The sequence below is a fragment of the Hyaloscypha bicolor genome (assembly GCF_002865645.1).
Source record: "Hyaloscypha bicolor E unplaced genomic scaffold K444scaffold_182, whole genome shotgun sequence".
NCBI lineage: Eukaryota > Fungi > Ascomycota > Leotiomycetes > Helotiales > Hyaloscyphaceae > Hyaloscypha > Hyaloscypha bicolor.
Window position 1 is genome coordinate 2,204,113 of NW_020194684.1, and position 135,955 is coordinate 2,340,067.

Below are 135,955 nucleotides of genomic sequence, written 5' to 3' on the forward strand. Positions count from 1 at the left end.
AAGGCCCTTTTCCGGAAGGTATTAATTTACTATATTAAAAACTCCTATTTAGTATTACTAGAATTATATAATAAAGTAGAGATCTAGTAACTATTACAAATATATAAAGCCTACTATCTAGGATAGTTATATTTGCCTTTAGTTAAGAATAAGACTTGAGGTACTAGCTTAGGGTATTAGTTAAGCTTCTTACTAAATTCTTTTGGTATTAGAATCTCAATATTATTAGGCTATATAGGTATATATACCTATTATTTCTTAATATAGTTTATATATTATATAAGAGTTACTTTATAAAATTCCATACCAAAAATAAGGCTATAAGAGCTAATATTCTTATACCTATAGAACCGGAGCTTAAAAGAATATATCTTACTATAATTATCTATAATAAATACCTTAAGATTATAGGCTTAATAGATCTTGAATCTATTTCTATAAAAGGTTATAAACTCTTGGTTATACTTAGCTAAGGTAATAAAGCCCCGGCTTTAAGTCTAATTATTATTAAGGAAGTTATAGTCTGACCCGGTATTACCGAGTCTACTATATATCTCTAAGGCACCTACTTCTGGCTATATTAATCTTGCTTAAATAGTTATATAAAGTAATATGCCTTTTTTATTATAGCCAAAATTATTAATATTCAAGATTTGGCCTTCCCTTTTCCCTATTTCTTAGGAGGGTCTTCTCTAGAGCGCTTCTCTATAGTAATGGCATTAACCTGCTTCTATAGACGCCTTAATTCTTTTATGGTTTTGGCCTTATTAGAGTTCTGCCAAGCCTACTCAATATACTTAAAATACTTTATATTTCCTAAGAAGTATTCTTTCTATTTATAAGTCTAATAAACCATACCTAAAGTGGAACTAGTACTCTATTAAGGCCTTAAAGGAGCCAAAGCACTACCTAAGAATTTCTTACGTAATTTTCGGAACTTATTCTTCCTTTTTTAATAGCCTTACAAATCAGAATTTGCTAAGTCAGAGTTCTTGGGGGCAGAATTATCCTTACTAGACTTCCCCGCCTTTGCTCTTCTTAATTTAGGGTAAGTAGTATATTCTGCTTTTTGAGCTTTCTCAAGCTACTCGGAAATAGATACTGCCTTATCTCCTAAGAGAATAGATATAAGTATCTAATAAGTCTTATAGTTAGATAAAGCAGTATCGAGAATCCGGATCCGGTCTCTCTTAGGGCATAGATCCTGGTTAACTTCAAGACTAATTATCCGAGTATATAACTCAGTAACTATCTTACTATCTTTCTAATAAAGATCTCGGAGTTTCTTAAAAGTATCTTATTAACGGGTTTAAGGTACTTGGAATATATTAGCTAAGTAGGCCTTAAATCACTCCTAATAGACCTTATATAATAGTGGGCTTTGCTTTATTATAGCCTCCTAAGTATTATAAGGTTCGTCCCTAAGAGTACTTATAGTAGAGTTAACTCTAGAAAAGTATCTATTATAAGTCCAAGGCTAGGTCCTAAAGACTGCTTTCCAGAAAAATACGAATATCCTCTATTTCTTAAGGGACTTTCTATAATATAAGTCAGGCGTCCGGACCTTGAGAAGCTTCTCTCGGTCCAAATATATCTTTAGGATATTATATAGTAGCTCCTAACGGATAGTATCGAGATTACTCTCAAAGCTTATTATATTAGGAAAGGGAATAGGTTCTAACCCTATTTCAGGAAGTTCCCTAGTAGGAATTACTAAGGAAAAGGGAGTAAACTTATAAATAGAGTTTCTACGAGATATAGTAAACCATAAGGTATCCCTGAGAGTATCCTTATATTACTCTAACTATAGGATATACTAGTTAATTATATCTACTAATTCTTGCTTTTATTAGAGCGCTTCGACTTTAGTACGCAAGCCCTATTCCGTAGCTTGGGCGGCAGCGACTCGGGTATTAATCTCGGTATCTTGATTATTACCGGGATTATTTCCGTCATTATTACTAGCTCTCGGAGACTCCTGAGGGGCCCCGTTAAAAGTATTAGACGAGCCTTCGCCGTTACCCATATCGGGGTTAATCTGGTCGACTTCCTCTATAGGAATAGCTTCGGCGAGAGGTCATATATTTCGCAGATTTCGAGACATGATTACTTATCGAACTACCTCCTTTAAGGGTAGAGAGATTAGCTTATGAGGTATTTATTAGTAGGCAATAAGATAATAGAATGAATTAGTATATTATGAAACCACAGTATTAAATTCAGTACAGAACTAATCTCTGTCTCTCCTATAAGGTCCAGGGAAGCCCCCTCTAAATAGGAGGCCCCGATGGCATACATATAATTAGTGATTTATAAGCCTAATACATATGATATAAACAGTGGTTAGTTAGGATATCGAAGGGCTGCCGAACTCCCTGATCGACACCCGCAATATCCGAGGTTCGTCACATGCCCTTAAGTCACGTGCGACCCTGCACACATCACACATAGGACTTAGTGAGGGGTGGTGGTAGTAATAGCGGGGTAAAAATCAGTAGGAAAATGCCAAAACACTACTAAATAAATAATTTTAGCAACATCACATAGTTTTAAAGTAATATATATCTTTTAGGGGGTCGAGAATACTCTAAAGTATTATTAGTATTTAATAAGAATTATAATTTTTATTAAGACGTTAATTAAATATTAAGATTTTTTGGTTGGGCGGTTGGGCGGTTGGGCGGTTGAGTGGTTTGGGCGGTTGGCCAGTGAACCCTTCTAGTTCTAAAGACACAGAGTTATGATACCAGGCTCGTGTAGCCGCACTGAGACTCCCAACGCCTGCTCTTGACCTTAATCCTCTCCAGAACCAACCAACAACGTTTCTCTAATGATGTAAAGAGACGCCGAAATGCATGTTTCCAAACTCCACGAGAACATGCGGTCTGGCAAGCCATGCAAGCGATGTGTGGCTATGACCTCCACCCTTGATGGTCTTCGGCAGCTGGCTTCGGCAGATGGCTACGGACACTTCGATGTTGCAGATTTGCACCGGTCTGCCACCAATGGTTGCTCATGTTGCTCTCTGTTATATGGACTCTATATCCACCATGTGGAACCCTCCGATTCCAAATTGGATGCCCCTCAAGGAACTGGTTACTGGAAATTACGCTCTACCAATCAATTAGGGGTCAAGGAATCTAGAGATCGATATGAAAACCTCGACTACCACTTTATCCGTGATGAGAAAAGGTACTTCCCATCTTCATACACTCTATTGAGTGTTCGGACTTCTCCAGGTACATTGCCATTCGATTCGAACACTATTATAGGACATGCTGATGGAGAGAGCATTAAAGGAGACCCGGCTGAGAGGTTCATCGATGCTGCAAATTTTAGGGCACCCCTCAGAGCTACAGAATTCGAGAACCAGATTCGAGATCAGTTGAACGCATGCAATCACAGTCATGAAAAATGTCCAAAGAGAGAGAAGACCGAGCTCCCAGCTCGTGTGATAGATGTCCTTCCCAGTACACCAAGACTGTACCTGAGCAGGCCTAATGACCGCGCCGAATATGTCACCTTAAGTTATTGCTGGGGAGGCCCACAGGATCTCACAACAAGTACAGCTACACTTAACGACAGAAAATCAGCGATTCCGATATCCCTCCTACCTCCTGGCTTGCAAGACGCCATCTCAATAACACGTCTTCTAGGGTTTCAGTACCTCTGGGTCGACGCATTGTGCATTCTTCAAGACAGCATAGAAGACAAGGCAGCAGAGATCGCAAAGATGGCCGCAATCTACCGGAACGCATCAATGACAATTGCTGCGGCAAATACTTCATCTGTTAAAGACAGCTTCCTCCGAGACATCGTATTACCAGCAACTTGCCAACTTCCTTTCTTGAACCCAGATGGATCACCAGGCACGATCTCCCTAGGTGCCAGTGATATAGCACCTCGAGACCTTGAGCCCCTCAGCACTCGCGCCTGGACCCTCCAAGAATCCCTCCTATCCCCCCGAGTCCTCTACTTCGGAAACCGTGACGTGACCTGGAAGTGTCTCTCCGAAATGACCAATATCACAAAGGTCAACGCAGACTACGACGAGTTCAACACCTACGAGTACCGACGCCACCCTCCTTTCCTAGATAATTTCCTCTTCCCGGACGCGGAGATGTTCTCCAAAACCACGACACGAGATACCTCGGACCGGTTCATGGAGCGCTCAAAGGGGGGCTTGACACAGTACGGGGTGTGGACTTACATTATGGAAGACTACAGCCGCAGAAGCCTGTCAGTGCAAGCCGATCGTCTTCCCGCTCTGGCCGGTATTGCAGGCGAGCTTCAGAAGATGTGGCAGGATACACACATCGTTAGTATGTGGCGAAAATGCTTCCTGCAACACCTTGGCTGGAGAGCCTATGATGACCGCGGAGCAAAGCTAGCAACTGACTTCCAATCACCGACTTGGTTGTGGACTACTGCTGGGTTTCGAGTCCATGTGGAGCCGTATTTCAAGTTCGAATGTGCCCGAATCAGAGAAATTGATGTTCAACTCGCACCGCCAGATTCTTCTTTCGGAGAGATATTATCTGGTAAGATCATTCTCGAGGGAGAGGTTTCAACGCTCAAGGATATCGAAGAGCGTCAGACATCTTCTTGGGAACATGAGCACTGGGACATCCAAGAGTGCATTACATTGGATCGAGAACTGGGAGGTGAGGAAAACGAAGTCAGCTATGAGACTCGCTTCTTGCTCTTAGGGTGTTATTCGCAGCACCGCAGCCATGGCGTAGGCCTGATCTTAAAACCTTTTGGAGATGGAACTTGGAGACGGATCGGTTTAACGTATACACACGAGGATGATTTGAGCATGATGCCACTCATGTGGCCTAGAGATCGTTATCAACCTCAGGTAATCACAGTAGTTTAGGCTCTTCAGAGAATTTTGAATGGCAAGCTTCTGCTACGAACATTGTCGATTTCGGGGAGATAAACGCCGCCACCTGCGAGAGAGAGAAGCCAGACAAAAGTAGGAATTTCAGGTGAACCTCGGAATTCTTTTCCATTCTGTCGGATTATGCGGTTTCCAATATACATTACAGAGCGGCTCCTTGCTATCACAGTCTTTCTATTGTTGGTAATTTCCGAAAAGGTTGGATCGTCAAAAGCCCACTGCAGATATACCTCGAACAATCGAAGTCAGATGAATAAACGATGGATAACCACAATCAAATCTATGAATCGAATCCTAAAGTGGCCAAATCGAGGCTCAATATGCAACAGCAAGATGCAAGTTCATAGTCTCCCTCCTTCCAGATTCGCTATTGAGACTCATCCAAACTCCAGCAGGCGCTTCTACCAATCTTGCCAGGACTCAGGCCATTGTTATATTTAAGCTATTCTTCTTCGGTGCGTGGAATCAGCATCTGACTTTAACCAGCTGCAGTCTTCTCCCTACGTTGGGGGCAGAGATAAAATGAAAAGTCACGTGATAGAATCAGTTGACCACTGCAATAGAAGCATGACCCCGGATTATGGAAGCATAAGAAGATATGATCGACTGCGGTGGTAGAAAGAGTTGAGATGAAGATCAGTCGTGTGGCTGGCAAACTACTTATAGCTATTGTCCCAATTTATCCATTATTTATCAAACAGCCCCCAGTCCAACCTTGTGATTCTTGTATGCTTACCACTCAGAAGGAGCAGCAGCTCAGAAATTTCACCACTATAAACGATCGATGCGCTTTTTCGAATCGGGTTCCGTTGTCTTGCTGCTTATTACAAGTCTTCCCGATCATTCATACTCACAACCTTTTGTCCGCCTCTCACAGTTTGAGTGGCTATTGACGTAACGAAGCCTGTTGGGGATGGCTTTAACATTGAGGTCACTGTAGTTTGTGTATTTTGTGGTGGCTCTGTAGCTGGTAGGCAGGACGTGAGGTACATTGGTGTGAGAGTTTCCTGTTACCATTTGATTAGCAGTTGGCCAAAATCTCGAATTTAGAACTCACCGAACCAGACCAAAAATACGAACAAAACGAGTATCCCCAAATGTTCGACTCTACAGCCGTAGTTCTCTTGCAAGAAACATTTCCATTATATTGACATTCAGAAAAAAGCGAGTAAATTCTGGGCTGACAAGCACAAGATGTATATGATACGGCTGAGGTGGGTAGATATTTGTAGGAACATTCCGTTGTCTCGTGATCTGCACTTACGCAACTTTGATATAAACGGTTGCATGCATTGAAATCGTAGGTTGTGGTGAGTGTAGGTTCGGCGGGTGTAGTTATGGTTGTGGACAAACGGTCATCGCAGGCTGCGTGCCATCTTCGGACCTTGTCGTCGAATTGTGGATCGAACATGTGGGATTCGAGGCAGCGCATTACATCAGTTTTACAACTAAATAGAATAAATTAATTCTCATCGTATTTTCAAGTTTTTGGAAGTTTTCAACGTGTTCCCCTCTCATTTTAACTTGGGCCACAGGCGAGGCTGGCTGGGGGAAGTGAGTTTGCGCGCTTGACTTACTCGAAGTAGGAGGACAACATTTCCTGGGTACAATAGCAGTCCAATTTTTCCTCATTTGACGCTTTACCGTCGCATTCGTCCTCTTTTTCAGTCATTGCAATGCATCCTGACAGTTCCTTGAGATGGGAACTGGGAAGACACAGCTCAGCAGGTGGCACAAAGCCTCCCGCATTGGAGATCACAAAAAGGGTGGCGGAAACCAAGATGTAAACCAGGAGACTCATCATCCACTTTGAGTGTTGTTTATGATGGATGGATGATGTTGGGTTTATAGAGTGTGATCGAAGGCAGAAGTTGTTTTGCGAGCTAGCAGTCTTGAGTTAGGTGAGCGGGCGCTTAGAAGATCTTATCTGCCTGGTTTTGGAGTGCTATTGCTTCTTCCAGGCTGTGCTGCTTTTGCCAAGACGGCTCATCACAACTTATGGTGACAAAGGCACAACCAGTGAGACATGTCCAGTGGATTTTGCTTCCCTATCCGGGACTTCCCGCCCAGCCACCGCCACCTATATGAAGGAGAAGGCTCCCCAACATAAAATATTTTGTTCTTTGATCCTTTTGAGGTTATCTGTAGATCAAGTGCCTAAACAATGGCCGAACTCGCGTCCCAAAAGAAGAATATTATGCCAGCGCCTGGAATACCGGGCCCTCACACTTCAACTTCAACGTCCGCTCATCAGCCTAGAGAGCTTTATCATAATCCTTCGGAGAACAACAGTACCCTATCATTCCTGGATTCTGCTCCGACAATAGCAGACTCTGAAGTAGATCTGTTGGGAGAGGAAAGTGTTAGAGGAGATGTTGAATTGGGCTTAACCACAGCATCGACCTCGGGGCCTTCCCATCAACAAATCCCTGAAATCAGACCAGAAACATCTCGACCAGTTCCACCTTTTCGAGAACCACATCTGCAGATGCTTGATTCACATCTTGTCCTGAACAACGATGATTTGAATGTCCATGAGCCGAATGCCCACGAGCTGAATGTCCATGAGCCGAATGTCCAGCAGAATGTCCAGCCGAATGCCCACGAGCTGAATGTCCATGAGCCGAATGCCCATGAGCTGAATGTCCATGAGCTGAATGTCCAGCCGAATGCCGGGACAACTTCGAGAGAATGGAAATCCTGGAAGATCAAATACCTTTGGCTCTCCTTCCTGTTGATGATAACCATATCACTGATTGGAACAATTATCACACTCAATCTTATCTCCAAGAAGAACGGCGGTTTCGCTCCCCTGACCAGCTCCCCCGGGTTCCTGGCTCGAGACCCTGAAATAGAAAGAGCAATCTGGGCTCAAGGAATTCTCTACACATCGTTTCCGGCTCTTATCATGACACTTTATCGAACCATGTGGGAATCTACCGTGGCTGCATTTGCAGACAGACAACCGTATGTTGATCTGAAGAAGGATAGAGGGAGACCAGCAAAAGCGACAATTATGTTGGATTACAAAACCGAGCCAGCACTTTGGGCATACATACTGGCGTTCAAAAATAGGCACTACATATTAGGTCTGTGCATGGTATCTTCAGTACTTTTAGCGCTTTTGGTGGTTCCCCTCGTGGCATTTCTGTTCACGACGGATTCCTTCGCTTCGAATACGGTATTGCCGGTCTCGATTGTCACAAGCTTCGATCCTAAATCTGTCGTATCATATCCACCAGACCTGCGTCTATCATTGAACTCTGCCGCCGCAATGAGACTTCAAGATGGGCGGGGCCCGTCATGGACAGATGGCGAATTCGCATTTCCGAAATTCCTTCCCTCGATCAAGGTCGGAGACGGAAACGCAACGATCGAAACCACAGCGTACTCGGCACATATCGACTGCGAATATATGCCAGAATCGGATTACGAGAAAATTGTTCTTCCGCCAGGTACACCTGGATATCCTCCAAGAGTCACTACCTTTCAAGTTGCCGCAAATGATCGCGGGTGTGCGATTACGGGCACCATCAGCGTTACTACCGTCCCTGAATTCCCTGATCTCCCAGACATCCCTGGAATGCCTGGCCTAAACCCACCCCAGAATATCTTAAAGGCATGGCCGACGTTCACTTGCTCGGCTGATAGTGGATGGAGTCGACTCAGCATCTTGACAACACGATACGTTAACAGTTCAACTGGAATCACGAATTTCAGCTTGATCTCCTGTATACCTTCGTATCGGATGACTCCTGGAAACCTAGTCGCAACAACCAGTATGTAGCCTTTTGTAAATCCAAGATATATGCATGCAGTTCCTTATGAAACATTATCTGACTTCGATCGAGCAATCGTTAACTTTTAAAATCCCCTTAGGTGCCTCATCAGAACCATCACCAAAGAGCTTCACGCCACACCGATCGAACATGACGGAGATTAGACCAGAAGGGTTGTGGATGTACTTTGAACTCAACATGCCAGCCTTTAACTGCTTTGATATACTCCGCAATATAGACGCTGACGAGTTTATGCGTAACGTCTATACCCTTGCGGCGAAACAGCTCCCCATATCCCCACTACTTCCGGGAGCAATCATTGACGCGGCCTTGACACTGTGGTCCACGACATTTGCTGTCCTTGCAAGCACTGAGCTGTTCATACCTACCAGTGCGCCCCTGAATGGAACCGGTATTTACTCAGAAGAAGTAAGCCGCTTGATCGTTGTTTCGCCTATAGCATACATCATCCTCAGCGTTCTAGCTCTCGTGGCTCTGCTGAATATTTCACTATTCTTCTACGCTAACCAGGAGTCAATGCTACTTGAAGAGCCGGTGGGCTTGGTGAGCGCAGCAGGTATTCTGCATCAGAGTGAAGTGAATGAGATAGTTGATAAACTGTTCAGAAAGCCGAGATTTAATGGTAAGGTGACAGCTGCTATGAAGCGAGAGGACGGGTTTGTGGAAGACCGTTACCGCTTTGGTGATCAGCAGAAGAAGATTTATCAAATTCGTGGTGAAGGGAGGCCTCCTAAGAGTCGGTGGAAGCGGTTGGGCGAATGGGCGAGGGAAACAATAATCTCGAACCCTTTGGTGGATAGAATTAGGAGGCTCTAAAGATCTAGAATAGGGATATAATTGATGTCATGGCAGTACAAATCTATAACTTTACGTTACCGAGCAACTTTCACGACAACAGCCCTTTCCCCGATCATTCATCACCCTGGTTCACTTTTCTCCTCCATACCTTCAAGGGTAGTGGTCCCAGATGCAAGTTCATGGTCTCCCTCCTTTCGACTTCCCATCCCGGATGTGGCAGCCCGAACTCATACCACCCTAGCGCACTCGCCAGCACTACTGTCTGCTCCAAATATGAGATTCTCCTCCCAATACAACCCCTCGCCCCAGCAGAGAAAGCCACAAAGTACGGCTGAAGAGGTTTTCCTTCATTCCCTCTCTGGCTTGAACTTCTCTGGCTCGGGAAAGATCTTCTCGTCACGGTGTGCGATATAGGCGCTTATGGCAATGGTAGTACCTCCTGGAATGAAATCTCCATTGATGAGCCACCCTTCTTCTGGCGTCACGCGTGGAAGCCTGTGTGCCGTTAGTGGGAAAAGTCTCATGCTCTCATTGAGGCACGCCCGAAGATAGGGAGATATTGGACTTTGTCGTACGAGATGAAAGCCCCAAATACGGAAGGCCGTAAGGATCACATGTGCCAGCGCAGGTCGGAGGTACAGCATATAATTTGGATTGGTGACTCTACTTGGAGCGGGTCGACTAGGAGGAAGCAAACTCCGGAAACCCGGGCGAAGTTCTTCTGAATGCAGCATTTTTCTTGAACTCAGAGCGGCCCGGCTCCCTGTCTGTGGGCTTCGTGGTGTCACAGTGCGTGCCGATGGCGGGGTCAATCACCCCCTTAACTGTAGCTCCACATCGACAACCTCCCCAAAGAAGACTCGGTTACAGGGTGAGCTCTCGGGGAAACAGCACTTGCGTTACCTGCACATATCGAATTTCGGTTCCAAAGGCTGATGTCGGAGAATCGCTTCTTCCGGCTGGCGCAAGTCGTCTGGGCAATGGAGAGGTTCTGCAACGTAACAAGCACCTGGATCTTATCCCTGATTCTGCCGCCAGGGGCGCCAGGAACAAAACTTCAAGATGCGTCCAACTCTTCTCTTCGCCGCCTTGCTGGCTATTCGAGTGAGTGGTGGCTCCCCCACACATCTGGGCAAGTGTCACGTGCTACGCACAGGCCACACAGATATATATATAGCTTCTTCCCCGCTCTTAGGGCACCATCATTCCTTCAGATACACACCAATATACACCTATTTATCCCCACAGCCCCTTCAGGCCTTGACAGCAAGTATGCTTGAGTCATCCAACCTGATGTTGCCTCGAACAACCTACAATTTTATCATTGCTGGTGGTGGCATTGGAGGACTCACAGTTGCCATCGACTGGCCGAAGATCCGAACAGTTAGCTCCTAATTGTTCAATTTCAATGGACAGGCTCTGATTTTTCTTGTAGCATCTGTTGTGATCGAGTATGGCCCAATTAATAAAGGAGAGCCATACATCCTGGTGCCGGAGAATGGGTTCCCATCTTTTACCGGTGGAACGGCATTACGAGCACTCCGCAGGTCCACCTCAACAATGCGACGTACTCAGTTCTGATAGGACAGTGTATTGGGGGTGGCTCTACTGTTAATGCAATGTTTCTTCAACGATGCCCTGCTGTGGATTATGATTCTTGGGAAGCATTGGGAAATCCAGGATGGGGATGGAACTCCCTTCTGCCATACTTCAAGAGAGTAAGTATATATTCTTAGGCTTTTCTTTTGTTCCATTCACTAAGACTTACAAAATGTAGAGTGAAAACTTCACTGCCCCCAATCCAGCATTTACTCAACAAAGCAACATCACACACAGCACAATGTCCATGGTTTCAACGGCCCAGTGCACGCAAGCTATGCCCCATACACTTATCCCGGAAGTGGCGGGTCCAAGACCTCCACCATTTCGGGTTGATGCTAATTGATCTCTATCAGGTCGCTTTTGGAATGCAGCACTGGCTCTAGGCATTCCCATAGACCCGGACCCAAACAGCGGGAAAAACACCGGGCTCTTCACTTCTTTGAAGGCTTTGAATGCCGGCACTGAGACTCGATCATATCTAAAGCTGCTCATTATGATTGAGTCAGTTCCAGACCCAACTATCACCCCTTACCTAGTACTGCAGTCAGTAAAGTTCTGTTCAAGGACAAGACGGCTGTGGGTGTGGAGTATCGCCTTGTTGGAACAAATCAAGTGTTCAGTGCCACTGCATGCAATGGGGTCATTTCCGCAGCTGGCGCTGTCCACTCGCCACAAATCCTGCAGTTTTCGGGTGTGGGACCGAAGGCTTTGCTGCAGAGTCTGGGTATTCCAGTTGTTCTTGACCTCCCAGGCGTGGGAACGAACTTCCAAGACCAGCTCAATATGCCAGTCACTTACAATTGTGAGCCAAATTAACTCATACTACAGAAATGAGGATGTTATTTACTGATCCTTCTTCGAAATTTAGTCACGTCCAATGTCTTCCCCAATGCGGACTCGCTGCAAAACAATGTAACCTTCTTTGCTGAACAACTTGCACTCTACAACTCTGCTCACCAAGGAGCACTCACCCTTACAGCGCAAACTGGGAACAACATCGTATCTCTTTATTTAAAAGAAACCACAAGTAATTGGAAGGCTCTAATCGCACTTGCTGCGTCTCAGGATCCTGCATCACTCCTTCCACCTGGCAGCGACCCAACAGTGATTAAAGGCTACGCTGCTCAATGACAGCAAATCCTTCAGTTGTATATTTCATACAGCTCAGCTATCGGTAGCATCAGTTGGAACACAGGTGCAACGACATCAGTGTACCAAGTCAAGCCCCTTAGCCGAGGAACCATCAAGATCAACTCTACCAATATATTTGACAACCTACTCGTCGACTTCGGAGCCCTGACCGATCCCACAGACATCGAACTAGTCCTCGCACTGATCCGTAAAACCCGACAGATCATGGAAACACCCTTCATGCAACAAACTTGGCCCTACCGACTTGACTCCCGGTGCGAGCTTGACAACCAACGACCAGCTGACAGGAGGAATTCGAGCACAGATAAACCCACCAATTGCGCATGAGTGCTGCACTCTTTCAATGGCGCCCTTGAAATATGGCGGAGTCGTTGATTCGGACCGGCTGGTGTATGGTCTAAAGGGGCTGAGAGAGGCAGATGTCAGCGTATGGCCGTTCTCCCCCCCAGGAAGTGCTCCGTCAGCTACAGCCTATGCTGTGGGGGAGAAGGTGAGTGACCCGGTCGTGCGAGAAAGTAGACACATATGGCTGACCTTTAAATAGTTGGCTGACCTTATCAAGGCACAGAATGGCATTTCGGTCATTCCACTTTCAACGTACGTATAGAAAGCGCCTACAGATTACGGTGGCGCCTATGAAAAGTTGGAATGGGCACATGAGCAGAAGATGGGTGGGTTTATCTAGAAGTATAATAAAAGCTGTCTATTTGCGCAATGTCACACAAGCTTACATTGTCCCGACGAAAGCTTGTACTGGGAAAATATTTTTTAACGGCAAGTCTTATCGAGCCATAGCACAATGTCTGGGTTGATGTGAGCCGTGGCAAAGGGTGATGGCATTGAATCCTTTACCATCTCATCTAATATACATTCGTTCATCTCAATTTCATTCGTCCATTGATTAGGGCGATTACCCTGCTGGGCTCTATCTAGTCAGTTTCAAGTCCTCCTTACGGCCGGTATTGGCACGGCATCCCATTTTCGTAAAACTGTTCAAGCCGAACAATCTGTTCCTCTATGCGAAGTATAGTTGTCTATCCGCATGAGATCGCTGACTGGCTGTTCCTGCGTTTCGTTTCAGGCTATTCCCAACCGCCATTCAGCACCCGAGGATCGTAAAGTGAGGCACTCAGCCTCGTGCCGAACCCTGATGTACCGAAAATAACTTTGGAAAGCTTATGTACGTACCAAAGAAGAAATATATAAATATGCCCCTCTTGGCGAAGGGTTCCTCTTTTTTTCTCGCACCCTCATCGCGCATCCAGAATCATACTGTCGCCCCTGAATCGCTCACATTAACCGAGCGATCACTCAATACGCACACGAACTCTAACCCCAACCCCCGCTCCCCTTTCACAATGCTTTCCCTCAAATTCATCCTCACACTGGCGGTCCCGCAATTTCTCGCCGCAGCAGCACCTATTGCGGACGCACAAGGGGGATTCACACTTGTTCCTGTTGTGGGAGGCGGAAGCGGGCTTCTCAACACACCCACCGGTGGACCGGCGAGCATATATACGGAGATCCAGAGTCTGCCTATCGAAGTGGAGCCAGAGGTGAAGTTTGAGGGCTAATTTGAGAATGGGAGGATGTGGTCTCTGGATGGACCGGTACACGTGTCACAACGTTTGAGCAATCTCAGTGCGCTTTCAACGTCATTCAGCCCTTCGTCTTCGGGACTTGGACTTGGTTTGCTTTGGGCTGCCTGCGAATCAATCCTTTTATTCTCACTACTATTACTTTCGGAATTTAATTCGTCGATATCCCTCCCAAGCAGGAAGCTTATTACCTGGTTGAGGTCAGCAGTGGGAATGTCAAGATCGGCTGGCTCCATATTTGCGAGAATTTGGCATGACTGCGCCGAGCACGCAACGATTTGAGCACGCGGGTACAGTTCTTATCTGGGAGAAGTTGGTATCTGTAAGGGCGGTTTTTCTGCAAATTCCATCTGGCGGGACCACTCCAGGAGTGTGACCGCTTCTTGTTTAGGGAGGGAGATCGCTGGCGGCCTCGACTTTCGCCAATCAGCCCGCCTTGCCGAGAAGAAAATAGCAAGTCCTCCATTCGCGCGCAAAGCTCTATGAAATTAGGGTAATAAAATCAATTGCAAATCTTGGGAGTTCTGGGATTGTGACGAAAGAGGTCTTGTAATGTACCCAGTATCAATTAATGGCGTGATTTGCGCATTGTGGAGCGAGGAGTGAGGAGCGAGGTAATTATGAGTTTGGCTATGTTTCTCGCCTGTGACTGGTAGCGGTTGGAACTCATGGAGCCAGGTGTAAATCAACAGAAAATGCTGCCATTCATGGCCAGGGGAAACCGGAATTACAAATAGAGAGTTTCTTTGCTTCCTTGCTAGTAACGACTTGCGAGTGATTTTCGATGAGGCCACTTCAGCGATTAGTTCACTATCGATTCTCAGAAACTTCTTGGAACTCCTTCAACACAACAACATTTCATACTCCAGTAGCAATAAAGAATGATCAAATAAGCTATCAAAGTATATCTCTGCTAAGAAACAACGTGGAGAAGCCTGAAGTCCCAACTACTCCATCCAATTCATAACTCACTAACCCTTCAGAGAATCAAAAATGCCAAGAACAGAACTTCAACATGAGCTCTTAACAAGCACTTCCTGGCAACTCTGGGGGCCGGGGAACGGGCTCGTACAAAGTGTATCACAACTTACTCCCGGCGCAACAAAGACCCTATACTCCTGTCCTGGAAACGCCAACCTGAACTGCTTCGGATTCGTCGGCGCCAACCCATCAGCCCGATATCCCGCTCTACAGGCACAATAGTCATTTCCGCTCGGAGTGTTGATACAGCTCGTCGTGATCGTACACTTGTTGAAGAATGGATTCGGGTTGCAGGTCTGGCAAGGGCAGGTATCTGATGTGGCTGGAGGGCCAGGAGGTGTGCATTTGTGGCAAGTCTTATCGCAGTATGATTGAAGTGAACCATTATCGGCTCCGTCATCACACTAAGCACTGAATCAGCATGTATAATTCTTGAATTGTAAAGGGAGCTCAGGGACCAAGGAGCCAACAGGCGAGGGTATGGCAGCTCCCGAGAGGCTCACGCGCTCTTAAACAGAAAGCGATAATTTAGTATGAGAACAAGCTTACCTCTTCTCCTGGATCGATGTGGCCATCGCCACATCGAGGAGGAGCTGGTTTACGCCAGGTGCAGTCGGTTGTGCAATTTGAGTCAGGTCCTCCGTTTATGAAGCCCTGGTCGCACTCCTCGGGACTAATTTAACATTAGTTAAGAGGGTTGAAGAGGGGCAGAAGGAAATTCTCACTATTCTACGTTGCCGTTTCCACAGCATGGAGGGTTGGGGTGCCCAACGGGCACAATCCAGGTGCAGTTCTTGCTACAGCGTGACTTTTCGCTGCCATTCAAATCGCCATCATCGCACTCCTCAAAGGGGCTGGACCGAGTTAGAGACTCTTGCCAAAGAATTCTAACATAAAAGCACCATGAGTGTTGACTCCTCGCGGCAGTTCACGGGGAAGATCAAACTAAATATTGAAACTTACTACTCCGTCACACCATTACCGCAAGAACAGGTTCGCCACTTGCAATCTGTTCCGCATTTGTCTTTTGGTCCATTATTGGGGCCATCGTCACCTGTGCCTCAGATCAGCACAGCTTCAGCACCAGGAGAAGTGATAAAGTCAATTTCAAGGGAGATTGGCTGTTTGATTTGAGAAGGGGCACATACATTCTTCGCCTGGTTCAACCTGGGACCGCGGCTCTCAGATTAGCATTGCTTTAATGGTAGTATTTTGAGCTGCTAGTGTCTTTGAGCAGTGGAGTCTCTGTGAAGGAAATCCCCAACTAGCGATACATCTGACGAAGGAAAAACGCTCAGAAACTGAGACTTACCACACCGTTCCCACATTTGTATTCGCACGTTTGCAAAGTACAATTGGCGGAGCAGTTTGCTCCTGGTGATCCATTCAAGACTAAGGCGAAATCAGTACTGCAAGCCCTAGAATGCACAGAAAAGCGGGCATTGTGTGGTCACGTGATCATCACAGACCAAGAGGACTTGCTTGGGAAACTAGGAATGCAGCTTACTATATCCCATGTCACACTGGACAATATTGAAGTCAGTATTGCACGGCAAGTGAGGATGGAATCGGGGGGTTGGAAAAAATGCCTCGCGGGTTCTTCACTCTGAAGATAAAGTCCCGAGGGTAGACAACTCGCAAAACATTGAAAGATGAGACTCATGTTCAGAAAACAGACTTACTTGCTCCCCTGAAGCGTCATCCAGTATCCCGTCACCACAATAACCGCAAAGCTTGCAATCTGTGGTGCAGCCGGAGTTGTATTTGCCATTAGCGTTCCCTGCGTCACATTCTTCTCCGTCCCTGTGTACAGATCAGTATGAATACAAGAATTCTCGGAGAAGAAGCTTACTCCTTGATCCCATTTCCGCAGACGGGAGCTTCACAGCAGTTAGCCTCATAATATTGTAAATAGTCCGAAGTGATTGAGAGCTTTGGGGCTTTATTGGCCCTTGGGACAGGTCCCAAGCTCTCCGTCCTCATTGGAAATGACGGTGACTTGAGATGAGAATAAGCTTACTACAAGTGCAATTCTTAGAGCAACCAGAGTTCCAAGCACCATTGAGTTTCGGCCCGAGATCACATTGTTCGAAAGGGCTTTGAACAATAGAATCCCCGCAAACGCCGCCACAGCCATCGCACTCAGCTGTCCGAGTCGGATGGGGTGCTAGGACACCAGCAACAACGAAGGATCCGCCCGCAAAGATAATAAGAAGATATGAGCTCTTCATCTTGCTTGAAATGAAGAAGACGGGACAATTGTTCAGGTAATTAATGATGGTTGCCCAGATGTGAAAGGGCTTGACTTTATATCTTGAGTTTTCACTGAATTTGAGAGCAAGCTTCCAATGAGTTAAGTTTGATAATTCTTATATTATGAACACTCGTCCCCCAATGCAGACCAATAAGAGGTCAAGGGCAGCTCTGTTCGTAGCTACTTGGTCATTTCAAACCATTCCTCGGGTCGGGTGACACGACTCGTCTTCAAGATTATACGATGTACGCACTCTGAAAGTCTGCCACCTTAGGGAGTTTGCTTATCCCCGAAAGTGTACGTGAAGAATAAAGGCAAAATGACTGAAAGGTCGGATGATACGGAAAACTGTCTCCCTCTCCCCCGCCCTCACCATCAAATCGATGCGCTTTACTTCAGCTCCAGCTGGACTGTAGGAATCTGAGATAACTTTTCTCGGGCCATCTGGTTGTCATGGGTTGAAAGCCTCCTCCCCGTGACATAAAGCAGGATCACGGGATACCCGAGGAAACAACAGCCACGCCCCATGAAAGTCAAACAGCAAACAACATCAACCCAAATAGCAGGCAGAGATCGCATGCCCTACTGAACACTGGCCACAGAAGTGGTTCGAAGGAAGTGGCTGCATACTGAAGGTTCGATCGCCTTCTGAGCCTTGCAGGTGCTCAGAATCCAGGGTCCAGCAGTTGACCGCTCGGAAGTCATGCGCCTAACATCCGATGGGTGCATCTCTCCAGATGTTGTGCATTGTGTCATCTCATCTGGGGAAGTCCGAGATGATCGCCCTCCAGGTGCCTTCGTTGGCTGTAGAGATCAGCCCAGAAGGAAGAACGAAGCTGAAAGGATCTCTCACGTCAGATGAGGCTTCCCATCAGGAGGTCGTGAGGGCTTGGAGAAAGGTTCCGCCACTTGGCATGGTGACTCGACCCCAAGTTTGCATGCGGTTTCCAATTCATTGAAATCTTTAAGCTTAAATTCGACACGAGAACAGAAGAAATGTTCGTCTCGTGTGGTCTGTCAGATGGAAGCAGATCGTGGTTGCCCCATTGCGGGTGATGTTTCGCGGGGAATTCCCAGCGGATGCGCATGGCCGTCCCGTAGCGCTACTCGTAGCCTCAACGGGCACCGGTTTCTCACTGCGATCATTTCTCGATTGTCAGCAAACCACCACCACGCCAGCCACATCTCCTGAGCCTTTCTTCGAGGTGTGGCTGCCAACTAACGCAGCCCCTCTTTCACATGCTCTGGTATGACAACTGATAGAGGCTTTTCTTCTGAGGCAGATCCCAAAAGGGGCCCAGCTGTCGACGATCCCGTCAGCTCAGCATTGGAGGGTGTCACAATGTCGAGAATATGCAGCATACACGCCCGCAGGACCTTGACAACTCCATGCCAAGGTCTCGTAAAAGGCTGATGCTGAGTCAAGGTCAAAATTGTCGAGTCTTCCATGTTGGGGAGGCGTCACCAGAAAATGAGATGGCGGCTGTCTTCTGACAACCTACAATTCCTGACAACGGGTCCAGCAGCACATAATGACCAACCTGCTCGTTTGCCCTGCCTCAAACTCCAATTAAAGAGTTCAGCCAACAGTAGCAAGCAACGACACGATTGCAGTTGTACAATATACTTTGTTGTTGAACCGATTGTCACGTCACCCGAACAATCATGGCTCTCTTATCTTACATGCTGCGAGGCGCACATCCCTCAACCCCGACTCCAACCCATAAACACCTTAGGAAACGACTTCGCAAAGCACCACCAAGGGTAACATCAACCCATAGCCTTTATTCCTGCAAAGGAATTCTCAATGTTGCCTGGGCTCGATCTTGTCTGGACTTCTTCAATCCTGAAGGGTGTTCGTCTGTGGCCAGACGGGAGGACAACGGCAACGAGAAGACGGCCAGCTCCATGCATACCGGTTTCCTCCCGGAGAAGCCTCAAGCAGATTCTTCAGAGGACTCAACCAGCAACTACCCAGTCGAAGAAATGGACCGCGAACATCCCAGACGGTTGAGAGCCAAAACACCAGTCTTCGCCGTTGGGCAATTGGAAAGAAACTCAATGATCCGGCCTTTCGACAAAGCGCAAACTCTCGCCGAGCAGTATCAAGCTTTACTTCCACCGAGAGCGTTCACGCCATCCCTGCTCAACCACCCACAACTCACACCAAAGAATCTCCACAGACTTCGGAAAACCAAATGCCAGCTAAGCCTCCGGGATCTCGTCAAAGAGCAAGAGCTTTCGAACAGGGCCCACTCGGTAGCCTACTCGGATGCGGAGACTCTTGTCGGATCCGAATCACCCACCTCACAGCATTCACCAACAGATGGAGAGTTTGAGAAAGTCAAGCTTCCAATAATCAATCCTCACGACCAAACTTTATCGGACCCGTTGGCAGCATTTGACGACGATATTGGACTCAAGATTTGCGTGGATCTCCTAACAAACGAGCTTGCAACGGCGCTTTTTCGACAGCACCCGGCAGAACGTCAAGACAGAGCATCTGGACTTCAGATCCTGCTCATGATTGAAGCATACGAGGCAATTCAGAAGAACGTGCGGCAGCAACTTTGCGATCTTCACGTGACACGGGAGATGAAAGATCACGTGAACTCCGTCGACAAGATCTTGAGGTACTGGCTCAAGGTGCTCTATTCGGTCTACGATCATGCTCAAGAGAAGAAGCTTCAGCAACAGGTTGACGGGGATCAATGGTAACTCTGTACTTCACCTGAAGAGGGTCACGAGACAATGCCGGCGCCGAAGTCGGGAGTTCCAGTCCAAATTCTAACAAAGTGAATTCAACCCTTACTATAAATTCTCTACGATGATTTCGTTCTTCCATCTCTTCTTCTTTCCAACACCATCATCGAGACAAGACTACCGATCGGGTTTCTCAGACCAACAGCCATGGCACCCAAACCAGCTCTCAAGCCATTCACTGTCGACACCGTCTCTCTTTACGCCCGCCACCACCTCAAGTTAATCTGCCCTGACCTCTTCCAAGATGACTTCTCATCAGACATTTCCATCCCAAAGGTAATTACTCAACCCTTTCCGGTGTCGTTACAGCTCGCTGACCCTGGTCGCACCACTTAGACCAAGACGAACATCGAACATCTGACCGAGTTCACATCAATTTGGAGCATTGGAAAGAAACAACCGCCTTGACTGCTCCGATCAATTTGGAACTAAAAAGAAACAATTACGTTGAATGCTCCACCTCCATTCGGAACCGTGAAGTAAACACTTACTTTGGTTGCTCCAGGAGCTTCACGCAAGCTGGGAACACTGCGTCTCTTTTCAAGATGCAGAAAGTAGAAGAGACATAGGTCACAATGATATGCACAATATATCTCATCATATTAGTTCAGGACTTACAAATCCGCCCTCGCCTCCTCGCCAGCCCAAGCTCTTCGCAACAGCTCCCTTATCGGCTTCTCCTCCACCGGCCTCGGATTCCAATACGGATTCCCAACAGCAATTTCCGCCGCCTTATCGACATCCTCTTCCTTGAAACCAAAATCTTTGAGCCCTCTTTTTACATGGAGCTTCTCTAGAAGCAAGTTCAACCCTTTGATAGCATCTCCATCACTCCCAGGTAACACTTCTGCAATTTTCTTTATCACTTCTGGTATATTCGGTGCATTGTATGCTAGAGCGTGAGGAAGGATGATTGTATGTGTTTCGGCATGAGGCATATTGAAGGATCCACCGAGTGTATGGCAGAGCTTGTGGTGTAAGGACATTCCGACTGCGCCGAGACAGGTTCCGCAGAGCCATGCACCGTAAAGTGCTTTTTGACGGGCAGGAGGAGAGGAGGGGTCGGATACGATGTCAGGGAGAGACGTGGAGAGGGCTGAGATACCTTCGAGGGCTAGGAGGTTGATTATAGGGTTTGTGTTGCGGGCGTAAAGTGCTTCAACTATGGGGGTTGAGTATTTGTCTTCTGGGGAACAGGAAGAGCCCTACCTGCATGCGCAGTCGCATTTACACCACTTGTGGCGCTCATGCTGGCTGGCAGAGTCATGGTAAAATCGACATCATAAATCACCGTCCCAGGCAGGATCTTAGGATCGCTTCGAGTGGTTTTCTTCCCATCTTGGGTCTCTCCAAGGATTGGAGTCATTTCCGACCCCGCATAAGTAGTTGGGATACAGATATGCGGAAGCCCGGTCCTTATAGATATCGCCTTCCCAAGACCGATCGTACTACCGCCTCCAATAGAGATGACCGAATCTGCATTTACTGATTTGGCGTATGCTAAAGCCTTGTCTGTGACGTGCGAAGGCGTATGCATCGTTGCCTCCGAGAAGACACCTGCCTCCTTGCCATTGAGTAGGGTCTTCAATTGCTTCATATGATCGACTTGCTGAGGAGTAGAGAGAAGGAGGGGTCTTGAGAGCTTCTGTCGAGAGACTTCTTCGGAGAGCTTCGAAATCGTGCCACTGCCAAAGATCACTCTGGCAGGTGCTGCGTTGTATTCGAAGGCTTCCATGTTGAGGGTATTTTCAGTGTGATCTGTAAGTCAGTTGATTGAGTATGCTTCGTAGAAAGTTAGTAGCAGATGTGGGGGAATTTGTAGATATAGAGAGGATGTGTGTCGTCCTCCCCGTCCGGTTGCAGATCGGCAGATGTGGGGTATTCTTTACCCGCCCCTTTGGTGGGGTATCATCACGGCAACTGAAACATTTGGATTGAATTCCTCCCCACATACTCTGAAGTATGTCTGGGAGTTTATATAGGATGTGCCACGAGTTCAAATGTTGTGGACGAGGCTGGGTAAGGCTGACGAGAGGAGTTGAATTTATTCCAGCCCTTACAGATAACAAGAAATCAAGACTTCGTGCTATTTTATGGAGCATGCTCAATTGACTCCGGGTATCATTCCAATCCCTTGAATCCAAGGATACCGTTTCCAGACTCCTTCTTTCCCTTAGCTTTCCTCCGCTTCTTCCGACGTTTGCGCTCTCCTTCCTCATCACTACTATCCTCAGCATCCGCTTCGTCGCTGCCATCACTAGCACTCCCATCAAGTGTTCTCTTCTTTGCCGAAGTTTCTCCTTCGTCGGAATCATCCTCGTCCTCGTCCTCGTCGTCCAATGTCAATTTTTCTTGCCAAACCTTAACAATCGAACCACCACCACTTATCAACCTCCCACCAACATCAAACCCTAGCCCAACCACACCTTCAACTTCATCGTGTCTCAATGTCTCCCCAACAATCTTGTTCGGCCCCAATTGGACAATTCTGATCGTGCCATCCCCAACGCCAACCACCACATTCTTCCCTCCATCTCCCACACCCTCAGGCATGACAGCTAAAGAGTCCAAGCTCTCACCGCCACCTCTGCCCACATCCACATAAATCCTCTCGTCCTGGTCGTCCCAAACTCCCCTCTCCCACAATGTCAGAACCCCGTTAGAGCTTCCTACCAGCACCTTCTCTCCCTTACTACGGCCAGGTTTCGAAGGCAGACCACCGACAAAAACGCTGCTGAGCAATTCTTCTTCCTGATTTTCACTCTTGACCAAAACACCTCGTCTGAGATCTGTCACCGCCAGTGTAGTTCCTCCAGTTGTAACCCACTGCTTGCTAAACCCACTCGTGCTTGCTTCAGTCGGTGGAAGAGGTGTAAGAGAAGAAATGTAGTCTTCATGTGGATGGTGTGTTTGGCTGGGCTTCGAGCTCAACGTGGAAGGGGCGCGTAAATCGAAGATATGAAGAGCTGCTGAATCCGTCGCGAGGAGGAGAGTTTGAGGAGACAATGCGTGAAGATGAGTCGGTGGATCAGCGGAGCCCGAGGGGCCGAACGGGACGAGTATCTTGGATACAACTTGGCCAGTGGATGAGGACGCTGCTTTCAGAAGGCCGTCTGTACCTGCAGAGTAGAGAACTAGAAGCCAATTGAGTCAATGGGTGTGCTAAATTCGGAGGGCTGGGCCAATTGGTACCTTCGCCATCATTGCTGTACGTCAGAGTCCGACAGCTGCCTTTATGTCTCCGCGTACGCCATTCCGTATCGATTGTGCTCGTACCGGTCGAAAGTACACTGGTATCACCATCCTCATCGTCGCTTGAAGCTCCAGCTACCAGCGGCAGTCGAAAGGATTGAACATGGCCGCCAGAGAGACCAACCGCGAGAATGGGCTCCTTTGGATGGAGAGCTTGAGTGAAAAGCTCAGACGAGAGCGGGAGTGTGCAGAGGTTCTCGAACATTGCTGCTGTCAACAAGACATGATCGAATGGATGGTTGGTGATGCAGCTGAAGCTCTCAATTGGCCCTGGAAAGTTTGGCGAGATCTGGGGAAATCTCGCAGCCTCGTCTCACCTCAAGCTCTTCTCGCTTAAGGTTACATCGGCTCCTACAGTCTTGGCGGAGTGATCTGCGCAAAGAATCTTGAGCTTCATCAATGATTAGGGTAAGCCACGAAGATTGGACAATCACGGGACAAGATAATACTAATGGATACTATCCTCCTTAAGGAAAACTGCCTGAGAAATACCAAGTCTTAGGTGCCACTTCGAAACATAGTACTGTCCCCCAAGAATTGAAAGAAACCCGATTGATGAAGCAGAATCTTGAACACTCCTTTTCCATCCTCCTTCCCCAAATACAGTCTACTGCACCCCTTTATTCGGGCTATGTGGCCTTCTTCTCTTCTCCGGACTCCTCATAATATCCTCCTCGTCCACCTCTTCCAGCTGCGCCTCTCCCTTTTTAGCTTTTGGCCGTCCAACCTCCCTGACCACCGTCGATGGCATACTCGGCCTCGGCGCCGGCGTGCCACTCGCCGTTCTGGTGGACCTCCTGAGACCAACAGGCGGAACACTCACCTCCTTCAGAACATCCTCCTCTGCACTGTCACTCCCCAAAACACTACTCGCCGTGTGTGCCACGCTCATTTCTCTCGCCGTCCTCTGTCTCTTCTTGCCCTTTGCGGTCTTTCCATGATGCCCTCCAGCTTCATCTTCCGGGCCCTCGATTACGGCTTTCTTGCGCTTTGATCCAGCTGCAGTCTTGCCTGGTGCCTTTCCTTTGGAAGAAGCTGTCTTGCCTTTGCGTATAGTCTCAGGAAGCTCTATCTCGGATGTTGGGTGCAGACCGGGCACCTCCTCGATGCTTAGATCTGGGCGAGGGTCTAATTCGTCATATACCTCAGCCGCTGGTGGACCCCGTGGTTGGGGCTTCTTGGCTTTAGACGCGGTCTTTGAGGGGCTTGGTGGAGGCTTCGTGGGAGATTTGCCCTTCTGTGTTGTGGGTCTCGGAAGGACTTCGCCTCCCTCAGCTGTGCTAGATGTCTCATCGTTAACATCTCCATCGGCCTGAAATCTGTGTTGGCTTGGGCGAGCGTTCGCCTTCTGAGTTTTGGCTTTATCCGCTGCTGCTTGCAACTTGTCGCTGCCAGCCTTCAGTTCTGGATACAGGCGAAGCAGCTCTTGAAGTGTGGACCCGCCACATCTATCGCCGCAGGGTTGACAGTTGTGTTGATAATGAGCTTTGAATTCTCCACCGCAGGGCGTGATAGTGATCTGATGGTTGCATACAGAACCATCGGGCTTCAAAAGGGGACATGTGAATGTATCAGCTGACCTCGCGAGTCCGGCACTCAAAGGAGACTGTATACCTAACCCAGCCTCAAGATTCTTGATATCTTTTTCTCGGGCTTCGAGCTCTCTCTTTTTCTGAGACAGGCGCGCATCCTCTGCGCTGTTATGAACCTTCAGTATTTTTGCCTGGCTGATGCGTCTTTCGAGTTCTGTAGCAACGCGATTAACACCTCTCAAGTCTAGGGTTCGAGAAAACTCACCCTGTATTCTATCTCGCGTATCCATTACATGTGGCTCTGCCAGATAGCACTCTTGCCTATGGGCTGCCCGCTCCTGTGCATCCATTGTAATGAGATTCTTGCCACATCTCTTGCAAAACGTCTTTCGTGGGCCCCCAGGTGGTGTATGGAAATAGTAATGCCGCTGGTTACCTTCTATGCTCAGCCCTGTCGTATGCAGGCCGCATACTGTGCAGAACGTTTTGCTGGTGGGGATGCAGAGACTGTCATGAATTTGGCGGTCCAATTCAGTCTCATGAGATCTATTTTTACCGCAACCGTTGCAAAAGACGATGCTCACAGCCGTCTCAGTCTCATGACAAGTCTTTTTGTGGTGGTCTCTTTCGGCTTCGAGACACGAAGAGGTATCCAAACCGCATCGATCACAGAACTTCAGCAGTCCTGGAGGGTGTTCCGCCATGTGAGCGAGGACATCCTCATTTGAAAGGGATTGAAGATCCTCATCGCAAATTGGACACTGGAAGCCTTGCCAGAAATTCCTGATCAAATCTTGCTCTCCCTGAGTTTGGTGGTTCCAGAGATGCTGCTTCTTCTGCTCCTTGTCCAATGCCGACCAACAACAATCACAAAGCGGGCATTTGCCGACCTCGCGGAGGGCGTCTTGATGCGCTTTCAAGTGTTTGGCAATGTTTTCCATCTCGTATTCAGGGAACGAGGTATCGCAGAGCTGGCATCTTGACATCCTTTCTAAAGCACTATTTCGAAGGGCTTGGCATTCTGCTGCTTTCTGCGCAAAGTCGCTCGGAGTAGTTCCCCAAAAATACGGTTCTGGCATATTTGTGCCGACTGAAAGAGGAGTTTGTCTGGAGGGACCGTAGATGGGAGGCATCGGTTGCTGACCAGGCTCAATGACAGATTGATCCGTGTGATATGATTCTCTCTGAAGACGGTCCAGGCGATTATTCTCTCCCTGCCATTCGTTCCACGGAACTGGCTTAGGCGGGGCGACTCGTTGTTTCAGAAGTCGCTCTTTGGGAATCCGAAGTATGTTACTGGGAGGCTGGTATGACAGCATAGTTGTCGAGGAGGTCAGTCCCCCGGTGGTTGGAGTCTTGTTCGCAGAGTTGTTCTGCTGGTTCTGAGTGTGAGTGTTCAGTGGCACTGGGCTTTCCTTGGGTTGAGAAACACCCCAAGGCGGGCTCTTTTCGACCTCTGAACGGGGTGTTAGCACTAGGAGTCGCACAAAGATGGTGATAAACTTACGGTAGACAATCTTCTTCTTTTTTTCCTGCACCATAATTACCTTGCCAGAGAACCAATCATAGATATGCTTGCGCCATTGGTCTCGAGTTGTATCTTCTGAAAGAATAAACCTGTGCTGGCTGTCGGCGTCGTTGATCTCAATGTCCCTTTTGGTCACCTGATCAAATTCATTGAAGTTCCACCGCAAGAGATCAACACATTCTAGGCCGTGCGAAATGCCAGGTTCCAACTCAAAGGTCTTTGCCTTCTGTCCCTCTGTGATATTCTTGAAAGATATCGTTGGAAACTCGGGTCGAAACCAGATACAATTGGTAGTGTCGGAATCCTCCTCAAGGAACTTCTTGATCTCCTTGGCTGCAGTTGCAGCAGGTTTGTAGTTGATCAGAGTCGAATTCCCATTACTTTCCCTGGCTTCGGCTGTTTTCCAGATTTTGAATTGTCTTGGATTTTGGCCATCTTGCAGAAACTTACCCATCCTATCAATTTCTTTCTGCATCTTGATATAATCGGTGGGCTGCGCAGCCGCATATTCGTGAGTACCAGCTAGACGGATGCCGATGAGTTGAGAAGAATTTGGCCGCTGTGCCCCCAAGTTGACAAGATCGATGTTGTACACGAGGCCGCCAGGTTGGCTTTTTAGATCACCTCTTACCTTGTCCCAGAGCTCTTTGGTAACTTCCATTCCACCAAATCCAATATCAACAAAAGGTAGGGGGCCGATCTGAACGTTCCGTTGGGGACGAGGCTTGCCCACAGGAAAGAGAACTCTCATAGCTCCGAAAAAGTCGTCTTGTAATTGGTTGATACCACAATCGGTCTCTGTGTCCATCGGGATCTTCCAATATGTTGTGTCTTTGAGGTATATGATCCTCACAACATCTCTCTTATCTTTATCGGGCTCGAGGGGCACTTTTCCGACCCCTGGCAGTTGCCATTTTGACACGAAAATGCTCCAATCACCACTTGCAGGGATCCGCGGATTGATTTCACTGTGAAAGATGTGCTCAAAGTTCGTATGATCTACCATGATATTTGCCCATGGTCCAAACCCGAGTTCACCCAGAGGAGCCATGCGGAAGTAGAAGTGGAATGCGGATGTCTGGTCTTCGCCCAGAAGTTGGCAACCGGCTCTCTTGAAATCGACAGCAGTGTTGTTGGTGAGAATTTTGCCGCCAAATCCATGTATATAACCGGTCTTTGTTCCTGTTGTACCGGATGGCTGTGTCGGTGCTGCTGGTGGCTTCAGGCTGGGTGGTGTTGGTTTTTGTCCTTTGGAAGAAGTTGCACCACCGCCAGGTTGTTGCTGTTTAGATGGTGACCGTTTTCCACTGGTGGTGTTTGAGGGAGCTCCATAACCGATTATATCAACCATCTCGTCCGAAGCACTCTCCTTAGGCCAGTACTGGGCAAGTCGGGGTTGTGTAGGATGGACAACAACCCTCCATTCCTTGTGGTAGTCTAGGGGCGCCGGGTTCCCAAAGCTATCCGCTTTCTTGAACATAACACTTCCGATGGATGTTTGGTAGGATTTCAAATTTGCGGAACCCTCTGGCCATTTCTCACTGCCAATATACGCGAACTTGCCAGGTGGGCATTCTCTTACGGGTGCGTTGTTGTATTGTGATACCGTGAACCCAATTTTGTCTTCGCCATATTTCTGGCCCATAACCTTCAAAGCAGCTTGGTAAAAAGATTTGTGACAATCTTTGAAAACTACAGACTTCTTCCCATCCAGGCTGTAGACTACCCGTTCGTTGGCCCCTGGAGTAGCACCTGCCATTGATGAGAGTCTCGAAGACATTTCTTGAGATGGCGGTTTATCTCCAAGAATCGGGAAATCAGCATCATCGACCGATTGGCCTGACAACGTCTTCTTCTTGAGTGGTGACTTCTTGGGTGGTAACTTCGGAAGGCTTTTTGGAGGTGACTGCTGCTTCTTTTTTGACGGCGATAACCTAGGAGGTGGGAGGATTGGCCCAGTTTTCGGTGGGGACAGGTTCTGTTTTACCGTGGGCGCTGGTAGAGCAGGATTCTTCAACCTCCTCGGAATTGTGAAGGTAGGACTTCTCGCATCGGACGTCTGTCGGACCACCAATGGCCAGTCCCTCTGTCTGTTATATAATCGAGATTCCAGATAATGATTGTAAGTCTGAGCAAAGTTGTCCTGGTCAACGGGGAAAGATTTGACAAATTCCTTCTCTGGCTGGTCCTTGTTCTTCTCTTGATTGCGATACTGATCGACCACAAATTCAAACATGAGGGCGGTTTTGGGTTGTCCAGTAATTCTCAAAGCTGCTGCCAAGAAGGCCTGCCTGGAATCTTCCCTGTCATCCTGGACGCGAAGCCCAACTCCATTGGGTCCATAAACAATAACGGGATCCCCAGCTCCGCCACGCATACCGACAGTCGTACTCCCGAGTAAAATGGGCGTTGGTGGATGATCTCCAAACAAATGATCGTCTCCAACTGTGGCAGTCTCGATTGGATCAATTGGTTCGATCACGGCTTCTGGAGCGGGATTACGTTTGGATTTAGGTCCTGCAATTGTTAGTGCGAATTGGCAAGACCGGTGAAAGTCACTCACTGCGGAGCATGGGAAAGCCATAGCTTCTCTCGTGATACAAGTCCAAGAATTCTAGGGGTTTCTCTGCAAACACGATTCGCTGAACTCTGGGAAGATCCGCAGGAGCACCGTCTGGGTCGTCCTCATCCGTGCCGGCATTGAGAATGTTCATCATAGACAGAGGCTCGACCGGGAGGCCGAAATGAAGCATAGTGAGTTTCGTTATAATGTTGTTCTTGGCGCCTTCGAGTTGTCCTTTCAGGAGCTCCTTGTATTCTTCCGTTTGCTCCTTTTGGATATCAAGGATAATACCCTGCATTGGCGGTGGCAGAATGGTGTATGTTTGTCCATCTTCGAAATGCCTATCGAGAACCATTTTCACAGTTGTTTTTTCCCCCAACAATTCTTTTCGGAAGACCTCGTGCCATTTCTTCCATTTCGGATCGCCGGGCGTGATATCCAGCTGTAGATCAAGTTTGCTTGTGTGCGATGGACATCGTAGATTTCCCTCCGCTTCAAGCTCTCTACGCGCATCGTGAATTGCATCGATCTTGTCCGGTGAAGACATATCTGGCCAGTCGGGATTCTTCTGGGCCCTTATGATCGCCAGCTCTATCAAAGTCAAGGGAGCTGGTTCCGGTTCCGGGTCAGCAGGCAGCTTTTCCTTCCCTGGTGAACACAATACGCTGAGCGGCCATGATAACATCGACTTCTTGGGTGTAGGAGGCTCCACCACTTTTGATGCTGAACGTTTCGTCCCCTTCTTGCCTGTACACCGCCCCGCAGGATCTGATGCTGCCATCGTCGCTGGTGCTGAGAAGGTGAAAGAGTCTGGTGACAGACTGGAAACAGGGAGGGTAGTAAGGAGGAAAAGGAAAACAGCGCGTAGCATTCTTGGGAACCCCGGATTGGCAACTAAATTCCAATGCATTCCACACTTCATTGAATTCGGCCTCACCGTCAGCAACCTACGAAAGACAGCCAGAAATTTTGAAGAAAATTACACATGCTATGATAATTTGTGAACGTGATTTGGGTGGTTGCGGCTTCGCAATCTCATACGAAGGGTTGCAGTAGATCGATGTTGAGCACTTGAGACAACCTTGTTAGGTTGGGAGCGGCGAACCACAAACTTGGGGGCATCCCGTGGCTCCATTCCTGAAGCTGGCCAAACTCTCGAACAAGAATCATTGATTCGATGCACCTGGCAACCGTAGCGAGTGTCGATTCTTTGGCGACTTTGCCTGTTATGAGCGCAAGTTCGTTTATGAAAGACTAGAAATTTTCAGCTCCGAGGTGGAGGGCAGAGAAGTGACACGTGACCACATCAAGACATTTCAACTTTCAGCTCTTCCATTTTCCAGGATAGTCAAATCAGTCGTCTTCTCCTTTTGTTTTCTGCAAAGATACTTCGTGACTCACTTCGCTCCCGCTCGCATTTAAGATCTTACATCTAAGTCCCGATAGTCTGCGGATTCGCAAACAACAACCCCGGATCAATTTTCTTCTTAATCTTCGCCAACCTCTCATAATTCCCCAACCAATACCTCTCACCTGCCGCCTTCCCACCTCCCAACGTCGGATCCGCATAGTTATAATACATACCAAAAGTCACGTTTTTCTCGGCATTTTCAATGTCCGTAATAAAAGGATTGAGCCAAGCGATGCCTTCTTGGTTTGGGTAGATACCGTCGGCGACTGCATCGACGATTTGCCATTCGTAGATTGAGTCGCGGTGTGCGTAGGAGGTTGAGCCGGCTGGGACTTTGGGGACGACGGATGTGGGTCCGCCTTGGGCTGCAATGATGAAATACCAGTTCTACTTAGGTGTTAGTGAGAGTTTGACGGTGGGAAATTGGAGACTCACTCGGGAATTCGAGGGTCCTGTGGCGTATAAGCGATTGATCCACGCATCTGTTCCAGCGGGAGTCAAGTTGTCTGTCATTAGACTCTTTGCAAACTATGGAATGTTAGCGACGAACTCGGGCTTTCGGGAAAACGTACCATGATTGCATGCTGTCAGAAGTTAGCAGATGCTCGAAGGGTGGAAAGAATGACTTACTGCTGTATAATTTACAGGAGTATCCAATGTCTGGCCATTGTCCCAATCCTTGTAGAGACCATTGGAATTTGCGTAGAGCAGGGCATCGAGCCATCCCAACTGATGGGGACCTACACCACGAGTACTTGCCTGATATCCTCCAATCGCGCTCAAAGCATTCAGAAGAGGAGCAATGGCTGTTAAAAAGGCGTCATTAGACCCATGATAAGCACCTTCAAGAAGGAAACTTAGATTGTCCCCGGAGTCTTTGCCGAGAACCCAACGGATATTCATCTCAGCCGGGATCTGAGGAGTAGTGTAGCCTCCGCAGTACGTTTGCCAGGCATCCCAACCTGCCCGAGCCTGAGTTTTGTTCCAGCTGTAGGGATAATAGAACAGGACATTTTGAGCCGGTGCCGGGATTGTACGGAATTTCATGTTTGTTACCACTCCGAATGAATAGCCCGCACCCCGCAGTGCCCAGAAGACTTCAGAGTTTTGCTTCTCGGAAGCGGTGATGACGCTGCCATTGGCAATCACGAGTTCAGCTTCGACTAAAAAGTCGAGAAGCAGACCGTAGGTGTGAGAGCCATAACCTTGACCGCCATGAAGAACGTGTCCTCCAATACCGACACTAGAAGATTTAGAAGAGGCTTTTTTTGGGGACAGTGAAATCTTACCCTGGACAAATCCCATGGGCCATAGCACGGCCACCTTGGTTAAAAAGAGCTAGAGCAACATTCCCAAGCCTTGCTCCAGTACCGATGGTAGCAATGTAGTTGTGAGAGGGATCGACTTTTGTATCACGAAAATATTTCATATCAATGACGAGATGTCCATCTTCTCCGCCAATACTGTGAGATGCATAGCTGTGACCGCCGGAACGCGGATTGACTTTGACTCCCACCTTCGAGGCACATACAACTGCAGCTTGGACTTGAGGGACTGTTTTCGGTACGGCGTATGCCACTGGAGTGAAGTTTAGGCGCAGATTAAAAGGGATGGTATCCTGAGTGAAGTCTGAAGAGCCAGGATAGTCTTGAGGAACATTGGACGAAGCTAGGCAATTGACAACGTCGGTGTATTTCTGAGGAGCGGCTTGAACAGAGTGAGCACTCAGGGTGAGTGCGACCAGTAAAGATTTGAATATGGCCATGTTGAGGTAGAGGTCGATAAGAAGGGTGCAGAGGTGTTGACCCGGTTGAACCTGAGCCTTTTATATCATTTTTCGAATGCGACTCTGACTCTATGGACCTTGTTAAAGGAATCCTAATTGAGCGTGACGAGCTTGGAGAATAAAACTCTATTAAGGCTAACATGTTTCTCTCTGTTCCGATTGGAGGAAATCACACTATTGACTGAGGGATATAAAAGTCTTACTGACAATCCTTGAGAGCCCAGAAGCTGACACGAGCTCCAATAGCACTTCATCTTTGGAGTATACGCCGCTGCCTAATGCGGCCAACGGCCCTAGTGCCTCCGAAACAAATTGAGCTGCACGACAACATCAAGAGAAATGGAGCATTGCGGGGAAAGATGGTGCGTATTTTGTGGAAGCAACATCTTGGCTGAGATTAATGATATATTCATGCTAGTCTTCTCGTCAAGTAAGAGAGAAACATCGAGGGCTGAAAATAACAAGGTCCCTCGCCTGAGGGAAATCGTGAATGTCCACGGCTGCAACGTCGATCGACGATAAATAATATGCGAAGCTCGAGGGCTCCAAGAGCGAAATCATCTCCGTCCGCTCGGAGCGTTATTATTGCGATTCTCACTTTACTGTGGGGTTCCTGCATCGAAACCATGCAAAATCCGAGGTGGACCTGACCGGCCCAACAAGGATGATCTTCCCCGTTCGTAACTCAATCAGGCAAGACCTCTTGATAGTTCTCAGTCATGAATTCGTCCAAATCCAAAATAAGCACATTAGATGAAGTTACACACGCTGTGTCCATCTTCCCTGACTCCTGAGCCATGGTCAGAAACCCACCAAGTCTTTCAAACGACAACCAATATCTACCAGCCATTTCCAAGACTTTATAACACCCGGTCGAGATCCTCCAAAATACTCCCCAAGAGTGCAGAAACATTATCATTCCTCAAAAGGTGGTAAATTCCCGAAAAGGGTTAACCAATAATTGTGGTTACCTTCCTGACCTACGGGGCCTACGGGTTCGGTGGGGGCAGAGGTCGCGGAGTGAAACAGTCGATTACAATGTCCTTTCTCTTGTTGTTTTTGATGACTTCCTCGACGAATGGTTCAAGATGACCTCGAAAAATCATATGCTTCAAATTCGGAAGCGTCAAAATCATCACCACCGCTTTCACTGCAGGACCGAAAACGCCCCTCAGCTCTGTATCAGGCAAAAGACCTGTAGATAATTCGATGAATCTACTTCCGTTCAGTTTGGATCCTCACTCAAGAGAACGAGGAGAAAACGGAGGCCGACCTACTCTACACCTGTAAAGTGCTTCACCACACAACGAGCGAGGGACTGTAGTTGCTCCGTGTTTCCTTTGTGCATTTGGAAAACAGCAGGAGCCGCTGTCCAAAAGTTTGGCCCTCCGGTCCAGGTCGTCGGTAGTCGCGTATAAAATCGCATCTCGATCTCAAGTCTTGAGATTATCGAAATGCATGCCTTTGGCACTCGAGAGATAAATGCCTTCAACGCATGAAGGTTGACCTGCTGTCTCGAACCCCAGTCTCTATTCCCTATAACGAAGGTATTGAGGGAGTAGAATATTGTCTTTGCTTCGGTATTGATCCGTCTGTTGACCAGTAATAGTCGAGTGAAGTCAAGTCGAGGAGGGCATCTTCTGCGGCGATTGCGGGGTGAGCAGATCCGGATGTGGGTGCTGGACACGAACAGGAGCTTGTATATCTCGTTGCGAATCTCTGGCGGGAGATGAGTGAAGTATTTGAACTCGGTCATCGTTCTGGTCTTGGGGAGCTGGAAACTCGAGTAATGTAGATAGATATCTGGGGAGAAGAATAGCCTTCAGGGAGACTTTTTGATGTTGAATTAGGCGTCAGCTTGCGATCCTCTGATTGCTTTGTTGATTGGGCGTCATGCAGCTTACACCATCAGCTGGGCAAGTTGGATGGCTAAAAAATGTGTGGTGGATGCTCTCCAAGAGCCTCCCATACAATTCCATCTTGAAAATCCCAAAACACTCTTCTCCCCGTTGAGGCTGAACCAGCTGGATGTTTGTGTTCCAGTGATGTTTGGTGGGGGCGACTGACGAAATTTGGGTACAGACTGTACGGTCGGCGTGGTTCGGGGCGCGGAAATATCCCGAGATCGTGGGGAAGCTCATCACCACCAACCAAAACACCACCTTTTCTAAACACGAGTCACTCGCAACAATTCCACCATCACTGTGTGCAACGAAGCACCACCACGACAAATCGATGGGGATGGGAGGATAGTGCGCTCAACAATGACATTTTCACTTCATTGATAGAGGGCATTCACCATGTCGCTGGTTCCATACTCCTCTCGCGACAGCCGCGATATTGTGCTGTAAGGTTCTCCTCACAAATCTTGACCCCGGAAGCTCCGGAGATCTGGTCTCAATTATCTCAATGAACTCTCCGCCAGCAGGCAATGATGCTAATGAATCTTCTAGTCGCCATGACGATGCGATTGTGGTCCGCGACCCTCAAACTCAGCAACTCATACTCCGAGGCGCGGTTCAATCCTATCATGACTGTCCGACATGCCACCGACCATTCCGAAGTCCCTCTCCTGACCGAAATAACTCTCCTCATCGAACTGGGCCTTTTATAAGTCGAGATTACTTTCGCTTGCTCCAGGCTACAAATGGCGAGTCCGACGAACAAGTCCCTCCATCGAGCCCTATTCGGCGCCTTGTAGAACCAGCGTTTCCCTCCGATGGGAGCAGCGCGGCAGGTTCGGTGTCAGAAGCAGAATTTGTGACGAGTACACCGGCACCCCAAGCGGGACAGAGTATCAGGAAGGATGCGTTTAGTCCGAATTACTTCAACAAGTTCTTCGTGGTGGAGAAGGAGCTCGGCAGAGGTGGGAAAGGGGTGGTTTTACTAGTCCGTCATCAATTGGATGGCGTCTCCCTGGGTACGATGCCTTCATGCTCTTAATATTCTATGCTGATCGGTGCAGGTCAATTCGCCTGCAAGAGAGTCCCGGTTGGAGATGACCACGCTTGGCTGGAGAAAGGTACGGACTTCTCAGGAGGATGAAAATTACACTACTAATATATACAGTTCTCGTTGAAGTACAGCTTCTTCAAGAACTTTCACATGCAAACTTGGTCTCGTATCGACATGTTTGGCTGGAAGACACAGTAATAAATCAATTCGGCCCTTCGGTAGCTTGCGCGTTCATCCTTCAGCAATACTGCAACTCTGGAGATTTGCTGCATTACATTATTGGCGACACACCCATTGTGAAGAGCACGAAAGAACAATTGAAAGAACAGATGCGCAGGAAATCGAGAGGGCAGATGGAACGTCCAGATCTGAGATCCCAAAGGAAACTATCTTTCGAGGAGATCTATTCCTTCTTCAAAGACATCACCTCTGGATTGGCCCATCTTCATCATGCGAACTACATCCACCGGGACCTCAAACCAAGCAATTGTTTGCTGCACAAGGATGGGAACGAATTCCGGTGTCTGATAAGTGACTTTGGAGAGGTTCAACCGGAGAATGTGGCAAGAAAGTCAACTGGATCGACAGGGACGATATCATACTGCGCCCCTGAGGTCTTGAAGCGGAACGAGTTTGGCGGATATGGAAATTTCACCACCAAATCTGATATTTTCAGTCTTGGAATGATCCTGTACTTCATGTGCTTTGGACGACTTCCATACAAGAGCGCGGACAGCATCCAAGAAGAATTCGAGGACCTTGATATGCTGCGAGCAGAGATCAGTACCTGGTCAGGATTTCAGGATGAGCGTCGTGAAAGACCTGAACTTCCGAATCAGCTCTACGATTTCTTGAAGCGGCTACTAGCCCTGAATCCAGCTGACCGACCAAGTGCGAACGATATTCTCAACGCCATCCGCACTGAGAAAGGACTCGAAAATCCTTCTCGCACGAGGAATGGGAGTGGCGCTGGACTTGGTGGTCGGAGAATCCAAGCTATCGATTCCCCAATGCCACCAAGTACCCCTGTCAATGGTAATCAATCCTCCCGATGTCTGCGTTTCTGCTGACCCCGACTAGAACCGAGTAAACGTGTTCGATCTGCAGCATACCTTGAAGATGCTTCGACATCTGACTCTCCGTCTACATCTCCAATGCCATCACCAAGTACTCAACTTATTATCGACGCATCTTCAAGGGCTGAGAGCCGTCCTGGCCATGGTCGCAACGATCCACAACCCATTAAAGCAACTCTAAGAACTCCATTGCTGATGCCGCCGCCATCAACTCGAATGGGGGCATTTAAGAACAACATTGAGCTGCAATGGCACTACTTTCAGACTTGGTATGCAAGGAATCGGCAAGCACGGCATTTGATGTTCAAACTTTTTGTTTTCTTGGTCAAGATGTTGAGCATCACGAGGCCCTGCGCGCCATTGGCCATGAGGGAGGTGGTTTGGTGGCCATTGATGTCGCTGTCGGCGTTAGAGCTGGCTTTGGGCCACAGCATCGGTTGGGGAGGAATGGGAATCCTAGGACTTGTGCATGTACTGGTCTTGGGACTTGTGATGCAGTTCGGTGGGGGGCTGTGTGTCAGCCAGAGAGGGCTGAACTGGACTTGGAGGGACGATTGATCTCAAAAGCATTAATGATTTCTAGGTCAGCATTGGCATTCGGCGTTCTGCATTGCAAATTATTCATGGCAATTTCATGTATATATCCAGGGATTCGGAGCATGGCTGACGGGGAACGGAGAAAGCTACGAGGAATGAGACATGAGTGCGCACCAAACTCGATGACAGCAAAATTTCCGGGGCTCGTTTCTCATTACACAACACCGTCTGATGTGCAATCTGCAGGGAAGTAATAGGGCGAGGTGACGATACACAGGCGAGAAAAGAATGAGCAGCAAGATCATGCACAAGCGTCCTATGCACGTTGCCGTAACTTCCTAAGATCCGGGAACACGGGTCTGGTCCGACTCTGATGACCTTTGTCGCCGATGGGTTGGGAATTGATTGCAAGTCATATTGAGGGTAGGCAACTACTGCGAGGTCCCGAGCCCGAACATTCGGGCCTGACTCGATCGGTGCCGGTATTGACGATGGGGATAGACTTGGCGCGGTACCTAAACCGTCCTTTGGATTGGCCTGTATGAGGCTGATGTGTGGTATCTAGGAGCTTCTGTTACAATACCGCTTGATTGCTCATTTCTAGCTGGGCCTTGGTGGGTCAGGCCCGAAATAGATCTCGAGTTCGTCGTGTATCGAGGCCGATTCCAGTGAAAGAGCTGAGATTCTCTATGGGCCGAGGCTGCTGAGCTGAGGCTGCTGAACGCTGCACCGTACAACCTTGGTGGTTTTTTACTTGTGTTCTATCTACGGCCCGTCAATGGAAAAGCGTCCGATCCTCTTATCACTCAAGAGTCAAGCAAGACCCTCTGCAGAAGTCCCCAGAATCCTTCGCCCGGCCACGCCGAGTCCTTGACAAAGAAGCACACTTCACCGACTCCGGGTTTGTTATCTTCGTGGCGAGGCTGCGCAAGGCTGCAGATCGGAGTCCCCTGGCCAGGCCAAGAACGGAAGGTAGTTGCTGTGCTGCTACAGGGTTTTAGCCTGCTCCGTGCCGCGCATCTTCAGGGATTGATTGGTTCGCTGGGAAGCTTATCAGGTCGTGTCTGCGGGCCGTTAATCATTTGCCGTCCGATCTCTTTTTGCGCTCATCGTCGTCAAAAGGTCAAAACGTTAATTGCTAAGAGCTGTGTAGCTGAAGGACACAATTGCTGTCGTTATTAAGTGCAAAGTGTACAACAGAAATCGGCCTGATTCTCACGCGCATATGCAGCCGCACTGTCATTTGGGATTCACCAGATCATGCAGCGTACCGGTTGCTGCACCTTGCCGTTGGGAACGATCCGATTCCTAAACTCGCTACACACGTTGTCCCCCCAGTCTCCAGAAGCTCCAGGAACCCTGCTCTATGCAATTGTCATTCCGCGATGTCAATACTTCCCCGCTATAATTATCTATTTCTTTGCAGAGCGTCAGTCAAGTGAATGAGCGCATTGAGTGGTCTTCGGCGGCTTCCACCTATTCCCTGGAACCAAATCTGCATCGGGGAAGGAGGAACATGTCCTGGGCTTACTTTTTCTTCCTTCGAGGGTTCCACTACGCAACACCAAGTGGGTGACCGAGCTATCTTTACACCGGCCGATAGAGTTCAGGAGGCAAAGTAATAAGTGGGGAGCTCTCGCTCCAGAAACTTTATCTGCAGCTCAAGAACCCTTCTTCCCCTCGTCATTCCTTCCTTTCCACTTCAGCTCTTCTGTCGCTTGCCTTCCCTTGGTCAAAGTCAAATTTCAAATAGTCTTTGAAATGAGATTCGCAACTTTGCTTCAGCTCCTTGCAGGAGCCGGTCTTGCCCATGCCTCTCCAGCGCTTGAGAAGAAAGCTCAAGTGGAGAAACGCGACATCCAAGTCACTTACAAAGACTGCGACGTGATCACTCCGAAGGTTTTCATTATTTCTATGGTAGGAGCCAATCACCATCCTTTAAAAGCCTTCTAACAAAGCTCCAGTTCTCCCCCGAAGCCGATATCTGGTACACGAATGCACATACAAAGGGCTCAATTGGCGACTTGCTCGCTCACAATGTTACCGTCCCCGGGTTCTCTCCTCTCTTTCCACAGGCACATTGTCTGAAAGATGGCTCTGTCTGCCAACTGACAACTGGCGAATCCGAGATCAACGCAGCCTCGACCATCACAGCCCTCGTCCACTCCCCCCTCTTCAATCTGAAGTCCACCTACTTCCTCATCGGTGGCATCGCGGGCATCAACCCTAAATACGGCACCCTCGCCGACGTAGCCTTCAGCAAATACGCCATCCAAGTCGCCCTACAATACGAATTCGACGCCCGCGAGATCCCTTCAAACTATACCACCGGTTACGTGCCCCAAGGCGCATACGCACCTAACCAATACCCCGGTAGCATCTACGGCACCGAAGTCTTCGAAGTCTCCGAGACTCTCCGCGATATCGCCGCCTCGTTCGCCTCGTCCGCAAAGCTTAACGACAGTGCTGCAGCCATCGCCTACCGCGCACACTACACCGACAACGGCGTCTCTATCTACAAAGCCGCCACCAAAGCCCCCGGAATCATCAAGTGCGACACCGCGACCTCGGACGTCTACTTCTCCGGCGCCCTGCTCGGCGAAGCCTTCGAGAATACCACTACACTCTTCACCAACGGTTCTGGGATTTACTGCATGACGGCACAAGAAGACAACGCTACACTCGAAGCCATGATCCGCGCCGCCAAGGACAAACTCCTCGATTTCGCAAGAATCATTATCATGCGCACAGCATCCGACTTCGATCGTCCGTACCCTGGCCTGAGTGTCCTCGATAACCTCTTCTATTCCGATCAAGGCGGCTTCCTCCCCGCCATCCAAAACATATACCTAGCGGGCACTCCGGTGGTACAAGGGATTCTAAAGGGCTGGGATTCCAAGTTCAAGAATGGAGTGACCCCGAAGAATTACATTGGGGATATTTTTGGGACGCTTGGGGGGACGCCGGATTTTGGACCGGGGAATGTTTTTGGGGGCGCCTCGGCGAAGCGTGACGTCGAAGAGGTGCAGGATCGGAGGAGTATGTATAAGAGGAAGGGGATGCTTGGAGCCGAGATTGCGAGGAGGGCGAATGGAGCGGTGAGTGAGGAGTGAGTTGCGGTGTGGAAGGGTTGCTTTTATCTTGCTTTTTTCCCTGCCTTGATCGTTCAAGCTTTTGGTGGGCTTGCATATACGGGTGGTTGCCTGTTTGGAGGGCGAGATATTCGTAATGCATATTTATCCATGGCTCTAATTTTAGCTTTGGAAAGGGTACGCTTGGATATTGGCCAAATGGCTTGAGTTAGGTGATATCAGTGAATTAGTTGGTGGTTTCGTGCTTGGTAGACATATCCGCACTTAGGACATAATGAATTTAGATGAGCCAAAATGCACTCCTTCCTTGTTCGCTGTGGAGAAGTGAGTAGGATTCTGGAGCAGAGACGCTGTGAGGAGGAAAATTCGCTTAAACCTCAGGCACGCATTTCGCTTAATTATCGCGCTAAGGAGTATATAGCCTCACACGCCTCGCTCCCAAGCTTCTACAAGCTTCACGCTTCTCTTGTAGAAAATACCACAGTTCTAGAAATCTCTCTGTTGTTACGTGACATGTGTTTTTACCCGGTAGATCGGTTGGCCTGGTACATGGTTCACTTCTGCCTATTTGTCCTCTTGATCTCAACGGGTGGATGTTGCGGGTGTAGATCACGTGATAGGATGCTTTGAAAGACTGGTGGAGTCTGTCGTATATGGCAATAGGGATATTGAAGAACTACCAGGGGTTATCATCTTCTGAACTGGCTTCACGACGTAGCTTGTTGCGAAATCTCTTGGGAAGTGTGTAGGTCACGTGGAAACATGAGCATTGTGCCGTGACTCGTAAGGTATTGAAACGAAATAAACATTAAGTGTGGTATCAACTAAACAAAACAAACTTGCTTCACCTACCCCTAATTTCGATTTCTATTCTCCAAGCCACACAACAAAGAACCCCCTTTTCCCTATTTCTCTCGATTTTCTCACTCCTCCACCCAACCCTCACTTCTGCACCTCCGGGCTCGTCGTCTGCTCCTACTCATGCTCCGCCGTAGCCTCAAGATGGGGTTCCTTCTCACTGCCACTGTGCTCCTTCTCCGTCCCAACAACGCCACTGCCACTCCCCGCACCTCTCAACAGCGTATCCAGTCCAATCTCCTTATTAATCTCCTCCATTCTCTCGAAGTCAGCTTGCGCCGTACCCTCCGATCCGAAGATTACATCCATTTCCTCGAGCGTCAAGCGCTTTGTCTCGGGCACGAAGAACCAGACGAATGCTGCGCCGCCGAATGTCAGGATGCCGAAGATGAGGTAGGTGCCGTACGAGATGCCAGAAATCATGTCGGGCGTTACCTGGCCGACGATGAAGTTGTTCATCCAGTTGGAACTTGCGCCGAGGGCGATTCCGTATGGGCGGTTGGATAGGGGCCAGATTTCGGCGACGATGATCCAGGCGCATGGTCCCCAGCTGTATCCGAAGTGAACGACAAAAAGCCAGACCATTACCACTGCACCCCAGCCGGCTGCTTTGTGCGTTGCCCACGAGTACCTATCTGCTGCTACGATTGCTGCGACGATGATGTGGCAGATTGCCATACCGATAGCGCCGATTGTGAGGATTGGCTTGCGGCCAATTTTATCGATGTAAAGGACGGAAGGAATGGTTGCGATGAACATGACCACACCAACGACACCAGTAGCAAGTAGAGAGGTAGTGTTCGAAGAGAGACCTAGGGACTTGAAAATCGTGGGCGCATAGTAAAGAATCGCATTGATGCCCGTCCACTGCTGAAAGAACATCGTTACGGTAGCGACGATGACACGCTTGAACATAGCTCTCGTCTTGAACAGAGACCCAATTGCTACGAATTGCAACTTGAAGATATTCCATGCTGTCAACTCGCGCAAGTGAGGGAAGTGCTCCGCCACTGTGCGCTTCTCAAACATGCTCTGGGCCTTAATTTCGAGAAATTCAAGCTCGACGAGCTCATGGTCGGGAGGTAGATCACGCAGGTTTGCGAGTACTTTCCTGGCTTCTTCCTCACGATTATGGTGGACTAACCAACGAGGAGAGAATGGCATGAAAAGAATACCGGCGAAGAGGACGGCTGCAGGGAAGAGTTGCAGGCAGATGGGGAGCAACCAAGCAGCTTCGTGTTGAGAGTCTCCACTTCCGCCGATGTAATTGGTACCGTAATCGATCCAGAAGGATATCATGATTCCGAAACAAATAGCCAGCTGTTGGAGGGCAATCAGAGACCCGCGAACCTCTGGTGGGGCGACTTCTGCGTTGTACATGGGCACGATCATGGAAAGAGATCCCACACCCATACCACTAGTCATGATTAGAATATGTATTTTGAGTGACGAGAACACTTACGTGATGAACCGACCTCCAAGAATGGAATTGTGTCCAGCACTAATAGCAGTTGTTTGGATCACGACGCCCAAGATGAACACAGATGTAGCTATCAAGATGCCGTACTTTCTCGAGGCAGTCTCCGCCAAGAAACCAGAGAGAAGTGTACCAAACCAAGCACCGAGCTCGAGAATTGATGTGAGCCATCCCTTGCGGGTCTGATCTGCTGGATCATTGGAGTCATAATTTCCCATGTGTCGTTGGAAAGACGGCATAGTCAATACGCCTGAGAAGACTCCTTGGTTGTAACCTGCGGGGTGTAAGTCAATTAGTATTGACATGATCTGGTTTTACATACCGTAAAGAAGTCCACCAATACAAGCAAACATGGCAATCATGAAGACCTTGCCATTTTTAACCAGAGCAGCCGGCCCACTGGCTCCCATAAGGGTCTGACGACGTTGAAGAGCGGCATCGTAGAAGCCAGGCGCCGCATTACCACCAGCGACCATCTTTGCAATGAGTTTGAATTTGTTGCACGGACAACAATATTAAGAGAAGTAGACAGTAGAGAAAAGTTATGCAAAGCTGCAAGTTCTCGTGCGGAGTATCATTGTGCGGATACCCAACAGTTATACTGAATCGAAACCTGAGGAGACTAATTCACCTGGTGCTATCCATGGTGACAGCTTCGGATAAACGGGCACGGATAAATGTGACTCAGAAAGAGCACCCAGTTTAAGAAGAGTGTATGAGTGGCCAATTCCACTTGAAAACTCTTACCGGCTTGAACATCACGAGCTGGTAGCGGACAAACCTCGAGGAGGGGCAACGCGGCGGGGCCTCAAAGTGGAGATACAACGGCATTGTGCTGTAGTGCCCATCCCTACGGGCTGGATAAAGTGCCCAGAGCGGCACTTGACAGGTTCATTTGAACAGATTGAGTCAGCAGCTGGGGGATCGCCGGTGAGTATTCCCCAATGGATGGGTCGATGCTCTCTCCGCATTTAAGCGCTTCGGGCAGTCGAGCAGAAGCCTACTTCACATTCAGGCTGAATGTTCCGAGTTGAAGCGGGTCTTTATATCTTCTAATGGAACGCTCTGAATGACTGAAGACGGAGTGATGTCGGCGAGACTGAAAGCCATCCTGTGCTCCAGTAGTGGATATCACGCCTCCAAGCCATCGAATCCGCCTTTAATTGATGTGGCTTGCGATCGCGGGTGGGGATCGAAAGGGCTTGAGAAGGCTTTGGTTGCGGGGACGGATTGGTGCGGGTAGAAATATTCTCCGCATGGGCTGATGTGATGGGAGGAGGCCTTGGTGGAGGACTGAGGTCGGAGCGGGTGAAGACAGGCGTGGAGAGGGTGGGAGGTGGGGTGACGCGGAGGGGGGAGGGTTGGTTGTTGGATTGTTGGTGGCGCGCCCAGCACAGTGCTCGCTTAACAAGCCAGGCCAGGCTATTCTACCCAGGGGTATTGCACGTGACGCGGTGTTGGCCCCGCCCCCATCAAAACATCAGACCAAAAATATCTGGCACCCCCCTGAACCTCATCTCGTCCCATCTTCGTTCCTTCCCACTCATTAACAGTAGACGCGCGCTCTACATATCCTCCGAACCACTCATCTCCGTTGGCGCTCCCGAAAAAGCCAATTCTTGTTTCAGGAGACGATCTGCCGCCCCGTGGACAGAGATTGCGACAAGGCTGACTTTGAGCCCCTCTGGCCCCTTGGCCCACCGACCTATTTATGGCCCTTCCCGTCCAATTTACCGCCCGCTAATACGCGCCGACCTCACTTCTCAAACTCTGAAATGATACAACCGCCTACTGGGCCAAGTGGACCAATATGATGGACCATCTGATGGCGCATCACGATCGTTGGAGACTTGGTACCGTCTGCGCGGCAAACGGGTCGGGGCCGCGAGTTTCATTCTCCCTCAAACCCTCTAGAACGCGCCTGACTTGGAGGCAGAACTGCAGTTACACAGTCTAAATCCAGGTCCGCTTGTTTCAGCAAGTTCAGTGTGGTCTCGATTTAGGACTGTCTGGGCGTCGGTAAGGCTATAAACATCTTGTTGCAGCCCCCACCGTCATCCCCCTTCCAACAATCCGTTTGGGACCGAATTGTATAAAGCACGGCCGCCAGTCCCTTGCCCAGGCCTCCTTCTCTCCTCCTCCCAGAGCCACTGCATTTGTTTTCTATATACCCCATACGCGAATTTCCTTTCGTCGTTTCATCTCTTCCTATCCTCTCGTTCTCAACTCGTTCGTTTGATCCCCAAGCCCTCCTGGCGAGGTATCTCATTCCAATCCTCGCCTCTCCATCACCCTTCACCCATCGCCCATCACATCTCCTCACTCGTTGTAAGATGCCAAAGGGACAACACAGGGCCGTGCGAAGTCAAGGATACTACCGCCTGACCCCAGTCACTACCCCAACGACCGCATACGCTCCCGTCTCGTCCCGGCCCGACATTCAGAACGGCTACTATAATTCCTCGGTTCCCCTCACGCCCAGTATGTCTCAACAGTCGTACACCCAGCAGCCCTCTGGTTACCCCAATGGTGGACCGGTACAACTTCCCTTGAGTACTCCACAATACACTCAGATGGCTCAAGCACCACCGCTAGCCTCGATACGCCCTTCGAGCGGAGCATGGAACCCCCAAGATGATCAGACTCTCATGGCAGCTCGAGCACAAGGGATGAACTGGGCTCCCATCCAGCAAGCCTACTTCCCCTCCAAAACACCCAACGCTTGTCGGAAACGGCACGAACGGTTGATGGAGAGACGAAGTGCAGACGATTGGGATGGGCTAAAGCTAGAGTCTCTAGCGAAGAATTATATGGGCATGAGGAGAGAGATCTGGTCAGGGCTGGCTGCAGAAACTGGCGAGAAATGGAATGTTGTTGAGCAAAAGGTACTTCTTCCTTCCTAACCATTCCAACGAATAAAGTTAACTTGCGATCAAGTGCATGTCACAAGGCCTCAAGAACCTCCAAACAGCAGCCCGCTCCTGCGCCCGCCGCGAACGCATGCTCGACACCTCTCAAAGCGGGCCTTACCAAGGTGCGTACGATCGAGACGATAGCGGACTCGGTCTCGGCGATGACATAGGAGCTGATTATGACGGAGATGGAGCTAGTGATCGTTCCGGCAGTGCGAGCGCATATCAGGGACACCACTACAGCTCCAGCGCCGGCAGTGGTGGGAGCGGAGGCTACCACCCGCACGGGCAGAGACTGCCTAGCATGGACATGGGGATCGATGCGATAATCAATCGGCCTGGAAATGGACGTTGATACTTTTGTTGGTTTTGAAGGGTGAGATGAGATGCATGGATTAAGTTGATTGGTGTTTTGGCGCTCGACTGCATTTTGGGCCTCGTTCGGCCACGACAATCCTTTGAGATCGGATCGGATTTGATTCATGAGATATGAACTGTGTAGAATAGCCTTGTAAAAGTACACCGATAGCAGAGCATTAGCTCTTCAGCCAAAATGCAACATTCATTCCCTCACACCGCACCCAATCTGCTCCTAAACTCCTACTCGCACAAACCCGGTCTAGAAATCGTCTATCTGGGCGGTAATGCAATCGCGGCCGCTCTCGTTTCAGGCTTCACACGTTTGCTGGACAGCACAGCCTCCTCTTCATCCTCCTCTAACCAATCCTCCTCATCCCCATCCAAGTCAGGTTGGCCTATAGCAGCCCTCCACACACGCTGCCACATGCCCTTCTTCTCTACCATCGCCAAAATCATAACCACGGGCAGATGCCATACACTAGCCCAGAACAGCCCCCTTGCACTCCCCTTATGCCCTTCCAATTTCCAAAACCTTACCGCTTCCTTGACCAACCAAATATTAACAGGCGCACTCGCCACCGTAAAGCTCCACTCTGTGATTCCCGTATAGCAAAGCCCGATACAAATCGGGAAGAACAGCAGACTGTATCGCAGCGCTACTCGCCCGTTCCGTGCAGGGTTCACCCAACATAACATCTTGTACCCCGCATTCTTGTACTCCTCTCTAATCGGCCAGCTCAGGGACATGAAGTGCGGGAATTGCCACGCAAATAGTAAACCTGCGAGTAACCAGCCCCCGAAGTTCTGCTCTCCCAGGAGCAGCTCTTTCCAATCTCCATGTGTGGCGCTCTGTCCCGCTGCTGCAGCCCAGCCCATCAAAGGCGGGATACCGCCAACGATAGCCCCGATCCAGGTATTAACCACCGAGACGCGCTTTAGCGGTGTATAAGCCCCTGCATAGAGCACGATATTCAATGCCCCTAGGAACGAAACTGTAGGATTGACGCCGTAATAAAGAGCGGCGGTTCCGGCCAACCCTGCTAGGATAGCAAATACCGCCGCCCCGCGTGTAGAGATCAGGCCGCGGACTAACGGCCGGTTCCGTGTTCGAGACATCATAGCATCCCATTTCGGCTCGTAGAGCATGTTGAATGCGTTTGCGGACGCGGCGCAGAGGGTTGTGCCCGTGGTGAGGAAGAGGAGCGTGAGTGGGGAGAGGGAAGGCGTGGCGGTTGCGGAGAGGAGTTCGGGGACTGGGTAGAGGGAGTATGAGGCGCAGGCGGTCAGGACGACGAGGATGGAGAGGCGGGGTTTGGAGAGCGAGAGGAGGACGGGGATTAGTCTTCGCAGGGAGTTGGGAGGGGCTTCGGAGGCAGTTGTGGAGAGGGTGGAGGAGGTGTTGGGTGGGAGGACGAGATCTGCGGTAGCTGCTGCTCGCCGTGTGGCTTGTCGTCGGCGGTGGGGGAGGTCTTGGGTTGAGGGGGGTGGAGGGGAGGGTGACGATGGGAGCTTCGGAGCTTCATTTGAAGTTGTAATTGAGCTCGTTTCAGGGATCGTAGACGTCAAGGCTCCTCTCCTTGAGCTTATGCGCGCTTTTTCGAGTAGGGAATTGGCGGAGAAGTATCCGGCTCGAAGTCGTGGTGTTGCTGCCACTGAAGCTTGAACATTCGATGTCCTCGAGAAATTTCTCGTCACCGTTCGCGGTGCGGCCGGCGTTTTGAGAAGACATGATAGGCACACGGTACTGAGGCCATTGGATCGAAGGGCACTCGCTGGTGGGTACCGTATAATCATTGCTTGCTGGTGGTGGTGTTTGGAGGCCTTGGATAGTTCGAGGTGAGCTTTGAAGCATGATTTTGCGGGAGTTCCCGCTCACTCCAATTCGAGAACCTGTCAGCCAATCAAGAGTCTCAGATTATCAACTCCGTCAGACGTCTATTCTTGACCTCCCAGAGCCTCCTCCCTCCTGCACAACTTGTATCGCTGCGTATCGCTGCATACTTTGCAGCCAACTTTGCAGAATAGACCGTTCGTTGCAATGCGCTATGCTCACGTGACGCTGAAAGACCTCGGCAGGCGCTTCAAAATTGGTTCACTAATCCAACCCGAGTTCTCAGACATTGGAATTTGAAGCCTCTTTCTCCGTTATTTCGTCCGCACCAATGGCTTCCCTGCCATTGCCTCTCTTCCGCACACCCGGCCTATCGTTCGAACCAGGAGGAGTGTTAGTTTGCTTCTCGCGGGAGCGGAGTTGATGAGTTCCTCTGCCGTTCATGGCCTGATACTGATGCGGCGTTTCGGGGCGTCAAGTTGCACTCAAAAGCCTCGAGCACTGCAGAGGCTTTACCCGGCTTGGAGGGCTCGGCCTCCTGTTGAATGCCAGCCCTCAGTTCGCAATCGGTGGCTTAAAACCGTCAACCCCCCTGTAGTATTTGCGGAGTCTTTACTCATCATTGCCGTCTTTCAATGTCCTTGTGAAGCTGTGAAGCTTGATAATGATGGCGATATCCGAGACTCGTCATGTCATTTGCTAAAGCGCAAGAATCCTTTTACTATATATTACTCTTTTCGACCTTATATTCTTAGTCTTGAAATATCCTTCACAGTATCTTTCAATCCTGCTTCTGTAGTTACAGCACGATACAAGTCTACCCCCCTCCCATGATGGCGTCGGATATTGCATTCGATAAGGAAACAAAACCGAGTCATGACATTCAAGCTCCCTCTGACAGAAACTCAACCTCACTCGACATAGCAGAGAAACTTGGAGATCCCGATTCACCTGATGGAGATCCCGATCTTGAGACTGGACTTCCCCAGGAACTAGTTTGGGACTCTCCAGAGGATCCAGGGAACGCACGAAATTGGTCAACTATCAAAAAAGTCTTTCATACAGCAATACCAGCGTTGTATGGTTTTGTGATGTGAGTTCACAAGCCAACCAACATTCTACCACCATTGACTAACATTGATCAGCACAGTTGGCTCATCCGTATATACACCAGCAATCCCAATCATAATGGCTAAGTACCATGTGACTAGAGAGGTTGCCATTCTTCCTCTATCTTTATATGTTCTCGGCTTTACCATCGGTCCCATTATCGCAGCTCCTCTGTCCGAACTCTATGGTCGTCGGGCTGTTTACTGGTCCACAATGCCCATCCTCCTCACATTCACAGCGATAGCGGGAGCAGCAAACAGTGTTACTCTTCTAATAGTCATGCGTTTCTTTGCTGCCATGGGCGGTTCTGGAGCGCTGGCCGTGGGAGCTGGTAAGTTTCTCATGAACCCCTTTCATAACGAGATCTGACATCCATCAGGAACAATCTCCGACCTATGGACTCACGAGAGCCAGGGTAAAGCTTCATTATTCTTCGTCATGTCTCCTTTCCTAGGCCCAGCCCTGGGTCCCCTCACAGGCGCATACATTATCAGCGAATATGACAATGATTGGAGATGGTCGATGTGGGTGATCATGATCGTTGCTACCCCGATCGCCTTGGCTGCATTGTTTATGCAGGAGACTTCACCGAAGCGGATTCTGTACCTCAGGCAGAAGAAGCTTGGAATCAAAGCTCCGCATCAAACTGGCGACACTCGAATACTTTTACGGAAGCTTCGACAAGCATTTTTCAGACCGCTGCATATGATGTTGATCGAGGTAAGTTTCTTTCTCACTCCGATTCCACCTGCTAATTAAAATCAAGCCTCTTGTTGCCTACCTAAGCATTTACACCGGCTTCGCATTTGCAATGATATTCAGTTTCTTCGGCTCTTACAACTACGTCTTTCAATCCGTCTACCACTTCAACCAGAAGGAAATCGGTCTTACATTCATCGGTATTCTGATTGGGTTCATCTTCGCTATATTATCATTCGGGATCTTCGACGCAACACTCTACCGACGAGCGTCAATCAAAGCAAATGGGAGACCAGCACCTGAACACCGCCTCTATGCTGCGATGCTTGGGAGTTTCATGTTGCCAATCGGTCTATTCTGGTTTGCGTGGGCGCCAAACAAAGACGTGCACTGGATCGTGCCAGTTCTGGCTGGTGTTCCCTTTGGCTGGGGATGTTTAGGAATCTTCGTACGTTCCCTTCCTCCTTCCTCCCTCCCTCTTCTCCATCCTTACCAAAACCTAACACATCGTCCACAGATATCAGCAACAACCTACCTCGTCAACGTCTACCAATCCGAAAATGGTGCCTCAGCCGTAGCAGCCAACGGCATCCTGCGCTACGGCTTCGGCGCCGCGTTCCCGCTCTTCACGATACAGATGTACCAAGCGATGGGTGTGCATTGGGCGGGAAGCGTGTTTGCTTTTGTGAGCGTCGTGTTGATGCCGGTTCCGTGGGTCTTCTTTTGGAAGGGGAAGGTATTAAGGGCGAAGAGTTATTATGATACTATTAGGGACTAGGAGGGAAGGTGGAACCAGTGAAGGTGAAAATAGTGGGTTCTGCTGCATTTGTTAGATGGAGTTAATTCGGGTATCATTTTGGGAAATGGATGTTGAGGGCGGCTGACGACGAGCATAGGCGCTTGGGAGTTTTACTTGAGTAGTGTATATATGGTTACGGTTATGGCCTAACAGTTGATTGTCTATCGTGAGAGGCCTGTGTCTCCGTTGTCAACACCCTCTTGACTATTGCAGGTATTCAATGTCTCTACGTCTGTCATCCGATGTCACTCGTCAAGTCCCTCGTCAAAATAGGGGTGAAAGTGGGATGCGCGCTGCCCTGTGTGAGGACGAAATGAGGGGTTATCCCATCTTTGTGGTCCACCACTGTTATCGAGACCAATGAATAGCCCCTCTAAGTATTATAGACGCCCTTATCTCTATACTCTTTAGGTGTTTTGGGCATTAGTACATACTTTCCCGTTGAGATAGTCTTGCTTCACGAAACTGGATCGAAAGCACAAGAAACCTTTCACCTTTCCTTTCACTTTCGGAAATCTCCAGATAAACGCCTCAGACTGCTGAACAGGAAACAGGCACCATGGCGCCCAGCGCAACTTCCTCTCCACTACAAGCCTTCTCAGATAAAACACTCAAGAGCTCTTCCTCGACACTCCCCAAAGTCCGGTCCTTCGACACAGCTATCGTATCAACCGACTCACTTGTCAACGCATTGAGACTCACCAGCGGAGTAATCACCTGGAATTTTCTGAGCACCAAGGAAACCACGCAAATTGAAAAAGATGTTCGTTCCCGTCTGGATGCTGACTCGCCCTGGAAAGGAGGCTTCTTCCCGCCAGAGACACAGTGAGCTTTGATTGGTGGAGAAATCGAGGACATTTGCTGTGAGGATTGTGGGGAATGGGCTGTGGCTTGGAGTTTGTGATTCGTTGCTCACTAGTGAGAATTTGCATAATTGGATGAGCTATTCTTAACCTGAGATTTGATGTTGGAGATTTGGCTTTGATGTGGGGAATCAAGCACTTCATCGAGACACACCACCGCGACTACCCTGCTGTCTCTGAACAGGTCCTTGGCCATGACGGGGAAAGATAGCCACACGAGCTAACAGAACAACTCGATTCATCCCAGTTTTTACCTTAGGGACTACGCCGAAGGCCCTCCAAAGGAAGAGTAATGTTTCTATGCTGAGGTGAATCCGGGGGATGCGTTTGTGGTTCTTTCTGCTTGCCCTCATCGTTAATCGGCGAATACGACGAAGGATGAGGAGAGATTGGTTTATTAAACTTTCTTTATGGGGGGAATGGATGAGGCAGAAGGAGAGTCAGTATCTTGCTAACGATATTGAGGAGATTAAGAAGTTGCCGGAATGGACACAACAGAAGGTGGGCTATGGACTTAGTAGGTCGTTTCTGGGTCGGGTTAATTTGTCGAATCTAATGCTCGTGCTGCATCCGGGGGTGAGAACGGATACAAGTGTTGAACATAGACTTCCACTCGCTCCAATCACAGTTGAGCTGTCAATCGGAATTGAGGACCGCCAGTCAGCACCCGGCGATTTTATGTAAATCATCTGAGCCGCAGACTTCAACCAACTGGGCTACTGAGGCAATGAGGAGGCGTTTCGATGCTCGGTGCTCGCTGTTGTTCTCTTGGCAAAATCCAACGCCTCGTACTCGCATAGGTGGGAGGGGCGTGGTTCTAAATGTCCCATCCCGAGCAACGAAGCTCGAATTTATTTTCTTCCAGCTGAACAGACTCCTGGGTTTTGCCTTGAAGGGTTGTTTGAAGAGGCTCAGTGCCAACCACCGAAGACTCCACCTACTTGGTCCCTGAAGGCTCTCCTGAAATGTAAAAATTGGAATTTGGAAGGCTCGTCGGTCCCCAGCCCTCGGGCCCGTGCAGGGGCAGCCCTGCATCATCTCCGGCCATGCAGATATCTTGCACAGATTTATCCCCTATTTGTGGAAATTATGCCGTTGTGCACAAATTGTGCACAGACTTCCTGTCCTCAACTCCCGACCCGATGTATTTATTCACAGTTGGCGGCGCATTCATCTTTCCCATGAATATAACACGGAGCTACTTCCTCCGGCCCCATTTTTGACTTTGTGATGCGGTGACAAAAGGTTCTCTTCCCCCTAAAGTTCAACTACTGTAGTTTTGTGTGAGCTGGTAGGTTATCAACAGGCAGGCTTCTCCCAGCTACCCCACGTTTGGCGGCCCGCTGCATAATCTAGTAAGCTCGCTCGCTCGCTCTCCTCTCCACAACAGCCCAGCTGGCGACATCATCGAAACAACCACGACCTTGTCGATATCACTTCAACAATGGCAGAACAGAGTGCTGACAGCCGCAGGCGATCTGCCAAACGCGAATATGAGTTCCCCAGCCGCGGAACCCAAAGCGGCCCCATCCCAGGAAACACAAACACAACATGCGCGGCCGCCATCCCCTCCCCAACCTCGATTGACGGACTTAGAGAAAGAGACGCTGGCTGCATATGAAGGGCACGATGCCGATATACCGTCGAATGAAGGCTACATCCTCGATGCACAAGGGGAGTTGAAGCGGAGACAATCGATCGTGCTGAGCCATAAGGCCTCCAGGAAAAGCATAGAGAGGAATAGCTCCAACAATGATGTCGAGAAAGCGGGAGAGGCGGGTTCGACTGAAGAAGACGATTCGAATATGGTTTGGTGGGACGGCCCTGATGATCCTCTGAACCCGACCAACTTTAAGCCGTGGATCAAGCTCCTGAACATTTGCTTGGTGTCGGCACTCTGCTTCGTCACGCCGCTGGGATCTTCGATGTTTGCGCCTGGTGTGCCGGAGTTGATGAAGGAGTTTAAGAGTAGTAATGTTGAGCTGGCTGGTTTCGTGGTCTCGGTTTATGTGCTTGGGTTCGCCGTTGGCCCGCTCTTTTTCGCTCCGCTGAGCGAGATTTATGGTCGATTGCCCGTGTATCATGCTTGCAATGCTTTGTTCTTTGCTTGCAATATTGCGTGTGCCCTTGCGCCGAATCTGAACTTCTTGGTAGGGTTCAGATTCCTAGCGGGCGTATTTGGCAGCGCGCCGTTGACAAATGGAGGTGGGACGATTGCAGACCTGGTGACTCAACAGAAGAGAGGAAAAGCAATGTCTGGATTTGTTGTGGGGCCTATTTTCGGACCAATTAGTGAGTCTCGTCGTTCAATTTCGTAGGCAGTTTCTAACACCTTCAGTCGGGCCTGTTGCTGGCGGCTTTTTGAGTCAAGCCAAGGGCTGGAGATGGACGTTCTGGGTCCTCTGCATGCTCTCTGGACTTTTTGGACTTCTCAGCTTAGTGTTCATGAGAGAGACGTATGCCGTCGTCATTCTCCAACGCAAGACGATCCGGCTACAGGTCGAAACTGGAAACAAGGAGCTACGCTCCAAGCTCGATGTCGGCCTTTCACCTCAAGACTTCTTCCTCCATTCGATCATCCGCCCCATGAAAATGCTCGTCAAGTCTCCAATCGTCCTATTACTAGCACTCTACGTCGGGGTCATATACGGCTACCTGTACCTCCTTTTCACAACCTTCACGCCAGTCTTTGAAGAGGCCTACCACTTCTCATCTGGAATTGTCGGCCTCACCTTCCTTGGCCTGGGATTCGGTTCCATATCCGCAGTGGGATTCTTTGCCTGGTCAACAGACCGTGTCTTCAAGGCGAGGAAAGAAGCCATGGAAGCAGCTGGTGAAGCGACAGGCGACGGTGCTGTGCTGCAACCCGAAGCTCGTCTCACTTCTCTGCTCCCTGCATATTGTCTTATTCCCATTGGGCTGTTCATCTATGGCTGGACAGCACAATACAAAGTCCACTGGATCGTACCCATCTTGGCCACTGTCCTGATCGGCATGGGCAACATCGCGGTCTTCATGTGCATCTCGCTGTACCTGATTGATGCCTTTGCGCTCTATGCTGCGAGTGCCTTGGCTGCGAATACAGTCGTCAGGAGTATCATGGGCGCGGTGCTTCCGCTGTGCGGCCAGAAAATGTATGATACTTTAGGACTTGGCTGGGGCAACAGTCTCTTGGGTTTCATTGGCTTGGCGTTGCTGCCTGTGCCGTGGGCGATTTTGAAGTGGGGTGAGTTCTTGAGGAAGAAGTATGAGATTAAGAACTTGTGAGCTTTGGCGCATTGTGTCGGTGCGGAAAAGGCATCTTCTATTGCATTCCACTTGGTAGCATTTTTGCATATACTACATAGGTATAAATTCATCTGTTTATGATTCAGCCCACCTTCTCTGTGGGCTGTAGGGCATCTAAGCACATGGGATCCTACGATTTGGTCACCCTTTTCTCTTTTTGCGGTAGCCACTATGTCAGGTCAGGTATAACTATGCATTGAACAGTTTTGGTCTTCTAATATTTCAAGTCTTTCGATGTTGGTCGCTCTTTCCCCTTCACTTTCGTCTCGCCAACTTTTCTTCCAAACTGTCGATGGCAACCGCACCTTCCCAACTGGGTGGACCGAATGGAGTTCCTAAGTTCCTTCACATCAAGGAAAGGACCATAAACCCTTGCCCACTTCATCTCACAAACTGTTTTGCAGCCCATTCTCTCAACAACAACAACAACAATTTATATTTCATCGCACCACTTTCCAGACAGTATTCTCTAACGCAACTGTATATTTCCTCTTCAATACTTCACCAATCTTCACAGCCCGCAGCTGGAACAATGCAGCTCCCGCCTAACGAGCCTCGCGAAGAGGAATGGCCCGCCATCTCCAGTTCTCCTTCATTTACCCTTTCGACACCTATGACAACGCCCAGCTCTCAGGGCAGCTATTGCAGCACTCAGAGCTACTTCCCCAACACCTTCGTGAGGCAGCAGTCTTGGGCACAGGTGGCTGGGGATACCAGTGCGACCACTAATCGAAGTCCCACGGGGACACCCGCGAATCTCAAATCCAGGGCATCGCCAGCTCAGTCACCTTCGAAGGAAGCTCCCGGGTCCACCTCTACTCCTGCTCAGTCTTATGCCACTGTCGCTCGGTCTTCCGCTACTGGCAGCGGCCTTGCTGTTTCTCGACATGCTGAAGGCGCAACACCACCAAGAAGATTCGAGATTCCTGCTCAGTATTCTGCTACACCTGATCGAGCTCCCGGCGGACGACGGGTGTTGACCGTTCAGCATGTTGAAGCTGCTATGCGTCCACAGGCTCAGAATCCCCCTCCAGCTTCTGCTGCAAACAGAGCGGGTGGAAGCAATAACCCCAAGAGACCATCTGTGGTGCCTGTGATTCCCGCAACCTTCAAACAGGCCATCCGACGTGGGCCTGGTTCATTTTCGATGCATACCTCAGCTGGTTCTGCCAACAGAGCTAATAGGGAGACCATTGTTAACATGGAGCCTCTGGCACAAACGCTTCCCCACAGCAGCGGGCCTGTCCCAATGCAGGATTCAATACAGGAGATCGTCGATCGGGTTGGTGAGCCGAATCTAGATTCGAATAGAGTGAACGAATTGGAATGGATACAAGAGGTCATCGCCACAGTTCGTCAACAATGTGGGGTTTTGCCGAGCCAAGAAACAATGCAGAAGATTGTCCGTCGGGTTTGTGGGCCTGCTACATCCTCGATAGGAAGCCCAGTTGGTCCTGTAAATAGCGCAGATGGAGAGAACAGTTTCAATATGGAGCGTCCAGTGCAAGGGGTGACCCAGGCAACTGGATGTAGTGAGCCTGGTGCATCCTCGATGAGAGCTTCAGCTGGTCGTTCAGACAGACCACAGGCAGGCCAGCTTCTCGATGGCCGGGGCCGCCCTGGTATTTCAGCTCGTCAACGGCGTCCAACTTTTCTTGATCGACTCAAGAATCGGCCGTGGAGATCTGATCAGCAGACGGCAATCCCGCGGAACCGTCAGCCAGAAAGATCTCGACCACAGAATTCTCAGCCAGAACTATACCTCTCGCAAAGCCCCGTAGTTGAGCTAGAAGCCTGGCCAGTGAATGCCAAAGGGCTCGCCTTATTTGCTTATGCAGGTTGGGATCAATTCCAACTCTTCGGAGATCCAATTATTGTCAAAGTCCCAGTCGGAGTGCTTGGGAGTGAGTGCCCGAACCCTTTGTGTCAAGCACCATCTGAAGGAGCATCCACTTTTCTAAGATTCTCTTGAGTCATTGCGAAATTGACTATACTGACATTCAACTAGACAAATTGAGTGTTGAACTCCAGCGTTTCGTTCAATCAAATGGACGCTTTGGTCATATCCTCAACGCTGGGTTTATCTGGTCCTACGCAGACGCAAGGCATGCAGTAGTCCGCCTCGGACAAGATAACTGGCATCGAATTATGGACAACTTACGCGGGGAGTTCTACATTCTCTTCTCGGATTGTTGGAAGATGTCCTTTATGAAAGTGCCATCTGAGGAGCAGTGTGTGCTCGAAGAGTGTGGAATTTGTAAGAGTGAGGATCCTGATTATTCCCCTGATGAGAAGCCGAATCCATTGAAAAGGCGGTGGATATTCAACTACGTTTTGCGCAGCCACCCTTCAGCCGACGGAAGTGGATTGGAAATCCGGGCTAATCACAAAGTAAGAGGGTTCTGATATCGTGGAACTGGCTATGCTAGTTGCGTGATTATTGGCATTGAGTGGAATGGGGAGACTCGCCATGAGGATTGTTGATCCATGATGCTGAATCAGTCATTCCTCGAATTTGTCTCGGGCTCAAAGCCGTCGGTATTGGTCATTGTTAGCTTCAGAAAGCGAGTCAGTCCTGGATCGAAGCGGTAACTTCTGGTCTCGTAGCAGTTGTTTTTTGTTATCCCTTTCAAGCAGCTTCCTGTCTCATCACTAGCGTTGTGGATTACTTCTTGGCCAGAATCAAATAGCTACAAGCGGGAACTTCTCAATGTTCTCAAAATGCCACCGTGACTGACTCCAATAGCCTCAAAATCCCGATATCCTCATCCCAGGAGCAGAGTTCTCGGGATGACCTACTTCACTCAGTCTATATAATTTCAAATAGCAAATTTTGCCACTTGGGTTACCTCGGGAACTCAAGTAGAGCATTGGTAGCTCAAATCGTGCATAACCAACAGGCTCGCAAGAGCCTTGAAGTTAAGCACTCTTCTTACCAGCCTAGTCCGGGGAGTTGAAATAAAAACAATGCTCTTCGCCGTAGGCTTAGAGCGAAACCAAACCACCTCTGCCTCTGGCTTAGATATTAAAAATTCTTCTTTCCGGGTTGCAGAGCAAAGCAACTTTCATTCTTGCCTCTGGCTTGGTATTTCAAAATAAACATTATATCACGATCATCAAACGACAAGATCCGCCAGACATTTTCGGTGTCTTAATGATCAAAAGTCTAGATAATAGGGTCCGTAAGACACTTACAGCGTCTGGGGATTATGTATTCTTCTTTTACTATAACGGTATAGTGATATATAAATGTATTAATTTTTTGGTTCTTATCGTTCTGCCCCCTTAATTAGCGACCACGTGATTTTCACCAATTTGCCTCCCCCTGCGGGTGACAAGGCAGCCGTCCCACGAAAATCGCTGTTTGGGCATTTGCAACATTGGGGTAGATCTAAGGTGCGAGCTGGAAGACTTTTAATCAAAATAGGGAAGTCTATTGTGCACTTTGAAGTGGAACTCCAACCCTGGACTTAGCGATGGATTTTAGTTCATGAAGCTAGGCGTATGTAGGAAACAAAGATTCGCCCTCGAGCCAGCTGCTCGCCAGGTCAGGTAGACTCAATGTCAGATTCAGTGAAATCGTCCCCAGAATCGCCAGACTCCTCCTCGGAACTCTCAAAGACCAATTCATCAGCGGCTTCCCAGGCCAGCATCCGCACAAGGAAGTCGTTCCGCTGTTGGTCCACCTTTAAATTTCGAGCACGAATTTTGTTCAAGATTTCTATATATACTTGACGGAAATGTTTGAACTGGATTCTAGCATGTTCAATTTCATGCACATCTCCTCTCACTTGGTAATATTGTAGGATTTTCATTTTTGTGTTGAAAAGAGTTTGCTCTCCAACGAAAACAACAAATGCGTTCAGAATCAATTCGACTGCCTCTGGTCGGTTACGATCGTCGAAGTAAGGTTCGAGCCTAAATGAAAGACAGACATTCTCTTGCAGCTCTCGCAGGTTGGACGAATTATGAACGATGAGCCATGCATCCCAATCCATCTCAAGGTCTGGTGGGAAAATATAAATTAAAGTATCGATTTCGGTAAGAATAGCTGCTGCGAAGCAGACTTTATCTCTCCGAGGAACGATCAGCGACGCTGATATAAGAATGAAGATGTTCCCGGCATAGCACAATGGGCCAGATGAGCAGTGGGTTTCAATACGCTTGAGAAGGTCGACCACGTCGCATTTGATATCTTTTTCCCAGGACCATCTCTTATACATATTTTCGAGCAGAGTCTGTAATTCCATATGAGTGCTGGGCAAGATCTCTGGCTGGGCCGTGGTGGGTGTGGAAGGACATGGAGTGAGACGTTCATCGAAAAATGATACGTCCCCAGGTTGGACAGTGTCCAAGATGGCTTTGAATTCCTGGAAAACTGTTGACGGGTGAGTATGCTTCGTCACAAATTGAAACTTCTGCCAAACTCACGATTTGCTGTATTCAGAAGATTCTGTACTAAATCGTTGGTCCCATCGACTGATTCATGGAGGGTTTTCAGTTGGAGAAACTTCTTCTGGCATTCCTCTAGTTGTTCCAATTGCCTTTTTTGATATTTGACAAGAGATTCGTTGGACGCGAGGAATTGCAGAAATCGTTTATACCAGATCGTGTCAATATCAAACTTGTCCCTTTTAAAGCTGCTCAAGATATCCATAGATTCCCGAAGCGGCGTGATGGCCATTTCTGCTTCATTGGCCGTGACGAAAGCACCTCGAGTTCTCCATTGCTCCAACAGCTCCATGTTCTTTTGCAACAGCTTCTCCGCAAGGAAGGGGAGAGCAGTAGAAGTGAATAGATATCGCCCCGAGAACTCTGGGCTGATCATATTCAGGCACTTCTTCACGTCGTCCCAACTCCGTAATGCACAAGCTTTTCTCCAGAGAGCCTTCCATTCTGGATAGAATGCATAACGAAATGTCTCATCTATGCCCTGAGCTAGCTCGAAGTCGATCTCTAAGCACCTTTTTGACAGAAAATTTCTCAAGATAGTCTAGCTTCGTGTCGATCAAATGGAATATACTTATTCCATTTTGATTATGATGGTATATGGGGAAAAAAGCCCTATTATCCCAAAGATAATTCAAAGCAGCTTTCAGATATTTGCCGTCTGATTTCCACTTCATCAAGATGATTTCTAGTCCGGATAGTGGCCGACTGCAGGGGTTGGAAATCAGAGGGAGCAGATCGGAGATATCCAAGGGTCCGCTTGGAACCAGGACCCCATAGATCTCTACGAAGTCTACTGGTGCCATAGGAACGTCGACGGGCGGAGGAGACTGGATCCCTGTCACAATCGAGGTTGAAACGCTCTTCTCTGATCCGGATGCCTCGATATTGCGAGATCGATGCCGGGTCACCGCCTTTGCATTTCGACGTTCAGTCTTGGAATTGTTTTTCCATAATCGCCATTCGTCGAGCTTCATGCGGTAGGCTCGGACCCTAACCATGATATTAGTTATGATCAACTCGAACATGAGAGCTGAGGCATGACTTACGAGGCATCGAATGCAAACTGAGTCTTTAGAATATTTCGAACATCTTTCAATGGTCGTCGTTCGACCATGTACAGCCGTTCTATCTCCGCTTTGTGATAATCCCAGTCCTTGGGCATGGCTGCTCAGCCCACCCACGCGCGTGTGAAGCCGTGAGCGAAGATGAGAATTACAGCCTCGTTCTGGGTATGGTGGTTTTCGGATTGAATAGCCCAGGCTCTGCTTGCGGGAGCGGTATGCTCCAGATCATGAGTGCAAAATTATCGAATTCCTCGCCGGGGTTGGGAAAAGATTGAAAGGAAGATTGGACCTTAAAAGTGCAATCTACGATAGCTGACTTTGGCTTCGTTCTTGTATGCGCGAACGATCTCTGCCGCCGTGGCGCTCATTTGCGGGCTGAGCTGGCCCGTAATCTTCCATGTGACGGCCAATCGCAAGTATGTGCGATCGTGCTGTTTCTTCAGCGATCCTGGAAGGGATGATCGCAGACTTGTCGTGTCGGTGAGTCCCTCCTGGAGCGACAATGTTGGAAAAGTGCAAAAGATGCAAAGTCCTCTGGACAAGCCCCGAAGGGGGGCTTGGGTAGCGAGAGGCAGGTGGCTGGCAGGGATTCACGAAGACAGCCCGTCAGAGAAGCGCACTGAGGACCACAGGCATGCGCAGGGAGGGCTAGGTGGCCGACAGGGTTCCCGAACTGGCACAAGAATGACCTGCGTGTGCCCTGTTTGCGTGCAGGATCCTGGGACATCTTCGCAAGAATCTTCCAGGCAGAAGGCGCTGCTGGGCCGGGCAAGGAGCCACAAGATCTGCTGGTCGGACCATACGAGGCTTTTGCACTTTTCATCAAAGTGCATGACCTCGAACCCGGTCTGAGTGGCTTCATGAATTCTGATTTTGGATTCAGAAGCGCTGTCGTTCCACCTGCAAGGGTGTGTGAAAGTGCACATTCGAGAGATCGCTGGGATTTCTCCGCGTCTCTCAAAGAGTCGTGGCCCTGCCGCTCCAAGCACTCCCCCTGGGCTGCCGCAATGTCATTGCCATTTGCTGAATATTGCACTTTTGCTCATCCAAGATTACTGCCTATGCCTCAACTGAAGCACGGGGGCAATCGGCGACGGTTGGATCGCGTAGCACAAGGAGGTGGCAGTGAACGAAATTGGGGTGGAGGACTTCTTCTTCGCTGGTTTCTGCACCATGGAAGTGAGTTCAATCGCTGTTAGACTACACAGGTTGTTGAGTGACCTGAGTTGGAGGTGCCCATACCCAGTAAGCAATTCGCTAGAGGTGTCACAACAGTGGGATCGATACCCCCACCGACCTTGTTCAGAGCTTCTTGTGGGAGGGAGGTTTAAGAGTGCACTCAAAGCCAAACTATATGGATTTAGTAATAATAAAATGATTTGCAAGAGAACAAGCATAATACAAGTCTGGTTTGCATCCTTAAGGAAGTTAACTTTGCACAGAGTTCAGGTGTACCTTAATCGCATCGTTTGAGGAAAAACTGCCAACCAAACAGTGGACCAAGCTTGATTCGAGAAAGAGCATTGCAGAAGTCAAAGCCAACATGTAATCGATCTCCATTCCTCTACTACTCTGCAGTCACCGCTTAAATTCCGCTTTCACAGCTCGGCTGTAGCTCTTCAAAAGCCGGACTCAAGCAATCTGTGGAATAGCTGGCTGCGGTTGGAGTGGCTTGTCCGCGGAGGCAACGCCAGTGGTCCCATCTACCGTGTAAAGGGCTGCTGGGTTGGTGTATTGGTATTGCTGCTTCTGCTCTGCGGTATCCCTTGCTTCTTTTGCTTGCTGTCTGCGGTGGACTCGATCAGCCAGAAGAGCTGCCCGGATGAGAGTAAAACACATAATAAATTCAATAATATGGAAAAAATCGTAGACTCGATGGGAAAATAGAGACTACGTATGATTTCGTGAGAAGAAAAGAAATAGGTAGTGGAGAGGTATCGGAGTGAAATTGCATGAGGAAGACATTTCATCTCAGTTAAATAATCCCAGATCTGTGAATTCCAATCTCTAAATATGGAAACGATCACGAGGCAGGATAATTGAAAGGATTGGGCTATGTGAAACATAAGGCTGAAGATTTCATCGAAGCTAGTGACTCGATAGGTGCGTCCGAATGCCGTTTGGACGAGGCTGGGTCGAGTATCGCCGTCTTCAGAATGGATGAACCGGCCGGTTTGTCTCTGCATGACGCTTGTCCCAGCCGTACCAGACCCGACCAATTGCGCACCTCGGCTTCACACAAAAATCAACACCTCTCACACAGAAATGAACACCCCGACACACAAAAATCAACATCTCCACACTTGGCCTGTCGTGAGCCGAAATAATCAGTCTGCTTCGCCAATATACCCTCGGTGCTGAGGGATGACAACTGTAAAATCGGAGCACTGGAGTGACTTTCCCAAGTACTGGACTTGCCAACTGGCTCAGCAATAAATCGAGGATCAAACTTTCAATTCTTTGCAGCTTCGTAGACAGATTATGCCAGTGCACTTGCCACGTGTCCCTCTTGAACAGAGGGTCTCATCTAAGGGGAGTTGGTATTGCACTTTAGTGAGATGCCCGCCCCGTGTCGGGTCTCCTGCAAGACGCATCTTGCTCCTTTGCACACCAATTCCAAGAATCTGAACCAATCTCAAATGCCTACAAAGGCTGCAATGTTGGCTCTTCCGTCGGCTTCAGAACGTGCGGGTGGGTGGATGCGGGACGGCACTTTGGCTGCAGCCGCTACTGTACCACCTGCAGCAAAGCGCCCTGGCTTGCTTTTCAAAAGGCCCACCTTGCCACGATTTGGTGCTTGGGACGGCGAGAGCGTGGACCTGGCTGCATGCTTTGATGATGACCAAAAAAAGCCTGGGGGTTCCCCTACCGGCACAGGGGCTCTCCGGGATGATTTAACGGCCTTCTTTCCTCCCGTCGCTGGAGTGGAGTGCAAAAGTGCAACCCGACTTTGTTTGGTCAAACATTCTCGGATTGTATCGCCCTCGAGTGCGCTGAGTCTGAGTTGTAATTTCTAGATCCTCATTGACATTTCACAATATTTGTTCTGAAACCAATGAAGGGCTCATTCCTTCACAATTTGCACATTTGGCCAACTTCACCACACGAGAAATGCCACAGTTCAAAAATCTGCCCAACGACGGCAGGTGATACATTTCCCCAGCACCAGCAGGACCTTGTCAGAATGCCCCTGGTACTTGAGGGCTCGTTGCACTTCTACATCTCCACCTGGCAAACCAACAGAATGCACGCCACAGGTTTGAGACGTGAAAGGAGAGCTCTCCTGACGCCTTTGGGGCCTGGCAGCGGTTTGATTGGCTGGCACTACCACAGCCACCAGAAGCATCTTTCGATGGAACCACCCCACCTCCAGCAGCAAAGGTGCAAATTGTGGTAGAATGCTTTAGTCCTTGATCCAGCCTCTGCGTGAGACCAAGGTGACAGCGCGGCGGATCTCTTGGTTGATCATTTCTTGGTCACAGCAGTCTTTTTAAGGCCCTGTCGGAAACACACGCCTCGTCTGGTGCCGCGGCACCGCCGTAGAGACATCTGGATACCCTCCTCCCAACCTACCCTCGTCTCTCGCAAAAGTCCTGTATACCCCAGAGCAGGCCTGGTGGCAACGGACGGCCAACGAACCCAACTCAGCCAGATCGTTGCCCGAAGCGGACGCTTTCTTCTGCAGCCTTCGCGTTCGCTCCCTGGCCTGTCGAACCAACAGCCTCAGCAGCCTTCGACAGGCCCCCAGCCTCAAACTCGGCCCGGTGGGCGGGCGAGCAAACCTAATCTGCCCCCCCATGAAGTATTCCAAGCCAAATCCATAATTTCGACGCCGCGGGCCCCAATCGACTTCCTTCTGCCACAGCCAGATTGCCATAGCCAGAAGCAATTGACAGCTTTGCCTCCCAAAATCCGCCAGATTGTCCGAAATAACAACATCGGATTACTCCAGGTATACTACTGAAGGGCACCCGTCACTAGAGTGTTATCGTCTCCAAACACTTCCACTGCTTTATTGTCAATAAAATGTTTCTGACTCTTTAGATTCCTGTATATTCCACGTTTCCTATGCGCCACTGTCAAGCTGGTTACGGGCACAAAGGTGTCTCTCCCTACATCTGTGCCGTGGGGGGCAGAATAATGATATTCTGGTCTGCACTTTTGCCGGGCCTAAGCCTGTGGTGCTCGTCGTAGTCGCTCACCAATTAAACCCCTCACTAACGCGGGCGAGTGGTGCTCCTGCCTGCCCCGTGCCGAATCGCAAAGTCCGGAGCGCTGGTACGCGGCCACGAGGGACAGGGCGCCTTGAAGTTTGGAGGCTGCGGCCCGGTGGCTGCAGCAGCCAGGACATGACGACGCCAATATCTCGATACCGGGGTGCGACAAGAATATGCCGGGGGTCATCATGGCTGCACTTTTTGAAAATACACTGTATTCGGGTTGACGGCGACAGCGGCACGGCAACACTGGTCGGCCGGCTCGGTTCAGCTACCGCTGTTGCTCGCCAAGCCTGTTGTGACAATTGCACTTTCTTGAACCACCATTCCATTCGACCAACGCATGGTTGGTCCATGTCCCAGATATCAAATGCAAAGGAAGTGCGAAATCCCTTTCCAGTCCCTCTTCTGCCTCTTTCCTTCTGCACTTCTGTTTAAAATGTGGTTCGCAATTCTTCCCCCATGAGAGCTATTTAGTCTGCTTGCTTCCCACCCAAGGTCCACTCCTTCCCCCGCACTATTATCTTTCTCTCCCTTCCCAGACTGCGAACTGTTCAGACAGCTATCCCCACTTCAAGTGTGCGTTCACAAGGCACAGTCAGTACAAACATGCCTTCAAGGAAGACTAAACACAAGACAAGCCGTCGCTCGACGCCGTAGGTTGCACCCAACCCGCTGCTGCCCCAGATGTTCCTTTTCTAACTTTCATCCCAAGAGTACCTCCCACTCCCGGAAGAGGTACCACCCTCTCCGGCCGTTCAATCCCCTACCACGCAGCACCAAATACCTCCGACAACTCACACCACACCTCCTCCGCCTCACCATATCATGCCATCAACCCTGAAGTACTCGACCAACACGAGCACTCTCAATTTTCTCTTCACCAAAGCCCATCCTACCTCCACACTGTCCATACCCAATACACCTCCCAACTCGAAGCAAGCTTCAACTCCCTTGGCGTTGACTTGCCCAATTCTATGCACTCCCGAGTCGTCCACGAACCAGTTGGGTTGACACCGCTTGAACGTACCGAGGCCGATTTGACATATCCATACGAGCAACACAACTCCTACCAACCCATATTTCCACAGCACCAATATCTCCACCACGAAGCCCAATATACGAGCGTTGCCCATCAATCAGAAGCACAAAACACTTACGCCGCTCCTTCCTCTGTCCATGCAGCACCTTCCAATCCAGACTCCGGGCTGGAAGGCCAATATGTCGTATACTATGCCCCGCAACAAGACTCCTATTATCCCACAACAACACACGGAGAGGCCACGGGTCCGGGCAATGCTCTCGCTGCCGTTGGGACACAATTCGATGGTTATGTTCCATCAGGATATGTGCAGAAATTCTAGTTGAGGGTGCAGATGAGACATAATTGCTTGTATTTCATTCTTTTTTCGGTGGTGATTAGGGTCGGGAATGTCACATGATCCGACTTGGACTCAGTGGCTGGGAAAAGGAAAAGGAAAAGGGATATGGTGGAGTATAGGATTGATTTTGGGTTACCAGAATGGCAGAGAACTTGAAATATTGATGGCAAAACGTCTTGGTAGATTTGACAAAATATCTGAAATGAAAAAACCACGCTCACAAAACTTCGCTCATCAATACAAAACGTGCCTGCTCTCTATGCGTCCAAATCACCATTACCGCGCAGATGAAAGAAGGGAACTATCCAATCTTCTTCTCGAGTTTCTTGAGCAAGCTTCCCACGCCCTTCTCCACCTGTCCGGCTCTAGCCTCCAACTTCCCCTTGGGAGGCTTCGCTGCCTTGGCTTTGTGATGCGCGGCTTCATGTTCTGTTGGTCTGTAAACCTGTTGATGGATCGAGTAATCGGTCATCAGTGGTTGCGTATTGCTTAGCTGGTTATTGTACTGGAATTGCGAGAACCCTCCTGGTGGCGCGCCGGGGGTGTAGATCCCTGGTGAGGTTAAAGGAGAGGAGACACCCGGGGAATAGATACCGGGAGTGGTATTGGACAAGTGTGGTGAGCCGGGATAGTTGGCATATTGCGTTACGGGGATATGAGGAGGCGGCTGTTGTTGGTACGCTGGTGGAGGTGGAGCAGAGGCTGGCGGTGGAGGTTGGGCGTAGGGACTCGATATTGTTGCTGTGGTAGGGGGTGCGGCAAAGCTGTGTTGGAAGTGCTGGGCAAAGGGAGATACGACCTGTTGCTGAGGCGGAGGTTGCTGTGGTGGAGGAGCTGGAGGACCAGTGAAATAAGCTGTCTGCGGTGGTTGACCAATTTGACCTGGGGATCCCGACAATCCTCTTTGCAAATACGTGGGAGCAAAGCTTTGACCTTGGTCTGAAGTGGCTGCGGCTGCAAGAGGGTTTGCAGCTCCGTCTTCTGGGGGTGGTGTCTTTTCTCGGTGCTTGATAGCTTCGGGAGCTGCGGGTGCTGCTGGGTTGTAAGCCATTGGGGCGAAGTTGGCTGATTCTTGACTTTGAGGCGTGGCAGAAATAGGAGGTCCAGGGAAAGTATTTGACGACGTCCTAGAGTTTCCCGTCTGACCATGCTGATAGGATGGATCTGATATTGCCACATTCTCTAACTTCTGCACAACAGGACTCATGTCGTCGTGATGCGGCGGAGGAGCCATGGGCTCGTCTAAAATGGTAATTTGTGCAGCAGGGAGAACCCGTCGAATCCCATTCACAAATTGGAGAGCATCCTCTTTCGTCCAGAAATATAGATCCACAGTATGGAGTTTGTACATGTATTTGTTCTCGTTCTTGGGATCGAATGTCGGAAGATGCCATTCTTGAGTATTTGGAGAGGGCGCTTGTTGGCCAGCTTGACCATCGACGGTCAACGTAACCAGATTGGAGTGTTTATATGAATATCGGAGATGAGTGCGATCCAGATCTAAACTCAAGTATCAGCAATGCTATCATCAGAGTTATAGATGCACTCACAGCCAGTGAAAGCATCTTGCTCCGGCGTCCCAGCATTGTTGGCAACCTCTAGGCGCGCTCTCCTCTGCCCTGCGTTTTCGAAGAGATAAACGTATGAGCCTTTGTCAAATCGGTGATGTGGGGGCTTCGCTGTCGGATTCCCATAGTAGTAATGTACGTCTGCAAAGCTGCTTGTCATTAGTATCACAAGCTTGCGCTTGGATATTCAATGTAAGCTCACAGGGTGGCTGCCACGTCCTCTCCAGGCCTTGCCGCCATGCTGTCGGCCTCTGGCGCCTTGCGAACAGTATAGGGGAATTTGAGATATTTCTTGGATACTTGAACAGAACTGAAAGACAGGAAGGAGAGATGCTTAAGAGAGAGACGCGACTTACGCTGGTGGGGTACTTGACCCTGTGCAGGTGCAGATGCCGGCGGCAAATATGCACGTTCTGGTGGTTTGAATGGCCAATGATCTTCTATAAATAGCTTTCGGCTGATCGCGCTAAATCCCCAACTCCTTCTCTTCCACCCGTCTATCACTTTCCACGGGGGCTATTTCCACCCCTTCTGTCCTCTCTTCTCGCACCTCTTTTCTACCCATCTCTTCGCGCATCGATTTTAAGCACCCTCCCTTGAAAGTCGAAACTCATTTGAGCCAATTAGTTGCATATATGACGTTAGATACGCCAAATCCATTCAACTTCAAACCCTCCCGAATTCTCCACTATTCGAGTGAACAGAGAAATAGCATACAAAAGTATATTCGGAACACTATAGAACCTGTTCGAAACCTTCTTGGACGTTTGGAGTATTGTACAAAAGCAGATATTTAAGGCGACAAAAACAGCGGGCGCAGAAGAAGTGCAAAGGCATGGATCCCGCCCGCATTCGCTCTCTATCCCTGTACTTTCACAATGCACGACTTGCAAAATCTTGATATTAAGCATGCTTGGAACCAAGAGTGAAATATATCATGGTCCCTCAAGTAGGAGGCTCTTGAATGTACTTTTCGCAACAGGCAGAACTAGAGACTTACGAAAGTCATATGCATCAAGTCGTTCAGCGTGTCTAATTTCTCCCCGTCTTTCCCGCCTTTCGAATTGAAATATTACATGCACGGTTCAGTTGTGGATCGGTCCCCTCGTCGGCTCCAAAGACAGACAATTTTCTTGGCCTGATTTCGTCTGGCAAGCAGAGACTATTGAGTTTTCAGGCCAACACCATAGACGGACGCCTGATGAGAGCCCTTGGCACACTCATTTGACTTGCAACAGCCGTCCATGGAAACTCCAACTTCACTCCAGACCGCATATCTCAAGAGAAAGCAGTCAATTTTGTGGAATCAGCGGAAGGCCGTTGGACGTGGATTGTAGACATCTAGGATGAAAATGGGATTTGAAGTGGGGCTGAGAGGGGATTGGAAAAAGGTGGTATGGATGGTGATTACGACCTTCGCACTAGAAATGATAATTTTCTTGTTGTCTTGTACATTGCTGTGAGGTATATCTGGAGGGTGGAGATCTTCAGATTCTTCAGAAGATTTTACTTCTTACCACAGGTATACTTGGGCATCAACTATTCCTCATGTAGCGTAGACAGTGTGTGAAAAAAATAATTAAGGTAATTAATTATATTTAATTAAATCAAGTAAACAATTAATTATAATTTGATTATTAACTTTCAAAAAAAATTAATTATTAGAAAAATTATAATTAAATATAATTAATTATTTCTAATTATTACGGGAAATCCATATAAAAGTTATATAAGTAATAAATTCTCTTCTTTTATTTAAATAATATACGACTAAAGTATAAAGAGAGCAAATGTTAATCAATTTCCAAAGAAGAGGGAAGGAGAGCAAGGTAATATATATGTGAATTATTTGCTCTGGGTATCACATGACCACACTCACGTGACTGTAGAAGTCAAAACCCCTACTATAGTACTTATTTACAAAGATAAGTAAAGCGAGTAAAGGGATACTAGCTATTAAGCCTATAATAATAAGGCGATATCTAAATTAGGGTAAAATACGCTTTACTTTTGCGCTATAATGCTTATATTATCTTTATAGTCACGTGTAATAACACGTGACCCAGTAATTAATTATATTTAATTAAATTAAGCAAATAATTAATTATAATTTAATTACTACGATTCTGACTTAATTTAATTTGATTACCGGCCAATAATTATAATTAATTAAATTATTTGACACACTGAGCGTAGATTATAGATGGCATAACAAGGCAAAGGCCTCTTGCAGACCCATATGATTTGACGATCCTCAATTTAGGACCATCTAAGTCTATTGATATAAGAGAAAGGGAGGGAGATTGGGAAAGAGTTAATCTTGGTCACGTGGCTATCAATTACTTGTTGAAAACCACGAATACACAATAGACAACTAATAAGAGGAGTTTTCAAACCAAACGACGAGACTTCAACGAGCTCGAAAGCCCAGATCCGGGCCAGAATTCGGAATACAATGTTAGTTCTTTGATTTCACTTGTCGAGGTACATGACAGGGCTGCTTGCGCTACAGTTATATGCGAAAACTCCCTGTTTTAGCGAATTTTAGCCGCATCATGCACTTTTGGTGCGCACCCCACCAAAAATTAATGATAATTGACAAAACTCACCCAACAATCGCACTACCACCTCCAGCACCATCCCAATTAGGCAATTTCGACTTTATTCGCAAGCTCCTACCATGGCACGTTCAAAGAGCAAAAAAATCGAGAAACCACCGCCTTTAGTAGGCAAAAAACGACAGAGAAAACCTACGGCTAAGGCCTCCTCCGCTCTAGTAGCTCCCAAACAGCCTAAAATCAAGCTCACGACTGCTAGCAGGCCCCCAAAAGAGCCTTCTCCTGATACTGGTGCTAGCGGAGCTAATCCCCAAAGGGAGCGTACTATCGAAATATCGTCGTCGTCGTCCAGCGAGTCTCCAGAGCCCGAAGCTAAGACCCACGTGGTTACCGTGAACTGGCAGGTTTACCTGAACCATAAGCTAGTTCATTCGGAGTCTTTTCAGGAGGATTTTTTATCGATTCTACATAATGGATACCGATTTTGGCAGGGCTGGGTTCAGATGAGGGTCGACGAAGCGGCGAAGACGGATAAGAAGATCAAAGCTAGGAGAAAATAGAAGGGAATATATGGAGCTTTGAGCAATCGACAGATCTTCCATATCCAAGATAGGGAGAGCTTTGAGAGGTTCGAAAAAATAATGGTTTCTAGGGGCTCAAAAGGCGTTGATTGCGTTATTGAAGCTCGATTCGTCACCAAAGGAGACCCCGAATCGTTACCGGAACCAGAGAAAGCGTCAGGAAAGAGAAGAAAAATACCAGATCCTCCCAAGCTAGTCTATTCAGATGACGACAGTGACGCTAAAAAGAGTATTCCCCCTATCAAGAAGGCTAGGAAAACAGCTACCACTGTCGCTATTGCGTCTTTAGTCGAGGATAGGAAGACACAATCGAGATATCAGGAGAGATTGAGCCTACTTTCGCGGTATTGGAGATATAATGGGGGAGAAAGGGGAGGGTGCCCAAATAGGAATCAATAGTGTTTTATCCATGAAGGGAACCATTTCAGGATTGAATTGGACGACTTCCATAAATGGATAGATTAATGGAGAGATGAGCTTCCTGATGAGGCTAATACCACTACTATTCCTACTGATTTGATTATCAAATGGATACTACATGGCGAAAATCAATAGAGGATTGGTGGACGACGAAATGAGAGCAAAGGAAAGGTGAAGGAGAAGGAGAGAGTGAAGGATGAACCAAGAGAGGGCTCATCTTAACCCATCATTAACCACAACTACTATGGCGATAAATTCAAGGGAGAAGAGCCCTCCACTAGCTTATATAGCGTCCCACGGGTACCACTACCCCGTCGTTCACCTGTATATCCCGCCGATTACGATCCAATTCCCCCCCCTGAGTTCGTGGCTATTGAGCAAGCTTCACGTCGTCGAGCTGAACTCCTCTAGCAAAACCAGCTTCTTCCCCGTCCACGAGCTAATTCGCCTTATTTTCAATGTCGACGACCTTCTCCTCCTACTCTTCCACGTTCCCGGTATCAAGATCGCGATCGTTAAGCTGAGTACTCCTCTAGCGTCTTTGATTTGCGTGCTTTGCGAGAGTCTAGCCCAATTCGTGGAGATGCTGATATTGGGGAGGAATTAGCGTTATTCAGGGCATGGCTAGATGCTCACTTACCTCGAAATCGACGAGCTGATATTAGTAATTTGATAGCTATGGCGTCAGAGGAGCAGATTGACCCGAAATAGCTAAAGGCGATGGAGAAATCGGAGGCTAAAGAGCATGGCATTCCATGGGGATTTCTCCTTGTCGTAAAGGATCAGGTTTCCCCTTGGCGTACTGTATGGAATTCGGAGGTTAATCGATCTTCTATATCAAATATGGGTGCTCCGGTACCAATTACTAATATAGTAGCCCCCTCCCAAAGCACTATTCCGGATACCCAAGCAGGAGACTCGATTCGACCAGATATCGTCTTTAGTACGTATCCTGAAGACGAGATTAGCTTCCACCAGGGCGTAGGCAACTCACAGAAGCAGGATTGGGAAGAGTTTATGACTCCTGGGATGTTTAATGACGATTGCGAATCGATTGGGGGTTGGATGGAGAATGATATTTAGAATCGAGCCTTGATTTCCACACATTACGGGACTAGGGAGGCGAGGAATGGACTAATCAGATTGCAGGATTTTAGGCTCTTTTGAAGAGATTTATTACTGGCGTTGTGGTCGTTGTTTTTAGTCGAGATTGTTAATATTTGAAGTTTTTCCCTTATACTAAATATTTTTGCAACCACACCGTAGGATTTTTATATATTAGAATAATTAAAAGAGCTATTTCCTACGATTCTAAATATGCTTTCGTTTTTTTAATAGTAGTTGTGGTTGTTAAGAACCGTAGTGTTTTTTAATTAGCGTCAATGTCGGCTCTCTGGTAAAGTAACAAGTGATTTTGGAACCACCTTTTATAATATTAAAATCACCAGAACTTTAAGTAATATTAAGTATGGCGATTCCATTGATTTTATACTAATTCTACAGGGAAATTCCGATATCCTGAATTATAGAAATGCCCCCTAGCCTTCCTAGCTGCCTCCGGCCCCCGTCCAAGCCTCCGAATAGTATCAATCAGATAATCTCCAAAGTCTGGATACTCCCCATGGACTTTCCTATAGTTCTTCCGCATATCAGACTTAATATCGTGAAAGCTCTCCTCGATTGGGTTCAAAATTGGGCAATAAGGAGGTAACTAGCGTATCCAAACACCCCGTACCCGGCACATATCAAGCACCCTCTGACTCCGGTGTATACTATAGTTGTCTATTATAATAATCGAATTTTTGCCCGGCCATGGATTATACTGCGGGAGCACCCTATTTTCCATCCAATCTTCAAAAATCTCGGCTGTGATATTGCCTTGATAAACCAAAGGATCAAGGTGCCCATTAATCGTATATGCCGGCAAAAGGGACTACTTAGGAGATCGCTTCAAGAGTATCTTCATCTCCGCAGGTAAGCCCTGAGGTGCCCATCCATATTTCCTATGCCCCGTATGCTCATTAAAAGCTGATTCGTCCACGGCAATGATCTGATCTGCTCTCCAAAATCGAGAATCGTCATACCACTGCTCAAGAAGCTCCTGGTTTTGCTCCGCCGCCACCGCCTTGATTTTCTTATGTGTAATCTCCAATCTCTTCAAAAGACGCGAGATCGTCGTTTGGTGAGGTTTAATGCCGAATTCCTCATTAAGAAAGTCAATAATTTCCTCCTGGTAAACGTCGACATATCTCAGAACATGCTCCATTACCGCTTCTTCCATTTCTGGTGTAATTATCGATCGACGGCCTGGTTTTTTCCGGGGATCCCAGCCAAGAGCTTTCCGAACCCGTATCTAATACCTCCGATATCGTATGGTTTCGTAAGTAGTGTTGAATCGGGTTGCGATCTCGTGCAAATCGGGGTGATAAGGTTGTGCGACGATAGCGTCGATGGCCGCGATTTCGCGCGGGCTTAGGTGAGGAGCCATAATCTGCTCTTATCATTAGCAAGAGCTACTTTAGGGGAGTAAATTGATCCACTTCTCATCTAATTCGGACGTGGTTTGGTGGAGCAATTGGTGGTTGAAGATAATTTAGGTAACTTTTGGTGCACCCATTTTTAAGTGTACCGCTTTTCGTCAAAAACTCGCTAAAACAGGGAGTTTTCGCATATAACTGTAGCATCGGCAAAATTATTTGTAGCTTCAAGCCTCAAGTTGAACATCAACGACCAGCCTTTCCCCACGATTGAACCCTCATCTCTCACTCGGACAAGCTCAGCATTGACTCCGCTGAGGATATAAACGCAGCAAACGCCACTAAAAATCAATCGACGAACCAACCAGCACCGCATACGCAATTGTCCACCGACACCTCTTCCCGAACTGGTTTTCTCCACCCATTGCGCCCACGCGGGCCCTACACAACTCACAGCGCTCTCTCTTTCGCACCACCCATCATGTCCCTCGTCCACCTCTCCCACGTCTGCTCGCACCTCTCCAACACCTCCAAAGCACGTCTAGGCCTCACCTCCGTGCCCTCCACCAACATGATCCTAACCATCTCCCTCGCGCTTCAACAAGCCGGCTTCCTCTCCTCCGTCACCCGCGGCGGCCTCACACCACCCCCCCTCGATGACCTCTCCTCCTATATCCCGGAACCTGTCACACAAGAGAACATAAGCACGCGGCGGCTGTGGCTGGGTATGAAGTACTGGGACAACGAGCCGGTGTTGAACAAGATGAGCATGGTTAGCAAACCGACGAAGAGGGTGTGGATGGATGTTGAAGGGTTAGGAAAGCTGATTAGAGGACGGGATGCGGGGTTTGTGGCGGGATTAAGGAAGCCGGGGGAGTGTTTGTTTGTTAGCACTGATAGGGGGATTATGGAGAGTAGGGAGTGTGTGGAGAGGAAGGTGGGCGGGATGCTGTTGTGTAGGGCTGTTTGATGGGCAGCATTGGGGGGTGGTGTATATCATCTTTGCATTGCAGGCGTTGAAGAGCTCTGCTTGTCACGAATATAAGATAGTGGATGTGTACAAAATAGATGGACAGAGGTTAAGATGTCATTGTACCTCCAGGCAAGGGACATTTCTATTCATACAAGCCTATAAACGTCTCAGGATATCTTCAACCACCTCGGTTGTGGTAGCAGTTCCTCCCAAGTCAGGACTCAGAAGTTTGCCTGCCTCCAAATTTCCGTCAACCGCAGCATAAATCTTCGCCGCGGCCGTCTCCTCGTTCAAGAACTCCAGCATCAACGCAACGCTTCTCAACGTGGCAATCGGGTTGGCAATGTTCTTTCCCATGATGTCTGGAGCACTTCCGTGGCATGGCTCGCCAATTGCAAATCCCTCTCCAACATTAGCACTTGGCACCAAACCCAAAGATCCAACCAAAGCTGCCGCTCCGTCTGACAAAATATCTCCATACAAATTCGGCGCAACGATCACATCATACGTTTCTGGTTGGCGAAACAGCTTGTAAACCATAGAATCCACGATTTGTTCCTCCACGCCTACACTTGAGAACTTCGAAGCCGCGAGAGCCTCGCGTGCAGTTGCTCGAAAGAGGCCATCCGTTTGGCTCAAAACATTCGACTTGTGAGTGATCGTAACCATTGGCGACTTGTGTATGCTCGGAGCTCCACTCTCCCTAATCTTTTGTCTTCGCAGAGCAATCTCTCCAGCCATTGTAGCAATCCTGAACGAGGCCTTCTCAGATATCCGCTTGATAGCCTCGGCGATCTTGCTGCCATCCGCTGCCTCATACGTCCTCTCCTCCTTGACATACAGATCCTCTGTATTCTCCCGCACAATTACCATATCAATCGGATTCTTTGCCGTCATGACACTCTTGACAGGTCGAACATTGGCATAGAGATCAAGGCGTTTGCGCAGGGCGACAATCGGAGATGAATAGCCTTTGACAGCCTTGGAGGGGGAGCTGACAGCACCAAACAGAGCGCCATCGCATTCGTTCTTGAGGATCTCGACGGTCTTGTCTGGCAGAGCTGCTCCGGTCTGCTCGAATGTCTCGAAGCCAGCTTTGAGATCGACGAATTCGAATTTTAGCTTGAGGGATGCTGGCAAGGCCTCGAGGATTCGTCGTCCAGCCGGGATGACCTCTTTTCCAATCCCATCGCCGGGAATGAGACCTATAAATACGTTAGATATATCGAAAATCTTAATTGAGCAGTCACCTACCTATGCGCAGGGTTCTGGCAGCCATTGTTGGTTGTTTGCTTCAGTTGCGATGTCGGTCTCAGATATTTTATTTCCCATCCTCGGACATCTCCCTCCCAAACGAGCCAATCGACTTCGGCAACCAACCCCTGTCGAAGCTCTGACTAAAACCCCTATTTTCCAGCATCAAGGAGCTTCCCCACCACCAAATAAAGCTTTAAATCCACTGTGCCCCTGCATAATAAAACCTCAAATATGCTTTCGAGACGCTGAGTGTGCGAGCCGCGAACCACCTTCTTGCTTGCCGTGAACTGGACACATTCTTCACCTCTCTATTTTCTGGGCTGTCCCATCCCATCTTGATACCGCGTTGTTTACGATACCGTGTCGCGTGCTACGTTGCTAGTTTAACCAGCGTGTCTTTTGCTGGGCCCCATCCTGGATACTCGGCCACCTGGGCCTTGCTTCTGCCCGCGATTATACCCCGTGCTCTGGTGAATATTGAATAGGTCTCGACGATCTCGGGGACCGCTAGGCAGCTTCATCGCTTCCGAAAAGATTTCGAAATCTCTTTGAATTTGTCTCGAGAAGGAAGGAACACTACACAGGTTGATCTTGAGCCGCCAAGATGTCGGGAGGCGTCCGCAACCTGCGCGCAATGTTCGAGAATAAGGACACTGCCTCGAGTCCTCCAGATCGAGGTCGTTCACCTGCGGGTTCAGTTGGTGAGTAAATCTCGTCTTTGTGTGTGAAGCGCCGCTAAGAATCCAGGGGTTGTGAGCAACGGCACATCACCACGACCGCTTTCGAAAGTACGGACGAGCTTTGTGACAGTCGAGAGAAGCGGACAAATGGGTATTGCTTTGAAGCGGGAGAATAGCGGTGGTGAACCAAGCATGTTGAAGCGGCGGACAAGTTTTAGCATTGATGAGCAGGAGCATCCAAAGCAGACTGCAGAGCGCCAGGAGTCGATTGCTACCGAATTTCAAGCGAGAAATAGCAGTACTGTTATTAAGGACACAATACCGGAGTCGGCAATTGAGACCCCGCAAAGCGAATCGGACAAGAGACTTGGTGGTGGTGATCAGAAAAAGCAGACCACAAAGCCTTCGAAAGTTGAGGAGAAGAAGACCACGGCTGGCCCTTCAAATGGACACACAAATGGAAGTGCAAAGCCTGCGGCTGTGAAGAGTGCGGACATGCCTACCACAGCCAAGACTATCTCCAGACCAGCTGCTATCTCAACCGCCAAAACTACCACTACAGCTAAAGTTTCGCCGAAGAAGATCAAAACTCCAGCCCCAAAGACCCCAACCACGCCAGTTCGGACCCAAGTGAAGGAGGCACCAGCAAAGAGCCCAGACAAGAAACCTGAGAAGAAGACTGGGAAGCAGCCCGAGAAGAAGCCAAGCAGAGCATCACTCGCATCCAGCGATACCTCAAAGCCTGCAAGCAAACCTACAACGACTCCAGCACAGGGTTCAGCTCCCAAGACGAGAATCCAACCATCTCCACCACAAACTGGTTTCGTAAAGCCCAGACCAAAGTCTCCCACCCGACCTATCAAGCTTCCAGCATCTCTCACTGCCCATACTGCCTCCTCTGGTTCTAAGACTGCTACAGCACCTCCACGAACATCCTCCAGACAATCGCTCAGCCGTGCATCAGGCAATATCCAACCCACCAACTCTCTTCAAGCACACCATGCGGTGTCCCGTTCTCCTAGCCGTGCCAGCACAACCGGAAAGTCAACCCTAACCCGAAAGCCATCCACTCTGAAGCCCGGACATAGTAGACCATCCCTCGGTCCTCCTCCGGCTGCACTCAAGAAGCAGACATCCCGTCAAAGTCTTCCCCAGGCTGCACCCGCTGATGAAGGCTTCCTGGCAAGAATGATGCGACCAACCACCTCTTCTGCATCGAAGACCATTGTGGAGAAGGCTGCTCCTTTGACCCCACCGAAGAGATCGCAATCTGTAAAGAGACCTTCAACCAAGGATGGACCGTCAAAGGTTGTCACGCCGCTTGCAAGTCCTGCAGCTAAAGCGCCGAAGCAACTTGCTCCTAAGGCCATACCAAAAGTAGTAAATGCAACTGCATCATCGTCCCAGGATGCGCCAGTTAAAGAGGAAGAGGAGCCTAAGGTTGTTGAATCTGTTCCAGCTGCCAAGGAAGAAGTCGCAGAGGCACCGGTTGAGACTGCTCCAGCGGAGATCACAGAGTCAGTTGAAGAACCACAGGTGGATGTCGAGGAAACAAAGGCAACGGAGCCCGAAATCAGCCACGTTGAGGAGCCTGTTGTAGTTGAGGAGGAACCAGCCCCGGTCGAGGATGAGCCAGTCGTGGCACCTTCAGTCCCCGATGTTGAAGCACCAATAACTCCCAAGGTCACGGAGGAAGAAAACCACGAAGTTGGCGCAGCCAAGGAGCTGGAGGTTGAAAAGGAGGTACCAGAGGCTGAGGCGGAGCCCGAGCGTGTTGAGTCTGAACCAATTGTTGAACAGAAAGCATCTGTACCGGCCAAAGTTGAGGAATTGGAGGACCCAGCAGATCGTGAAGCGAGAGAGGAAATCGAGAGACTCAATGCGGAGGTTATGGCTGCATCTAAGGATACTGATTAAGTACGCAAAGCTGTTCAGTGAGCGACGAGAGAACGTGGAATTGAATTCTGTAGTATGAGTAGTGGAGAGTAAAGTGTTAGTGATATCCCACCATTGTCCCCTCTTTGCCCTTTTTAGATTACGATGTGACCATGTTGCGTTGCCCAATTATGGTAGGTGGCTCGGAAGGTAGAAAAGCGGCCCAAAAAATTAATTCTCATGCTCAAGCTGTCTTTTAAGAGATCATTACTAACAAGGTCAGAGCGATGATTGAGAACCGTTGAAAACCTGAGGCGGCTGTTTCCGACCCCGGGGTCTTGATTTATGACGGGCCAAGGAAGCGCTTATGTGACGCGAATTTGAGACAAACTCAAGAGAAGAGGAGGCGGCGGAGTGTGGTCATAGCTGGCGTTGAAGTGGACGTGCTGTGGTTGTCTGTTGCCGTAACCGGGATATCTTCATTTTTGGTATGTACAACGTTGAAGAGGAATTTCTGGCATTTACCCGAGGTTCCAGTCAAGGGCGAAGGTGCTAGGAGATGCCGTTTGTGCTAATTGAGTTATTGCACGACGATGAGGGGCAAGGCAGCTTAGAATGAGTTGCGAAAATTACGCTTGTTTTAGCTTATGTGCCTCGTTCTGCTTAGCGGTCTTGGAAGTCAAGGCCTTTAGTGATATACGGTGAGACAAAGAAGGCCAAAAAAAATTGTTGTGCTTAAGCTGTCGAGGAAATAGTACCTACGATTTGAGTTTTGATTGCTAGGCCAGAGACGAAGCAGAAGGTCCAGGTCTCTTGACCTGAATTGAGAGTGTTGGATTCCTGGTCCTCAGAAATCTGCTAGTAGAGAGCTGTGAAGGTTAGTGAGAGAATTTAGGGAGAGAGAGGAGGGCTTACTTGATTTTCCACACGAAAGAGTTCTGTGGCTACGTAATTGTGGGCTAAGTCCTCAAGCGACTGCTCAGGAGAAGGTAATGGGTGTTGGTTCTATCGATCAGCTTCGGCCAAACGACTACAAAGGTGAGCAGAAGTTGAAGTTTTGAAAAGGGGAACGACTTACTTGTGAAGTAAGATGGGAGAGTATTAAGTCCAGCGGGTGCTCCGCTGGACAGCAATGTGAGAAGCTCACACGTAGTGAATGGTATGGTAATGTAATGATCGAGGGCTCGGCCTCTCGACTATGAAGGTGAGCAATCGCCGACATGGGTGAGGGAGAAATGACTTACTTGCTAACGTCCTTTCGGACATGGCGATGCGCTGAAGTAGGCGTGCCGTTTTTTGTCTGTTACCGTAACCCGTGCAACTTCTTTTTGGGGTATGTGCAACCTCGAAGCTTGGAACTTAATTTAATTCCTTCCAGCACCTGCCGGAAGGTGTAGGGTACGCAGGCTTAACTCTTTAAGCCTCGTGGGTGTCGAAGTCGTTTCACCTGGAAGCGGGACTTTTTGATAGTCGGTAAGTAGAGTCTTGCGAAACGTTAGTAATGTGCAAATTAGATGATTTTAGCTAAGGAAAGACAGCTTAAGCCGGGGGTAGGACAAGAAATTTTCTTATTTAGTTCTATAAGAGGACCCTGTCTGGGGTAGGAGCTTTTGGGCGCAAAGACAATAAGGTTGGCACGTGACGCGAGTCAACCGAACGGGGGCCAACACTTGAGCAGATACATCCCAAGAGGTTCAGGAATCTTCCAACCCTCTTATTCCCTTGTCCACCAACTTTAGAAGTAATAGCCTTAACGATAACTGCCCAAACCCCGCTTTCTACGCAAAGATATTGGGAAGTCCTCTTGCCACGCAGCCCGGCGTTGCAAACTCCTTCCCTTGGTGATCGTACACAACGGATCATAATTCAGCTTGATCTGGAATAACCTTTGCAAGTTGTCTCCCCACACATGAGACCATGGACCCCCTGGAGAATTGTAGTTTGGGTAATTCGCGACAACTTCTGCCAACTCCATCTGCCGACCGTACGTATTTTGATTTAGGGCTTACGTGGTACTCTAATCTTACTACTGCGAGCAATTCCATCGTCCTCAGCAGGCGACAATACGGGTGAGAGCTGCCCTGGCGAACCGTTGCAGGAAATCAACGAGTTACTCGAAAGGTTTTGGTGAAGCCATTGCAATCCTGGAGCAAGTTTTGCGCAAGTTCCCTTAAGCGTAGCGACTACGTGGGAAGTGGTGACAAAAAGATAAACAAACAGGGTATCGAGCTTCATCTTGATCACAGGAAGATAGATCCTTCGACAAAGGACACACATAATGTAGAAAAAAAAGGAAGGTAAGAAAAAATGAAACAACTAAACCTATGTATGAAGAAAGATGGAAATCGCCGCCGCTGCACCTCTCGCGGCATTTGAGACGGATTCCGGCGATCGTGAACAAAGGACCTTCTAAGTTTTGCTTCATATCTCATAATTGATTCTTTCAGCGACCCACGTGTAGACTGATAAGCACCAGTTGACAGGTCTCACGTAGGAGATTCATAGGCGTAGATATGCAGCAGGTTGGCACGAGGCTTTGTGTCGAAACTTATGTCGGAATTTGATCAAGAGGAAAACATGAAATAAAATGGCAGCAGATGGGAAACCCGAGATGGCTCGAAAGGAAAGAGATAAGCAAGGCAGACTTAGATTGTTGTCCTACACGGATTGTTTTCTTGCAATTTTAAGGGGCACGTGGGGGAATTTAGGGGAGCTATCACTTGATGACTGTGGGGGGCACGAGACGTTACACGACAGGGCCCAGGCGACCCGGGAAGCACTCCCGGTGGACGTCAAATGCGGAAGAAGGATGCACGTATTGAGCTTCGGTCACGAAACTTCCTTCTTTACAAACGGGCGACAATCTTGTTGGAAATGCTTTTTCTCCTCCAAAGCCGCAGCCTCTATCCTTTGGCCATTCAACTCCCGCTCTTAATTTTCTGCACTGCAACGTATCACAGGGGAGCGTGTGGGATGAAAGTGCAGCCGCCAATTACTCCCACGTCAGGGCGTGGGGTCCTCGCCCGGCTTGAGCGAGGCATCTCAGCCACGGAAAGGCCATATGCCTAACGAGAGAATTCTCCAGAAATGGGACCATGATAACAAAGACCCATAGTCCGTTCAAATACTTATCAAGTGCCATGCATCTCTTTGATACAATTTCCATTTATTCCAATCTGTATACTCTCAATGTCCGGTCAGTCTTCGGACTCCCACTCAACACTCGTCATGCATGAGAACTGGGAAGAGTTCAAAGACGTCATCAAGGAGCTGTATATCAATCAAAGCTACACCCTGGAGGCGCTGCGGGAGAAAATGAGAATTGAGCATGGCATCAATGCATCGTAAGAATTGAAGAAGTGGACTTATTTAGGAGGAAAAACTAATTGACTTCAGGCCCCGTACTTGGAAGTTAAAGCTTGACGAATGGAACATAAGGAAGAACAGGCGGAGAAGAACATTTCGATCCCCGACAGGACATTCGGGAGGTGCGTCACCCAGATCGGGTTATGTTCCGTCAATCGCAAGCTCCTCACCCCGCAACTCCGACTCCTCTATCAGCGGAGACGTCAGCATGTCGCGCGAATCGAGTCCCTTATCGACATTGATCACTTTACGAAATAATACTGACCCTCTGGATCCGTATCGAAGGCAATTCCAAGTTGGACCAGTACCGTCGAGAACATCGAGCATGTCAAGCTGCAGTCACATTAGTAACGCAATGCACAACAGTGTCCCACACGTGCTTTTCAGCGTTCTCCACGAATATGGGCCTATAGTAAATTCATCCTTAATGTTCTTTGCCTCCCGAACGGACTCTCAGAACCTCTACCTACTAGCTAAGTACACGAATATGGTTCCTCGGGCAGTGGAGATCTTACTCCGAAACTGGAAAGCGGGTGGAGAATATATGCACTATGCCTTGCACTTCCTCAAAGACTCCTCCTATTGCCACACGTTGCTCTCGGTGAACTGGACCCGATGGACACATCGCGACGAAACTCTGTTCGACCTGATTGAGGTCTATGTTCCTGAGGAAGAACAGACGGCTTTAACTAAAGCCGTACTGAAGGCTGACATCAGGTTCCGTCACCCACTTGAGCGTTTGCATGCCGCATGGGCATCAACTTGGCGACTAGCCATTCAGAAGCAGGAATGGAAAGCAGCGAAAGACTACCTGCTTAAGTTTCGTGCCCTTGAAGTATACCATGCACTCTTAAACTGTGCGTTGGAAGTCGTGGCTGAGGAATTCTTGGGAAGAAATAAAGAGATATTGGAGAATTGGAAAGGGGATGAGGAACCATTCCCTGAGCAGGCAAGGCGGCAGTACATGGAGATCTTGAAGGACTGTCGTGACTTGCAGGTAAACGTCGATTTGGTGTTACGGCAGAGTATGCGTATTATGTGGGTAGCTTGAAGGCGCTGAGAGATGGAGCATCACGAGATCTGGTGGAGTTCAAAATCAGCAGGGTTTCATTTCATTTCGATCGCCTTTTCAAATCAAACCCTTACGCAATTCATCGATTCACAAAGCACAGACGCGTTCTCAGGATATGACCTCTTATGAGCAGAAGAGGCGATGACCATCCAGTTGTTTTACTCTCCAACCACCCTCATTCCATCCTATATTGCTCTCGTTCCCTTTGATCCCTCCCAATTCAGAAGTCGAAGCATCATCATCGCGTTTTGTGCAGTGAAAGAGAATTGAACTTCAAATAAATTGCGGTGGAGGGGAGAATGCCTCCCATTGTGGAAAGAAGATCTTGCGGAGGACGAGAAAAAGACTGGTGGCACTGCCAACATCCCCTAATACCTCTCCATGATCCAATGTTTCCTGTCAGGAGCACGCATCCCATTCAACAAGTCGATCTCTGCTTTCTTGACCTTGATGTACCTCACCACAAGATCCTTGCCCATCAACTTGGTCAGCTCTCCATCCTCCTCCAAAGCTTGCAATGCTGACTCGAGATCCTTTGGCAGCATATCTTTGACCCCAAGGGTCTTCTTCTCGTCATCACTCAGCTGAGCTGGATCTTTCAGGCAATCTCCCAATATCAGGTCTAGCTTATCCTTCACACCTTGTGTTCCGGCTGCAATGATAGCCGCCAAGGCGAAATAGACATTGGCAAGCCCATCAACCACTTTGATCTCAAAGTGCGAGTCTTCGATTTTGCGCAAGGCAGTTTCACGATTCTGCGTTCCCCATGCCACCCATCGTCCTCCAGCCCAGCAACTATCTGCCATTCGGTCGTAGCTTGAGGGGGAGGAGTAGGTGAATGCAATGATGGCTTGAAGATGCTTCAATATCCCTGCATAGAACGATTCATAGACCCCTTTCTTGTCTCCATCTGGCGATGAGATTGAGATATGGATGTGGGATGCGGTGCCGGCCATATCGGAGAATGGCTTGGGGTATAAAGTTGCTCGCATTGAGTAGCCTGCAACCACGGTGTTGACAATTTCTCTGGCATGGAGAAGAGCATCAGCGGCCTGTAGTGGCGGAAGAGGGGGCAGAACGAATTCGTATTGGCCAAGCGCTGCCTCTGGATGCCACTGTTCCAGATAAATGCCAGAGACAGCCAAGCTATCATAGATTTGATGGAGCATGTCAAGCATTTTGTTTCCGTGGAGGGCTCGATTCGACGACCATGCATGGCCTCCAGAATTGGAGAGTGGTTGAAGAGCACCATCTTCGGAGCGGGACATGAACACAATCTCGATTTCAAAGCCCACCAGGAATTCGAGATTCTGAGATTCGGCCTCCACGAGGGTTCTACGAAGGAGAGATCTTGGGCACAGATCTGCAATGGAACCATCTGATTCGTGGAACTCGCCTTGCACGAACGCATATCCTTCATATGGGCCGGGTCTGAGGGATGACAAGTCAGCTTGAAGTCTGTATTCGCCTATTGCGCTAGCTGCCGGAATGATGATGTCGTTTTGTAAGAGTCCAAGTGAAGCTTTTGTGATGCCAATTGAGAGGTGTGGACTGTTGTCGAGAATACTGAGGGCTTTCTTGACAGGGATGATACGAACTCGAGGCGTGGAGGTATAATCGAGGTATTGAAGACGAATAAACTTCGTGGAGGTGTACTCGTTTAAGAATGAAGTTAGTGCGTCCTCATCAGTTCTCGTAGCTGATCGAACTGGAAGAGGGATTGTTGAATTAACGAGAGGCTTGAAGGGGATATGGAGATTGTAAAGATCGTTGGACGTTTTGAAGAAAATGTCTTCGATTGCTCTTACAGCCTGCGCAACTGTCAAAGTCTCACTTTGGACATAGTCGGTGAGCACCTGCAACATCAGCTCCGACTTTCAATCTGTCGGCAATAACTTACCACTTCCAAAGCTTCCCGAACTTGAACCACAGCAAGAAGATAAGTCTCCGGGAACCAATGTCCATCCGTACTCCACAGGATCTTTTCCGTTGGGCAAAGCTCCAGGATCTCCCGCACTACCTTCTCCTGGCCCTCCCTACTGACGAATGGGAATACCTCTCCGATATCAGCGTAGACATTCTCATAGACGCTTGCAAGATAACCCGCTTCTTTGGTCCAGGGATAGCTTGCATGAAGAAGGACAATTGGAACCGTCGGATACCTCCTGATGAAGCCCTGAAGATGAGAGGGCGATGATCTGGTGAGCGTGATATCGTTATCTCCCAACCCGGTGTGAAATTGCAACGGCTTCTTGTGCTTGGGACTCAATGAGATGAGCTGCGCTGCCTTGTTTACCAAATAAGAATTCAGCGGCATCCCATCAACTCTCTTGAACTCTGTAACCCCCGCATCCTGCAAACCAGCAATGTAATCCACAAACGAATCCCTCACTGCCGATGAGCTCACCAACGGCAAGATATCTAGCCCTGTGCGATAACAGATGACAGATTTGAAGCCCACAACCTCAGGATCATCGATAGCCGTCTGGATAGCAATCTCAAAGGCGTCTCGCAAGGCCCCAAACACATCTTCGGGCTCAATATCAGGCTGCTTGAGCAAGGCATCGATGATCTCTTCCGCCAACTTCTCGATCCTCACGATACGCTTGCATTCACTTCGGACAAGCTTATCATGCCAGCTGTAGTCATAAACTTCGTCTCCTCCATCAAGGCCGTCGTCAACGAGGATGGTTTCGATGCCTTCCAAACAGCGTCTCTGCCACACGTGGTGAGGCTTGGCTTTTTCGATGTCGATGGCTTTCACGACGTCTTCCCAGGTCGGAGGACATCCTAGAACGTATGAGAGCTGGTTCACGGCACGGATGTGAGAGAGTGAAGAAGTTGTGGCTCGCATGGCATCGCCATGAGCTTCGGTGGTGATGGAGAGGAGAGGGTATTTGGACTGGGTTGCTGGGGTGAGGAGTGGGTGAGCATGATTGTCGATGATCGGGGTCGTGTGAATAGCTTTGATAAGGTCGTCCATATTGGCTAGCAAGAGGATGAGCCTGTTCCTTGAAGGTTTGGATGGCTTCCTTTGATGCCGATGAGCTCGTGATGGGCGTTTCTGATATCACGGCGATCCGGATCTGCGACGCGATGCGGGGAGGATGATGAGAGCGGAAGGCTGTCTACGGGAGGCAGGAGTCAAGAACAGCCAGGCCCTTATCTATGCCAGGTATTATCTGTCGTGGACTTGTAGATCATTGTACGGTGAGATGCTAGATCATTTGTTAGGTCTTATAAGGCAGTCGAGGAGGTTGGCGGGTTACGTCACGTGATATACTGTTCCACAGTTTACAAGGGCGTGTATGGACTCGCTTGTGCAGGAGGAGCTTCGAGAGGAATAAAGGGAGTGATTTGCTCCCTAGCAGAGTGGGATGATTGTACCAGATATCATTGAGAGAAAGACAAGTGCTTGCTGTCTATCTCGTTAGGTTTTACATAATTCTTGATATGAGCCAATGAGAGCAGGAATGCGACTCAAACAATAAGGGAGCCAAGCAGTGGAAGTCATAAGGTTGGGCTGCATACAAACTCCTGAAAACTTCCGAATGCCAAGCAAACTTTTGGAATTTGTATGATATAAAATCTCCAATGTTCTCTGCCGGATAGTTTATCAAACGACGCAATGTTACTAGAGCTCCAGCCCATTCAACTTGGGGAAGTGCAGCCAATGGCAGAGCTTCAATGCTCTGAGATGCATGGTTCTTACATTGAGGAGAGTGAATTTTGAAGCATTTAAGATCTCAGCATTTGCACCATTTAGACATTGAGTTTAGTGACAAAGTGGATTTGCTGAACGTTAAATTTATCGACTGAGAAGAGGGTGGGTGACAAGACCTTGACTATTTCTCACACACTCCCTCATGACTAGTATAAGGATGTAGATGCATATGTCAGGAGCTGCATTATACATATAGATATATGAACGAGGGTTTAAAAGCATGTTTTCAATCAAAGAAGGCAGAAGAGTTAATTCGTGAAGGCTTTATCCGTCGATTATCCTGCATAGCCAGGTTCCTCCTCATTCCTAGCAAAATGTGGTTCTAAATTTATAAATTTCATGGAAAATTTATGATAATTTTTGAGCCGCTGTGAGTCAGGCTGTCCTCAAGTATATTTATACCCCTCATCATCCCCAAGTTCAAAATATTTCTTCCCACAACAACTTCGAGATTTCTCTACCTCAACAAGCTGTTTTGATCAGGACAACACTGCACTGCACTTGGCTAAGACAGACAATACTGTGTACACACTCTTCTCTGTTTTACACCAATCCTAATCGAAAAACAGCCCGTCCCAGCTCACTCAAAGCTCAGCAAAGCATCAAACCACTCTACCTTACAATCAATCCATTCACCAAATATCAACATCAGCAACAATGACGTGGGCTGATATTGCTGCCGGCCGCAAGCCGGTAAGTATTCGCATCGATCACAGAGAAGTTGAACGATGTTGATAATTTTCTAGACCGGTGCCTCTGCCGCCTCCACCGGACGCTCTGCTCCTGTCGTTCCTGCTATCCCAGTCATCAGACAGGCCCCACGCCCAGATCCAGTCGCCAGTGTCACGGCTGGCGTTGCCTCGATGAGCGTCAACCAAACTGTGTCTACACCAAGGTAAATTCCTTAGATCGTGCTTGAATAGCTAAGCTGATTGATGCCCAGAGCCCCTGCCGTCGGATCAAAGGTCCCTGCGATTCAGAGCAATGCCAAGCAAGGCACAAACTGTCGTCATCGGGGAGGAAACAAGAATGGAATTAAGTCTGCAAAGAGAAAGGAAGTGTTAGTCAATCCACGTCCAACTGGGTATGGGACGTCCCACTGCAAAGCAACAATTTCAGTCCACTAACAGCAATAGTGTTCCTCTCGAGGAGTTCCACCTCTTCCCGAACGTGCCTCCCGAAATTCGACTGAAGGTCTATCAGTATGCCATGAGCCAACAACGTCGATTGATCGAGCTCGAGTGGGGCCCGAACCTGAGCATTCCGACTGAGCTTGGGAACGGCTCTCACCACTGGGTCCGAGTTTGTCCACGCTCTCGTCAACCACCTGCACTTATGCACGTTTGTCACGAGTCTCGTGAAGAGGCTCAGAAGGTGTATCAGCTGCGCTGCTTTGATAGCCAGATAGCCCAACGCCTCCCAAATAACCCAGAGTTCCACGAACATTACATCTGGTACAATCCGAAGACCGATATCATATTTTTCGGCGAGGAGACATGCGTGTCCACATATATTTCGGTCTTCACCCCAGATATTGAGGATATTCCAGCTATTGCGATCGTCAATAGCAGTAAGGGAGAGTCATGCTGTGACCACGATGACTATACCTATGGCGTTGAGGGCGGAGTTGACACCTTGCAGGCACTCCATGGCTTCGACTCGAGTGAGACCGTCCATGACTTTCGCTACGGAGGTTGTCCGGGCCTGAGGGAGGTGTACATCGTTGTCAAGTCGAAGCTCTGGCCATATAAGCAGGGGGAGATCGATGCTTCCATGACCGTCCGTCCGGCAACTAACGATGGTCTAACGAAAGGCCAAGCTCGTTTCAAGGCGAGTCTTGAGCGAGATATTGCTCGAGTTGACGCGGAGATCACAATGCCAGGTGTTGGTGAAAGTGTTTGGATCGACGACAAGAAGCCGACGTTCAAGTTTGTCAGCTTTGTGAAGGTTCCTTGGGGACTTGATCCAGGAGAACCAGATGGAATGACCGTGTCGAGGAAGGATCTGGGGAAGCTTCGTCGCAGTGATTGGGCATTCATGAAGCGTACTCAGGCCAATACTAGATGCGAAATCTTCGTCCCCGATGAGGAGTATCCGGGAGAAGACCGGCGTGAGATTGGCTTTTGGGGAGTGCGAAAGAGCATCAATGCGGCGAAGAAGGCAATTGAAGAGAGATTGGTGGGTAAACTGATTCCTTAACGACGACTCATACTAACACTCGGGCAGATTTTCCTGAATTCTGGAAATTAGACAACTTGACACGAAAGTGCGAATATTCCCTTTGGGGTAGCATTCCTGGGCCTTTTGAAGGATGGGGTTTTATTTGGATTGTTCCGCGTGGTTTTTCCTTGGCCATTTCGTTGCAGCTGATCCATAAGATGCCCTTTTTAGCAATGAACTTCTTCATGATAGCGAAGTTGCTCTTGAGCTTGATTCTTTCAGATGATTGGCTTCTCCCAATGTAGATTAGAACAATGCAGCCTCGTCATCAAGTCCTTTTAAAAGTTGTAACAATTGTCATGCTAATGAAAATGGTTTTGTGAAAAGCAGGAGATTGTTGTTTAAATCTAATGGGCGATGAGATAAATGGATCATTGAATATACGAGACACACTTCCTGGAGGCTTTTTCTCAACGTTCTATGTCCTCTGTGAATAGAGGACTAAATTTAAGCGCGAAATTTTGTAAATAATTCTTCGACCTATTATAGGCCCGCCACTAAGCACGGCCAAGAGTACATTCTATTTGAGCATGCACTCAAGCTCGCAAGCTCCACCCTTCAATACTTCCATCAACAGCTCCGGTGTTTTCGCCTCGTTGACTACGAGGTACTCATCTAGAGTGTATTGTTCTTTATCAAACACAGGCAATCAAGTCCTCCATCAATCGACCCCCATCCCTTTACTTTCTCAGTCTTAACTAGTGCCTGAAAATAATGGTGCCTGTTCTGAGCACCATGGGTGACAGTAGAAGTTGGCCCGAAGTGGCAGCCGGTGTACCCAGGGCAGTGCGAACATTCACTTTCGTCAACAGATATCAAGAAAGCTAACCATTAATAGATTTCTCCTTGCAGAGCGCTCCACATGTCATCGAGAATCCATCTGAAGCCACCTTTACTGATACGACTAATTTCGTTGTTCTGTATTTGACCGATCATATTTCCCAAGCCACTGCAGGAGTTTCTGCTGTGACAATTGGCGGAAGCACATACGGTGCCGAACTGTAAGTTCTCATGACAAGATATGGCAGAGAGTCTAAATGACTAACTGAGCAACAGCGCTCGCACTGTCAACCCAGAGATCAAACATCCAGAGGCTATGGACAAAAGCAATGGCAAGTTTAAAGGAGGAAACGTCGAATCCAAGAAGGTGAACATGGCGGCGGATACTGCTAAAGCCGAACAAAAGTAAAATCATCCTAGACATGCACACAATCCGGTTCTGATAATCTCAGTGGCCCACTCGAGAGCGTCCACCTCTCCCCAAAGCTTGCAAGTGAGATCCGGCGAAAGATCCGGACTTAAAGACGCGGAGAATAGAGAGTTCGGCCACATGGTCGCTGTAGAACGACACTGGTACCATGTCACCACACAGGCACGAAAACCTCCTGTTGCTTTCCGTACTTATCGAGAATCTCGCCGAGAGGCGTTATCATTCTACGAGGTCCGGAACTTTGACAACTTTATCAGCGACGAGGCTACGCATCTAGTACCCTACATCCTTATTTAAATTTTTGAGCAGATATCCTGCGCTTGGAGGTCAACATGAGAATTTACCAACTCATTTGCCTGTTCTCCGTCCAGTCCAAGACAATTCCGTGACTTGCAATTATTGAAAGCTATCGGTACGAGAAGAGCAATCAGAACCTGAACCACCCAGTTGCTGGTGGCGCAATGACGGTAATGGAAGAAATCCATGGCTTCGACCCCAGTGTCACTTCCATCGCTGAGCGGTATGGAGGCTGCGGAGGTCTCAAGAAGCTGTTCTTCAGGGTGGAATCTGTTCTCAGGCCTCATGATTTTCGCCACCAGCGTCCGGAATTCGGCATGCGAGCAGCAACAACCAACGATGGTTTGATCCCAAGCCAAGTTGCCTTCAAGCGGAACGTAAAGTATGAGATGGGTCTTGTCGAATCGGGAATGGGCTCCCAAGGCGTTGGGCCAGATATTTGGATTGGAGATGAGAAGTCGGTATTCAAGTTCGTCAGTTTTGCACCTACGATTATCGCCATTGGTTCCCGTACGGAGATCACGGCATAAAGTGACGGGATTACAGGGCATTTTGACCCTAAACCCACGCTGTGAGATACTATGAAACATTCGCAAGGTCCCGGAAATCTTCAAGGGTTATAGTGCTGCTGGCGGAGCAACTACAGCACTTGGACGCTATAATGGCAATTACCATAGGGCCCTTTAGCGAGGGAACCCCCGGAAAGACAGGGGAGAAGCCCTAAAAGGTGTACGGCCCCTTGTCCGCGGTTTATAGCTTGCTTTTAGTACAAATAGCCTGGAAATATAGGGCCTTACAGCGCTTGAGGTAGAAATGGGTAATAGTGGACTTTCAGCTCAAATGCCCTATAATCCCGTCACTTTATGCCGTGATCTTCATAATCCCAATCTTTATGCGGGCGTCCTGCTGCGATGAGACGGTTGAGGTCTGAAGTATTGACAACTTGAGGAGTCCTCCGTAACACGCGCATTACCGCCCTCTTGCAAGCCCCCTGAAGTCCCTTTTCGACATGGAAGTCTCAATGTCGCCAGCTGAAAGCCGCCGATCCGTAACCCGAATGATCTGTTGTCAGGGGCTACCTCGGGAAACTCTTATTCGCCACCACCAAACATGAGGGTCCTCTTCTCTCCGTCTCGTTTTCGGAACAAGTTGTCTTTGATTCCATCCCGACTGACGGAATTGTCATTCTCTTAATAAGGCGATTTGATAGACAGAGGCGCAGCTATGGTTGGCCCAAGCCCCAAGCCTCACGCCCCAGCCACAGCTCAGTATCCCAGCCACTGTACGAAGGTGGGCGGCATTTAAAATCCCAGATCTCAATGCAACCCCTAAAACTCTTTAAAATAGCTTTGTAGGGTAGAAAAGAAGCATATCTAACTTTTATGGAATTTTCTCAATAATTAAATATAATACGAATTACGAGAATTTTTATATTGCGAGAGTCAAGGTTGTGCCAGCCCTCGCTTAGCGAATTGGACGATTTTTAATGCCGCCCGCCCTCGTACTTTAAATATCCCCAGTTGCAGGGGTCCGAGGTTGACAGCCCCAATCTACATGCGAGCGGCTCAGCCCCCCTCTGTCGCCTCTAACTTCTCGATCCAGGAACGATGATTGGGGCCGGTGCGAGAAGCACCTTCCAAGTCTTCGGCTGCTTCTCCAGGCCAAGTCTCCCATCATCCACCAGCACCGAACATACCATACTATAGCATACCATCAACTCTAATCATCGTCAAATAATTGTCAACATTAACCACAGCTGGGCGCGTGTCGGCATCATGCTGACAAGAGCATGAGTGAGCGCCAATCGCCTCGTTGCCACAAGCGAATCCTCCCGAATTGAAGTCAGCAGCAGCCGATCTCCAAGGTGTCAGCCTGTTCTGCGGTCGTGAATCTGGCTTCAGAAATAATCATCTAATTCCTCTCGGGCAGTCTCAAAATTGAGATTCCACTCGTTCTATATTAGCAATGCATTTGCCAAGGGCATTTTTGCGACGTCAATCGGGACCGCCTGGAGGGAACAATGGGCCGCCAAATGGACCTGCCTTCCAGCCTTCTGGTGGATCTGGCAAGACGACTGTGATGCCCGTACGTCAATTCCAAGGTCTTTTTCTATCTGCCGTTGTGCTGACAGTCGAATAGATAGTTATTGGCGTTGTTATCGGCATCGTCGCACTCCTGCTCGCCATCTTTTTCATCCGACAAGTCCGCACGAAACACAAGAACCCGAAATACGTACCTACACCCTACCTCAAGAAGTTATGGAAGAAGTGGGAGCCGGCGTCAGGCTATCGTGTACCCGATGGAAATGAAACCCTGGAGCCTATCGCCGCGACAAGACAAACCGGTGTGCGACGGTCTGGCAATCCTCCATCCTCATTCACGGCTGCGGCCCGGGATGCGGTTGAGACGGCTGCAAATAATGGTTCGAGTGCGGCTGTAGGGGTTGATAGGAATACATCCGTGAGGTCTGTCATGACCTTGCCGGCATATAATCCGAGTGTCGGACAGAACGAGCAGGTCTTGGGACGAGAAGGCGAACGAGGAGGAATCGATGTCGTGATTGAATTTCCAGAGACGGTGGATGAGGAGGAACAGCAGCGTGAAGCGGAGATGGAAGCTCTATACCAGGTCAGACTTGCGAGGAGAAGAGAGAATGAAGAAAGGGAGGAGAGGAGAAGGCTGAGGAGAGAAGCGAGGGAGAGGGGTGATTTTGTCGCCTTGAGGGAGATTGCAGAGCGGCAGAGAACAACTTCGACAGCGACTACGGGGCCAACAGTTGAGGAGTTGAGGGCAGAACACGATCGGATCAAGAAAGAACGGCAACGGGCCGTTTCTTCGGTGTCTTACGCGGATCTTGGGATAGCACGACATGATGGAACGAGATTACGAGCGAACAGTCACGAAAGTGAACGGGAAGGCCTACTTGGGGACGCAGCAAGTATTGCTGCGAGCAGTCAATATCACCGCAGAGATCGAAGCGCAAGCTCGGTAATAAGTATCGATACGATGAATTCTGATCTTCCATCGCCTGGCTTCACACGAACGCGCGCGGACTCGAGACCAGGTACTCCCTCAAGTCGCAGAAGGAGCGGACAAAGTCAGGTAGGAACGGTTTCCACTTCGAACGAAGGCAGAGCAGGAAGTAGTCCTGAGATGATTGACCACGACGACATTCCCCCGAACAGCCCGCCGGGATACGAGAATATCTCGTTAGATACACCGCATGACGAACAACGAGCGCCACTGGAGCCACCGCCTGATTATTCGAGTCCGGTTTTAGGGAGTGGGGATTACGTGTCGCCAATTGAAGCAGTACTGCCTTCCCCACCAGCCGAAGCCTTTAACGATCGCAGAAGTTCTGCTTCGAATAGTCGAAGAGCCAGCCATGTTGGACAATTGATGTCAGATAGAAGGTCGAACAGCTCAAACTCCGCAGGATTAGGCTCTCGACCATCCACAGAACGAGGAAGCTCTCGAGGAGTGGCTGCTATTCCACAATTGCCGAGTCTGAGACTGCGAAGTCTACCTTCGATTCAAGTCGATGACGCGGATGAGCGTGATGTGACGGAGCAACGGCATTATGGCCACCCTGATGAATAGGTTATAGTACATATTTTGGTAGATGTGGTGGATGAGGATATGATTAATGATACGTGGGGATGGAATGATCTAGAGGATACCTTTTATTACTGAGATGAGGAAAAGGAGGAGGTCTTATACCCGTTGTTATCTGATGTTTCATGAGCATGGCGTTTTGGTTGGGTATCTTGAATGGCGAGAGTTTGGATCTGATTTGTATAATTCAAAACAGGATACAAATGTGAATGAAAGTGTTTACTTCGTAGCCAAGGGCAGCTTGTCTTTGTGTCAGTTAGCTGGAGGTAAAGATCTATTGGCTTTGATTGCGAAGCGGCAATTAAGTCTGTTATGGCAGTTTGACCTCAAATGCCTTCCAGTTCGACCCCGAAGAATGGAAGTCACAAGCTAATCTCGCATTTAGTCGTAGGGATCTCTCTTGTGGAGATTGAAATAGGGAATGCGTTTCAAAGTCCTTGGATACTTGGTACAATGCAAATTCTATGTCAAGGATCTTATCGAAGACGACCCCTCAAGTGATGAGATGCGCTCAATCCATCTGCGAATGCGCAATTGTTCTGACTCTATTAAGCGCATCAACCTATTCATTGCCAAATCGAGAATTAGTTCCGATTCGCAAGCTGCTCCTAGATAGCCCTCTTAGTCTTCACAATAGCTTCTTTGGCACCCCAGAAACCAATCTCCCGATACTCTCTCATAAAACCTTCCTCCGAGATGTGGGTTTTGCAACCGGTATCTTCCATGACGCTCTTAATTAATCAAGTATAAGGTACCTGGATTTGAGCTTATTTCCTTGCTAAATACAAGTCACTAATTCTCTTCTGCAGGGCTACACTAGTACAAACTACCTTATTTACGATTCTAGTAATAATAATGGCTTTAGAAGGCATTAGGAAACTAATTTCGGTATTAAAGATCAAGTTTTAATAGGAGTTATAATAGTTATTCAGGAAGAATCAAAAATCGCGTTTTTTGGGTTGGGCGGAAAGTAGGTTTGGGCGGTTTGGGGGTGAACCCTTCTAGGCCAATAGGCACACAACTTCACGCGATGCCAGGCCCGTCTATTCTTGGATGGACGCGGATGTCAGAAAGCTGCCTAGCTCCAGATACCACCAACAAACCTACAAATCTGCTCAGCACCCCCTCAATTTTCGCAGCCTTCGACCTTAAACTTCTTCTGACGAGGATTCGTCTGAGGGAGACTTCGATGAGTCAATACTCTACGAAGACAGAAGTACGCTCCGTCGCGAAACTCAACCCACGGGTTATAGCAAAGGCTATGTGCCAGAGTGGGGACCCGCAGAGGCATTCAGAGAGTTTACGCAAAATTGGTGAACCTCGTATTCCAGTTTCATTTTCCATCAACTGACCGTCTGTAGGAAGGATGCAATTATCGAAACAAACCAATTCAGACAGACCCAATGTCAGGTCGTCGTTAAAGGATTCGATTCGGACAACATCTACACAGCCCCGGGTTCGATATGAAGCATCCAACTTTTACTGGGCTTTCAAGTTCGGTGGGCATAGGAAAAGGCAGCTTTACTGTTCGCTGGCACCTATGGCCGAAAACAAGATCAAGAAGTTGAGGGAGAGACAAAAAAAGAGAATGGCTGCTGGAGCGACTAGAGAGCTGCAATCGAACATATGGGAAGATATGACCGTGAAGATTGGCCTGATCCAAGGAATTGGGGAGAAAGTTAAAAAGGAAGATTTCCTGAGCTGGGTCGCCGTCTCACTCGACCTAGATCAACCCTCCAAAACAATCGAAACACGACATGGATGTCTGATTCTCGACGAGGAGTTTGCTGGGAGGATCTATCTCAAAAGCCTTTTGCTAAAAGGAAAGAGTTTCGAGAAACCATTGAAGTTCGGGTATAACTTTTATCGTGGGTCAGTGGAACGTGACCGGACGAGCTTGAAGAAAACCGGCCAGGAAGCTAGAATTCTGGCTGAGATCTGGGCGGACGCCATCCGTCTTCATGAACGGGACACAATTGATAAGTATGTCGAACTCTTGCGAGAAGACGAGACTGCCGATGTCAACAAAGTCGAAGAGTTCATTTCTGAATTTACAGCAAAGAAGGTCTGGTCACGGCTTTTAGAACAGGATCCCGAACGTGGTTGCTTCTATCACGACACTCGCAATGGAGACAAGGTACGTACCCTCCCATATCTGGCCCTCCACACTCTAATTATTGTGTTCAATCGTAGGATGCCGAGATCATCAGAAATAGTCTGAAGAGGGAGCCCATACAACTGCCTACACCTCTCTGGGAATCACTCAGAAAATTCAAGATTGTCAGAGCGCCGAGAGAACAGCAGTGTCACTTGCTTCACAATGCGCCAGTCGCCGAGGACAACCGAAGTCCATATTCTGCCGGGGTGTGGAGAGCTTTGAGAGCGGCCCTAGCTTTGGATGTAAAGACCAAAGACTTGAAAGTGGTGTTCAAAAACGGCGCCACAACCGACTTCGATTTGATTCTCTTCGAGTCAACTTTGGAGATCAACAATAAATGGCTCGATTTTAAGCAAAGTCATTCGAAGACTGCCTGCTGGCTTTCTCGACAATCGAATGACGAGTCGTCCACCATGTCCCACTTTTCGTGCGATCACATTGCCTTAACTTTATATGAGCTTGTATTAGAAGAGGTGATGAAAGACCCAGGGTTCGCGCACCGAGAATCGAGTGAATCAAAGGCGACTCTGTGTCAGAAGGTGTCCGAAAACCTCCGTCATATGCCAATGATGATAGAGACTTGCCTGGGTGGCCCTGGTGAGATCATCGTCTCGTGGATTGGCAGGGATGGCGGAATGGTTTCTCGAGTTTATGGTTTGAATCCTAAACTTGAAATTACATTGCACCAAGAGAGCTCTTGCGCGCTCAAGAGAGGCGACTTGCTGAGATCGAGTAAGTAGCTTCCCACATCCTTCAACTTTGGGTCGAGAATATTCCAAGGTCTGTATTATCCTACCGATGCTAAATTGAGCTTTCAGATCCCGAACCTGCAACTCCCTCTGTCGAAGTTAATCCTCTCGGAAGTCCCAGATGTGGCTGCCCGTCTATGGTCGTACCTCAAAAAGACTTGAAAGTTACTTTCCCTGGCCTTGATCCTCAAGAGGAATACTTTCCCATGATTTCTCGAGAAGATCCTCAAGCATTCTTTGGTCTAGCCCCGAAAAGCCTTCAGCCAAGAGCGCCATTATCCAAATCACTGAGTATACAAACAAGAGTTGAACAATCAATCAACAGTGCTCTTAGAAGAAATTCGCCTCCTAATGTGGAAATTGACAATGGCAACCTGTATGACGCCGATAATTCAGATGGAGAGATTATGCAATTGGACTCTCCAATCCCACGCCCTTCCAGTCGGAGCTCGGTCAGTGGTCCTGAGAATCAGACAAACGATGTTCTCAGGAACACACCTCCCCGAACTATTGCCCCATATCGAGCTCAGATGAGAGAAGAGCTCCAGGATCTTCGAGTAAGTCACGTTCCTCATCCATCTCGACATAACTGACTCAAGCTTCCCAAGACGGAAACCAAGTCTCAGCAGCAGCAACTAGCAGTCAAAGACCAAGAGATAGCAAAATTAGCCGCTGATCTTGAATCTAAGACCCAGCAACTCGCAAGGAGTGAAACGATTATTCTAAGATTGAGAGAAGAGATCCGAAACGCCGAGAGAGATCTCGAAGCCGCCAACGCACGCATCGAGGATCTCACTATCAAAGACCAAGGCGCCACCGGCTCGATCGAAGCTCTACGGGTAAAGATCCAGGAATCACAAGAGTGAAACGTGAGAGGGACGGAAATCGAGATTTGAAACCAGGTACCTTGGGGCGGGATCCCAAAAGACCCAGGAATATTATCACGACTGGAGAGGATGGCCCTGTTGACTTGACCAGCGATAGAAATGTGGGCAACTCGGCATCGTCTACTTCAGGGGCGTAAATTGGGATGGGAATTTGTTTTTTTGGTGCGTGGGAGGGGCGTTGATATCTGGTACACATGGAAAACGGGGTTGGTGGGATTTCAGCAGATCGGGTTTTTGGTGGAAAGGCGTTTGTGAGCGAGTCGCCCTCCCTCGGCATATACTGTCAATGCGCAAGCAGATATAATTTATCATGTAAGGAATTATACTTTTGTGTGCGAAACGAGAACACTTATCACTACCAAAGCGTTTCAATGAATAGTTTTTGAACTTTTATATTTCCCTACTTGCAGCAATTTTTCCTTCTTCTAGAGCGTCATCCTTTCTTCCTCTGCAGACACGCCCTAGCAAGAGAGGGATGGCCACGATTTCTTACCCATGGAGGCGGCGACAACGACATATGGGTGGACGAAAAGAGGAAGTATGAACGACGATTCGGTGGTGGAAGGCCTCCACCGGGCGAGCCGGCAGCTTCGTGACCAGTGGATGTCGGAAAGTGTAGCCCGCGCAGCGGTGCGGGCATCCCGGGAATCTGAGCGTATGGCAGATGTCCAAAACAAGGACTTTTCCCTGGCAATAGAATAATCACGCTCAAGTGAAAGGATAGCGAGAGACCCGAGAACGGCCGAGCTATACGAGGACCCGCCACTGTATTGGGTTCCATATGTTCATTTCGGGATCTAGAAGACGTCGGTCGATGCCAATAATCGTCTCTATAGCCTGGATGGTAATCTTGGGTGGGGTGGGTGCTTGAAGGAGGGATCTAGATTATCGGCCCTTGGAGTTCAGAGTTTGCCTTGCTTTGGAGCCTAGGGAGGGTGAGAAGAGGGAGCTGAGCTAAGTTCATACTCGTATCTCAACCAATCCGACTAACTTAAGAGGAATGATCGCAGTCGCAAATACTCAAGAGCATCGACTCCAAAGTAAGAGATCGAGAGCTCTGGCTTTAAGCCAGCTATATCGTTAAAGTGTTTAGGTGCGGCGAAGCCGACAGAGGATTTTGGGTGGTCTAGACAAGATAAGTAGAGAATATATAGTAAGATACGAAGCGGCCGATCAAGGGGAAGGGTTAGGATAAGATTAAAGAGGAAGATAGTCGAGTAGTAGGGGGGGCACGACTTTTATAGACGTTCGAGATATTAAAAGCGGCGGCTGGTCCGTGGGTATACCTTGCCCGATGCGGCGGGCGCCAAACCCGGGAGGGCAAACACTGTTACGGGTACGGCATTCAGGTCTTGGAAAGCAAGGTAGAAGGTCCCTTACGAAGACGATTCAAAGCTAAGGAAGGGAAAACTAGAATACAGGAGGCTGCGAGGGAGTATATGCACCCCACAGTATGCTAGTCCCGAAGGGGCTTAGCCTTCTAAATATCTCCAGTGCATTCCAAGCATACCTCCCTAGCGAGGCGGCCGCATCACGTGCGTCTAGGAGGCATCTGGGAATCGTAACATTACCCCCCCTTCGGAATAAGGTTGTCCCCGAGCTTCGTAAAAGCCATTAATCCATCCAATTTCGTACTATTCTCCTTTCCAAAATAAACTAGCATCTCGGATATAGGCATTATATATAAAAGGCCGGTGCCTTTACTATATAACTTAGAGGGATTTATTATTATTTCTATATAATTCTAGGCAAGTATTATTTTTTATATAATCTAGCTAATATTATAGGTTTTATAGAGGTTCTAATATATTAATATTATTATTATAGAAACTCTCTAAAACCAGGAGGCTATTACTTAGTACTAAAGCTAAATACTATACTAGATCCTTATCCTAATTAACTTACTAAATTCTATACTTTAGCTTATTTCTTACTAGCTTAATTATAATAATCTATTTAATACTATACTTTTATTTACTATTCTCTAGTATTAATAGGAGCGGTTCCGGATTTGCTTGGCCTAATAAAGAATTCTGGAAGTTTTTTTATAGCTTTTCTATATAGAAAACTAAATATATCTTTATAATTTCTAATAGTTTTAGGAGAAATAAATAGTTATATTATTCTAGAATCTTAAATAGATCCTCTATTTGATTTCCTAGCTTCTGGTTTAAATAATATAATATAGTAGGCTATATTCTTTAAAAATTATATTATTTTAGTAGTTTTAAGGTTTAGGTTATATAATAAAAACTGCGGCCTTTTATATATAACTTATAGAAATCATATAAGAAAGCTAGTTTTTCTATAGTTCTAGAGAATAATCTTTTATAAATATTTAATTAATTAAGCTTTTATATATTATATACTATTTATACTTTACTATTTATATTTTACTATTTATATTTTATTATTTATATTTTACTATTTATACTTTTAATTTATTAATTTATTATTAAGTTATATTTTATACTCTAATATATTTTATATAGGTTTTTATTTTATTATAGTTTCTCTCTTATATATTTTATAGTAAGTAATATAAAGAAAATAGAAATTTTATAATTAAGGTAATATTTTTATAAAGTTCTAAGAAATATTTATAAGACAAATTATTAGCTTAGTAAGTTAGGAGAAAAAAAGGCTATTATAATATCTTAAGCCTAAGGCTAAAATATTAAGAATATATAAGTATTAATTTTAGTATTTTATATTAATTTCTAATATATCTAATAACTTAGATATGAGTTAGCTATAAGATATAATTACTAGTATAATATATAAAAGTAGTAAAAATAGAAGCTAATTATAAAAAAAAAGAATTAAAGAAAATAAAATAAGAAATATTATATTAAAATAATATAAGTTAGATCTTAGTTAGAAATAAACTTTAGTACTCGGAAATAAAGTTATACTATTAATTTATATATTATTTTTAGTTATAATAAAGACTAGAATAAAGATAATATTAGTTTTAGTAAAAAAGCTTATTTCTAAATCCGAAAAAGATATCTAAAAAAGAAAATATCCTTAATTTTAAGTAAAATAATAAATAGAAATCAGAAATAAAAATTAAAAAGAAATTAGAAATAAGAAAATATATAAATAATTTAGAGAAACTTCTAGAGAAAAAAAAGAATACTAAATAAAAAAATAAAAAAGAATTTAAAAAAGTTAGAAAAGTTAGAAAAATTATATTTATTATTTTTATTATTATTTTTATTATTATTTTTATTATTATTTTTATTATTATTTTTATTATTATTTTTATTATTATTTTTAATAATATTATTAAATATATCTAGTTTAGTAAAATTAAAAAAAATACTATAAGTATTAAGCTAAAGAAATAGAAAAGAAAATATAAATAATAAGAATAAAACTAGAAAAGCTATTACTTTATTATTTCTAATACTAAAACTCGAACCTTAATTATATTTATTATTATTAACTAATTTCTCTCTAATTCCGGTTCTTAAACTAAAAGATATATTTAAATAGGAAGTTAGTTTTTTAGGAATCTTATTAATAGAAGTTTCAAATATAGAAACTATTAGTATAGCTATTTCTTTAAAAGTTATATATATAGTTACGGGATACGGGATACGGAATATAGATAATAGAATATAGGTAATAAGATATAGATAATAGGATATAAGATATAGAATATAGTTATATAATCTTATATTTTATTAGTAATTCGACTAGTAAACTAGATTTCTTTAAGCTTAGCAGATTTAGGAATTATATATTAATATTATAATACTATAATTCCTATTTCTAAAATAATAACTTTACTAACTATATATAAATAGTACTTCTATATCTATATAATAATACTATATATTACTAGTAAACTAATACTAATTAGTTAGTACTTATAGATTAGAAATAGAATAGTTAAGCTAAAGTATCTAATAGCTAAAATAAAAATTAAACTAGTTTATATTAAAAAAAGAAATTATCTATTAACTCTATAAAGTATCCGGTAGCTTAAGAGAGAAAATAGCTAGCTTTTACTAAGAACTAATAATTATTCTATTAAAGAGGGAAATTACTTATTAACTCTATAAAGTATCCGGTAACCTAAGGGAAAAGACTCTAGTTCTTACTAATTAATAAGTAATTAGCCATTTAACTATCTATCTATTTAACTTCTATTATTCTTTAAAACTAACTTCTTTTAGCCCTAAAACTACCTTCTTAGAAATTATCTTTTCTACTTATATAATACCCGTATTTATAGGATATTTTCTCCGGAATATATATCCTATATATACCCTTAAAACTCTTTAACTACTATTTTGATTTTACTATTAAATTGAGTTCTTTAAGCTTTAGATTCTCCCGGAATTATAATATTTCACTTCCTAAATTTCTTATTATAAATAAAATATTTAAGGGCGAAATATTTACTTTAATACCCTTAATACCCTTAATATCCCTAGATATCTAGGGTATCTAATATCTCAATCAGGTATCTAGTATCTTAACTAGGTATCTAAACCAGGCATCTAGTATCTAAACTAGATATCTGGTATCTAAACTAGATATCTGGTATCTAAACCAGGTATCTGGTATCTAAACCAGGTATCTAAATACCTTTATTACTAAACTCTTTCTATAAACTTACTATAAACTACCTTATTTTCAAATCTCTCTTACTATAAATTATATATATATTAAGAAGGGCTTGGCCCTAGAAATTCGATATAGCAGAACTATAAAATAAATATATATAAATAAAAAAATAGAAAGACAATATTAATCTAATTACCTATAATAATAAGGAAGTCCTAAACTATCTTAATACTAGACTATTCTAGTATAAAATAGAAAAGTTAACTAATAACTATTTCTGGGAATTATTTAAAGAAGATTTTAATAATTTCGATCTTAAAATACTTAATTATCTAGATTAATATATATTATATAAATTATAAGCTATTTTATAATATAATAGTATTTATATTAAATAAAATAATAAGAGACTTACTATTATATAATTCTTAGTTAATACTATTTAGGAAGAAAAATAATATACCTAAACTATAGCTAATATTATTATTACTAGACTAGACCTTAATATAGGCCCTATTACCTTATTATATATATCTCTTAATAATAGTATTATAAAAAATTAATAAACTAAACTAATTATTACTTATATTTCTTTATTTCTTATAATTACTTCTACTAGTACCGGATTATAGAAAGCTAGTAGTAATGGATTTCTACTACTTTTACTATCTTTATTACCTCTAAATAGCCCTCTAGCTAGCTCTCTTACTATAAAGCTAATTAGAAAAGTAATAAAAATATATATTAAAATATAGAAATATAATAGAACTAATAATAGTTTTAACTAAAAACTTACTATTTTCCTTAATATTTACTAATATATAAAGCTTCTAGAAAAGGTATTAGTAAGAGCTTTTCCTATTATATTAAAGAAACTAGTATAAGACTACTTCTATAATAACTAGCTCTCTTAATATATATATATAAAAGCTTATATAAATATTTATAATTTCTTTAAAGGCCCCGGTTACTATTATTAAAATTTAGATAAATAAAATACTATTACCTTAGTAACTATAATAATAAAAGACTCTAAAAAGATAATATTCGAGCTTATTTAAATACTAATTAATAACCTATATAAATTATAATATAGCCTTATTCCTGTTTTATAAACTACTAAATTCTTATATAATAAGATTATTACCTTCTATTAAGGCTTATTAGTATACTAATATATAGTTTCGGACTCTTTTAATAATCTCGGCTAGCTTATTAATAAGCTTTAATTATTTATTACTACTTATAAAAAGAAATAATAGATTAATATCTAGATTCTCTTTACTAATTAAAAATACTATTCTTAAAACTCTCTAAATTATTATTTATTCGGAAATTATTAATATAGATCTAACTATAACTTTAAAACCTATAATAACTACTTTAAGCCTTATAATTATAATAATTATATTCTAAAGTTATATTTTATATATAAGAAACCCGAATACTATTTATAGAAATATATATTAGAAAAATAAGAGGCCAAGAAAACTCGATTTAAAAATAGAAATATTTACTAATTTAGATCCCGAAATACCTATAACTTTAATAAATACTTTAGTAATATTTATATATAGTATATTACTAAATTCGAAAAAGAAAAGAATAATAAGAATAATAAGAATAAACTAGTAAATAATACTTTTAAAGCCTTACTAGTAGAAATAGATAAAAGAAAGAAATTATTATAATTATTATAATATATGGTACTAGTAGGGGTTAGACTAGAGCTAGAGAGGCATCTGGATCTGAGCAAGGCATTTATAGTTACCTAATTATTATATATAACCTCGAGCTTAAGCTAGTATATAGGCCCGTATATAATTTGCGATTATTTAGATCCGAGGCTTCTTCGGGATCCTCTTCTCTCTTTAGCTTTGAATTATTGAAATAGAGATAGTCTAACTATGCCTTCTAGGCCCTAGATCTTATACTTATAATATAATTCAAAGCTTACTTATTTCTTAATCTTATAGAGGATTTAAATAATATCTATCCGATTAGTTTTTAATGAGTATAGACGTAATATACCGTGGCTACTCCCGAACCGGTTAACTAATATTAGAATAAAAGAAAGCCCTAGAATAACTAGGCAAGAAAGCCCTGAACCGGCCAGGCAAGCAAATAGGCTAGTAACCTTACTACTAAACGAAGATCTATAAGAAAGCAAGTTCCGGAATAACTAGGTAAGTCAGAAGGAGCTATGGTATAAGATACTACTAGTATATTACTAGAAGGTAAACCAGAGCCTCTTATTAAGTCTCTTGAGAGATCCGAGTATCTTATTAATATTTATAATAAAAGAGATATTCTCTTCTAGAGAATAGAGGAAGAAGAGAAACCTGTCTTATTAAAAGCGGAGTTCCAAGAATTACTTTAGAACCCAGAGGCTTTATATAAAGAGATTATTGAGCTAATTCTAAAGATATATAATATCCTTGCCTATAATAAGAATTATTAGGATTAGCTAAGAGAAACCAAATAAGCCCTATAAAAGAATAAAGCTATTATTGAGAAGCTTATTATATAGCCTGCCGGAATAACTAGTTTTCCTGCTCTAGAAGGTAAATACTTAGTTAAATTCCCTAACCCTTTCATTTTCGAAAATATAACTAAGAATAGTATTACCTTTAATAATTAGTTAGTTTAGATTAAGAATAAGCTCTATAGTAACTCTAATACCTATTAGATAGAGAACCTCAAGATTATTTATATATCCGGCTATATAAATAGCTATATTTTTATATTAATCTCTCTTTATCTAAACCAGGATAGTTAATATATATATGAGACTATTAGGGAACTATATACTTATCTAGAGAAGCTATATAGTAACCAGAATAAGAAGTATAATACTTGGCAAATATTTAAGGAGCTATTTATAAAAAAGAGCCAGACTTTTTAGAAGTTCTATACTTTATTCCTGAAATATATAATAGACAGAAATATTAACCTATAGGACCTTAAGAATAACCTAAATAATAAGCTTACCTGGAAGCTCCAAGAGGCCATAGCTATATACTATAATAATTCCGCTATTTATATTATGGAGTTTATATAATACTATACTATAAATAACTAGTAGATCTGAACTTATTATAAAAAGAAAAAATAGGTATCTAAGAAAGCTAATAAAAGTATAAATAAGCCAAGCCCAGAAGGCGCTCCTTATATAAAGCCCGCTCCTAAGACCCTAGTAATAAATAAGCTTATTGTCTCAAAGCCCGGATCCTTAGATTTCAAGTACTATAACTATAATAGATTTAGTTATATATCTAGGAATTATCTAGAGTCTAAGACAAAATATATAAAGCAAGTTTTAGTAGCCAAGCTAGCGGTACTTACTATAAGTAAGCTATCTAAGAATATAAAACAGAGAAATAAGGACTCCTAAAAAAAGTCTCTTCTTTAGGGCTATATTATATAGATATAGCAGAAATTAATTTAAGCTAGCTACTAGGAAATAAAGTATTTATATTCCCTTATATAATTAGTAATAATAGATTAGGTATTAAGACTTCTTCTTTTATTAATACTAGAGTAAATAGATATACTTTTATTAATTCCAAGTTTATAAAAATAATTAAATAATTTCTAGATATTAAGCCTATTTAATTAGTATTACCCTATAATATAAAGGAGTTTAATAATAAGTAGGCCGTATCTATTACTTACTATATTAAGCTTATATTCTTAATTAATAAATAAAAGGTCCTAGTATCTATACTAGTTATAGGGCTAGGTAAATATAATATAATTTTGGGATAATAGTAGTTTATAAGTACTAGTATTCTAATTAATTATAAAAATAGAAGGTTAATCTAGCTAGATAATTAGCCTAGAAAGAAGAATTAAGATAAAGTTCTAACTATTATATATAAGAACTTGGAATCTGGGAAAAGCGACTAGTACTAAGAAGATATAGATAGAAGAAATAAAGCTATAGCTATAAATAAGTTCTAGAGATCTTAGCTTATAAAAAGAAAACCCCCTTATTCTCTTTCTGACCCGGGTTTAGAAAGCTATATATAGTAAAAGAATTAAGCTTAATATTATAGAGAAATATAAGTAGCCTTAGGGAATATAGAAGTTTCTTTTAAGCTAGAAATAGGGATATTAAAATTATATTATCTAAAGAAAAGCTATAAGATCTAGTTAAGGCTCTCGGTTAATATTATAGATATCTTACTAGCTATTTTCTAGATAAACCTATAAAAAAAGGAAAACCTTTTCTTTATAATATTATTTTTCGAGATTAATAAAAAGCTAGAATTATAGTAAGAGAACAAGTTTGTTCCGGGCAAGTAATAGCCAGGAGAAACAAAACTATAGTAGCTAGTAAGAGTCTTACTAGAAGAATTTAAGGATTTTATAGATATCTTTTTAAAGGAAGTATTAAATATCTTATTTCTATATTAACTATATAACTATAAGATTCAGATTAATAATTCCAAAGGCCCAGAAAGTCTAGGATATTTCCTATTCCATTAATAATTAACCTATAAGCTATAGGAGGTCAAGCGCTTCCTTAAAGAAAACCTCTAATGGGGCTTTATTAAGCCAAGCTAGTCTCCTTTTATATCCCTAATTCTTTTTATAAAGAAGGCTAATAAAGCTCTCTGATTCTATATTAACTATTATAAGCTAAATAACTTAATATAAAAGAATTATTATTCTTTTTCTTTTATTTATAAGACTCTTATATAGCTAGCTCAAGCCAAAGTCTATATAAAGCTAGATATTTAGTAAGTATTCTATTAGATCCGAATAAACCCAGAATTAGAAGAACTTATAATATTCTATATGAGATATAAGGCCTATAAATACAAGGTCTTTTAGGAAGGCCTAATTAATAGTCCTACTATATATTAGAGGTATATAAATAATATTCTCTTTAATTACCTTAATATCTTTTATATAGCTTATTTAGATAATATCCTAATTTACTTAGATAATTCTCTAAAGTATAAAAACCATATATAAAAAATCCTTTAGTAATTATAGGATACCGGCCTCTAAGTAGATATTAAGAAATTAAAGTTTAAGGTTATTTATATAAAGTATCTAGGCTTTATTATCTTTACTAAAAATATTAAAATAGACCTAGATAAGATAGTAATTATTAAGAACTAGTAATTACTAAAGATAATTAAAGAAATATAAGGCTTTCTGGGTTTTTATAACTTTTATTAGTATTTTATTACGGAATATAGCCATATAATAAAGCCCCTAATAGCTCTAATATATAAGGGAGTTCCGTTTAAATAAATAGATTAGTATTAAAAAGGTTTTACTAAGCTAAAGTAAGCTATATTCTTGGTACTAATTCTATATTACTATAATCCGAATTTCCCTATTATAGTTGAGACAGATATATTAAATAGAGTTATAGCTAGTATTCTCTTATAATAAGACCCCTAGATAGGACTTTAGTATCCGGTAATATTCTTCTCTAAAACTATATAGTTAGTAAAGCTAAACTATAATATTTATAATAAAGAGATACTTATTATTATTCTTTCTTTAACTAAATAGTAAATAGAGCTAGAAGGCCTATAGAAAGTACCCTTTATAATTTACTCAGATTACTGAGCCCTTGAGTACTTTATAACTATAAAGAAGCTCTTAGTAAGATAAGCTTACTAGGCAAAATATCTTTCCTGCTATTATTTTAAGCTTATATATTAGGCAGGTAAGTTAAATAAATAAGCAAATGCCCTAAATAGGAAATATAAGAATATAATTATCTAGAATAAGGTAATAGTAGCCTACTAAACCCAAATTCTCCTCCTATAATAAAAGATTAATAATAATATTATATAGGATCTCTAGTTAGCTCTAATTAAGGCCTTTATAAGCCCGGCTTAGGAAGAAACCCAGTATAATAATATCTAGCTAGTAAATAAGCTATTAAGTAAGAACCGAGAGTTACTAGAACTAGAAAAGCTATGGGATAAGGCAAAAAATAAGAAAAAAGGTATTTAGATACTATAAAATGGCCTTTTCTTATAATATAATAAATTATTTATATCTAATAATATAATAATACCCGAGATGCCCTTATATACTATCCTTATTTAGAAGGTATATATATAGCCCCTAATAGGATATCCAGAACAAGCCAAGCTTTAATAGCTTCTTTAGGCCCGCTATTACTAGCTAGGCCAAGGTATAGATATTAATTAGTATAGGGATAACTACTATACTTGCTAATAATCTCACGTTTTTAGGAATAAGAAACTAGGGCTCTTATATCCGTTACTAGTCCCTAATCGCTTCTAGTAATATATATTAGTAGATTTTAAGAAATACCCAAAGAATAGAAATAAGTATAATATAGTAATAATCTTTATTAATTACCTAGGCAAGTGCCCTATTATAATTCCTATCCGAGATATAGTAATAGCTAAAGAGTTAGTACTTCTATTTCTTACCTATATAGTTTGCCAAGTTAGTATCCCGGAGACTATAGTATCTAATTAAGGCCCCTAGTTTATATTAGATTTCTGGAGCGAGTTTTATAAGCATATTAGTATAAAGCTCAAGTTATTAACTACTAACTATTCCCAAACTAATAGCCAGATAGAGATTATTAACTAGTACTTTAACTAATAGCTATATTCCTATATGAATTACTATTAGGATAATTAGGACAAATAGGTAATAATAATTAACTACTAGCAGATAGCTCTAGTTTACGAGACTATAGGCCAATTCCCGTTTCTTATAAAGAAGGGCTATAAATCATGGATATTATTTAACTAGGAAACCCAAGTATAATTAGGTACCCTAAAGGAAAAGCTAAATAGACAAGAGATAAAGGCCCTAGTAATATAGCTCTATGAATTATAGTAAAAGATATAGGAGAATATAATACGAGTATAAGAATACTATACTACTTAAGCTAATAAATACTACTAACTAGTAGATTTCGGAGTAGGAAATAAGGTATAAATTACTACTAAATACTAGAAGAATAATTATCCGAGCCGCAAGCTAGTTTACTAAATAAAAGAACTATATAAAATCCTGGAATAAGTAGGATATTTCTTTAGGCTTAAGCTTCCGGAATTAATAAGAATATATCCGGTATTTTATATAGAGAAGCTATATAAAGACCCAGGTAATTCCCTTTCCGGATAAGTAAATCCGGAGCCTCTGCTATTAGAACTATAAGATAGAGAAACGGAGTACGAAGTTCAAGAGATATAAGTAGTAAAACTACTTTATAGGAAGCTAAAATACCGAGTCTAGTAAAAAGAATAAGACCCAGATCCGGAGTAGTATCTTGCTTCCTTATTAAGTAATAGTGCCCTAGCTTTTTAGAGCTTTTATAATAAGAACCCCGAATAGCCAGGACTGCCCCAGAATCTCCTCTATTAGTTAGACTATACCAAGAATAATATACTACCGGAACCGTATAATACGGACGGAAATCCTTTAAAGTTATATATAAAAGGCCCTAGTCTTTAATATATAATCTGTGACTTAGAAATTTAATAGGGACTTTCAAAGCTCGGGAATAAGCTTATTTCGAGGAAAAGAGGTAATATTACAGTTATTATAATATATAATACTAGTAGGAATTAGACTAGAGCTAGAGAAGTATCTAATATCTGAATAAGGCATCTATAGTTACCTGATTATTGCATATGACCCCGAGCTTAAGCTAGTATGTGGGCCCATATATAGCTCGTAATTATTTAGATCCGAGGCTTCTTTGGGATCCTCTTCTCTTTTTAGCTTTGAATTATTAAAATAGAGATAGTCTAATTATGCCTTCCAGGCCCTAGATCTTATACTCATAACAGAAATATTATTCTAATTCTTATTTTACTTTTGTTAAGAGCTTTCTAGCTATTTTTATAGCCCCTATTTCTACTATTTCTATAATTAATATTCTTATAAATAACCTTATTTCTCTTTCCTTTATATACTAGATAATAGGCGAAAACTATATCCTAAAACCTACTAAATAAATAGAGGATACCTAGATATTTATAGTTAATAGTATATTAAGATATAATACTTATTACTTTTATAAAGTTATAATTAATACCGGAGCCTCTAGATTCTTAACTATTAGTTCTAACTAATTTCAAGCTTTATAGTAAACTAATAATAGTATTAAACTTAATAAAACTACTAAAGATTAAGTTAATATCTAGTTTAGTATTAGATCTATATTTTCTATTAGATCTATAATAATAAGAATACTAATTAGGTAAGTATAATTCTATATTATATCTATAAAGACTTTATTTCTATTTAGCTTAGCTAATATAAATAAGCTAGAAGTTTACTTTAATAATCTTATTAATTATCTTATTACTTCTAATAAATACTTTATACTTATAATATAATGTTTTAGATACTTTTTCCTATTTTGAAATACTATTTTATAAAGCTTTATTTCCGAATTCTTTATTTATAATTCTTGCTTTTTTATAAAAGTTAAATTATAATATTTATATTACTATTTTAGTTATTTATTTATTAGTAAGCTCCGAAATATACTAGAATAAGCAGGCTATAATATTAATATAAAAGCCCTTAAGTACCTTATAAAATACTATAAATAATACTAGAAATTCGGATAATTACCGGAATAATTTAAGTTTAATCTAAGAAATAATATTAATTTTAATTATTTTATTATTATTAATATTTTCTATATTTCTAGTAAGCCTATACTTTATATTATTAATAAAGGCACTCGATATTAAGCCGGCTAATAGCTTTAAAATATTAGTATATTATATATTTAAGATATCTTAAAGTAATATTAGATTAATATTTATTTAGGCCTTTCTAATTAGATTATAGTAAATACTAGAAAGCAGTTTACTAGTAAGGAATTTATTTAGTTTATAAATACTATAGAAACCAAGGTTAAAATTATTTCTATAAAAGCTTATAATTTTATTAGAATTATAGAATATTATTATAGCCCGATTTAATATACTTATCTTATTATTATAGCCGAAATTAATAGAATTAATAAGAATACTATATTTTAAATAGCTTTTAAGGCTATTAATAATTCTATTAGACCTAATAGTATTATCTTAATTCTCTTGATTTATAATATTTTACCTTAAATAATTAAATATAATATTTTATTACTAATTTTATTATAGTAATTAGTAATACTTAAGAAAGTAATAGTAGAAATTCAGAAGCTTTAAGCTAGATATTAGATTATAAATACCCTAAATACCCGAAATAGTTCTAGTACTACTAATATTTATAAACTTTTCTTAAATTCGGATATTCTTATATAATATAAAGGAAATACTAGTTAATCTAGTAATTATTATAATTCCCAGATGCCCGGTATCTGAAATGCCTCTCAGGCATATATAATATGGCCGCCTTACTAGGGAAATATACTTGGAATATACTAGAGATATTTAGAAGGCTAGTTCTTTTAGGACTAGTATACTATAAAGTATATATACTCTCTTATAGCCTTCTGTATTCTAGTTTTCTCTTCCTTAGCTTTGAATTATCTTTATAAGGAACCTTCTATCTTGCTTTCCAAGCCCTAAATACCATATCTATAATAGTATTTAAAGCTTACTTTCTTTAATCCTATAAAGGATTTTAAATAAACTAATTCAGAACTATTAGAAATATAGGTACCGCCAAGATAACGGAACCTCAGAAACTCGAGTAATAGATTCTAGAATAATAAAAGCGAAAAGCTTTAGAATCCTTAAAGGAATTAGATATTTATATCTTTATAAATATATACTAGTAGTATATTAGAAACCCTCCCGAAAACCCGAAAAATCGAAGAACCTCAAATAAAGGCTACTCTTTAACCAAGTCCTAAAGTAATAGGCACCTATAGGCCAGTAACCTGACTACTACCCCCAAGCCCTATCCTATAACCTTATAGGCCCTATATATATACCGGTAACGAGACTATTAGGGAGGATATAGTAGAGGAAAAGTATAATAGGTTAATTTCCCAGGATACTATATAACCAGGAACTATATTAACTTCTGCTAAGGCTTCCGGTAAAGCTCCTACTAGTTCAGGTTATCCCGTTAGTAGCCCTTTCCAAACCGAATGTCCCATTAGTATTCCTGGAGAATTTATAGACAAGTCTATAGAAATAGAACTTTCTGCTTTTATTATAAAGCTTCTAGAAACTAATAATTATATTACTACCGGAGAGTTATATAAATAGGCTAAAGAATCCGATATCTTACTCTCAGATATTAATATTATTATAAAGAGCTACTAGAAGAATATCTAAAGAGCTATTTCATATAAGAATACCTATAGTTATAATAAAGCTATTCTCGAGAATACTAAGCTCTATAATACTAAGCTTAAGAACAAAGTTAAATACTATATAGCTATAGTAAATCGGCTTATAGTAGCTCTAACTACTTCTACTCTACCTGTTCTAACTACTCCGAATTCCTCTTAAAAGAATTCCGAACTATTTCCCGCTTATTCTCGTCTAGAATCTCCTATATCTTATATTTCCTTTAGAGGTACTAGAATTACTAAGCTCCCAGATCTAACTCTTTTTACTAGAGATTATACTATTTTTAATAACTAGCTAGTTCAGATTAAGAATAAACTATAAGGAAATACTAACTTATATTCCTTAGAAGATCTCAAGATTATCTATATTTCTAGTAAACTTACTAGTAATATTCTTACCCTAACTAATTCTTATATAGATAAAGATAATCCAAATTAGTACTATTAGCTCTTAGAGTTCTATTCTTATCTAAAGAAGCTATACTCTAACCCTAATAAGATATAGAATACTTGCTATAACTTTAGTAAGCTTTAAATATATTCTAGTTAAGTATTTTAGAAGTTTTATACTTTTTTCTTATAACTATTTATAGAAGACGGTATTAGTCTTTAAGATATTAAGTATAAACTAAATAAGAAGCTCTTACTAAAGCTCTAGGAATTAGTATATATATACTATAATAATTTATTTATTAATACTACTTGCTTTACTTAATACTATATTACTAATAATTAGTAGATTAAGGCTATATATAAGAAGGCAGAAGCTATTCTAGCCAAATTTACTTCTAGTATTATACTCCTATATATTCCTAAAAAGTATACTCCTAAGGAAGAGCCTAAAGAGCCTATATTAATTACTCTTATTAAATATATACTCTCTTATAAATACAAGTAATATCCTATAAAAACCGAGGATCTCTTAATTATTAAGTACTATAATTATAATAAGTTCGGCTATTATACTAGATACTATTTACTTCTATATAGTAAGGAAACCAAAGTAGCTCTTTCTAGAATTAAGCTAGGCTTAATTCCTATTTTACCGGAATATACTATTTAAATAGAATATTTAAAGAATTTGAGCTCTGATTTTAGTATAAAACCGGGAAATAAGTACCTCTAAAGAAAGTCTTTATTTTAGGGGCTTATAATATGAATTTAGTAAAGATTAACTTAATTTATCTAATAGGAGAAAATACTCTTATAATACCCTATACTATTAGTATAAATAGATTAGGAATTAAGTCTTCTTTCCTTATTAATACTAGAGCTAATAGTTATACTTTTATTAATATAAAGCTTACTTAGCTTATAGAATAATTTTTAGGGATAGAACTATAACTCTTTTTCTTACTCTATATTATATACGGTTTTAATAGAAAGCTAGCTAAGTCTACTAAGAAATATATAGAAGTCTTACTTCTAATTAATAAATAAAGTATTAATATACCTATAATTATCCTAAATCTTAAAGATTATAATATTATCCTTAGTAGGAAATAGGTAGTATATATTAATATTCTGGTTAACTATAGAAGATATAGGCTTATATAGCTAAAGAATAAGCCTAAATCTATATAATTCGGTTATATTATTAGTACTTTATAGTAATAGCTAGAGAAGTAACTTAATAAGAAGTATTAAAAGAATACTAATTAATAAGATTTTATTATAAGCTATTTCTGAAAACCTTCTATTCTGAAATAGTCTTTCTTCTTCCGAACTAATTAGAGGAAATTATATAAAACTATAGAAAAGAAGCTTCTATAGCCTAATTAAAATATAATACCTAAGCAAAAGCCAAAGAAGCGGAAAGAGGTCCTTAATAAAGAGTAAATATTAGATTTAGCTATTCTTATCTCTATAATATTTAATTATATAGCCAAGAGAGAAAATAATATTATTAGTTAAATCTCTATTTATAAGATTAATAAGAAGCTTAAAGCTCGGAAAAAAGAAGCTATTCCTGGCCTAGAGAATTAATAACCGGGAGAAATAGAGCTTTAATAGCTATAGAGAATATTACTCCCGGAACTTAAGAAATATGCCTCTGTTTTCTTTAAGAAGAAATCTAATACCCTTTCTTTCTATAGATTATATAATTATAAGATTTAGATTAAAAGCCTAAAAGAAACCGAAAGTATTAAATATTAATTCCTCCGGTAGTAGTTTACTTAAAAGCTTCTAGAAATCAAGTATTTCTTATAAGATAATCTAGCTAAAGGCTTTATTAAAGCTAGTTAGGCTCCCTTTACTTTACTAGTTCTTTTTATAAAGAAAGTAAATAAAGGTTTATATTTCTATATTAATTTCTACTACCTAAATAATATTACCCGGAAGAATTAATATCTCTTTTCCCTTATTAATAAAATTTTAAATTAATTATCTAAGGCCAAAATCTATACCAAATTAGATATTTACTAAGCTTTCTATTATATAGCTATAGATCCGGACTTTTAGGAGCTAATAATATTCCGTATCTGCTATAAAGTATATAAATATAATATTCTCTAGGAAGGCCTTATAAATAGCCTGGCTATATATTAATACTATATAAATAATATATTCTTTAAATATCTAGATAACTTTTATATAATATACTTTAATAATATTCTTATTTATTTAGAGAACCTAGTAAAGTATAAATAGTATATATGAAAAGTACTAGACTACTTATATCTTACCGGCCTCTAAGTAAATATTAAGAAATCGGAATTTAAAGTTATATATATAAAGTATTTAGGCTTTATTATCTTTATATCTGGTATTAAAATAGATCCCGATAAAGTCGAAGTAATATATAACTAGTAATTCCTAAAAATAGTTAAGAATATATAGTTCTTCCTCGGCTTTTATAACTTTTATAAATACTTTATTAAAGAGTATAAATAAATTACTAAACCTCTTATCTTATTTATAAAAAAGAGTATTTCCTTTAAGTAGTTCGAGTAATATTAAGAGGCTTTTACTTACCTAAAAGAAGCTATAATTTCTATTCTTGTTTTATAATACTATAATTCAGATCTGCCTATAATAATAGAAACAGATATATCTAAAGAAGTAATTACTAGCCTATTCTCTTAATAAAACCCAGAAATAGGCCTTTAATATTCTATAGCTTATTTTTCCAAAATTATACTTCTAGTAAAGCTTAATTATAATATATATAATAAGAAGATACTTACTATAGTTCGAGTACTAGAGAAATAAAGAGCTAAGCTAGAGGGCTTTTAGGATACTTCCTTTAAGGTCTATTCTAATTACTATACCTTGAAGTACTTTATAACTACTAAGAAGCTCTCTTCTTAATAAGCTAGATAGGCTAAGCTCTTATTCTACTATTATTTTAAGCTTATATATTATTCTGGAAAATTAAATAAGCAAATAAATGCTTTATTATAAAAATAAAACAAAATAGATACTTAGGGCCAGATTAAGAAGAAGCTATAAACTCAAGTACTTCTCTCTAAAAATAAGATTAATCTGGAGATTATCTATAACTTATAGCTTATAGTAATACTCTATAAAATCAGCTTATTTAATTCGGAATTCGGCCCTAAAAACCAAATATATACTAAAGATTTTCCGGAAAAAAATATCCCTATTAGAAATATAATTTCTCTAGAAAAAGGTATTCTTTTAGAAACTTTACTAATAGACTCTATTATAATAACTCCTATAGAAGTACTATTAGAGGCTCCCGCCAAGTATAATAGTTTATAACTTATAAACAAGATCTTATAGGATAATTATATATTACCGGATCTAGAAAAGCTATATATAATAGTCCAAGCCAAAAGTAATATCTAAATATTATAAGACGGCCTCCTTTTATATTATAGAAAACTCTATATTATAGAGAACGAAATAACTCCCAGACTACCTTTATAGACTGCCCTAATCCATAAAGTATATAATAAATCCCTTTCTGGATATCCTGGATATATAAAGCTCTAATAGCTATTAAAGAAGCAATATTACTAGCTATCTATAGGCAAGAATATTAATTAATACTATAGTAATTACTATACTTATAAGAAATCGCATATACCCAGAAATGAGAAGCCTGGTTTGCTTTATTTCCTTCTAGTTCCTAATTACCCCTGGTAATATATTATTATAGATTTCAAAAGCTATCTAGAAAGCAAATCGGGCTATAATATAGTTACTATATTTATAAATTACTTGTTCAAGTATCTAATTACGATTCCCGTATAAGATATAATTATAGCCAAGTAGCTAGTATCTCTGTTTTTACTCTATATAGTATATTAAGTAGGTATTCCAGAAATAATTATATTAGATCAGGAACTCTAATTTATATCCGATTTTTAGAGCGAATTCTATACGAGAATTAGTATAAAGCTTAAGCTTTCTATAGCTAATTACCCCCAAATAGATAAATAAACAGAGATTATTAATTAGTACTTTAATTAGAGATTATACCTGTATATTAACTATTACTAGGATAACTGGGACAAATAAATTACTATAATTAATTATTAATAAGCCTTTCTTTAATACGAAACTATTAGCTAATCCCTATTTATAACTAAAAAGGGCTATAAGCCTCGTATTTCTCTGGACTAGAACTCCCCTATTAAAGCTAACTTACCTAAAGAGAAGCTAAATAGAAATAAAGCTAAAGTATTAGTAAATTAATTATATAAATTATAGTAACTTGCCCAAGGCTATATAGAGCAAGTACAGGAATAATATATAATATAAGCTAATAAATACCGCTATCTAATTAATTTCAAAGTAGAAAATAAAGTATAGATTACTATAAAGTACTAGAAATCCAATTATTCGAGCCGGAAGCTAGAGAACCAAATAGAGGGCCTATTTGAGATTCTAGAATAATATAGCTATTTATTTCTTCTAAAACTACTAGAAACCATAAAGATATATCTAGTTTTCTATATAGAGAAGCTATAAAAAGACTCTTAGAATCCTCTGCTAGGTCAAGCAAACCCGGAACTATCCCTATTAATACTAGAGAATAGCAAACAAGAATACGGTATTAAACGGGTTATTATAGTCAAGCTAGTAAGAAATAGGCTAAAGTATAGAATTTAGTAGGTTAGTTAGGATAAAAATCTAGTATAATATCTAGCTTTAGTACTAAGTAATAGCCCTCTGGTTTTATAGAATTTCTATAATAATAATATTAATATACCAGGACCTCTATAAAACCTGTAATACTAGCTAGATTATATAAAAAATAATACTAGTTTAGAACTATACGGAAATAATAATAAACCCTCCTAGGTTATATAGTAAAGGTACCAGCCTTTTATATATAACATCTATATCCGAGATACTAGTTTTACTTTAGGAAGAAATATAATACGAAATTGGATGAATTAATGGCTTATACGAAGCTCGGGGACGAGCTTATTATAAAGGGGAAAGGTAATATTATGATTCCCAGATGCCCGGTATCTGAGATGCCTCCCAGGTATATATAATACGGCCGCCTTGCTAGGGAAATATACTTGAAATATACTAGAGATATTTAGAAGGCTAGCCCCTTTAGGACTAGTATACTATAGGGTGCATATACTCCCTCGCAGCCTCCTGTATTCTAGTTTTCCCTTCCTTAGCTTTGAATCGTCTTTATAAGAAACCTTCTACCTTGCTTTCCAAGCCCTAAATACCGTACCCGTAATAGTAATTAGAATAAATTATATAAGCTAGTAGCTATTAATAGAGAGAACTATATACTAGCTTTACTATATAATAATACTACCTTTTACTTAACCTCTATAAAACTCTTTTATATAGGGAATATTAAGGTTATTATTAATAGTTCCGAACTTGAATCTATTTCCAAATTTTATAATAATACTAAAGATAATATAGGTATAATTCCTTTTATTATTCCTGCTATTTTACTAAAGTATAATAGAGAATATCTCTATAAGAACCCGGATATCATAGTATTCCTATAGAATAATAACTTATATAAGAATTCCTATTAAATTAAAATTACTAGCTTTCTAGAAAAGGATATATTTAAGGTTACTTCTAGATTTCAGATACTAAAGGAAATATATATCTTTAATTCCCGGTTTATTAATAAGATTAAGAATAAGAGTATAGAGAAAGAGTTTAAGAAGTTAAAACTAGTTATTTAAGCTTATAATAATAGTAAGAAATATATAGTATTAATATAATTACTTATTATTTAATATATTAGCCAGAGAATTATTTTTAGTATTATTACTATAATAATAGATATTATAGAACTATATTTATATAATATCTTATAAGCTTATATCTAATTAATAATCTTATTTAATTATAATTTTTATATTAATTCATTTTAAGAACTTACTAGAAAGCTAAATCTAAATAATAATTTGGTTCTAAAAGTTATAAAGCTACTATATAATATACCGGAAGCCGGAAACTACTAGTTTAAGACTTATTATTCCTATTATATTAATAAGCTTTCTATAGAATAGTTAACTTATAACTCTTGCCTTTTCTATAATAAGTAACTCTTCGGAATTATTAGTTTTTAAACTAATAATACCCTATTTATTAGAACTAATAATTTTATAAAAGTAAAGTAACTAAAACTTTATAAGGCTAAGTTCTTAGCTAAAGAATATAAATACTTTATTTCTAATTATAATCTCAAGTTTAATAGAGGTATTATTTATATAAATACTACTAGAATTACTCTTATATAGAAATACTAATATAAAAACCTCTAAACTATTTCTATAAAAAATACTATTATTATAAGTAATAGGAATACTATTTACTAAGATCTCTTTATTAAGAACTAATATATTACCTAATATACTAGAGGAGTATATATTATATTAGTCTATTAACTAGAAGCTTTATATAACCTATTAATTACTATTTAAGCTATTAAACTCTCGGAAACTAATATAAAGGCATTTAATAAATATATTTAATAGTAAATTAAGAATATTACTAGAGAACTAAGATTTGTAAAGCTAGTAAAGAAATCCTTATACTTAATCATTTTTACTAATATTTTATTTATAAATAATAGAGATCTCTTTTCCTAAATCGGATATATTCTAGTTCTAGTAAACGAAACTAGATATATTAATATTATTTACTAGTTCTCTACTAAATATAAGAGAATTACTAGAAGTATTCTAGTTTCGGAATTCTATAGTATAGTTTATAGCTTTAATATAGGCGCTTTAATTAAATCTATAATTAATAAAGTACTAGAAATAGAATTACTATTAGTAGTTTATATAAATTCGAAGTTATTATATAAATACCTCGTTAAATTAGAAACTATTTAAGAAAAGTATCTAATAATTAATATAATATATCTTTACTAGATATATAAATAATAAGAGATTATAGAAGTTAAATAGATTAAGAAAGAATTAAATTCTGCTAATTCTATAATAAAATCGAAACTAATAAATACCCTCGAGTATCTAATTAATATAAATACTATATAATTAAATATAGAGGAATAAATTAAATATAAATAGAGTAGAAAATAGATATATAGAATAAGAGGATATTATAAGAGGAAAAGTTATATATAAAAGGCTATAGCCTTTAATATATAACTAAAACCTCGGAAATAATATAGATATATAAAGTATTTGGGAATCTGGTACTAGGCCGGATTAGGGAATTTATATATAATTAGAAAGAAATACTATTTTTCGCGTTTTTTAGAGAGTTTCTAGTATTAGTATAGCTATTTCTTTGAGAGTTATATATATAATTACGAGATATAGAATACGAAATATAAATAATAGAATATAGGTAATAAGATATAGGTAATAGAATATAGGATATAGGATATAGTTATATAACCTCGTATCCTATTAGTAACTCGACTAGTAGACTAGATCTCTTTAGGCTTAGTAAATTTAGGAATTATATATTAATATTATAATATTATAATTCCTATTTCTAAAATAATAACTTTACTAATTATATATAAATAATACTTTTATACCTATATAATAGTATTATATATTACTAGTAAACTAATAGAAACTTTATAATTAATTATAGAAGAGATTATTAAGATTAATATAATTAAAAATAAATATATACTAGTATTAGATTTAAATCTATTACTTATAAAAGTTTTTAAAATACTATAATTTTAGAGAAATAATATTTCTATATTTTTAAAATAATATATAAATATATATAAAAACTATTATATTTCAAATAATACTAAAAGAAAAATAATTATTTATTATATCTCTCTTATTTATAAGAATTAAATTAAGGCTATATTAAAATATTATACTAATAATTCAGGAAATTATTAGAAAACCAAGTTTTTTAAGGCCTTACTAAAAGAAATCCGAGAATATAACTAGAAAATACTTAAAATTAGTTATAACTTTCTTAATTAGATTATTATATAAGCCTAGAATAGAAAAATCTTATCTAAATCTTATATTAATATATTTAATAAAATATTAAAGAAATTACTAAAAAGAAAAAAAAGAAAAAAAATTACTTAATATTAAGAATTTATAAAAGAATTATTTATTTTAATAAAAGATTATATTCTTAAGAATATAAACTTTAAGTTTATAAATATTTCTATTTATAAATATAATAAGATATATAAAAAAAAAATTCTATTAATATAAAAAGAAAAAATACTATTTTAATATTACTAATAATCTAGATATATCTAGACTTAGATAAGAATACTTAAATATAGTAATTTATAATATAATTTCCAAACCAGAAAATAATTATTCTTTATTAGTTTCTCCTATTATATTTCCTAAAGCTATTATAGATATAAGTAAGAAAAAAAATCTAGCCTATAACTAATTATATAAAACCTACTAAAAGTAATAAACCTAAAAGAAATAATATTAACTAGCTAGTAAAAAGTTTAGAAAAACTATTTATTACTATTATAACTCAAGAAAACCTATAAAAATAACTTAATATAATTACTATTATAATTCGGGAAAATATTTATAGTCTATTTATATAGCTTAGCTAACTATAATAAGTATAATAATATTAATAACTTAGTATATTTTAGGAAAAATATATTAGAAATTATAATAAAGATTATAAAGAATACTATAATAGCTATAATAATTAAGCTAGAATAGGTAAAGAATCTAGATAATTATATTCTAAAGAAAATTAGTCTCAAGTATAATTAGAAAATACTACTTAAATTAATATAGCCTATAATATAAATCTAGAATCGAGAAAACGAATTTATTATAAATATTATAATAGAAATAAGAATAATAATATTAATTCAGAATATATTTATATTTTTTAGTTCTATTACTTATTAATAAAAAAGCTTATAAACTATAGATATATTTACTAATTTAATAGAAAATAATATAAAGAACTATTTAAGCCTAAATAAGAAAGTATTTTCTTTTTCTTTACTAATAAATACTAGTAATTTAATTAAATTATTTTCTTTAATTATAATTTAAATACTTAATTCAAAAATATCTAGAGATTAATAAGAAATATCTAGTTTATAAAGCAAGAAAGAAAAAAGAAAACTAGCTAATTAGAATCTATATATAAAAGTAAATAAGTTATATTTAGGAAATCTAAATAACTGCTTTATTTTAGAGAAAATTATATTAGAATTACTAATATTTCGGGTTCTAGAATTAATAAATAATACTAAGATTTAATTATAAATAATATTTCTATTAATATTATAATAGGTTTCTTATTAAGAAAAAAAAAAAAAAGTAAAAATAGCTAAAAAGATTTTCTAAAAATAAGCTAGAATAAAAGAAAAGCTATTCTATATAAAAGGCTAGAAAAATACTACTTTAAAAAATAATAAATAAGAGAATAGTCTAGCTAAGAATATAAATATTAATACTTCTGGAAATAAATAAAATAAATTAGAAATCTAATATATTCTTAATTATAATAAGTATAAGACTTCTAAAATTAATAATATTTTAATAAGATTACTAAAGAAAGTAATTATTCTATTTCTAAAAACTCAAAAGAAATAATAATACTTATTAATACCTTAAAAATACTAGATCTAGCTATTATATTTTAGAACTAATAAATTAAGGATAATACTTCTTATTTTATTATTTTATAAATAAGAAATACTATTATATTAAATATAATTAAATATACTAGGAAATCTATAAAGCTAGTAATTATAGCTTATATTATAGTTCTGGTTTTTATATTCTAGTTACCTAATAGCTAGTATGGGAATGCATATAGAGATATTTAGGATACTAGGCCTTTTAGGGGCTAGCTTACTATAGGTATACTTAAGCTTATAGCTTCTTATATTCTAGTTTTCCCTCTTTAGCTTTAAATCGTCTTTATAAGAGACCTTCTATCTTGCTTTCCAAGCCCTAAATACTATACCCGTAATAGTATTTAAAGCTTACTTCCTTTAATCCTATAGAGAATTTCAAATAAACTAATTTAGAACTATTAGTAATATAGGTATTATTAAGATAACGAAATCTCAGAAATATAAGTAATAGACTCTAGAATAATAAAAGCAAAAAGTTTTAGAACTTTTAGAGAAATTAGGTATTTATATCTTTATAAATATATACTAGTAATATATTAGAAATCTCTTCCGAAAACCCGAAAATTAAAGAACTTTAAATAAAGGCTATTCTTTAATTAAGTTCTAGAGTAATAAGTACTTATAGGCTAGTAATCTAACTACTATTCTCAAGCCCTATCCTATAATCTTATAGGCCCTATATATATACTAGTAATAAAATTACTAGAGAGAATATAATAGAGGAAAAGTATAATAGATTAATTTCCTAGAATACTATATAACTAGGAACTATATTAACTTCTGCTAAGGCTTCCGGTAAAGCTCTTACTAGTTCAGGTTATTCTATTAGCGGCCCTTCCCGAACTAAATATCCTATTAATATTTCTAGAGAATTTATAAATAAGTTTATAGAAATAGAACCCTCTGCTTTTATTATAAAGCTTCTAGAGACTAAAGACCATATTATTACTAGAGAGTTATATAAATAGGCTAAGAAACCTAATACTTTACTTTCAGATATTAATATTATTATAAAGAGCTATTAGGAAAATATCTAAAGAGCTATTTTATATAAAAATACCTATAATTATAATAAAGCTATTCTTAAGAATACTAAGCTCTATAATACTAAGCTTAAGAATAATATTAAATACTATATAGCTATAGTAAATCGGCTTATAGTAGCTTTAACTACTTTTACTTTGCCTGCTCTAGCTATTCTAAATCTTTCTTAAAAGAATTCCGAACTATTTCTCGCTTATTTCTATCTAGGATTTCCTATATCTTATATTTCCTTTAGAAATACTAGAGTTACTAAGCTCCTAGATCTAACTCTTTTTACTAGAGATTATACTATCTTTAATAACTAGCTAGTTTAGATTAAAAACAAGCTATAAGGAAATACTAATTTATATTTCTTAGAAAATCTCAAGATTATTTATATTTCTAGTAAACTTACTAGTAATACTCTTGCCTTAACTAATTCTTATATAAATAAAGATAGTCCGAATTAGTACTATTAGCTCTCAGAGCTCTACTTTTACCTAAAGAAGCTATATTCTAATCCTAATAAGATATAGAATATTTACTATAACTTTAGTAAGCTTTAAATATATTCTAGTTAAGTATTTTAGAAGTTCTATACTTTCTTCTTATAATTATCTATAGAAAGTAATATTAGTTTCTAAAATATTAAATATAAACTAAATAAGAAGCTCTTACTAAAGCTCTAGAAATTAGTATATATATACTATAATAATTCTTCTATTAATATTACTTGTTTTACTTAGTACTATATTGCTAATAATTAATAGATTAAGGCTATATATAAGAAGACTAAGAAATATAAAAAGGTAAGAACTATCCTAGCTAAGTTTACTTCTAATACTATATTCTTATATATTTCTAAGAAGTATATTCCTAAGAAAGAGCCTAAAAAGCCTATATTAATTACTTTTATTAAGTATATACTTCCTTATAAATATAAATAATATCCTATAAAGACCGAGGATCTCTTAACTATTAAATATTATAACTATAACGAGTTCGGCTATTATATTAGATATTATCCGGTTTTATATAATAAGGAAACTAAAATAGCTTTTTCTAGAATTAAGCCAGACTTAGTTCCTATTTTACTAGAATATATTATTTTAGTAAAATATTTAGAGAAATTAAGCTCTAATTCTAGTATAAAACCGGGAAATAAATATCTCTAAAGAAAGTCTTTATTTTAGAAGCTTATAATATAAATTTAGTAGAGATTAACTTGATTTATCTAATAAGAGGAAATACTCTTATAATATCCTATATTATTAGTATAAATAAATTAGAAATTAAGTCTTTTCTCTTATTAATATTAGAGCTAATAGTTATACTTTTATTAATATAAAGCTTATTTAGCTTATAAAGTAATTCTTAGAAATAGAACTATAACTCTTTCCCTTATTATATATTATATATAGTTTTAATAAAAAGCTAGCTAAGTTTGCTAAGAAATATATAGAAGTATTACTTTTAATTAATAAATAAAGTATTAATATACCTATAATTATCCTAAATCTTAGAGATTATAATATTATTCTTAGTAGAAAATAGATAATATATATTAATATTCTAGTTAACTATAAAAGATATAAGCTTATATAGCCAAAAAATAAGCCTAAATTTATATAATTTAATTATATTATTAGTATTTTATAGTAATAGCTAGAGAAGTAACCTAATAAAAAGTATTAAAAGAATACTAATTAACGAGATTTTATTATAAGCTATTTCTGGAAACTTTCTATTCTAAAGTAGTTTTTCTTTTTTTAGACTAATTAGAGGAAATTATATAAGACTATAGAAAAGAAGCTTCTATAGCCTAATTAAAATATAATACCTAAGTAAAAGCCAAAGAAATAAAAAAAGGTTTTTAATAAAAAGCAAATATTAGATCTAGCTATTCTTATTTTTATAATATTTAATTATATAACTAAAAGAAAAGATAATATTATTAGTTAAATCTCTATTTATAAGATTAATAAAGAGCTTAAAGCTCGGAAAAAAGAAGCTATCTCTAGCCTAGAGAATTAATAACCGGAAGAAATAAAGCTTTAGTAGCTATAAAAGATATTATTTCCGGAACTTAAGAAATATACTTCTATTTTCTCTAAAAAGAAATCTAATATTCTTTTTTTTTATAGATTATATAATTATAAGATTTAGATTAAAGGCCTAAAGAAAACCGAGAATATTAGATATTAATTCCTCTAGTAATAGTCTATTTAAGAGCTTCTAGAAATTAAGTATTTTTTAGAAAATAATCTAGCTAAGGGCTTTATTAAAACTAGTTAGGCTCTCTTTATTTTACTAATTCTTTTTATAAAGAAAGCAAATAAAGGTTTATATTTCTATATTAATTTCTGCTATCTGAATAATATTATTCAGAAGAATTAATATCCTTTTTCCCTTATTAATAAGACTTTAAATTAATTATCTAAGGCTAAAATCTATACTAAATTAGATATTTACTAAGCTTTCTATTATATAGCTATAGACCCGGACTTTTAGGAGCTAATAATATTCTATACTTATTATAAAATATATAAATATAATATTCTCTAGAAAGGCCTTATAAATGGCCCGGCTATATATTAATACTATATAAATAATATATTTTTCGAATATCTAGATAACTTTTATATAATATATTTTAATAATATTCTTATTTATTTAAAGAATCTAGTAGAATATAAATAGTATATATAAAAAGTACTAGATTACTTATATTTTACTAGCCTCTAAATAAATATTAAGAAATCGGAATTTAAAGTTATATATATAAAATATTTAGGCTTTATTATCTTTATATCTAGTATTAAAATAAATTCTAATAAAGTTAAAGTAATATATAACTAGTAATTCCTAAAAATAATTAAGAGTATATAATTCTTTTTTAGCTTCTATAACTTTTATAAATACTTTATTAGAGAATACGGACGGATTACTAGATCTTTTATCTTACTTATAAAAAAGAGTATTTCCTTTAAATAATTCAAATAATACCAAGAGGCTTTTATTTACCTAAAAAAAGCTATAATTTCTATTCTAATTTTATAATACTATAACCCAGATCTGCCTATAATAATAGAAATAAATATATCTAAAAAAGTAATTACTAGCCTACTTTCTTAATAAGACCCAGAAATAGGCCTTTAATATCTTATAGCTTATTTTTCTAAAACTATATTTCTGGTAAAGCTTAATTATAATATATATAATAAGGAAATACTTATTATAGTTTAAGTATTAAAGAAATAGAGAGCTAAACTAGAAGGCCATTAGGATACTTCTTTTAAAATCTATTCTAATTACTATATCTTAAAGTATTTTATAATTACTAAAAAGCTCTTTTCTTAATAAGCTAGATAGGCTAAGCTTTTATTCTATTATTATTTTAAGCTTATATATTATTCTAGAAAATTAAATAAATAAGTAAATACTTTATTATAAAAATAAAATAAAATAGATATTTAGGGCCAGATTGAGGAAAAGCTATAAACTTAAGTATTTCTTCCTAAAAATAAGATTAATTCGGAAATTATCTATAACTTATAGCTTATAGTAATATTTTATAAAGTTAGCTTATATAATCCGGAATTCGGCTCTAAAAACCAAATATATACTAAAGACTTTCTAAAGAAAAATATCCCTATTAGAGATATAATTTCCCTAGAAAAAGATATTTTCTTAGAAGCTTTACTAGTAAACTTTACTATAATAGTTCCTATAGAAGTATTATTAGAGGCTCCCGCCAAATATAGTAGTTTATAACTTATAAATAAGATCCTATAGAATAATTATATATTATTAGATCTAGAAGAGTTATATATAATAGCCTAAGCCAAAAGTAATATCTGGATATTATAAGACGGCCTTCTTTTATACTATAGAAAACTCTATATTATAGAGAACGAAATAATCTCTAGACTATTTTTATAGATTATTTTAATTTATAAAATATATAATAAATTCTTTTTTAAATATTCTAGATATATAAAGCTTTATTAGCTATTAAAGAAGTAATATTACTAGTTATTTACAGGTAAGGATATTAATTAATACTATAGTAATTACTATATTTATAGGAGATTATATATATCTAGAAATAAGAAATCTAATTTGCTTTATTTCTTTCTAGTTTCTAATTACTTCTAGTAATATATTACTATAGATTTTAAGAGCTATCTAGAAAGTAAATCGGGCTATAATATAATTACTATATTTATAGATTACTTATCTAAGTATCTAATTATAATTCTTATATAAGATATAATTATAGCCAAGTAGCTAGTACCTCTATTTTTACTTTATATAGTATATTAAGTAGGTATTTCAGAAATAATTATATTAGATTAGGAACCCTAATTTATATCCGATTTTTAAAGCGAATTTTATATAAGAATTAGTATAAAGCTTAAGCTTTCTATAGCTAATTATCCCTAAATAAATAAATAAATAGAGATTATTAATTAGTACTTTAATTAGAGATTATGCCCGTATATTAACTACTATTAGAATAACTGAAATAAATAGGTTACTATAATTAATTATTAATAAGTTTTTTTTTAGTATAAAACTATTAGCTAGTCTCTATTTATAACTAAAAAGAACTATAAGCCTTGTATTTTTCTGAACTAGAACTTCTTTATTAAAGCTAACTTACCTAAAAAGAAGCTAAATAGAAATAAAGCTAAAATATTAGTAAATTAATTATATAAATTATAGTAATTTGCCCAAGGCTATATAAAGCAAGTATAGAAATAATATATAATATAAGCTAATAAATACCGCTATTTAATTAATTTTAAAATAGAGAATAAAGTATAAGTTATTATAAAGTACTAGAAATCTAATTATCTAAGCCAGAAGCTAGAGAACTAAATAGAGGGCCTATTTAAGATTCTAGAATAGTATAGCTACTTGTTTTTCCTAAAACTACCGGAAACTATAAAAATATATTTAGTTTTCTATATAGAGAAACTATAAAAAGATTTCCAGAATTCTTTACTAAGTTAAGTAAATCCGGAACCGCCCCTATTAATACTAGAAAATAGTAAATAAGAATATAATATTAAATAAGTTATTATAGTTAAGCTAGTAAGAAATAAGCTAAAGTATAGAATCTAGTAAGTTAGTTAGAATAAAGATTTAGTATAGTATCTAGCTTTAGTACTAAGTAATAGCCCCCTAGTTTTATAAAGTTTCTATAATAATAATATTAATATACTAGGACTTCTATAAAACCTATAATACTAGCTAGACTATATAAAAAATAATACTTATTTAGAATTATATAGAAATAATAATAAACTCTTCTAGATTATATAGTAAAGATACTAGCCTTTTATATATAATATCTATATCCAAGATACTAGTTTTATTTTAAGAAAAAGTATAGTACGAAATTAGATAGATTAATGGCTTTTATAAAGCTCGGGAATAAGCTTATTATAAAGAGGGAAGTAATATTATAATTCCCAGATATCTAGTATCTGAAATACCTTACTAAATACCAGATATCTTTTAAGTATATATAATATAGCCGCCTTATTAGGGAAATATACTTGAAATATACTAGAGATATTTAGAAGGCTAAGCCCTTTTGGGACTAGTATACTATAGGATATATATATTCTCTTATAACTTCCTATATTCTAGTTTTTCTTTCCTTAGCTTTAAATTATCTTTATAAGAGACCTTTTATCTTACTTTCCAAGCCCTGAATACTATATTTGTAATACTTAAGAAAGATATATTAAAATACTAGATAAAAAAGTATTCTTTATATTTAACTAGAAAAAAGCTAAATAGGAAAGTTATAAACTTTAAAGATTAGATAAAAGAAATACTAGAGAAAATAGCTAAAGTATTTAAAGAAAAAAATAATAATTATAGTTTATTTCTAGTTATAGAAATATATAAAATAAAAAATAAAAAAGTTTAACTAGTAATACTAATAATAGAACTAGAGAAAATTAAGATTAATATTTAAATTAGTTTAAGAGATCTAAGGCTAGAAAATATCTATAAAAATATATTAGGAAATATAAAAATTACTTTTTACTAAGAATATTAGCTATTTTAAAAGATTTATAACTTATTTTGGAATGTCTTAAATAATTAGATATTAGTAATTAGCTTTAGAAAAAGAAACTAGCTATATTTCGAGAATTAATAATTAATTAAAAATATATAATTATATTTAATTAGAAAGAAATAGGAAAAGTTTATAAAAATATTAGTTTATCTATTCTAATTAAGACTATTAAATATAAGGCCTAGTAAGAGAAGAATTTCCTATATTCTAAAGCTCTAATACTAGTAGTAATAAAAATACTATTAGAATATTTAAATTATAAAGTTCTTAAAAAATATAATAGATCTTACTAAAATTTATAGTTCTTAGTTATAAAGAAAATTACTAAAACTTATAGACTAATTAATACTACTATAAAAATGAATTTAGTAATTTTATAAAATACTAACTTATTCTTATTTACTAATAAGATCTCGGAAAAATTTACTAGATATATTTATATTTCTCTAATTAATTTCTTTTCCGAATATAATTAACTTATACTAGATACTTATAATAGAGATTTAATTATATTTATAATATCTCTAGAATTATATTTATAATATCTCTAGAATTATTAAAAATAACTATATTATCTCAGGAAGCTACTAATTCTATTATATAGTTTATATGAGTTATTATAACTATTCTAGAAAATCTATTTCCTAAAATTACTATATTATTTATTAATAATATTAGAGTTAAAAGACCTTATATAGACTATAATAAGTAGCTTATTTTATCTGAAATTCGGCGTTTTATATTTAAATACCTTTAAAATCTAGATATAACCTTAAATAGAATTAAATAAGCTAGAGCTAGTATTAGAGAAAATTTATAATTCTATTATAATAATATAATTATTATTAGCTTTATTTATAGAATACTTAGAAGAAGTTCTTTAAGCTTAGGAATTACTAAGATTTTAAAATAAGAATATTATAATAATATAACTAAAAATAAGACATTTATTAGAATTATTATTTATTATTATATTTGAATTAAAAACTTTATAATTATTACCAAATCTATTTACTATTTAATAAGAAAAGATATAATATAAGACTAGAATAATAAATAAGTATAAGCTATATAAATTCTTTAAAAAAAGCTTATTATTCTTCTAATACTTTATAAGTTATATTATAATTCATTAAAAAATTAGGAAATAATTATATTAATAATAGATACTAGTTCAAATAAATAAAGCAGAACTCTTAATTAATATAATAATAAAAGAAAAAAGAAAATTATATAATAAAAGTCTAGAATCTAAAATAATACTAAATAAAAATATAATATTATTAAGAGAAAATACTAAGGGCTAGTAAAGTATTTATAAAAAATACAATTCTAGTTATATAAAGTTTATTTTATTCTTAAACTAGATACTAATATACTTATTATATAGCTAAGTAAAGCAGCTATAGATCTTTCTAGAGCTCTAGTTACTTACTAGCTAGTATAAATTTAATTATTTGATTTTAAAGTTAAGTATATTAAAAGAACTAAATATATTATTATTAATAAATTATTAAGATACCTATAATAAGAAAATAATACCAAAAATAATAAGAATATTAATAAATAATTAGTAATAGAACTTAATACTATTAGAATAATATCTATTAGACAAAAATTTTAGTTAAAAGAAATAATTCTAGTTTAGTTATATAATATTATTTTAAGAAATTAGATTCCTAAAACCTTTACTAGATATTTAGATAATAATATCTAGTTACTAGAGATTAATAATTAAAGCCTTACTATATCTAGAAACAAATTAGTAATATTAAAAAATAATAAAATCCAGAAGTTATATAATAAAAACCATAGTCTTTTATATATAACCTCTAGTAAAATAATAAAAGATAATACTAACTCCTATATTTTACTTAATAACCCGACTATTTTATTATATTCTTTAGATAATAGCTATTTTAAATAATACTAGAATATTATATAATATCTTATAATATTCTTTAGATTAGAAGAAATATCTAGAGCCGAATTTTAAAAATTAAATAAAAAAGCTTTAAATTATAGTATAAGAAATTAATTACTATAAAGAATTATATCTAAAAGATATCTGCTTTTACTTATTATTAATAATTAAAAATAAAAGGAAATTATTATTAAAAAGCTATATAATAAGATTAAATATACTAGAAAAAAAAGTACTTTTTATTTAGTAACTAGCTACTATTACTAGGAAAATTACTATAACTATATATAAAAGTATATTAATACCTATAAAGTTTATTAGTATAAGAATAAAATAAAATAAAAAAAAGCTATATTTCTTTTTTATTACCTTAGAATTAATATAATTAAACTACTAGACTATAAAGAATATAACTCGCTAGTTATTACTAAAGACGACTTTTTAGAATAAGTTAAAGCTAGATTTTTAAAGAACCTAACTAGTAAAAAAATTACTAAATTTATTTAAGAAAAAATTATTTATAAATATAGTTTATTTAAATAGTTTAAAATAAATAGTAAATCGGAATTTAAAATAATAATAATTTAAGAACTTAATAAGCTAGAAATTAATAAAATTATTATTTTGGCCTATAATTCTAAAGGAAATAATATAATTAAAAAAAATATTAACTAATTATTTAAATACTTATTATACTTATAATAAGTAAAAAGAAGCCTTAGGTAAATTTACTATTATATATTTTATTTACTAATTAAGTTATTATATATAGACTAACTAGATTTTTTTTTTATATAGTTTATAATAGGGAAATAGTACTACTTATAGAAATATATTTTCTAATCTAGAAAATACTTAAATAAAATCAAATCTATAATAAAGAAATATTTCTAAAAATATATATAAAGTAAATAAAAATAAGAAATAAAAATATTAAAGAGGCCAAAATAAAAAAAAATAAAAAATACTAAAAAAGAAAGAAGTAATTTAATACTATTTACTAGATTTATTTAAAGCCTATTTCCGAAAAAAATCTAGCTCTTATATATAATATTAAATTAATAAATTAAGATAAATCAAGAAATATAAAGCTATTATACTAATAGCTTAGCCTATATAAAATAAGATATATAGATTAACTAAAAGAATACTATATACTAGAAAAGCTTAATAATACTATATTTCGAAAAACATATACCGGGAATCAATTTAAGTAATTTATTAAAAGAAATAGATTCTAATACTTCTCTAAAAATAAAATTAATAATAAGTATATATCTATAAATAAGTATTTTAAGATAAATATAGAATTAGAAAAAAAGTAATTATAAAATATTATAAGTAAAATAGTACTTAAGAAATTAAGAAAGCTACTAATATTATTATATATATTCTAGAATTACTAAAATTAGAAAGAATAAAATATATTTCCTTTATAGAGAATTAGGAAAAAATATCTAATAATAGGAACTTTTCTTAACCTGAAATAAAGCTTATTATTTTTAATTCTTTATATATCTTTTCTTTTTTCTTTTCTAATTATTATTTATAATCTTTAAAGAATATTATTATTAAATTACTATTCTAGAAATCGGATAAGCTTTATTATTACTTATTTCTTACTATTATCTAATTATTATTACTAAATAATATTCTTAATATAAGATTCTATTACTAGATCTTGGGAATTAAATATAAAAAATCTTTTTTAGTATAAAAATAAATAAGAAATTAAGAAATTATCTTATAAACTCTTAATTCCGAACTATAATAATAAATAGTAACTATATATGAAATTAGGAAAAGAAAAAAAGAAAAAAGAAGGCTTTTTATATATCTCTTATTAAATAAGAATTTTTTTAGAAACTCTATTTATCTTTTTAATTAGCTATTCTTATAGCTTATACTAGTTTAAAGATTAACTATAATATTTATAAATCTCGACTTTAACTTAAATTACTATTATAACTTTCCTTATAATATCTAAATAAACTTCCTAATTAGGAATTATATATAAATAAAATAGCTAAACTAGAAGCTTTATAAGAAAAAAAAGAAATCTTATTAAATCTAATAATTATTTCTAAAAATATTTAATAATATATAATTCTAGAAATCTTTTAAATATTAGATAAACTAGATTTGCTTATTTAAAGCTTATTTTATATCTAGTCTATTTTTTATTAAAGAACTTATTTTTTCTCCTATATATTTATAGCTATATTTAAAATATATACTATAGCTATTTTAAAAATATATACTAAGGCTTAGTTAGTATATTATATATTTCTATTTTTATATAAGAAGAATTTCTCTTATATAGAACTTATTTCTTAATTAAGATATTATTTTATTACCGGGAACTAATTATTTCTTTAAAAAGCTAGTATAATTTACTAATTCTTACTATTAATCTATTTCTTACTATTAAATATTATCTAAATAATTCCTATATTCTTAATACTAATTTAGAATATCTAATCTTTCTATATTCTATATTAACTTTAATATTAATTATTTTAAACTCAATAATAATATTATAAATTTTATTTATATTATCTTATAATTCTTTTTTCTATAAATCCTAATATCTTTAATATTACCTTTATAAATATAAATATTACTTTAAAGTCCTAACTAACTAAATAGTTTTATATTATATAAAATTAACTTTAATAAATACTAAATAAATAAAATTAGCTTTTAGAAGAAATACGAATTAATTTTAGAAGAAATAATATCTTATTCTAAGTTATTTCTTAATTCTATTATTCTAACTTTTTTTCTCTTAATACTTACTTTATATTTTTCTAACATCTTTAATATACTTATATATCTTACTTTTTATATATTTCCTATATTATTTCTCTTCTTTTATACTATTTTTTAAATTAATAAAAACATTTCTAAATAAATAAGGAATTAGGATATACCTATATTATAAATTTTTTATTATTTTTTTCTATATTCTAATACTTTAGATATTATTATTATATTTATATTTCTATTATATTACTTTCTTATTTTCCTATTATTATTATTTAGTTTAACTTACTTTAATTATTTCCTTAATTATATTTCCTTAAATATATATATTTATATTCTTTTCCGTAATAAAAGCCTAACTTTATATTTTATCTTTTATAATTATTCCTAATTCGTAATTATATTACTTTAAATATATCTAATTATTATACTTATTTTCTCTATTATATATATTACTATTTTAGCTTTATTTTCTTACTAAAAAAACTAAAAAAAACTCAAATATATATAATACTTTTATATAATTCAAGTTTATTTCAATTTATTCTTTATTTTAGAATATACTTAAAAGAAATCCTTATAACTTCAAGAATCTTTAATTCTATAACTTATAACTATTATACTAATAATATCTTTATAACTTATTAAGAATAATAAAATAGCTAAAATATAGATTTCTTAAGCTAGTAAAATATAATAGCTAGTTCTTATAAGTCGTAGTATTATTAAAAGCCTATAGATTAATAATATTAAAGTTTAGAATATTAAAAAAGCTTAGGTAATTATAGAAGGCCTACTAATATTAGAAAAGATAGCTATAATTACTAAATTTAATATAAATATTCTAGATAAGCTAAATAATATATATAATAAGCTCTTAAAATATATATAATAAGCTCTTAAAATAGAAAACCTTTATTAGAAATAGAACTAGACTAGAATTAACTAAGGAAGAACTAAAGAATTACTAAGCTAATAATAGAGAATTCGAGAATATTATTAAAAGTATTTCCAAAAGCAAATAAGAAAAGCTTAATAAGATTAAAACTATAATAAATGATTTTAATACTAAAAATTAGAATAAAATTATATTATATAATAAAGCTTTTAGTTAATATATTAATAATATCTATAATAACCTTAATAAAAACATTTATAAAAAATTATATTCTCTTTTTAAAATAAAAGCTTTAGTATATAAAGAAAGCTATTTAGTTAATTAATAAAGCTACTTTAGAATATATTAAAAATAAAAAGTATTAGAATACTAGTATATTTACTAAATCAGATATTACTAAGGTACTTAAGTATACTAAAGCTATTTCGGAATCTAGAGAATTAGGTTTTAAGTTACTATTAGCTAATAATTTTAAAGCTAGATAATATATTTTTAATACTTCTGGAATTCTAATTAAAAATTTTTATAATAATAAACCTTTTCCTGCTTTCCGAAATAAGCCTAAAAAATAGACCTTTATTATAATTTTAGCTTTAATTTAATTAGATCTAGCTAATAAGAATAAAGCTAATTTAATATAGCCTAATAATAAATTTACTACTAAGATTAGTAGAACTAATATAACTAAATAAAAAGAATCTAATAAGAAAAAAGAATAAGCTAAGCTTAAAACTTCTAATAAATAGTAAAAATCCGAGTACTAGTCTAAATATAAGACTAGTAAAATAGAAGAAAATAAAAAAGAAGAAAGTAAAAAGAAATCCTTTATTTTAAAAAGAAAGATATTATTTAGAAAAACTCTTATATTTATATTTAGAACTAAGAAATAGAAAACTAAGAATATTAAATTCAGAGAAATTAAAGATATCTAATATACCTATAAGATACTAGCTAAATAGAAATTAATATTTACTTAATAGAATAAATATATATTTAAAGAGATATATAATACTATTTTGGGATTTATTTATAAGTAAGAATATTATAGAATTACTAATAGATTTTTTAAAACTTCTTATATAATATATATTTAATAGCTTACTAATATTTTTTCTATTAATATAGGAAATATTAATAATATTAAGAATATTCTAAAGCTAGTTACTAAGATTTATAAAGTTACTAAAAGCAAAAAGTATATTTCTATTATTTAAATAAATAAGAAAATATAGGATTTCTTTTTAAAACTCAGGAAATTAAAAAATATAAATATAAATATTATATTTCTAATTAATTCTACTCAAATTTATAGTTTTAATTTAATATTATAGTTTCTATTCCTGAATCTAGTATTACTAATCTAGATATAAATAGTTATATTTATAAGAAAGATTACTTGAAATAAATCAAAAAGCTTAGTATTTAAAAGCTTTTAATAAAAGAAATAAAAATACTATAATTCTATTTCCGAAAAAATAATATAATAAAATATAAAAATCTAGATAATAGCTATTTTATTTTAGCTTCTTAATTCTTAATAGCAGATCTATTAATATAGCTCGGATTTTATAAAGTATTAAATAAGTATTCTATTTATCTAGTTATTTATTCTTAGCTAACTAGATATTATATTTCTGGAAATATTAATTATAATTAGTATAAAGATAATATTAAAGATTTAACTATTACTAAAGCTTTAAATAGCAAATTCTATCTTAATAAAGAATATTGGAATATTA

The 135,955-nt window shown here is 41.3% G+C and overlaps 34 protein-coding genes across 34 annotated transcripts; 21 read left to right on the forward strand and 13 right to left on the reverse strand.

Annotated features, from left to right (window-relative positions):
- Window positions 1–2,781: 2,781 nt before the first annotated feature.
- On the forward strand, window positions 2,782–5,175 carry K444DRAFT_601583 (HET-domain-containing protein). The gene is made up of 2 exons (XM_024878690.1): window positions 2,782–3,239; window positions 3,300–5,175. Exons 1-2 carry the CDS (start codon window positions 2,852–2,854, stop codon window positions 4,877–4,879), a joined length of 1,968 nt encoding a protein of 655 aa, XP_024728204.1. The 5' UTR covers window positions 2,782–2,851; the 3' UTR covers window positions 4,880–5,175.
- A 1,892-nt stretch (window positions 5,176–7,067) lies between these two features.
- Window positions 7,068–9,519, forward strand: K444DRAFT_636620 (uncharacterized protein; the record flags this gene model as incomplete). The annotated part of the gene is made up of 2 exons (XM_024884020.1): window positions 7,068–8,682; window positions 8,783–9,519. 2 exons carry the CDS (start codon window positions 7,068–7,070, stop codon window positions 9,517–9,519), a joined length of 2,352 nt encoding a protein of 783 aa, XP_024728205.1.
- On the forward strand, window positions 9,516–9,981 carry K444DRAFT_620424 (uncharacterized protein). Its single transcript, XM_024881706.1, has one exon. It carries the CDS (start codon window positions 9,544–9,546, stop codon window positions 9,913–9,915), a length of 372 nt encoding a protein of 123 aa, XP_024728206.1. The 5' UTR covers window positions 9,516–9,543; the 3' UTR covers window positions 9,916–9,981.
- A 792-nt stretch (window positions 9,982–10,773) lies between these two features.
- Window positions 10,774–12,799, forward strand: K444DRAFT_647514 (GMC oxidoreductase; the record flags this gene model as incomplete). Its single annotated transcript, XM_024885349.1, has 9 exons — window positions 10,774–10,884; window positions 10,918–10,989; window positions 11,049–11,219; window positions 11,279–11,408; window positions 11,457–11,604; window positions 11,640–11,905; window positions 11,972–12,207; window positions 12,238–12,442; window positions 12,543–12,799. 9 exons carry the CDS (start codon window positions 10,774–10,776, stop codon window positions 12,797–12,799), a joined length of 1,596 nt encoding a protein of 531 aa, XP_024728207.1.
- Window positions 12,800–14,699: 1,900 nt separating this feature from the next.
- On the reverse strand, window positions 14,700–17,086 carry K444DRAFT_601585 (uncharacterized protein). The gene is made up of 10 exons (XM_024878691.1): window positions 16,855–17,086; window positions 16,687–16,714; window positions 16,517–16,637; window positions 16,342–16,357; window positions 16,147–16,226; window positions 15,983–16,001; window positions 15,798–15,888; window positions 15,560–15,688; window positions 15,384–15,507; window positions 14,700–15,238 (listed from the first exon to the last, which is right to left on the reverse strand). Exons 1-10 carry the CDS (start codon window positions 17,063–17,065, stop codon window positions 14,864–14,866), a joined length of 1,194 nt encoding a protein of 397 aa, XP_024728208.1. The 5' UTR covers window positions 17,066–17,086; the 3' UTR covers window positions 14,700–14,863.
- Window positions 17,087–18,645: 1,559 nt separating this feature from the next.
- On the forward strand, window positions 18,646–20,222 carry K444DRAFT_228892 (uncharacterized protein). Its single transcript, XM_024871211.1, has 3 exons — window positions 18,646–19,883; window positions 19,997–20,127; window positions 20,188–20,222. Exon 1 carries the CDS (start codon window positions 18,754–18,756, stop codon window positions 19,804–19,806), a length of 1,053 nt encoding a protein of 350 aa, XP_024728209.1. The 5' UTR covers window positions 18,646–18,753; the 3' UTR covers window positions 19,807–19,883; window positions 19,997–20,127; window positions 20,188–20,222.
- Window positions 20,223–20,465: 243 nt separating this feature from the next.
- Window positions 20,466–21,586, reverse strand: K444DRAFT_544364 (maleylacetate reductase; the record flags this gene model as incomplete). Its single annotated transcript, XM_024876046.1, has 2 exons — window positions 20,466–21,013; window positions 21,061–21,586. 2 exons carry the CDS (start codon window positions 21,584–21,586, stop codon window positions 20,466–20,468), a joined length of 1,074 nt encoding a protein of 357 aa, XP_024728210.1.
- A 287-nt stretch (window positions 21,587–21,873) lies between these two features.
- K444DRAFT_601590 (WD40 repeat-like protein) lies at window positions 21,874–23,381 on the reverse strand. Its single transcript, XM_024878692.1, has 2 exons — window positions 23,044–23,381; window positions 21,874–22,985 (listed from the first exon to the last, which is right to left on the reverse strand). The coding sequence occupies exons 1-2, from the start codon at window positions 23,306–23,308 to the stop codon at window positions 21,973–21,975; spliced, it is 1,278 nt and encodes a 425-aa protein (XP_024728211.1). The 5' UTR covers window positions 23,309–23,381; the 3' UTR covers window positions 21,874–21,972.
- Window positions 23,382–23,519: 138 nt separating this feature from the next.
- Window positions 23,520–28,575, reverse strand: K444DRAFT_620433 (uncharacterized protein). Its single transcript, XM_024881707.1, has 3 exons — window positions 26,143–28,575; window positions 24,901–26,091; window positions 23,520–24,849 (listed from the first exon to the last, which is right to left on the reverse strand). Exons 1-3 carry the CDS (start codon window positions 28,538–28,540, stop codon window positions 23,711–23,713), a joined length of 4,728 nt encoding a protein of 1,575 aa, XP_024728212.1. The 5' UTR covers window positions 28,541–28,575; the 3' UTR covers window positions 23,520–23,710.
- Window positions 28,576–29,959: 1,384 nt separating this feature from the next.
- K444DRAFT_656662 (Glucooligosaccharide oxidase) lies at window positions 29,960–31,991 on the reverse strand. The gene is made up of 5 exons (XM_024886104.1): window positions 31,427–31,991; window positions 30,768–31,380; window positions 30,710–30,721; window positions 30,573–30,665; window positions 29,960–30,524 (listed from the first exon to the last, which is right to left on the reverse strand). The coding sequence occupies exons 1-5, from the start codon at window positions 31,900–31,902 to the stop codon at window positions 30,159–30,161; spliced, it is 1,560 nt and encodes a 519-aa protein (XP_024728213.1). The 5' UTR covers window positions 31,903–31,991; the 3' UTR covers window positions 29,960–30,158.
- A 921-nt stretch (window positions 31,992–32,912) lies between these two features.
- Window positions 32,913–33,902, reverse strand: K444DRAFT_636626 (uncharacterized protein; the record flags this gene model as incomplete). The annotated part of the gene is made up of 3 exons (XM_024884021.1): window positions 32,913–33,138; window positions 33,201–33,697; window positions 33,828–33,902. The coding sequence occupies 3 exons, from the start codon at window positions 33,900–33,902 to the stop codon at window positions 32,913–32,915; spliced, it is 798 nt and encodes a 265-aa protein (XP_024728214.1).
- Window positions 33,903–34,223: 321 nt separating this feature from the next.
- On the forward strand, window positions 34,224–35,948 carry K444DRAFT_545765 (calcium-dependent protein kinase; the record flags this gene model as incomplete). Its single annotated transcript, XM_024876165.1, has 4 exons — window positions 34,224–34,270; window positions 34,377–34,843; window positions 34,889–34,945; window positions 34,993–35,948. The coding sequence occupies 4 exons, from the start codon at window positions 34,224–34,226 to the stop codon at window positions 35,946–35,948; spliced, it is 1,527 nt and encodes a 508-aa protein (XP_024728215.1).
- Window positions 35,949–38,156: 2,208 nt separating this feature from the next.
- On the forward strand, window positions 38,157–39,882 carry K444DRAFT_573817 (NUP-domain-containing protein). Its single transcript, XM_024877414.1, has 2 exons — window positions 38,157–38,408; window positions 38,456–39,882. Exons 1-2 carry the CDS (start codon window positions 38,253–38,255, stop codon window positions 39,602–39,604), a joined length of 1,305 nt encoding a protein of 434 aa, XP_024728216.1. The 5' UTR covers window positions 38,157–38,252; the 3' UTR covers window positions 39,605–39,882.
- K444DRAFT_228923 (uncharacterized protein) lies at window positions 39,742–40,316 on the forward strand. Its single transcript, XM_024871212.1, has one exon. It carries the CDS (start codon window positions 39,878–39,880, stop codon window positions 40,211–40,213), a length of 336 nt encoding a protein of 111 aa, XP_024728217.1. The 5' UTR covers window positions 39,742–39,877; the 3' UTR covers window positions 40,214–40,316.
- Window positions 40,317–40,453: 137 nt separating this feature from the next.
- K444DRAFT_573821 (putative quinate permease) lies at window positions 40,454–42,576 on the reverse strand. The gene is made up of 3 exons (XM_024877415.1): window positions 42,241–42,576; window positions 41,904–42,192; window positions 40,454–41,858 (listed from the first exon to the last, which is right to left on the reverse strand). Exons 1-3 carry the CDS (start codon window positions 42,392–42,394, stop codon window positions 40,559–40,561), a joined length of 1,743 nt encoding a protein of 580 aa, XP_024728218.1. The 5' UTR covers window positions 42,395–42,576; the 3' UTR covers window positions 40,454–40,558.
- A 1,675-nt stretch (window positions 42,577–44,251) lies between these two features.
- On the forward strand, window positions 44,252–45,185 carry K444DRAFT_544741 (uncharacterized protein; the record flags this gene model as incomplete). The annotated part of the gene is made up of 2 exons (XM_024876078.1): window positions 44,252–44,803; window positions 44,856–45,185. The coding sequence occupies 2 exons, from the start codon at window positions 44,252–44,254 to the stop codon at window positions 45,183–45,185; spliced, it is 882 nt and encodes a 293-aa protein (XP_024728219.1).
- Window positions 45,186–45,529: 344 nt separating this feature from the next.
- Window positions 45,530–46,696, reverse strand: K444DRAFT_504355 (mitochondria protoheme IX farnesyltransferase; the record flags this gene model as incomplete). The annotated part of the gene is made up of 1 exon (XM_024873380.1): window positions 45,530–46,696. A coding segment is annotated over one exon (1,167 nt), but the record flags the coding sequence as incomplete, so codon positions are not given.
- Window positions 46,697–47,838: 1,142 nt separating this feature from the next.
- On the forward strand, window positions 47,839–49,840 carry K444DRAFT_573825 (putative polyamine transporter 4). Its single transcript, XM_024877416.1, has 5 exons — window positions 47,839–48,114; window positions 48,167–48,462; window positions 48,511–48,851; window positions 48,898–49,278; window positions 49,348–49,840. The coding sequence occupies exons 1-5, from the start codon at window positions 47,852–47,854 to the stop codon at window positions 49,606–49,608; spliced, it is 1,542 nt and encodes a 513-aa protein (XP_024728221.1). The 5' UTR covers window positions 47,839–47,851; the 3' UTR covers window positions 49,609–49,840.
- A 2,145-nt stretch (window positions 49,841–51,985) lies between these two features.
- On the forward strand, window positions 51,986–53,759 carry K444DRAFT_647526 (MFS general substrate transporter; the record flags this gene model as incomplete). The annotated part of the gene is made up of 2 exons (XM_024885350.1): window positions 51,986–52,784; window positions 52,831–53,759. The coding sequence occupies 2 exons, from the start codon at window positions 51,986–51,988 to the stop codon at window positions 53,757–53,759; spliced, it is 1,728 nt and encodes a 575-aa protein (XP_024728222.1).
- Window positions 53,760–62,201: 8,442 nt separating this feature from the next.
- K444DRAFT_229273 (uncharacterized protein) lies at window positions 62,202–62,740 on the forward strand. The gene has a single exon (XM_024871213.1). The coding sequence runs from the start codon at window positions 62,352–62,354 to the stop codon at window positions 62,691–62,693; it is 342 nt and encodes a 113-aa protein (XP_024728223.1). The 5' UTR covers window positions 62,202–62,351; the 3' UTR covers window positions 62,694–62,740.
- Window positions 62,741–65,196: 2,456 nt separating this feature from the next.
- Window positions 65,197–66,703, reverse strand: K444DRAFT_544455 (uncharacterized protein; the record flags this gene model as incomplete). The annotated part of the gene is made up of 3 exons (XM_024876051.1): window positions 65,197–66,395; window positions 66,446–66,612; window positions 66,666–66,703. The coding sequence occupies 3 exons, from the start codon at window positions 66,701–66,703 to the stop codon at window positions 65,197–65,199; spliced, it is 1,404 nt and encodes a 467-aa protein (XP_024728224.1).
- A 2,267-nt stretch (window positions 66,704–68,970) lies between these two features.
- K444DRAFT_620447 (uncharacterized protein) lies at window positions 68,971–69,935 on the forward strand. Its single transcript, XM_024881708.1, has one exon. It carries the CDS (start codon window positions 69,144–69,146, stop codon window positions 69,579–69,581), a length of 438 nt encoding a protein of 145 aa, XP_024728225.1. The 5' UTR covers window positions 68,971–69,143; the 3' UTR covers window positions 69,582–69,935.
- K444DRAFT_229287 (uncharacterized protein) lies at window positions 69,552–70,110 on the forward strand. Its single transcript, XM_024871214.1, has one exon. It carries the CDS (start codon window positions 69,663–69,665, stop codon window positions 69,999–70,001), a length of 339 nt encoding a protein of 112 aa, XP_024728226.1. The 5' UTR covers window positions 69,552–69,662; the 3' UTR covers window positions 70,002–70,110.
- A 1,333-nt stretch (window positions 70,111–71,443) lies between these two features.
- K444DRAFT_707480 (uncharacterized protein) lies at window positions 71,444–71,955 on the forward strand. Its single transcript, XM_024888163.1, has one exon. It carries the CDS (start codon window positions 71,554–71,556, stop codon window positions 71,731–71,733), a length of 180 nt encoding a protein of 59 aa, XP_024728227.1. The 5' UTR covers window positions 71,444–71,553; the 3' UTR covers window positions 71,734–71,955.
- On the reverse strand, window positions 71,647–72,643 carry K444DRAFT_707478 (uncharacterized protein). Its single transcript, XM_024888162.1, is given in 4 exon segments — window positions 71,647–71,733; window positions 71,749–72,225; window positions 72,292–72,513; window positions 72,563–72,643. 2 exon segments carry the CDS (start codon window positions 72,301–72,303, stop codon window positions 71,956–71,958), a joined length of 282 nt encoding a protein of 93 aa, XP_024728228.1. The 5' UTR covers window positions 72,304–72,513; window positions 72,563–72,643; the 3' UTR covers window positions 71,647–71,733; window positions 71,749–71,955.
- Window positions 71,734–71,955, reverse strand: K444DRAFT_546201 (uncharacterized protein; the record flags this gene model as incomplete). The annotated part of the gene is made up of 1 exon (XM_024876204.1): window positions 71,734–71,955. A coding segment is annotated over one exon (222 nt), but the record flags the coding sequence as incomplete, so codon positions are not given.
- Window positions 72,644–72,980: 337 nt separating the features above from the next.
- On the forward strand, window positions 72,981–73,469 carry K444DRAFT_545825 (ribosomal protein S8; the record flags this gene model as incomplete). Its single annotated transcript, XM_024876172.1, has 1 exon — window positions 72,981–73,469. One exon carries the CDS (start codon window positions 72,981–72,983, stop codon window positions 73,467–73,469), a length of 489 nt encoding a protein of 162 aa, XP_024728230.1.
- Window positions 73,470–73,628: 159 nt separating this feature from the next.
- K444DRAFT_647529 (Isocitrate/isopropylmalate dehydrogenase) lies at window positions 73,629–74,751 on the reverse strand (the record flags this gene model as incomplete). Its single annotated transcript, XM_024885351.1, has 2 exons — window positions 73,629–74,677; window positions 74,727–74,751. The coding sequence occupies 2 exons, from the start codon at window positions 74,749–74,751 to the stop codon at window positions 73,629–73,631; spliced, it is 1,074 nt and encodes a 357-aa protein (XP_024728231.1).
- A 439-nt stretch (window positions 74,752–75,190) lies between these two features.
- On the forward strand, window positions 75,191–77,429 carry K444DRAFT_620453 (uncharacterized protein). The gene is made up of 2 exons (XM_024881709.1): window positions 75,191–75,430; window positions 75,477–77,429. Exons 1-2 carry the CDS (start codon window positions 75,334–75,336, stop codon window positions 77,324–77,326), a joined length of 1,947 nt encoding a protein of 648 aa, XP_024728232.1. The 5' UTR covers window positions 75,191–75,333; the 3' UTR covers window positions 77,327–77,429.
- Window positions 77,430–81,007: 3,578 nt separating this feature from the next.
- K444DRAFT_620454 (uncharacterized protein) lies at window positions 81,008–82,120 on the forward strand. Its single transcript, XM_024881710.1, has 2 exons — window positions 81,008–81,730; window positions 81,797–82,120. Exon 1 carries the CDS (start codon window positions 81,078–81,080, stop codon window positions 81,699–81,701), a length of 624 nt encoding a protein of 207 aa, XP_024728233.1. The 5' UTR covers window positions 81,008–81,077; the 3' UTR covers window positions 81,702–81,730; window positions 81,797–82,120.
- On the reverse strand, window positions 82,091–84,705 carry K444DRAFT_647530 (developmental protein FluG; the record flags this gene model as incomplete). Its single annotated transcript, XM_024885352.1, has 2 exons — window positions 82,091–83,578; window positions 83,623–84,705. 2 exons carry the CDS (start codon window positions 84,703–84,705, stop codon window positions 82,091–82,093), a joined length of 2,571 nt encoding a protein of 856 aa, XP_024728234.1.
- A 1,309-nt stretch (window positions 84,706–86,014) lies between these two features.
- Window positions 86,015–87,696, forward strand: K444DRAFT_707490 (uncharacterized protein; the record flags this gene model as incomplete). The annotated part of the gene is made up of 5 exons (XM_024888164.1): window positions 86,015–86,139; window positions 86,193–86,341; window positions 86,390–86,506; window positions 86,583–87,624; window positions 87,673–87,696. The coding sequence occupies exons 1-5, from the start codon at window positions 86,104–86,106 to the stop codon at window positions 87,694–87,696; spliced, it is 1,368 nt and encodes a 455-aa protein (XP_024728235.1). The 5' UTR covers window positions 86,015–86,103.
- Window positions 87,697–91,138: 3,442 nt separating this feature from the next.
- On the forward strand, window positions 91,139–92,773 carry K444DRAFT_647531 (uncharacterized protein; the record flags this gene model as incomplete). Its single annotated transcript, XM_024885353.1, has 2 exons — window positions 91,139–91,258; window positions 91,313–92,773. The coding sequence occupies 2 exons, from the start codon at window positions 91,139–91,141 to the stop codon at window positions 92,771–92,773; spliced, it is 1,581 nt and encodes a 526-aa protein (XP_024728236.1).
- An 872-nt stretch (window positions 92,774–93,645) lies between these two features.
- K444DRAFT_620457 (uncharacterized protein) lies at window positions 93,646–96,946 on the forward strand. The gene is made up of 5 exons (XM_024881711.1): window positions 93,646–94,101; window positions 94,150–94,925; window positions 94,982–95,678; window positions 95,765–96,252; window positions 96,304–96,946. The coding sequence occupies exons 1-5, from the start codon at window positions 93,819–93,821 to the stop codon at window positions 96,559–96,561; spliced, it is 2,502 nt and encodes an 833-aa protein (XP_024728237.1). The 5' UTR covers window positions 93,646–93,818; the 3' UTR covers window positions 96,562–96,946.
- The last annotated feature ends 39,009 nt before the right edge of the window (window positions 96,947–135,955 follow it).

What these genes read in the sequence shown, in the direction of transcription:
- K444DRAFT_601583 (XM_024878690.1), top strand. Translation starts at nt 2,852, where the DNA reads ATGCATGTTTCCAAACTCCACGAGAACATGCGGTCTGGCAAGCCATGC. An exon ending in GAGTGTTCGGACTTCTCCAG is followed by an intron (nt 3,240 to 3,299) that starts GTACATTGCCAT and finishes AGAGCATTAAAG; the next exon opens with GAGACCCGGCTGAGAGGTTC.
- K444DRAFT_620424 (XM_024881706.1), top strand. Translation starts at nt 9,544, where the DNA reads ATGTCATGGCAGTACAAATCTATAACTTTACGTTACCGAGCAACTTTC.
- K444DRAFT_601585 (XM_024878691.1), bottom strand. Translation starts at nt 17,065, where the DNA reads ATGAAGAGCTCATATCTTCTTATTATCTTTGCGGGCGGATCCTTCGTT. An exon ending in TGCGGAAATGGGATCAAGGA is followed by an intron (nt 16,638 to 16,686) that starts GTAAGCTTCTTC and finishes ATCTGTACACAG; the next exon opens with GGACGGAGAAGAATGTGACG. An exon ending in GGAAACGGCAACGTAGAATA is followed by an intron (nt 15,508 to 15,559) that starts GTGAGAATTTCC and finishes ATGTTAAATTAG; the next exon opens with TCCCGAGGAGTGCGACCAGG.
- K444DRAFT_228892 (XM_024871211.1), top strand. Translation starts at nt 18,754, where the DNA reads ATGGCTCTCTTATCTTACATGCTGCGAGGCGCACATCCCTCAACCCCG.
- K444DRAFT_601590 (XM_024878692.1), bottom strand. Translation starts at nt 23,308, where the DNA reads ATGTTCGAGAACCTCTGCACACTCCCGCTCTCGTCTGAGCTTTTCACT. An exon ending in GTACAGCAATGATGGCGAAG is followed by an intron (nt 22,986 to 23,043) that starts GTACCAATTGGC and finishes ATTGGCTTCTAG; the next exon opens with TTCTCTACTCTGCAGGTACA.
- K444DRAFT_620433 (XM_024881707.1), bottom strand. Translation starts at nt 28,540, where the DNA reads ATGCGTGGCGGAGCTGGGGATCCCGTTATTGTTTATGGACCCAATGGA. An exon ending in AAAGAAGAAGATTGTCTACC is followed by an intron (nt 26,092 to 26,142) that starts GTAAGTTTATCA and finishes CACCCCGTTCAG; the next exon opens with AGGTCGAAAAGAGCCCGCCT. An exon ending in TACGCGAGATAGAATACAGG is followed by an intron (nt 24,850 to 24,900) that starts GTGAGTTTTCTC and finishes GCGTTGCTACAG; the next exon opens with AACTCGAAAGACGCATCAGC.
- K444DRAFT_656662 (XM_024886104.1), bottom strand. Translation starts at nt 31,902, where the DNA reads ATGGCCATATTCAAATCTTTACTGGTCGCACTCACCCTGAGTGCTCAC. An exon ending in GCCCATGGGATTTGTCCAGG is followed by an intron (nt 31,381 to 31,426) that starts GTAAGATTTCAC and finishes TAAATCTTCTAG; the next exon opens with TGTCGGTATTGGAGGACACG. An exon ending in CAGGACCCTCGAATTCCCGA is followed by an intron (nt 30,525 to 30,572) that starts GTGAGTCTCCAA and finishes ACACCTAAGTAG; the next exon opens with AACTGGTATTTCATCATTGC.
- K444DRAFT_573817 (XM_024877414.1), top strand. Translation starts at nt 38,253, where the DNA reads ATGAGATTCGCAACTTTGCTTCAGCTCCTTGCAGGAGCCGGTCTTGCC. An exon ending in AGGTTTTCATTATTTCTATG is followed by an intron (nt 38,409 to 38,455) that starts GTAGGAGCCAAT and finishes ACAAAGCTCCAG; the next exon opens with TTCTCCCCCGAAGCCGATAT.
- K444DRAFT_228923 (XM_024871212.1), top strand. Translation starts at nt 39,878, where the DNA reads ATGCACTCCTTCCTTGTTCGCTGTGGAGAAGTGAGTAGGATTCTGGAG.
- K444DRAFT_573821 (XM_024877415.1), bottom strand. Translation starts at nt 42,394, where the DNA reads ATGGTCGCTGGTGGTAATGCGGCGCCTGGCTTCTACGATGCCGCTCTT. An exon ending in TATTGGTGGACTTCTTTACG is followed by an intron (nt 42,193 to 42,240) that starts GTATGTAAAACC and finishes TACACCCCGCAG; the next exon opens with GTTACAACCAAGGAGTCTTC. An exon ending in CTTGGAGGTCGGTTCATCAC is followed by an intron (nt 41,859 to 41,903) that starts GTAAGTGTTCTC and finishes AATCATGACTAG; the next exon opens with TGGTATGGGTGTGGGATCTC.
- K444DRAFT_573825 (XM_024877416.1), top strand. Translation starts at nt 47,852, where the DNA reads ATGATGGCGTCGGATATTGCATTCGATAAGGAAACAAAACCGAGTCAT. An exon ending in TGCATATGATGTTGATCGAG is followed by an intron (nt 48,852 to 48,897) that starts GTAAGTTTCTTT and finishes ATTAAAATCAAG; the next exon opens with CCTCTTGTTGCCTACCTAAG. An exon ending in GGGGATGTTTAGGAATCTTC is followed by an intron (nt 49,279 to 49,347) that starts GTACGTTCCCTT and finishes CATCGTCCACAG; the next exon opens with ATATCAGCAACAACCTACCT.
- K444DRAFT_229273 (XM_024871213.1), top strand. Translation starts at nt 62,352, where the DNA reads ATGAAGGGCTCATTCCTTCACAATTTGCACATTTGGCCAACTTCACCA.
- K444DRAFT_620447 (XM_024881708.1), top strand. Translation starts at nt 69,144, where the DNA reads ATGGCACGTTCAAAGAGCAAAAAAATCGAGAAACCACCGCCTTTAGTA.
- K444DRAFT_229287 (XM_024871214.1), top strand. Translation starts at nt 69,663, where the DNA reads ATGGTTTCTAGGGGCTCAAAAGGCGTTGATTGCGTTATTGAAGCTCGA.
- K444DRAFT_707480 (XM_024888163.1), top strand. Translation starts at nt 71,554, where the DNA reads ATGCCCCCTAGCCTTCCTAGCTGCCTCCGGCCCCCGTCCAAGCCTCCG.
- K444DRAFT_620453 (XM_024881709.1), top strand. Translation starts at nt 75,334, where the DNA reads ATGTCGGGAGGCGTCCGCAACCTGCGCGCAATGTTCGAGAATAAGGAC. An exon ending in TTCACCTGCGGGTTCAGTTG is followed by an intron (nt 75,431 to 75,476) that starts GTGAGTAAATCT and finishes CTAAGAATCCAG; the next exon opens with GGGTTGTGAGCAACGGCACA.
- K444DRAFT_620454 (XM_024881710.1), top strand. Translation starts at nt 81,078, where the DNA reads ATGTTCTTTGCCTCCCGAACGGACTCTCAGAACCTCTACCTACTAGCT.
- K444DRAFT_620457 (XM_024881711.1), top strand. Translation starts at nt 93,819, where the DNA reads ATGCCAGGCCCGTCTATTCTTGGATGGACGCGGATGTCAGAAAGCTGC. An exon ending in AGGCGACTTGCTGAGATCGA is followed by an intron (nt 95,679 to 95,764) that starts GTAAGTAGCTTC and finishes TTGAGCTTTCAG; the next exon opens with ATCCCGAACCTGCAACTCCC. An exon ending in AAGAGCTCCAGGATCTTCGA is followed by an intron (nt 96,253 to 96,303) that starts GTAAGTCACGTT and finishes AAGCTTCCCAAG; the next exon opens with ACGGAAACCAAGTCTCAGCA.